The sequence below is a fragment of the Sminthopsis crassicaudata genome, chromosome X (assembly GCF_048593235.1).
Source record: "Sminthopsis crassicaudata isolate SCR6 chromosome X, ASM4859323v1, whole genome shotgun sequence".
NCBI lineage: Eukaryota > Metazoa > Chordata > Mammalia > Dasyuromorphia > Dasyuridae > Sminthopsis > Sminthopsis crassicaudata.
Genome location: NC_133623.1, coordinates 60,283,997 through 60,406,804, shown reverse-complemented (window position 1 = coordinate 60,406,804; position 122,808 = coordinate 60,283,997). Strand labels below are relative to the sequence as shown.

The window sequence follows — 122,808 nt, the reverse complement described above, 5'->3', positions numbered from 1 at the left end:
ATGTAAAAAAAAAAAAGTAGTCTCGGCCATTGAGAGGTTGGTTATGAGATTTGCCCCAAAGGTGGAACCTGAACCACCTCTTCCTGATTACTCTAGATTATAATGTCCTCTCTGGAGGGCCTCAGAATGGGTCAGAGTCGGGATCAAAGGCCTTGGTCTTTAGGAGAAGTGAAGGAGGCAGGCAAGATGCCAGAGGCTCATCAAAGATGGATGTCCATCAATTGGGGAATGGCTGAATAAGTTATGGTATATGAAGGTTATGGAATATTATTGCTCTGTAAGAAATGACCAGCAGGAGGAATACAGAGAGGCCTGGAGAGACTTAAATCAACTGATGCTGAGTGAAATGAGCAGAACCAGAAGATCTCTGTACACTTCAACAACAATACTGTATGAGGATGTATTCTGATGGAAGTGGAGATCTTCAACATAAAGAAGAGCTAACTCAGACAATGATGGACAGAATCAGCTACACCCAGAGAAGGAACACTGGGAAATGAGTGTGAATTATTTGCATTTTTGTTTTTCTTCCCAGGTTATTTTTACCTTCTGAATCCAATTCTTCCTGTGCAACAAGAGAACTGTTTGGTTCTGCACACATAGATTGTAGCTAGGACAGAGGTTCTCAAACTACGGCCCGGGGGCCAGATGCAGCTTGCTGAGGACGTTTATGGGCCCGCCGGGTTATGGCAAATGGGCTGAGGGGCAGAGGCAGAGTGTGAGTTTTTGTTTTTACTACAGTCCGGCCCTCCCACAGTCTGAGGGACAGTGAACTGGCCCCCTCTTTTAAAAGTTTGAGGACCACTGATCTAGGATATAGTATAACACATTTAACATATATGGGACGGCCTGCCATCTAGGGGAGGGGGTGGGGGGGAAGGAGGGGAAAATTCGGAACAGAAGGGAGTGCCAGGGATAATGTTGTAAAAAATTAACCATGCACATGTACTGTCAAAAAAAAAAAAGGTGGATCCTAGACAATGGAGTCTGAAGTGTCTCTCCTGCTCGTCCTTTGGTAGAGCGACTGTGACCTCCTTCCCTCAGCCCTCCAATCCTTGCCTACAATGACCTCACCACCACACATTCAGCAAGGGCCAATCTTGAGGAGAGCCTTCATATCACCATCTTATCTAAATATATGTCTATAGAACCATTATCTCACATGGGAGAGGTAATTAGCCTCAAGTGCTCTGCTGTCTCAGATTCCAGTCCACCTTTTCAGAGTACCATAGATGCCACTTTTATTTTGGTGAGGAAGGGTGATCCAGATCTTTGCTGGGTAACTCCCAGTGGGGAATCTTCACATACTAATGCTGAGCAGCATCTACTCTGCAACTTCTAGCCTGAGAGAATGGTTTGAAGTAGGGAGAGGTAAAATGACTTGCCTACAGTCACACAGTCAGGATGTACCAGAGGCAAGATTTGAACCCAGGGATGGAATCCACTCTAGCACACTCTCTTTTATAACTAAATACCCAGCTGGTATCATCTAATAGCATTTACACACTTTATCTATACATTATCCCTTTGACAATGCTAGGAAACAAATACTATAGATGTTACTGTCCCCATTCAGTATCTAAGCAACTGAGGTTCACAGAGGCTGTGACTTGCCTAAGGTCATACAGCAAATAAGTATCAGCATTCAAACCCCGAATACCCAGGGTATTCACCTCTCAGAAAGAAGTCCAGAAAAATCTCATCACCAAAAGGTTGGCTACCAGGTAGGCTTTTATTTTGTAAATGAAAGATTGTCCTAAAACATGGAAGAGGTATAGACTGTATCTGGGGAGGAAGTAAGCACATTGAGGAAATCCTGAATCTTATAAAACATGGGAAGTTTAAAAAAAATGAATCTCAGGAAATTAAAGGGATTTGATTCCATTAAAAAAGGAGAAGCACATGCTTCCCACATCCAACTATGGAGACTGAATGTGGATGGAAGCTGGTATTTGAAAATAGCAGCTTTTTCACCTTTTTTGTTTGTTTGCTTTTTCTTTCATGTTTTTTTCCCCTTTTATGGTCCGGTTTTTCTTTCATGACATGATAAATATGGAAATATGTTTAAAAGGATTGCACATATTTAAACTATATCAGGGTACTTGCTGTCTTGGGGAAGGGGGAGATAAAGGAGGAAGCGTGAAAAATGTGGAACACAAAGTCTTTTTTTTAATGAAAGCTTTTTATTTAAAAAATGTATGCAGAGATAATTTTCAACATTCCCCCTTGCAAAACCTTGTGTTCCAAATTTTTCTCCCTCCCTTCCCTCTCCCCCCTCCCCTAGATAACAAATAATCCAATATGTTGAGCATGCGCAATTTTCTATACCTATTTCCACATTTATTATCACACTGCACAAGAAAAATCAAATCAAAAAGGGAAAAAAATGAGAAAGAAAGAAAAATCAAGGAAACGACAATTAAAAACATGAAAATTCTATTGTATGGTCCCCACAGTCCATTTTCTGGATGCAGATGCCTCTCTCTATCACAAATCTATTGGAACTGGCCTGAATCATCTTATTGTAAAACAATCATTTTTGTGAGACTTTGTGTTTCATGTGCCCAAAGGGCTATCAAACTGTGAATACCCTTTGACCCAGCAGTGTTACTACTGGGCTTATATCCCAAAGAGATCTTAAAGAAGGGAAAGGGACCTGTGTGTGCAACAATGTTTGTGGCAGCCCTCTTTGTAGTGGCCAGAAACTGGGAGATGAATGGATGTCCATCAATTGGAGAATGGTTGGGTAAATTATGGTATATGAAGGTTATGGAATATTATTGTTCTGTAAGAAATGACCAACAGGAGAAATACAGAGAGGCTTGGAGAGACTTAAATCAACTGATGCTAAGTAAAGTGAGTAGATATTTAAACACAAGTTTAACCTATATTGGATTATCTGCAGTCTAGGAGAGAAGGGAAGGGAGAGAATGTGAGAGAAAAATTTGGAACACAAGGTTTTGCAAGGGGGAATGTTGAAAACTATCTGTGCATGTATTATGAAAAATAAAAAGCTATTATAAATTTTTAAATGAATGTTGAAAACTCTATTTGGAGAAATAAAATACTACTGAGAGAAAAAAAGAGAAAAGAAAAAGAGAACCACATCCATACCTTGAATGAGCAGAGAAGTATGGCTGCCTTATTAGCCAGAGAGAGGGTTACAGAAGGGTTTCCTGAAAGATGGGATAAACACCTCCCTGCCTTGACATGAATGAAATTTAGAGAATGTACAGGAGAGTTGAAAATCTTTCTGAGCTTTCTCCATCTGTAGAAAGATCCCATTTTCTTGGATCTGGTCCCATCTCCTCAAGACTGAACTACTTAATAAGCTAGTATCTTTCTTATTTTTCTCCTCCTGAATCCTTTGTCTCCCCACCTCTGCAAAGTGAGGAGGAAGGTTTATATCCTCAGTTCTTCCCCAGGGCCTAACCTGGCTCTTATAATTCCTCAGAGCTTAATTTTCCATCGCCTTCATTTTTTCCCCTGAGGCAATTGGGGTTAAGTGACTTGCCCAGGGTCACACAGCTAGGGAGTGTTAAGTGTCCGAGATCACATTTGAACTCAGGTCCTCCTGACTTTCAGGGCTGGTGCTCTATCCACTATAGCGCCACCTAGCTGTCCCCATCTCCTTCATTTTATGAAGAGAAAACCAAAGCCCAGCCAGGAGAGAAGGGGCTTCCCCAAGGTCACACAGGCATTGGGACTCTGGAGAACTGAGTTCTAGTCTTGGTTTTCCCATTAGTTTACTGTGCACCTGGTCTGATTGGTCATGTATGGGGGCAGATCAAGAAGGCCAGTTTGACTGTCAATCCATCCATTCAGTCAGCAAACCTCCTGTGTGCTGGGTGCCAGGAAACGGACCAAGTTTGGGCAAGACATGGTTTCTGCCCTTGGGAACCATCTATGATCATAAAAGGACAACTTGCTTAATGGATGCTGTTCATGGAGCAAGGCTGATTGTATGCATTTCTGGGATAAGTTAGGAAGGAAATACTTAGAACCAGAAAGCATCTTAAATATCATCTAGTCCCCAGCTTCTTAAACTGGGTTTCTTGACCCCATATGGAATTGCATAACTGAATGCGGGGGTCATAAAATTATCAATAAATATTTTATTTGTATATCTATTTTATGTACTTTGGAACACATAAAAATTTCTCAGGCAAAAGTGAGTGGAAAAAGGTTAAGAAGCCCCGGTCTAGTCTGATCCTCTCATTTCAACCTTGATCAAATAACTCTGATGTTGTTCCTGGCAGAAATATATAAAACCACTCCCTTTGGCTCTCATCCACTATCCCTGTAAAGACCCTCTCCGGGATGTCTCCTCTTATCAGGCCTGGAGGAGAAGAACTGACTTCATTTTTGGATTTGTGTCCCTAGGGCTTAGCACAGGCCTGGCACATCCTAAACACTTACTGCATCTTTTTGTTGTTCTTGCAGATTCATTTATTTAAAAATAGGTTACACGGATACCCTTATTTTCTGCATTTTAAATAGTGTCCACCCACCCACATCCACCACTGAACTCTCCCTCACAACAAAGAAAAACACTTAAACACAACCAAAGGACACAATGATTAGCTATGACGTTGTATGAAACATCATGTACCTCTATAATCTTTGAAGAGGGAGACATTTTGCCATCTGTCCTCTGGGACTGAAACTGGTCAGGATAATTATTCCAAATATGGCTGCTTTCCATTTCTGTTGCTATTATAATTTTGTTTTCCTAGTTTGTTCATTTTTTACTTTATTTTATATCTGTTCATGATACCTGAAAGAGGAGTGGACCTTCAACCTCTTGAAGCAGCTCATTTCACTTTGGTCAATGTATCTGGGACTTGTATAAGTCCTGTAGGAATCTCAGAATTATCTCTAGGTAAATGATTCTCATATCTACATATCCATCACTGACTTCTCTTCTAACTTCCAGTCCGGAATCACCAACTGTCTTTTTTTACATCTTAAGTTGGACGTCCCGGAGACATCTCAAAGTCAGCATTGTATTTTCCCACCAGCCCTTTGGTCTTTTTAAATGCCCTATTGCTGTAAAAAGTACCACTGATCACTTAGTCACCCATGTTTGCCACCTCGGTGCTATTCTTGATTCCTTCATTTAAGCCCCCTCTCCAATCTTACTGAATCTTGCCATGTCTATCTCATCTCTCCTATGTGTGCTCTATGCTCTACTCACCTTTCTACTACCCTAAGGCAGAGGCCTTTACCACATCATCCCCAGATTCTTTTTTTTTTTTTTTTTTTTCCCCTGAGGCTGGGGTTAAGTGACTTGCCCAGGGTCACACAGCAAGGAAGTGTTAAGTGTCCAAGATCAGATTTGAACTCAGGTCCTCCTGAATTCAAGACTGGTACTCTATCCACTGCGCCACCTAGCTGCGCCCATCCCCAGATTATTCTAATAACCTTCTGGTTTTTCTCCCTGCTTTAAGCCTCTCCTACTCAAGTCCATCTTCTATTGAGCTATCAAAATGATCTTCTTATATGTTTTTGCATGACTGCCCATGTATAACCTGTATCAATCACTTACCTTTTCAATAAGAGGGGAGAAGAAAATAATCTGTTATGCAAAAATTTTTAAATGAATATTAATATGCAGTGGTTCGAGGTGATTTCAACAGACTTTTGATGGAGACTCCCATCCACATCCACAGAGAGAACTATGGAGATTGAATGTGAATCAAAGCATGGGATTTTTACCGTTTTTTTGTTGTTGTTGACTTGACAGAGGTGAGGACGGGAGTCCATTCCGGGTGATGCAAAGGAGTTCCTTACACCAGTGGAATCAATCACTGGATAGATACCCATTTTCCCTCTTCTCCCATTACATTTCTTTTTACCAATAGTTACTGGCTTTTCTATAAGAATGATATTAATGGAGGCGAATCAAAAAGGCACATACCAGTGATTCAAAAAATTGGGGTTGGTAGTTGGTGGATGGCAAGGGATATGAACTGAACTGGTAGAAAGATTTGACGGCTAGGTGGCTCAGTGGCTAGAGGACTAGGCTTGGAGTCAAGAAGACCCAAGTTCAAACCCAGCCTCAGAAAACTCACTAGGTGTGTCATCCCAGACAAGTCACTTAATCTCTGGGCCTTCATCTTCTGGAGAAGGAAAGAGCAAACCACTCTGGTATCTTTGCCAAGACCCTCCACACAGGGTCATAAAGAATCGGACCCGACTGAACAACGAGAAACATAAACATCTCTAATGGACGTTGACTTGCCAGTTACTGTAGTTATTTTTTGATCCTGAAAGAGAAATAGGCAGATTGGTGACCTCTGGTGTTGGGTGGTCCACATTAGGAGTTGAAGGATGAATTCAAATTTGGCCTGCGTTTGCCCCTACAGATGTGAAGATGAAAAACGACATGGTCCCTGCTGCCAAGGGTCTTATATTCTAATAAAGAAGATGTAATATCCACACGATCCAAAGGACAGCATGATAGAAGCAAAGGAGAGAACCAGTGTTCTAGGAAAACTGACAGAGAAGTCCCGTTGGTTAAAGAGAAAAGCTTCCAAAAATAAGGAGCTGAGTTAGTTTGTGAAGGAAGAGGCAGAGAGGAGGAAGGGGTGATTCACATGGCAGAACAGTGCACAGATTCATGGGCTCATGGATTTGGAATTGAAAAGGACCTTAGACATCATCTAACTGCTTAATTTTACAGATGAGGAAACTGCAGTTGAGAGGAGTTAAGTGACCTGTCCGGAGCTACACAAGTCATAAGACCTCAGAGGGGAGATCTGAATCCAGGTCTTCCTGATTCCAGCTCCAGCGAAGAAACTGAGGTCCAAGGAAATAAAGTGACTTGAGCAAGGTCACCCAGATTTTAGGGGCCTGATGTGAACCTCATCTGTTCTAAGTTTGGGGAATAGCTTGCATGCCAAATGAGAGCTCGTGGGAGCATTCAAGTCTGCCCACTTTAGCCTCCATCAATTCACACAGTCCAATATGTTCTAGTGAACATATTACTGGTGATTCTAGTGAGTTCGGCTAGAACCAAGATGGTTTTTTGGATGAGTAATTTGAAAGTGGAAGTAGACATATTTAACACATATTGGTCAACCTGCCATCTAGGGCGGAGGGAAGGAGGGGAAAAATTGGAAAAAAATAAGTTTTGGCAATTGTCAATGTTGTAGAATTACCCATGCAAATATCTGGTAAATAAAAACTATTATTATTTAAAAAAAAATAAGAAAGAAAGTAGAAGTAGGGGCAGCTAGGTGGCACAATAGATAGAGCACTGGCTCTGGAGACTAGAGAACCTGAACTGAAATCCAGCCTTAGACAAGCCAGTTAATCCGGAGCCCTGCCTGCTCCCCCCTCCCCCAAAAAGAGAGGAAGTGGAAGTGGCAGGTAGACCCTATATGGGGATCAAAATAACATGGATTGAAAAAAGGTCACCCAACCTCCTACCTCCTGCAAGGAGGCCAAAACCAGAGTGGGGATGGAGGGATTGGAAAAGAAACGCCAGGGAGTGAAATCCACTAAGTTTCCCTGGGCAAATTCTCAGCCTGAAGTGCTTAGGCTGTTGTTGGGCAGCAATCCAACAAAGTTACGAAGAGAAATTTTGTAGCTGTTTGGGAAAGCTCCCTGGGCTAGCCACTGGAGCTTGGAAAAAGTCATTTCACTCATTATACAGAGCCCGAGTGACCTCCTCTGTCTTAAGAGGCACTCATATTTTTATTTGGTGCTGGCAGGCTTACTGGCACGAAAGTGCTATGGACACGGGAGCTCGGAGAGAAGAAGCAGTGTGATGGCAGGAGTTATAAAGATGAGACAGAGACAAAGAATCGGGAGTCTGAGGGCCTAGCTTCAAACCCTATCTCTGTTCATTAGCTGTGGGATTTTTGGATAAATCACTTCCCCTCCCTGCGTCTCAGTTTTTTCAACATTAAAATGAGAGGGTTGGATCAGAAGGCTTCTAGCTCTAGGATCCTATGAACCTATGACTTGCGATAAAATTCTGGTTGTCAGGGCCCCACACTCTATTACCTTTTATTTGCTTTATATACACTTCTAAGAGTGCACATTATTTCTTCGAGGACAGACCACCTGGTGTCTCTATATCCCTAGCACAGTACCTGGCTCTTGGTACACATTTAATTGGTTGTTGATTTGACTTATATACCTCGTTAAAGGTTACAAAGACCTTGAGCTCATTTGATCGTCCCAATAACCCTGGGAAAGTTAAGTGCAATCATCTCTAATAAAGATGAAAAGCATCTGATCAGAGAGCGATAGAAAATTGACCAGATTCTTCCATTATCCTCTTTAAAAGAATGTTATTAGTGGGGAGGTGAAGGAGAGGGAAATAACGATCTATTTGTGTAGGAATACTCACCGTAAAAAGCTAGAAAAATTACCTGAGTAAATCCTGTCAGGAAACCTAGAAAGATAGATTGAAGTGAAGAAAAATCTGCCCTTCTCTGTGTGAAGCAGTTTTTTGTGCTCTAAACCCCAGCTTTTTAAACTGTGAATTATGACCCCATATGGGGTCTCATAATTGAATGTAGAGATTATGCAATTCTGGTTTATTATCAGTAAATATTTGATTTATATACCTATATATTGGGGGTTACATAAAAATTTCTCGGGCAAAAAGGAGTCTCAAGTGGAAAAAAAATCTAAGAATCCCTGCTTAAAACAACCATAAAAGACTAAGTTGCAGAGAAGGTGCCACTTTATATTATTGGAGGGCGTTTCTTCAGTGGGGAGTTCCCTATGCCAGTGGTTTTCTCATTTTTCCCCTGTGATAGAGACCTTCAGCTTAAACAAATCTGGCAGAATTCTTGTAGTAAAACCCTCTGAAATTATTCCTTTTAGAGCTTATTGATAAGTCATTAAAGAAAAAAGCAAAAATTTAGCAAGGGGGGAGGGCTTCAGGATCCCTTTCAACAGCGAGAACAGCTCATTGCTATTCCAATGAAATCACAGGCCCAGTTCCTGTCTCTCTACCAGCATAAATAGGTAGGTTCCCAACATACAGAATAAGAAATCACAAGGGGATGTGGAAGTAAGCGGGACATGCTAAGAATGATTGTTTTGATTAATGTACACATCTCCATTTTCTTCTCAAGAGCATCATTGTCTAGTGGCATATTAGTGACAACAAACAAGAAATTAGATGAACTGAGCATTCTCAAAGTATAAAGGGAAAGGATATTCTCAAAGGGGCCGTCCTCGTACAGAAAAGAGCCGAATATTCCTTTTTTTTTTTTCCCAATTCAGGGTCAGTCTGGTTTTTCCTTTAGGGGGGCCACCACTTGTATAGGCCTTGATGGGTATTCAGATTGGTCCCCCAGTGGACCTTTTTTTCTGATAGTAAATCGTTATTAGGCATTATTCATTCACCTTTATACTGACTTTGAGGCTGACAAAGGATGTCATTTAAGTTATCTCATTGGATTCTCGCAACCAAGCTCTTATGCTCTTTTATAGATGACAAAAAGTGAGAGAAATTACTTGCCTGATCATTGGCCTAATCACGGATGTATGTACAGCTGGGAGGGACTCCAGAAGCCAAATTGAATACCCTCATTTTACTGATGAGGCTGCAGGCCCCTTTCCCCTCCAGAGAGGTTCAGTGACTTAGGCTAGATCATAGATTTGCATTCTTCAAACTCCAAATCCAGTGCTCTTGCCACTCCCCCCCCCCATTATTCCTGTTAGGTCTTCCTTATGATCCTCCGGGACTATTGCAATAACTTAAATAGGTCTTCCTGGTACCACTCTTACCTTCCCAATTTCTCCTTAATATCATTACTAATTAACTTGTGGAGATCTGGCCATATCATTCCTCTCCAAAAACATTCAGTACTCCCTCTCTATCCCCTCTTGAAGAAAATTCAAACACTTTTCCCTTGCTTTTAAGGCCCTCTGCTGTTTTCCCTCTTATCTTTCCTGCTCATCCCATCACACCTCTGTCCAATCCAACATAGCCTGTGTTTTTGCACCCCTGGGGCTCTGTTTGTTTTCATTCCATTCTTCTCCCTCTACAGCTATTGAATCCCTACTCACCCTTCTAAATCACTCAGGATATCAAAGTTATTCCTTGTTTTAAAACCTTGGGGATCACAATGGTGAATTGAAACGCTTCAGATTTCCAAGGCCAGTTGGTCATGATAGAAGCACATGCTGACATGGATGACACACCTTGACTTTGTATTTGATACTGGGTTTGAATTTCAGTCAGTCTCTTATTTTCACAAAGTGATAAAAAATAAACCTCCGAAATACCCTGCCAATATGACAGACCCAACTGTCTTGGTCTTTTTAGATAGCCCAACCGTGTGTTAGAATAGAAAAACCTACCATTGATTTGGCTTTGTGGAACTTTCAAAGGGTAATGAGTGTTAGAACATTTTACAGTAATGTGAATCATGAAGGGCCTTGTGGATACCTAGGCCAGTAGTCTAACTGTCCCAATCTCCTACCGTGTGTCACACTTACCAACTGGCTGACCCTGGGCCACTCACTTTCCCTCAGACAACTCGTAGTGGTTGCTCACTTCACCCAGAGTTCAATTCACTAATAAAGCCACAGATTTGGTGTTTAGAACAAAAACTGGCCATTCTGATAAGCTGCTAGATTATTAGTTACCTTCAAGGTTCTTTAAAAAAAAAATACTATTCATTGCACGATCATTTAGCAAAAACCAGGACGCTAGAATACTTGGATGCTTTTATTGCTACCAACGATTATATTTTGTGCTTTCAGGTTTGCATAGCAATTTTCTTCCACTGGCTCAGCAGAACATCAGCTCCCTGAAGGTAAAGGACTGACTCATGAGGGGTCTTTTTATACCCAGTGTTCAACCTAGAACCTTTGGCACATATTGGATGTTTGCTGACTTCAATAACATTGGGAAAGTAGCAATGTGAAAATCTTGCTATAGGGAAACCAAGTATCTAAAAGGTGAAGTTTGTCGGTTATGAATGTGCAGTTGGTAAATGTCTGAAGTGTTCAAGCTTGGTTCTTCCCACTCTTAGTCCATGGGCCTTTCTCACAGGCCAGAATCTCTCTGAAGTCTTCGGTGTCCACCCTAAATTCTTCAAGCACGTGACATGTTACAGTGAGAAAGTGCAGAAAATAAAAGGCATTTTAAACACACAGACAAGTGGCTTAATCAACACGAAACTTTTTAATAAAGAACACAAAATACCCAAAGACTCATTCTTTGAAAGGACACGTATTTACATTATTTACCAACTTCGGAAAGCCTTAGTACCCACTGTGAATCTGTTAGGAAACATGACAAAGATTTCATGTGCTTAAGGGTAAAAAAGCAAGTCAGGAGTCCTTTGAGGACTCTGCAGTGAAATAGCACGTTCCCGTATTCTATCAGCCAAGCTATGAAAAGGCTTCCTAGGCTAGTTCCACCCCTTCCCCACACGCATCCTTCAGACACAACTCGTGGAGAGTTGTTCTACAAAAGCCTATTCCATTTGGGATGGAATGTTGCTGGACTCTTGCAACTAAAACCAATCAAAAATAACATTGAACAAAGTGTCCAATTAAATAATTCCAGATGGACAGGTGACATCTCATTTAATGTCAAACAATGTTGATAGTCAAGGGACTGAAAAAAAAATTCTTAAAGACCAGCAGAATATAAATGAAAACTTCACTGAGCTAAGCAGCTCCCTGATTTGCTACGGTCTTGATATCACACGAATGATGGGCTTTGGCACGTCGATGTAAACCGGTGAACAGAGCATGTTTGTTGTATTTCTATAATTATTCAAGAGTGGTCAGTTTTGTCCTTAACTATCCAAAATTGAATTGAATAAAAAAAAAATGAAAGGCAAAATTCCCGGGTGTATATATATGTGTGTCTGTGTGTCTAGCCATAATACGCACGAGTACACACACACACACGCATATATACATATAGAATTAAAATCTTGAACCTACAGGTAGATAGAATAAAATGTAATTTCTTATGAACTCGGCTGCTGTGAATTGCATGCAAGAGGTATTCTCTTTGTAATCTATGGCTAGACGCCGACACAAAACGTGTCAGTTGTGGAGCTGGCCTGGGTGCCCTGAGACTAACAAGCACTGTCTGGCTTGAGGATCTCTCCAAAAAGATTGCTCCAAGGAGAGGAGTGAAAGTCCAAACTACAAGAATTTCAGAAGAAGCAGGTAAGACACACAGGATCCAGGGCAATAAAGCTGGAAAGCCGCCTTCTCCTCTCTAGAGACCTAGCTCTGTATTGCTCGGGTACGCTTTACTTGCTGGCCTGATGAGCCACGAGAAGGATCCGTGGCAGGATCAGAAAACCCCCATTTGGATCTGTACAGGTTTTGCCCTTTAAACAAGGCAATAGTGGCAAGTTACAAAATTCTTTAAAGCAAATACTCAATTATTTTCAAGATCCCTTTTTCAGAAACAACTTTTTTCAATAAAAATGTTTATTGAGAAAAATAGGGAGGGCAAAGTGGCCCAGAACTCACCTGACTCAGAAAAATGGCTGTCCCCCTAAAAAAATCCTTTTTAATTTACAAAGATTTTTCAATTTTCATTGCTTCTCTTGATACTTTTTTATTTTGGGGTCTTCTTTTTATCTTATCTTCTGCTTGTTTCAAATGATCCAGCCTCCAATTTTAAAAGGGTAGTTTGAAGGGGGGGGAAAGGGGAGCAGGAATTTCTTTGAGAATGGAATCTACATATGTTCCAAATGGCTGTGGGAGCAGGGAGGCGTCTGGCAAGACCAAGCCCACCTGGGAGAGTGATAACTGGCGGCAATTTCCCTGTCATATAAGCACTGGGCAAGAGATCTGGTAAATGGAAAAACTAATGCTTAAGAGAGTAGGTTAGGAAGACCTGGCAATGCATCCCCTTGTTAGATAACCACGTTCATATGAAAAGGTGCCAGAAGAAAGGAGCATTTCCCTAGAGCTGGCTACAGAAGGCCACTAATGAGGAAGGGAATTAAGGAAATTTAATTGGCAAATAGAAAAGGCAAAAGGCTTCTTGGCTGAAGGCTAGGATTAACATCTTTCCTTCCTTGTGGTTTCAAATTGGTGGTGATGTGGGTGCAATGTTACAAAATATTATGCTAGTTTGGGTTTTTAAAAGGCCACTTATTTCCGGCTTGCACTGCATGACTGACTGGATGCATTCTGGGCTACAGCAGAAATCTCAATGACATGCATGTGCACAGTGGGAGAAAAGCAGCCTTTTTATTCTCCAGACTCCTCCCAATTTGGAAAACTCGATCATCTTGCTACCCTTTTCTGTGGTCAGTCATTCCAGTCTGGGACATTCTCTTGCACAATAGGTGGTATCTACGTTGTGGCTGTGTGTCAACTCTTTACAATGTAAGTGATTTCGAGAGGCAGTGAGAGACCAGCATGCCCTCTTCTTGAAAACCCCCAGATTCTGAAGGATTTTCTACTTTATGACTTTTCAAGAAATTGGAGTAAGGATGGGAGAAAATAAGTTCACCATCAAATGGAAAGAGATCTGGGATGCTTTCAGAAACCTTAGCCTAGAAGACAGGCCTTCACTGTGCTAGGAGGGTTAGCACAGCTGGGTGAGGGGCAAATGCCTCTCGCAGCTTCCTAGGGGCTTGTTTTCACAAAACAGTATGATTTTTTGCTTCATGTGCTCAATAGTCAGGAGCAGTTGCTCCAAAAGCTTAAAAGACTTTTTTTCTGGGTATATCCTTTCAATGAAATAGAACAATATGAAGCAAATATCAATACGTTTTAGCACTTAGTTCTCTTTGCAAGGGAAAGCACAAAACAGGTGAGTAACCAAAGCTCAGGGTGGTTTTTCTATCTGATAAATCTCTTCGGGATTCTGTACGGTATGTCACATTTGCATGCACTTTAAGCATCCTGGGTAAAACCTCCTGTATAACAACTCAAATACCGCCTCCTAATCATAGTGCATAAAAGAATCCACACTCCCCCCCGCCCCCTCCCAACCAACCACAGGGACCCCTCACAGACCCCTAAATCAAGTGAAGCATGAAAGATCAAATTGTCAAAATTTGTTGCCATCAACTAAACATGCAAAGAGTTCAACAGCATTCTTCTTAAATGTAAACCGTGCTCTTGAAATGGCATATCACCACTGAAAAAGTCCATTTTACTACACTTTCCCATGAAATGGCTTTCATTTGTTCAGTTGTCGGTTGTAGAAAAGAAGTCAATTAACTGGTACAATAGGCTAGGTTTTACCACTGGCAACTTTGTATGGTATAGCAATGTGCTTGAAGGTGACTTTTAGGCAATATAGTTGTACTGGTTTGGGTTTTCTTTGTCTCTTTCCATGTAGTCCCTGTCGATTAAGGATTCTATTCTCTTCTTGAGATCGGCAGGCTGGGGGAAAAAAAACAAAAAGCAAAGGAAAGCCTGAGGGAAGAGGTCCTCAGCTGGGCCTGGCTTTCACCCAGAATCCCCTCCTTTTCCCTCCCCTCACTTCCCCTCTGAAGCCCAGGCTGGAGGCGAGCTGTCTTCAATTCCATACCCACAAGTGACAGAGACTTGTTGACGGATAGCAACTAATAAATAAAATAGGAGGGGAAATCCATTACCATGTCTTTAGCAACATTTTTATATCATGTTCTATTTGCAAAAATTCTATTTTCTTCATTTTCAAATAAGCAGAAAGAAGGATTGAGGGACTAAGCTGAGTGTGTTTCAGAAACTCAGGGTGAGGGATGTCTGTGCATTCATCTCTATATCTTCACCTATGTATTAAGTACAAAGTGCTATGGACTCCACAGCCCTGGCATTGTTCAGAACTTTCTGCTCCTTCTATTCTTCACACTGTTTAGAGGGGACATTTCAGAGTTAAGCACGCCCGAATGCTTCAATAACAATATAGAAAGTTAGAATGGTGTTATGATTTATAATACACTTCTTTCAGTATTCTTAGAGAATCACAGAAAGTCAGAGCTAGAAAGGATCTCATGGGACAACTGGCTCAACCCCATTCTCTGAAAATGGCCATACACCTTCTGCTTTGAGAGCTTCAGTAACATGCTTCCCAAATAACCCACTGTGTAAACTCTCAATTCATTGGAAGAGGGAAGAGATGTTCTTTATATCCATATGGTCTGCAGGAAGGTGAGGATACTGACTTCCTACAGATAGTTGGAGAATATTACTGTGCTTCCCTTTAAGTAAGAGTGCTACTCCCCCTTTCTCCCCCAAACTGTCTGTCTTTTGAAGCTAGGTAAACGTCACAATTCAGGAGCCCCGCATCCTGTGCAAATGAGCATTTCTGTTGGCTGCCATCCATTGATTTAAACATTTAAACTCCATGAAGGCAGGGACTGTTTTGCTTTTATGCCTCACACATAAAAAGAGGCTTAATTCATTAAGGTGGATGTGTTGAAATGAAATGAACAATAGCAAAATTGCTAATCCTATAATTTACCAGAATTATAGTCTTATTTCATATAATGATGGCTATAGTAAATAACTGCTCTGTAGGTGATTTTTTTTCTCAGTTCATAGTTTGATGGGTTTAGTTAAAGAGTATCCTATCGACAGTATCGATTCTAACTCTGTTATGATACATATGTTGAGAGCTAGTGGTATGGATTTGAAGGTAGCGTAAGGAAAATATTCAGGAGATGGTTTGAGAAGAATCAACTTGAATTTTTTTTTTTTAAAACAAAATCTCACAGGTAGCCTCAAGCTATAAGGGATTTTAAATAAAGAACTTCTCCTGAAAACTAATGTCATTAGAACATAAAAAGCAATCTAAGAGAGCAAAGGGGAAAATCAAATCCTTTTTTTTTTTCTCCAGAAGAAAAAAGGCCAAACAAAACACAAATGCTCATTTGTGAGCTACGTCGTAAACGATACCGCCTCCAACCCATTTTTAAACTAGAAGCCCTTTCTGCAAGCAGAGGAAAGTATTTGAACCTTCTCTTACCTTTACTGGAAACTTCAATTGGTTATACACTTCAGAAACCAGCAGATTGTGGCCAAGCGCTTTTCTCATCTTCATGATTCTCACAATTGCGGCATCGATCTGATATTGTCGATCCTGAAAGACCCTTTCTGTAGTGCTTGCTTGTTCCTCTACCTGGGAGGTCATGGTTAAAAAAAAAAAAAAGAGTTGAAAGTTTACTATCAAAACACAAGTGTTCCTGGGCTTCCTATCAAATGTTCACATTTGACAGACAAAGCATGATCATTTTTTAAATCATCTAGGACCTCTCTAAAGGAATCTTTTTCTTTTTCCCCTCCTGAGGCTGGGGTTAAGTGACTTGCCCAGGGTCACAGAGCTAGGAAGTGTTAAACATGTGAAGCCACATTTGAACTCGGGTCCTCCCAACTTCAGGGCTGGTACTCTACCCACTGCACTATCTAGCTCTCCCTAAAGGAATTCTTTATAAAGCAAAATGTTGTCTATTCAGTGGATTGGGTTTCTAGGGGAGCTCCAGAAAGGGTAAAATGAAGACAGTATTTCCAACATGTGTCATATGTCCCAACATTCATATCAGAAGTAACCATTTCAGAAACCATGCTTGCCTAATCCTAAAGACAGCAATTTAAGTAGAAAACTGGCATTCTAAACTAAAAGGCTCTGGGAGTTCAAAACTGATGCTAGGATCATGATTTCTTAGTACACACAAAAATGATCATAATAGAAGCTCAACTAGTTAACTTGGTACATTCTTCCTCAAAGTAGCACTCTAATAGATCAAGACGATCTCAGTAAAAGAGTGGTAGAATAGAGTGTTAATCTTAAAAGAACCAAGGAGAAGCAAGAGACATTACAAAATGGAGAAAAGGAAATACCGTTTCTTTCATCTGGATTTGATTGATTTTTATCCGAAAGAGTTTGTGTCTGAAGTCATCATTGCAGGTAAATTTATCACCATCTTCCACATCTTTGCCCTTTGGACTTTTAGTTAGAACTCTGGCTTTGCCACAAGCCAATGACTGAAGTGTTCTTCTTAATTCTCCATCCTCTGAAGAAGAAACAATAGTTTAGGATGCAGGTCCTCTGCTCACAGACACAAACAAGCACGTAACATTTTAAAAAGGGGAGTTGGGGGAGAAACAGGAGGCTGGCTCTTCTTGCCAAGACTGGCTTTTCCACTCAAACCCCTGATTCCATCCTATCTCTCCCCTCCTCTGGTAACCTAGTCTTTCACTAGATCTGTGTATCCTCATGTCTGTCCTCATGTCCTTTCCCCAGCTCTTTTGGGGCTGCCTGAAACTCCATATGTTACCTATGACTTTTTTGTTCCACTTCACATTACCCTCTAACCTAACTCCCTTTGACCTTGCAGCAAAGGTCAAAAGAAAACAAAAAACCAGTTAAGTAAAATCGCCTGAGACATTAGCACTCTCTAGTGGATGCAATATGCTACACCCAGAGATTCCCCCACATCTCCAACCAAAGGAGGGAGAGCACTTTTATTTTACTTTTTTAATATTTTAATAGTTTTTATTTACCAGGTATATGCATGGGTAATTTTACAACATTGACAATTGCCAAGCCTTTTGTTCTAATTTTCCCCTCCTCCCCCCTGCCCAGATGGCAGGTTGACCAATACATGTTAAATGTGTTCAAGTATAAATGAAATACAATATATGTATACATGTCCATGCAGTTGTTTTGCTGCCCAAAAAGAATCGGACTTGGAACAGTGTACAACTAGCCTGTGAAGGAAATCCAAAATGCAGGCGGACAAAAACAGAGGGATTGGGAATTCTATGTAGTTGTTCATAATCATAAGAGCACTTTTAATACGGAATCTGGCTTCTGTCCCCATCCTTCCACTAGAGTTATGTTGTGCAAAGAACTCGGAATATGGAAGAGGAAAGAGCTCAATTGAAATTCTGGCTTGTATACTTGCTAGCTGTTGGAATAAGGGTATATTACTTAAACCTGGCTAATCTGTACAAGAGGGATAAGGATACACTCGCTACTTACCTCAGAGGGTTGTTGCAAGAAAAGCAGCTTCTAACCTTAAAGCACTACAGAAATAAATTATTATCACTGGAACTGCTCTTGGATGTTATCAAATGATGTCCTCTTTGGGGATGGCCATGGAAGGGCCTGTTCTTTAGTCTTCCTCCTGTTTTTGTGGCTTCAGTGAATAGCTCGGTGTAGATGACTCAAATCACCATTCATGCCCTAACTTCAAAGATCAGAAATCATCTCCCCCACAACTTGCTAACATTTTACCCCTTGCTGCCACTTCATTTCTCTGAAACTTGTTTTCTGCCTCCTTCCCATGACAACCAGCCATTCTACCTCTGCTTGCTTGAGCCTCCAGCAAAGGGAGCTTCTCCCTTTGCAGTCTAAATCTCATGGTCAACCTATTTAACTAGATGCTGTCCTCAACCTTTGAATCTTTCTACTGATCGTGCTTTGCCAAAGGCCAGCCCTGGGCCTTTATACCCCTGGTATTTATACCTCTACCATCTCTGCCTTCTCAGCACTTAACTCAAAGGCTATGAAGTACCATGAGAGAAAATGGCAGCTAAAATGACCAGGTCCACTAACAAATTTACCTTTTCTATTCTCAGCTGGTTTTAATTGATAAAAAGATTTTTCCCTCATTGAAAAAGGCTACTTTACATAAGCTTCCCTCTCAGGTGAAGAGCTTGCTTATTTAATTGGAAAAAAAAAGCTATCCATTTCCTCTTTTCCACTTCAAAACCCTCTCATCATTCTTCCATTCCCTCCTCACTTATTCCAAGCTCTAGGAAACAGGAGGCTGGCTCTTCTTGCCAACACTGGCTTTTCCACTCAAATCCCTGATTCCATCCTCTCTCTCCCCTCCTCTGATTATCTAGTCTTTCAACCACCTCATCACCCATCACTTGTGTGTCCTCATGACCTTTTCCCAGCTCTTTTGGGGCTGCATCAGAATATAAGCACCCAAAGAATAGAGACTGTTTCTCATCATCTCTGTATGTACGTTCAGTGCCTTGCAGTGTGTCACTTGAACTGAATCTTGCCCAGTACCATCAAATTCTGTCTTCCAGCCTTGTTTCCAATGACCTTAACCTCTTCCTTCTTCTTTTACAATCTGTCCATAAGTACTAGTTTTCTTCCTTTTTCACTAGTTCTACATCTGCAGCTGCATACTGGAAAACTGCATCTTACTAAGGTGGAGCTCTCTGCCTCTTCACTTTTCCTCGATTAAACTAATCCTCCAGCCTTTTGTTTCAATGTGTTGGCACTTCAAATGCCTACCATAGCAAATCAAAACGTTTCCTTGAGTGACTACCTATCTAGTTACCCAGTAATCTACAGCCTAGCTATAAGGTTGCCCCCCTAACCAACTCTTGGAGAGGAGCAAAGTCCCCTCCCTGCTTTGATTGGTGCCTTCCAGGAGCAAATCCTCAGGTCAACTCAGCAGCTGGCCAAGGAGGACACCCAGATTAGATTTGGGTCATTTGGCCTTGTAGTACCTCGAAGACAGGTGCATCTTACAGACAACATCTGATGCGCAGGGTGATAAGTAGAGGGGTTCTACCAAGAACACAAGAAGATCCTTCAATAACAAAAAATGAAACGGAGCCTAGCTCAACTGTTAGGGAACAGATGGTGACCAATGTAGGACTCCAAATCAGCTTCTGTGTATAGTCAAGACTGATCATTTATTTCAAAGATCAAAATTAAGACCAGACGAGATGATTCAAAACAAGAGAAGACCCTCCCTCACCAAAATGTCAATAAAAGCATTGTGATAAAAAACCAAAAATAAAAGATGTGCCTAACAAATAGGGAACAAACTACAATCTATGTTGAAAGCAATGATAAATGTGAAGAAATTCAAGAATCATGTGAAAATGCAAATAGGTGGAGTGATGAAGAGTAAAGAAAGGGGCACCCAAATGACCACAATATAAATGGAGCCGACGCTTTGTTTAGAACAGACTTGTGATTTCACTGGTATGGAGAAATGCCAAGCAAATGAAGAAACTCCTTTTACTTTGACCAGCCCCTGCAGGACAACACTAACAGGCAACAAAAACAAGAAGACAACACAGGTGCCTTCCTATTGACATTAACGGGCCTTTCTTTCTTTCTGTTAACAAGTGAGAAATGATGAAAGTGCCATGTACTATGAGTCAGTCTCACTAATTAGGTAGTTTTCCTTACATGTTTTCAGAGAATAAACTTGGGGGTGGGGAATGGTGTGATTTGGGTGTTCATGGGGAGGTGTCTGTTGTGTCAAAACAAGATGTATTAACACTAAATTAGAAACATAACGATGAGAAGAAAATGTATGGAATTACAACAGTTCCAACACAAGCTTTTTAAACAAGCTGTTGACTCTGAAAAATTAGTCAGACTAAAGTACCGAGACTGACATTTAAAGAAGTTTTCAATGATGTAAAATAACTGTCACAAAAGAGGAGACTAAAAAAGCCCCGAAAGTGGCCCAGCCACCAAACACTAGAAAGTAAAAGTTCTTTTGCAAAACACGAGGGAGGAAAATCACAAACTACAAACAGTACCTCTGTACAAGCAGCAAGAAGCAGTAAGCCAACCCCAAGTCCCAACTAAGTAAGATCAGCTCAAGAACATTGATGAGCTGAAGTAAAAGGGGCAAAGCAAACAGACCCCAAATGGGATAGCTAGACCAGTGTTTCAATAGTGAATTTATTTTCCTTGCTGATGACAGTGAAAGGACATTTGAATTCTCTAACAACTTCAGCACCTGATAAGTTATGTGAGAAAGCAGAAATGACAGCCAACAAAAGCAAGCTGAGAAGAGAAGCCGGAACTAACCAAATATGTAAAGAGAAAACAATATGTAAAGAAATCCAAATTGGAGATAACAAAACTCAAAAGGTGTTCAGAGATCCAAGGCTCACCCTCTTGCTTCCAAAAGAAGGTTAAAAGTGTGCAGAAAAAACCTCCAAGAAAGGGAACGGGGAAGAAATCAGAAACTAATGACCCATGTGCTTACTATTCCATCTCTACAGTACCTCTGAAGACCTTGGACGTCTCTAGGATATCTTTACAGAAAACAGGGTAAAAGGAAACAAACCTGCTTTCACAGACAATTCTCAATAGAAAATGTCTTCAGGGTCACAGAATTACCTATTACATATCCTTCAAGTCTCCCATCCAATACATTAAGATCACACTAAATTCCTTGACAGCTGCAACCACTGAGATAATAACCTTGTTCAAGAATGCCCTAGTTAGCCACGCTGAGAGGCACAAAAAGGAAGACACATTTATCAAAGATGCTCTCGCCACCGTTCTAGGAGATGACTTGTACAAAGTGGAAAATGACTTTGTTTTAGATTGTGAGGGTCCTCAGATGTTATAGCCACAGAAAATCCATTGTCGGCTGCTCCAAACCCCTGCAAACAGCAAAACCTCCTCTCTAGCCATGGCCGCTCATTTTTCCCCATTCAGTGTAAAAAATCAAATGGAGAATGACGTGCCCAGAACTGAATAGAAAGAGAAGAACAGGCAGGATGGCATTGGAGAAAATGTGGAATGTGTCTATGTGACCTCAGGATGCTTCCTACTACAAAAGCCCATCTTTTCAATACCATACATACTGCCATTTAATGTCATGACTCCTGGAAATCACGGAACACCCCAGAATCAGAAGAACTAAAATGATTTGAGATTATAATGGTAACGCAGAGACTATGCCATAGCCTACTCATCCAAAAACAAAGGGTGTGACCAGTAGTGGAAAACATAACAAGGACATGGATGGGAGGAAAAGGAGAAGGGGCCAGGTAGGTAAAAAAAGGCGACAATAACAAATGATCCGATTGTGGCACTGGGAGCCACAAAATATTCTATAACCAACAGGAAAGGCCTGGCAATCCTTGATTTTCTCCTCCATGAAGAATTTATGGAAGAATGCAGGACTATAAGAAAGGATGGCTAGACTGTTATCAGCACTATAGCTTGAGGACCACCGGGAGGATCACAAATCTATGGAAGGATACCTAGTATGCTGAAAGGCAGCTTCCTACATGACCATTCTGAAATCACTGTGTGTCTTCATTTGTTCTCTCTGCCTCAGAAAATGTCAAGGGCAGCCAGGCCCTATAGCATTAATACTGAGCATTCACCTAATGTTAACAAATTCAGAACAAACCTATTCCTGTAGCTTGCTTGATGTCTTCCAAACTGAATTCTTCACCTTCATTAAACATCAGTAGCACCAGGGTTTGGAAGAGAGACACCTGGAGTTCTTTTCTCCCCTGTTAGATAAAAACAGTAGCATTACTATGAGAGGTAGCACAGTTAGTGAGCGGAGGATTAAAGGGGATCTGGGTTCAAGTTCTGCCTCTGAACACATATTAAATGTGTGTGACCCTGAGTCAAGTCTTTTAACTTTCCAGTACCCCAGGCAAACACTCTTGGAAAAACTTTACTTACATACAGCTGCTGACCTGCATTGGTGGAGGTGCATTAGCGATACACAGATGAAATGGATCCAGAACAATAAAAAACTCTACATTACGATAAATTCATTCACATATAAGAATAGACCAAATTATTCATTTTTTTTTAAATAAGCATTTGTCATTACCTGATTTGGGTGGGTTTAGAGACTCAGATCAAGAGCATCTAAGAAAACGAAAGTGGTAAAAAGGCATGTGCAGAGAGAAAGGATCACCATCATTTAAGGTCCTCTGAAGCTTTACAATTCAAAATAAAACGAATGCAAAAGGGCTATGTTCTTCTTGCCCACCAGTTTACTGATCAAGCAACAGCATAGAAGAAAGCTCCCTTATCATGCAAAAAAGTCTTGTGGATTCCATCTCACCCCCACCCCCCACCCCCCACCTACCCCACAGCCCACCAGGTGGTTTCTGCCCCAAGTGGCAGGGGCAATGTTTTTGTTTTTGCAGCAAATTATTACAGATTACATCCTACAAAAGGCTCTCGAAAGAGCAAAAACCTGCCAAGGCTAGATTGAATAGGTAACACTATACCATGGAACTATTTCAGATAAATGGACAGAAAAGGGCTAGGTGGTTTCTTTTAATTGTCCTGGCGAGGAAAATCCTTAAGAAGACATGAGGAACATTCGAAAGAAATTTGGGAGCATCCACTTGCCTCTTTAAATTCTGCCTTTAGTACACAATGTCCAAGTGTTGACTGCCACTGAAGTTTCCTCCCACTATGTTTACCCAAGTAAAAAGTCTTGAAAATCTCCTGAAGTCTTACCATCTAAAGAAATGGGGGGAAAAAATCCTTTCATTAAGACTTGTCTTCATAAAACATAGAACTCAAAGTTATACTGCATGTGTGTGTCCACTTTTAGAAGGACATGAACTCTGAAATGTTTTCTAAAGCAATGGTGATGGAACACTATCCAACCCACCTCGACAAACCTTTGTGAGCCAGTTGCCTAGAAATGGTTGGGGAAGGGAATAATCTGTGAGGAAGGAATGGAGCCTAAAAGGAACTGGACACACAATTGACCTCATTAGCTATATTCCAAAGAAATGATCTAATTAAAACGCCATTAACATGACGATATACACACATCTTGTATTTGGTGCTTCTATTTCTAATGAAAAACAATTCCCTCTACTATAAAATAAAAGAAATGGCCTAACTGGACTAAATGATCCCCAAGACTCCAGCTAGCTCTAAACTCTCCGTATTCTGAACTATTCTGCCTAATGTTTAAGTTGTATTCAATGACTTACCTCAGCTGGTAAGTGAACCTCCATAGGCACGTAAGTTGGCCAATAACCCATTGTCAAGATATTCACAGTTAGTTCAATATTCCCAGGAAAATTCTGGTTTTGTATATACTATAAAAATCAACACAATGAAATCTCATGAGAAAAAGACATTAAAGGGCACTGATATTTGTGGTCAATTTAAGAAATTCCAAGGGGTAGCCGGTGGTGCTATAGTGGATAGAGCACAGGCCCTGGAGTCAGAAGGACTCTAGTTCAAATGCAGCCTTAAACATTTACTAGCTGCGTGACTTAAGTCACTTAACCCCAATGGCCTCCCCTCTCCCTGCAAAAGAAATTCCAATTTGATCCTTTAGAAAAAGAAACTACATCCCTCACTTTAAACAACCATATACAATTATCATCGAACCATAAAGATGGTTCCCTTTGCAACAGAGCCCAAATGAATGAGATGTGTAACGATGCCAAAGAGAAGCAGCACCTACTATCACAAAACTTTATTAGAGTTTACCAGGTGTCTATCAAATCATGGTTTTGCCTGGTAGCATTTCAATTTACAAAATGGTAATTTTAGGTGCCATCCTACAATGTACTTTTGTGTTTCATATTATTATAATATTATTATAAACTTCAAATGCAGTACCAATAGAAGCAATCAAACTTGTCATTCAACTGTTCTGATTTTCATGTACTCCTCTTCTGCTCCATTCAGGTCAAAAGCAGGGCTTTTGGTCCAGTCAGGTGCAATGACGCTAAAAGTGTGCCAAGCATCTTTCCCAGTTCAAATTGTTCTCTTTTGTGATTATAGGAGAGTAAGTTTTAAATGCTTTCTAACTCAAACCTATTTTCTTTTCTTAATCCCCACCATGAACCACCCAGAGAATGAAGAAGAGGCCTGTGGGGCCAGTGTAAACTACCTGTTTGAATTGAACCATGATGTCTTTGGATAGCTCCATGTCTTTGAACATTCCTTCCAGTTTGCTGGTGAAAGCAGCTCCACATTCTAGAGAAAAAACATGATATTATGTAGAACATGCCAAAGAGTTGTAAGAATGAAGAATTTCTAGTTCAGAAGGTGCATTACCATAAAATATCCATATCTTCTAAAAATTAAAAGAAAAATAAATGAAGCCAATACTATTAATATAAAGTCCAAATTCTTGATCCCAAAGTAACCATATCTCATATTTGGAAGATCAAATAAAGTAGGACAATTTAAAATAAACCTAAAATAACCCCTCCCACACAACACACACACACTTCCTTTAAATACAAGAATGTACTTGTCTTAGATTGGTATGAAATGCCATATGCCTTGTTTGTCTCATTTCATTTTTCATTAATCCAAACTGCTTAAGAAATTAACCTGAAGTGACAGAAAAAATTGGACAATTTACAGAAAGGTGCAAAACCGAAATTATAGAAAGGCTCGATTTAATTTCCACTGGAATCTCATGCAAATATGAAGAGGAACATTAAGAAGGTGAGAACTATACCATGCTTGAGTTTGGAAAGCATCGACTTCTCAGCATCTACGGATGCACTCTTTCCCACCAACAGTCTCTTGGCTAAATCCTTCTTATAAAAGGCTTCAAAGACATCTTTCCCTGCAACATTTAAAAGCAAAACAGAGAAGAACCTGCGATGAAAAAAGCTGACAAAATGTTCACTAATGACATCATAACTACAAAGTATCACAATTACGTTATTCAAAAATTATCCTGACAGAACAGGAAAAATAGTGGATTTCAAGTCTAGCACTGGAGTTCAAATCTTAGTTTTTCTATTTACTTCATGGATGACCTTAAGTCAGCTCCTTCTCAGGGTGGGACTTATTTTTTTTCTTCTGTAAAAGAAAGGGAGACTAGAAGAATACTAAGATCCTTTCTCACATTAAATTCTACAGACCCAAAGGTTCAGTTACTCCACTAGACATGTGATACTGGTCTGAATAAAGCTCTCACTCCTAAAACATTGATGTGCAAAGTTTAAAAAAATATATTAACATATACTAAAAAAAATAACTTGCATTGTAGGCGACACTCAAATTTTATATAAGCCACAGTTACATTTAGGCTAATATTATAATAGCTAGACTGTGGCTGCCACTAATAAAGTTCATTAATATAAGAATCCAAATGAAAAAAGTGCTCAAAATCTAAACAAAACATTATCTTTGGCCATTCAGCAACAACTTCCTATTTGGTTTGAGTGGCTTGTAATCAACAATTCTCGTTAGAAGGTCAAAACCAAAGCACAAGACAGTTTCACAATGAATCTAAATCAACTTCATAAACTCAATTATAGGAATATGATTCTTACCTCTGCCTCAGCTCAACATCCCTACTAGAACATATCTGACTTTTCTGTTGAGTACTTGCTTTTGAGTGAAAGGAAAAAGTTCCCACCGTTCAGAATCACTCACCATAAATGAAGCGAAATATAATCATGATCTTATCCAACATTTTCTCAAGTTCTTCATCTGTAGCTTCTTTATTTCCTGCACGGAGTTTTGAATCCACGTATTTTGCTTAAAAAAAAAAAAAAAAAGGGGGTGGTGGTGGAAAGGAACATATATTATTTAATGATGTAGAAGAATTGAGTGCGCAAACATCTGCTTATATCCCCAAAATGTGATGATGTATATATAGTATGTGTCTTGGTACGTATGTTTATATGTACATATATACTGCTGCATTTCTGCTGCTACTAGGTAGGAATAGAAGCTGGTTCTTTTTTTTTTTTTTTTTCTTCCTGAGGCTGGGGTTAAGTGACTTGCCCAGGGTCACACAGCTAGGAAGTGTTAAGTGTCTGAGACCAGATTTGAACTCGGGTCCTCCTGAATTCAAGGCTGGTGCTTTATCCACTGCGCCACCTAGCTGCCCCCAGAAGCTGGTTCTTAGAGGTCAATATTGTTTTTCCAGGAAATGAGATATAGGCAGCTGGCTGAGGCTACAGAGAAATTCTGAAGTCATGTGGTTTCTTTTACCTAATGCTAAAAACAGAAAAGGCAAGCTCTGGATGGAACCAAATGTTACAAAGATGCCTTGCTTATTATATGTTATCGTGAAGAAACACACTGTGAATTTTAAGCAACACTCAGGTACCCAAACTGGCAAAACTTTAATTAGTTCGGATAATTATAAATAGCAGTAGCAAAAAAGAGAAATTAGAGACAAACTACAGGGGAGTAACTGAACACATTGTGGTCAGTGAAGAATACAATGGAACATTATTGGGCCAAAGAAATGAGAGATATAAAGAAGTCTAAGAAACAAAGCAAGAACTGCGTGAACTGATGCAGATCAAAGAAAGCAGCCCAAGGAAAATATAGGCAGTGACAATAGTGAAATAAATGAAGATGACAGACTTAAGGCCAAATGCAATGCCCAATGTTGGGCCACAGTCTCATCCTGGAACACTTTTCCTGAAGAGGTATCGGGGAGAAGAGGGGAAGTGAAGAGGTAGGCATGTATTAATTACCCACTGTGTGCCAGGCACTGTGCTAGGTGTTTTGCAAATATTATCTCATTTGGTCCTCACAATGACCTTGGGAGCTGTTATTATGTCTATTTTACAGATGAGGAAAGTGAAGCAGACAGGGTAAAGTGATTTGCTCAGGGTCACACAAGCTAGTAAGAATCCGAGATTAGATTTGAACTCCGGAACATGAGTTTTCCCTGACTCCAGGCCCAGAGCTCCAGCCACCCTGAAACCCTCAGCTAAGAAACAGGAAGCAACAAAAGGTTCTAAATACTCAAGAGTATCACGAAGTTTGCATTCATAAGAACTCCTCAGTCCTGGGCTGTAATTAATCCTCAATAAATTAGAGCAGAAACAGGGTTGGGAAGTACTTAGCACAGCTCAGGGAGAGCAGGCAGGCTGAGAGCAGAAACAAATAACAGCTTAAAGCTGTTAAAGAGAGGACAGAAGCATGAAGTCTGGAGCCATTTAGTATGGGAACAAATGGTCCTACATGTCATTCTAGAAAGCTTCATTGTTCTATTCATTGTTATATACATACAATGAGAGAAAAGTGGAATTCAGCAACCAGAGGCTGGCCTTAGAGCCAGGTGCAGCTAGGATCAAGCCTCATATGGGCTAGATGGCCCTGGGTAAGTCACTGAACCTCCAATGCTCCACTATAGATTAGAGATGACTTACTGATATATACACATAGAGAGAGTTTCCACACCAGGAATTCCCAAAACTAATTAAAAAAAAAAAAAAAAAAAAAAAGCAAGTCGGGTTTAAAAATCAAACAAAACAAAACTAGGGATACAAGGATATCTCGGTGTCCAATGTATGTATGCATGTATATGTATTTGCATGTAGTTGGTCTACCTGCTTGGCAGCTTACACTGGGAAGGAACTTGGCCCAGATACCAAAGTCAATACAGAATATTGGCATGTCTTGAACCCAGGACTTTCAAGGCTGGGAGTGGTGTGGTGTGTGCTATCTAGATAGCTAGCTCAAGATAATAACAATAAACATTGCTAAACAATGTTTAGCAATAAATGTTTATATATTTGTAAAAACTTTACACACATCTCATTTGAACTTCACAACATACTAGCAAGACAGGGAAGTATTATTGTCTTTATTTAACAGCTGGATAAACTGAGGCTGAGAGAAGTTAAGTGGCCTGCCTAGGATTACAGAGTCAATGTGAAACAGGATGTGAGCTCAGGGCTCTCTCACTCCATGTCTACGAGTTACCTAGCTTTTTCTCATGGCAATTTTAACTCTCTCTACTTATGTCTCTTCCTATCTCTCTCACCAACACACATATAGAAAAATATATCTACCAATATGTGTGTATGTGTATATATATATATATATATATATATATATATATATATATATATATATATATATACACACACACACACATATATGTCTATTTTTACATATAAACACATTTTTCCTATCTATAAGTAAAATAAATATTTTTCATCTATATTTTTAAAGCACCTCAGTATTGCACTGAGGATCAAAGGAATTAATACAAATAAAAAGGCGAACAAATTTTGAAGTGCTATAGAAATTCAAGCTATAGCTATACAGAATTTTCCAGCTATACGTCCATGTGTGTATGTGTGTGCATGTATACATACACACACATATAGCATACAAACAGAATTGAGATATACTTAAACATATAAATGACAGATAGATACAAGCACATATATATGTGAAAAAGGAGCTATGTAAAATGAACACTAACACCTGAAACATACGTAGAAACTTGGGAAATGAATGGAGAAAAATGCGTCCATGTGTATATATCAGGTGTGTATAAAACACACTTAGATGAAATGCCTACAAATGGAGACAAACATCTTGATACTAAATTCAGATATTGAGACGTGTATATAGCTACATTGATATGTATAAATCACATAGATGAATGAAGATAGAAACATTTACCTAGAAAGATGACATGTCTACAAATGGGGAAGTAACTATATATATATGAGCATCTAGAAAGGGATGAATTATATGAAGGAATGAAAAAATGGACATATCTTATCTCTACACACATGGATGTAGCTATACGTGTGATATAAGTGAAACAAAAAGAAACTCAGATTTATAAAACTTAGGGACATGAGATATGTATAATGTAGACAAAACAACCAAATTTTACATAGTTAAAAATACAAAAAGGGAAATTATAATAGTGCTGCCAGAATACAAATAAATATAAAAGCTAACCGAATGGAAATGTCTACATGTATGCCTGTGTACACAAAATGTATAGGAAAGGCAATGCATGTACCAACATTTTATGAAATGATATATAAAACTATACATATTTCCGTAAAATATCCAGGAAATATGTGTGAAATAAAATGCATACATTAATCTATATATGAAATGCAAATGAAGATCTGGAGACTTCACTAAGTACCTATATATGTATATATGAATATACACAGAATTAAATACACAAAACATGTGTGCAAGTATGAATAAAAACAAGTTGCATAAGCATGATAAATGTGGAGCTATGTTTAGAAGAATTGCACATGTTTAACCTATATTGGATTACTTGCTGTCTAGGGAAGGGGGGAGGGAGAAAAATTTGGAACGCAAGGCTGAATGTTGAAAACTATCGTTGCTTGTATTTTGGAAATAAAAAGTATAAACAAAAATCAAGTCACATACATCCAGGAATTGACACATCTATATGACAAACATAAACGGAGATGTATGCAGCTACCCAGCTATAGAGGGACATATATATATATATATATATATATATAAATCAAATTCTAGATAAATAAAGCATAAATGAACTGAGGTTACTATACCTGGATATTCACCTAGGTGAATATAAATGAATAGGTGTATAATTTACATAAATAAATGTGAGATGGGGAGCAGCTAGGTGGCGCAGTGGATAGAGCACCAGCCCTGAATTTAGGAGGACCCGAGTTCAAATCTGGTCTCAGACACTTAACACTTCCTAGCTGTGTGACCCTGGGCAAGTCACTTAACCCCAGCCTCATGGAAAAAAGTAAAAAAAAATAATAAAAATAAATGTGAGATGAATATAAATGGAAATAAACATCTATATGTAGAAGTCAAAACATACAAGCCATACATATGAAAAATACACACGTGTATATAAAACAGTATGAAGATGAGGACTTCTGCATAACAATACGAATAAAGATCTATAGAACTACAAATATATGAAATACATTATGCACAAATGGAGATACACACATCAGAATATATATGAAATATGGTTGAACAAATATATAAAAAATATGAAATTCATAAAATGAACAGAAATGTATCTTTCCCCTCTTTTCTCTATATGACACCCATATGAACAGAGAGACATACATTTATACTCTATAAAGATGAAAAGAGGTGCATGTGTATATGTATTGATGAAATGTGTATAAACGAGTAAGACAAATGTACATAAGGACACGTAAAATTAATGGACATTTACATAGATATCTATAATGTTAATAGTTGTATAGAGAAAACAAGGAAAATACATACAAACATTTATATCATGTTATAAGCAAAAACAAAATCTAGAGTGTATCTACATAGATGAAACACACCCATGCAGATACACACATAAAAATAACACAGACGAATGATGATGCATATATCTGCAAAGACATATGCTATGCACACACATAAATACATGGAGACATACACATCCATACATTTACATAAAATGCAGAGGAATAACTAAAGGTCTATAAATCCACATATATATATATATGAAACTCATCTAAATGAACAAATAAAGACACAGATGTGAAATGCATATGAAGAGAAATGTGAGAAATGCCTGAGTGGGCAGAAAGACATCTTTATAGGCACATGAAACTGATTGTAAAGATCTTTATATCCACATATATATATGAAATGCATGATTAGGAGAAGGGGGGAGAGACAGAGAGAAAAGGAAGCATCTGTGTATAAAGATACATAGATGAAACACATGTGAATGAATAGAACTACATGTGAAATATCGCTGTATCTGTTGTGTGTGTCTGCAAAATACATGGGAACCGCTTAATATATGCATGCAAAACACACACATGTATATGAACATTTATCTTTACATGTGAAACAACTATGATGAAAGGAACTATACCTACATAAACAGGTATATGCACATATATACAAAATGCACACACTAAAGGGACATGTCTAACTCAGAAACACAAATGAATGTCTATTGTATTTAAATTAGTGCCCACATGATAGATGAATATATGAATGATTATAGATAAGAAACAAGATTACAGATTTAAAAAAGAAATATATGTTACATATATGAAACAGAGACCTGTGATATCATCAGCATCATCAAAAACTCCCTCCACCAAGGTGTGGTTAGAACCTTCTTTGAAAGGTGGGGATAAGACAAAACTGGCTCTGCATCTTCTCTCTTGTACTGCCTCATGTGTATGTATGCGTTTACAGGGGAATGAACCACAGAAAAACAGCATACATACACAAATAGGGAGAGCCACATTTACTGGCAAATGCCTATGTGGACTGAGAGATATATAGTTATATATTTCTCAAATATATATAGGGATATACAAAAATATATATACTATCAATAATGAATGTATATCTATTTTATATGTACGTATGAAAAACATGTCTATATATGTATGTACAGGTAGGTGGGTATATGTATGCATAAACATACATTCCCATGTCTTCTCTCTCCACCTACAAATGTATTCGTTTTACTTTGCCATCCATCTTCAATTTTTCCTCTATCTCTACCCATTCTGTATATTTATATGCCCACATATATTTTCACAATTATGCCCACATATTCTTTTCATCTAGAAAGCTCCATGTTATCATATATATTTTCATTTCATAGACTTCTTCCCTACATCTCTCTCACAGAAAATCATCAAGATTTCTATACCCTTTTCATACATGGATGTTCCCACTCCATCTTTGAGCACAATAACTGTTAATCAAAATAAAGAGGAATGGTGCAGTGGAAAATTTCGTGTCAGGAAAAGTGGATTCTAGTTTCGGCTTTGCCTGCCCCTTGTTAAACACGTAATCTTCAGGGTAGAGTGGAGATAATCACAATTCTCTCGCCAGCCTCTTTCTCATGTCTTTGAGAGCTAAATGACGCATGCACAAGCCCTTTAAAAACTCTATACCACCGGGCAAATTTAAGGCAAGATGATCATCATCTAAGTGTGCACTTATCAGCTCTAAAATTTCCATAACAACCCCAATTTCGTTCAATTTATCATGATCAGAATGACAGGGATGTAGGCAATGGATTTTGGTCAACTGTTCTGAAGAGTTAACATTATGCCCAGTTAACACTTTAGTTACCAAGACAATTCACTTTGGTGAAAAGCCTTAGTCCTTGATAATGCTGAACAAATGGGGAGTTATTGAACACTGACAAAGCCCTTGCTTCCGTGGACTTCTGAGGTGTACAGGGCTATCTGTCCCTTCACTTAATTATCCAAGATTGCAATTATGCTGACTGCAGAGACACCAGACACTTTAGGATTATGCAAAAGTAAACAGCCTCTGAATGAAGGTCTTTTGCTTGAAGTCCCTAAAAACTTTTTTTTTTTTAAATTCTAAATTCTTGGCAATTTTCAGACAATTGGGGTTGACGGAAGTGAGCTCCAGAGAGTAGAATGTCACTATGATAGGGCCTTTCACAAAATGCTCGAAGTACCTGGTTACCATGAAACAGTTTTTCATAGTTAGGAGCTGAGCCCCAGTCTCTAGTGTGTGTACATGTGGTTTTAAAACAGATAATCAATAGAAACAGCATGAAAACCAGAGAGACCTGCAAAAAGAAAGGCACAAAAAGGAATAGAAAATACCTATGAGTTCAGCAGGCTTGTTTGGTCTTTTGTTAATGAAGGTTTCAAATGCTTCTTTCATAGCATTGACAAACTTTTCATTTTTCAAAAAGCAGACATCAATGATGTGATCAACTTTATCTTTAAAATCCAACAACTCTTGTACCATGGTCTTATCTTTTTCAGGATTAATGACAATAGTGCTGCCAAATGCCTAGAAAAGAAAAAAAATTCAAAGTGAGAAATTACTGGATCTGAATGTTTATCTTCTTAAAGAGAATTTTCATTAGGTTTTTGCTTCTTTAAAATTTTGTGCACACACACACATAACAGAGATATTTGCAAATCGTTTTTTTAATCTAAAAAAAAAAAATGGCATCCCCATCTAGCTATTCTCTTCACTTCAATCCTTCCAAAAACACACCTCACTCATATAGGGTCTCTCTCCTGGCAGATCACAGCCTCTCTAGGCCTTAGATAAGTATGTTATTTAGATTGACAACATTTTGGTGTCCCGACTCTGTAGGACTTAAATCTGGGCTGGGAGGGGAAGAAGGGGAATACTAAAGTATGGTCCTAGGCCTCTTTTCAGCTTTCATGAGAACTGCCAGAACCAGTAGTGGCAGAATCTTTGGGGAGCCAGGATCCCCTCCATGCCATGAGGCAACCAAAAAGAAGAAGCTACAGCTGGCAGACCCAAACACATTACCACATACTAATTCACAGGATATAAGGTATTGAATAGGATATTTTATAAAATTGCTTTTGTAATCAAAATCAGAGTTCATTTCCTTAATATCTTTTTATTTTAAAGAAATAGGCATTAGCATTTGGGGATTTTAGGAAAAGACTGGGGGACAGCTAGATAGTGCAGTGGATACAGCAGCAACCCTAAAGTAAGGAGGACCTTAGACACACATCTTAATTATGTGTGACCCCGGGGCAAGTCACTTACCCCTGAACTGCCTTACCCTCCCAAAATTAAACACATTTATTTTATTTACAAATGAACAAAATAAAAAACTTGGGAAATGGTAGGTGGGGCCCCAACTCACAATCAATTGGACCAAAAAAGAAAATGTTTTCTTCCCCTCTCCACGTTCATTACTACAGCTGTTGCAGCCAGGAGAGGAGAGAAGGAAAGTAATAGCTTTGGCTCTACTTTGGTTCAGGGACAGCCAAACCAAAACACTGATCATTTCCAACTTTCTAGTTCCCAGAGTTTCTAATGTTTTGGACACAAAACGTACTGAAGACCTGTAAATAAAGAGGTCCACACTAGCTGCTTTTACCATATGAGATGAAAAGAAAATCAAATTTGAGTGTGTTAGTACCTTGATGTATTCGATCCAATGCTGTAAAAGAACCTGAACTCCGCTGCGTACTCTACTAAATAGTTGATAGAGCAGAGACAAATCTTGAATACGATTTTCATCCAGAAGATGATTTAAACCTAAACATTTGAAACATTCAAGCATTAAAGAAAGTGAGCAAAACCACCAAGTTTTATTTTGAACACAAGAATCATTAGACATTTTCATGAGCTGCAAGTTATTGTGCTGGCACCATACATTTACTTTGAATTAAAAAAAAAAAAAAAAGGTCACTTTTCCCAGTGAAAACTAATTGATCCCTTGTATTGAGGAGCATCACTAGGTACAAGTAATTCCATAGAGCAGCTTCTCTCTTGACAGTGTATCCTCTTAATAAACAATGGTGCCAGAGGCTAGGCTTAAGACTTGACAAAGAGACTAACCCTCTTCTATTACTTGAGGAAAGCATGAGGTAAAACTCAGGTCCTTCAAATCACTGGCTCTAGCACAATGAGAGCCAGGAAGCACACCAAGTACCAATGAGGCTTACTAGGAGGTCACCAGTCACATGTGATGTGCACAAATACACCAGGGTATACTGAGCTTCAGGATTTGTCAGTTTAACGCTATTCTTGGGAACCGTTCCATTTGCACAAAAAACTGAGAAAGACCACTTGTAGAAACTGATGACTACTGAACCAGACAGACGTCTTCTGTAATAATGATTGGTAGGGAATCACATTCAAATCTATTGAGAGCTCAGTCTATGATCTGTGTGATTTCCAGTGAAGATTCCTCCTCCCCTCCCAGCATTTCGCTCTGATCCCAAAGGTATTTTACATGCTTGCCAGTTAATGAGATTTTCCATAGCTACAACTTTCTACTTTTACTGCTTTTCAATCTTTAAACACATCCAAATATTCCTTCAGATCCTTGACACCTAGGAAGGGTGGGCAAATAACATTTGATTTTTGGGTTTTGGGTTTTTTTTTTGTCTAGGTGAAAAATCTGAAAAGAGCAGGGAATCTCAGTGATCAAATGAAACTGACAGGGGGTGTTGGAAGGTAAAATGAGGACCCAGGCAGTCTCCAAACTTTATTGGACTCATAGTAAGTACCAACCACCCAGAATTTGCCTTTTGTACTGTATCATATCAATTTTATGTTTCTGTTCTACATGGTTATAACTCATTCTGACTTCTGACTTTTGGCAAGGACAGTAGGACATACAGCCTTGAGGGAGAGGAAAAAAATAGTTATACAACTTGTGCCCTCCCCATGGATAGATTTCCTTAGAGACATGAATATAGTATCAGGCTCGATGGAGAAATCTTTTCCAGATTTCCCACTTGCTATAAATAAAATCTTTTAAATAAATTTTAATAAACACAATCTTTCTTGTTTACATTGTTACAATTACCTTTCTGAAGAATGGCTGTTAAGTGTTCACCTAGAAGTTGCTTTTCTACAGTAGCAATTAGTGGCTTCCTATAGGAAAAAATGTTTAGAATTATTGACATTCCCCAACACTGGGGATTTAAAGTCTGTCCTGAAAAGAATTGTAAAATAAGCTATTTTCTGTTAGTCCCAACGTTCTTTAATCACAACTAGTAGAAAGGCCCTGGTCTTCTGAAGTCTAAAAGAGGGAAGAACTTGCAGCCTTGGGGACTTGTACTTGCACCGTGAAGCAACCGATTCTGTGGCCTCACTGTGCTTGGCCTTTTCCTGCTGTTAGAAAGGCAACCAAAAAGCTGCCCATGCTGCCCTCACAGGTAGTAGGTAGGAACTGGAGGATCATGGGAGCAGGTTTTCTCTGAGTAATGTCCACTGAACTTTAGTCTAAAGGTCTCAAAGAGCAAAGCAGTCTCCAATCCAGTTTCTGCTGTTGGACACACAAAACTATCCAACACTCAATGAGAACGAATTAAAGCACTTGGCGGCTTACATTATGTTAGTATACAAACCAAAGAAAAAAGCCTCAAAAATCACACACCTGGCACATTTTTATGCCTCAAAAAGCCTTTGAGAAATTAAATACAGATGATAAAACTATTAGGCTGAAGCATGCAGCAATACTTACTGGGTGCTCAGATCCAGATAGGTGATCAATCTGTCTGCTTCTTCTTCTAGACGCCTGTTGACATGATGAAGGTATTCAGGAACCTGCAAAGACAAATTTGTCACTCCCTAATTTTCCTCTGAACCATTAAGAAGACTGCCCAGTCTGACCTACCTCTGATAGAGCTGACAGCCATCATTAGCTATACCACTACAAGTGGTGTGCATGATCTGAAATGATGGACTTTGGCAACTCAGCAAGGGTCACAGAGGAAAAAGTGTTACAAGAACACAGGGAGAAAAACTCAAAGAACTACAAAGGGCACCCCTAGGTGCTAGTCAATTGTAAGAGGCAAGGGTCTGATGATCAACCATACTTTTCAAGTACCTCTCTTTCTTGCATTAAACGTTGACCCTCTGCAGAATACAGACGGGTGGTTTCTTCCAGAAATTTCTGTTCAAAAGAATCTTGATAAATCTAAGAAATAAAGGAGAAAACAAGTCAATTCATCCATTCATTCACTTAATAAATTTATGGAAAAACTGCCATATGCAAACCACAAATTTGGCTTATAAAATACCAAAGTAGAAATTATCTTCTACTTGGTTAGTGGAGACATTCTCTACTTCCAGGGTCTGTGATTCATTTTGCTAGTGAAAGTTCTTCCCCACCATAAAGGCAGATTAGAGCCCATCTCTGATCAAGAATAATATATGGGGAGTTGTGAGGGTTGAAAATTTCATCCAAATTTAATTAGCTAGATTGGCCCACTAAACAGATATCTAATCACTAGGCCTATATATGGATGTAACTTTTCTAGCTTTATAAGTCTACTAGAAATTACACTTTGCTAACTTAGCTTTTGAGAACCTACAGTCAACTGTACACTAAAGGACTTTAGTGGAGGAAGTAAAAAACAAAAAACAAAAACAAAACAAAACAAAAAAAACAACACTCACCTGTAGATCTGAAAGCATACTCAGAAGGCTTCGAAGCAAACTTCTATCAATTGCTTCACCACTCCTTTCTCTCTCAATCAAAAGGAGAATGCCTTCAATAGTCTTGTTCTGGACTTTCTGATCGCTAATTATATGGGTCCTAAACAATTCTAGACCCATGTCCCTGAAAGTCAACCAGACAATGTCGTAAATAATCAGCAGCTTTTGAAAATTTTAACTTTTCCCACAAATTGTAATTATAATTCTTAGTTTTGAATCAGCTACTTTACAAAGTTTGTACATGGGCAGAATGAAATAGGGAGTTTTTTGTTTTTTAATATTCTACTAGAATACATTTATATCTTTTATTATTAATCAGAAACAAACCTAAACTTCAGGTTTTCTCTATGCTGAGTTTTCTTATGGTGCTATCTCTAGTATAGTTTCAAAGTAAACTATTAATAAATAAAAATGAGTGATCAATAAAAACTGGCCCAAATAAGAGTATAGTTTGTTTTTTTTTAAACAACCATTTTTTGGTATTAAATTTGCAATACTTTCTCCATGTACAGATGATGTCATGTTGATTATTTAATGTAGAAATTATCTCCTCTGGATATTCCAAAGCACATACTTTCAATACAAGCTAGCTTGCTCTAACATACAGTTCTACTGTAACTTTGTCTACTGATATGTATTAAAGGAATATGAAAAGATTTTAGTATGCGCAAGCCATAATTTTAGGAAAATTACATTGCTAACCAAAGTTCAAAGGCAAAAAGAAATGGCCTGGGAATAGATCATCAATGTAGATCAGTGGTCCTCAAACTTTTTAAATAGGGGCCAGTTCACTGTCCCTCAGACTGTTAGAGGGCCGGCGGATAGTAAAAACAAAAACTCACACTCTGTCTCTGCCCCTCAGCCCATTTGCTATAACCCGGCGAGCCCCATAAAAGTCCTTAGCCGGCTGCATCTGGCCCGCGGGCCGTAGTTTGAGAACCCCTAAGAGTTAAGCCTATTTATCTATTTGAGGACATTCTTACCAAATTGAAGGCAGCATTGAATTCTGGAGTACATAGGTTCTATCCAGGAACAAAAAAATGCTCCTGATCATGATCTGGAAGGAAAAAAAGAAATCATACTAGTTTTTTTGTATTTTTTTTTTTTAAAGACTAAAATATCATTTGCTCATAAAAAGACCTAAAAGGAATGAAAAGCAAACAGGAAGTATATATGGTGCACATGCACACACTTGTGAAATCAACACTCCTCTCTTTTCAGAAAGGAAAATTTTATAGAATAATCCTATTATTTCCTTATTCAGAAACAACATCAAGTTACATGCAATACTGCTCAATGGAAGCAGGTTGGTGGCCAGAGACGGTTCTAAAACTGTGTGTCTGTGATAGATTAGAAACACATTGGAGATCACCTAATCAAATCCTTTTCTTTTACAGCACAGGGATATAAGTGCCAGAGAGGCAAGTGGCTTGCCCTTGGTTACACAGTCAGGGGCACAGCAGAGCCTCCAATGTACTAGGCTGCCACGAGCTGCCAGACTGATTTACAGAATACCAGCTCTACTGAGATCCAAATGGATAACAGAAAAGTTAGGCTCTGACCAGGCTTAAACCCAGAAACCACAGGTGGGCCTCACAAATGAAACACAGACAGGATTTTTTATAGAGAACATCTGCCAATTCTCTGATGGGACAGAAATATTAAACTTTAAAAACAACAACAACTGCATAAAAGACATTAAAACCCAAGTCTTTTAGAATCTCTTAATTTCATTGGTAAGGACACTTCTTCCATTGACAATGTCAGAAGACTGAGGGTTGCTGTGGCTCAAAGAGTCAACACTCTGTGGTCAACCTGATGATGAGTCTTTCTAGGCACAGCCAGTTAAGTCTTGACCAACAGATATCCACTCAGTCACCAGGCCCATATTCCCAGCTCTTCCAGCTTGGCAGGACCTGCCAGAATTTACCCTCCTGGCATGGCCTTCAACAAGTCAGGGTCGCCTCCATACCATGAGATAGGGTATCAAAGCAGAACTTTAGGGGAGGTTTTGAATTAACATACAAAATCTAAAATGAACAAATATCTCTACTTAAAATTTTAAAACATCAAAAACATCTATTTAAGAACCAAAACAAATATTTTAAAAGTACCTACTAGGATATTAAAATTATCTTTAAAAAACATCTAATTTTCATTTTTTCCTTTCCTGGACTCATTCAATTATGTTTCTACTCCAGTATTTTTGGCTTAACTATAAAGACTTCTTGGAGCTTACCATTTGTCTGCAGTGATTTTGCCAGCATTTATCTATCTTCTTTAGAAACAGAACACTGTCCAAAGAATCCATGCAGGGATGTTAAGAAAATGTTAACAGTCTAATGCCAAATAATACATGAAAGCAGTTTTGAAAATAAACAAGGAGAAGGTCCCATACAATGAACTACAAAATACAATTCTAGAACATGGTGCAATTTCTTGACAACGTTAATGTTTTCTCTAAAGGTTGCCTTAAAGGGAGAGTTGAAGGCCCCTTCAGAACTTTCATTCACTAAGTCCCACATTTCCAGGATCTAATTTAAGATTCATTCTCCCTGCCTCATCCGTGTTGGAAGTTTGTTAGGGGAAGAGGCCAAGTACACTTTATTGGTACTAACTTCATATACTATAAAATTAGGTTATAAACATACAGTTCCAAAACCCCAAACCTGCTACATTGCTTTCCAAAAAGGCAAATGGAACTGAGCTGAAAATGTGGAGAGAGAATGGAAAGGCAGATAAAATACAATGTGCTCAATGTTGTTTGTGCTTTAAAAAGGATATTCTCGGAATTGGTGAATCTGGGATTTGATGTGCTCTTCACAAATCTGTCTCAGCTGTTTGTATAAGTTTGCAGATATCTTATAAGAACAGAGGTTTTCCACAGCCTGCAAAATTAAACCGATATGCATCTCTCATTATTAGTGAATTGGAGGATTTTTTTTTTCCCAGAGGGCTGTAGATAGCCTGGATTTTTCATTGCTTGCTCATACCCTTTGGCCATTTATCAACTTGGAGATAGCTACTATTCTTATAAATTTGAATCAGTACTTCATATATCTTAGATTTAACTAAGACTCCAACTTCCTGCAAAGGTTTTTTTCCTGGTTAACTCTTTTCCTTCTAATTTTTACTATTAGATTTGTTTGTGAAAAAACTTTAAATATCATGTCATCAAAATTGCCCGTTTTCTCTTCAATGAGCTTCTCTATCTTTTGTTTGACCAAAAGCTCTTCTTTGAAATGCTTAAGATGATGATGGACTAATACACAGAAAAAAAAAAACAAAACATTTTTGGTCATGGTTACTATAGAGATAGCCTTTGCCTGACTATGTATATTATAAGGGTTCTGTTTTGTTGGTTTTTTTTTAAGTTGGTGAGTGATGTGGAGGAGAAAATAAGTTATTTTTTAATTGGAAAAAAGACCAAACACAAGGACCATCTTAAAGAATGGAAGAAAAGATACCCATGATTTACATCAAAATACCCTTTGATTTAATTTATTTTAAAAGCTAGCTAGCATACTTAAGAATAGTTAGACATCAAGATAAAAATCACTAGATTCAATCAAGTATTCTACTAAAATGAACACATCTGTAGATAAGATTAAGACACTGCCCTGAGGAGATTCAATTCTCAGCAACTGTGACATACAAAAGCTATCAACTTACACACTGATTTGTTACAAATCCCAATTCCTTTTTCTTCAACATGTAGGCATAACTCTCTGGGTACTGTTGTTACCTCAATCAAAAGATTAATACCCACAGTGGGCTAAAAGTTTGCTTCCTATAATTAAAAATTTTTTTTTTCTCAACTGGAAAAAGCAGAGATGTCACCAGGACTTTTATAACAAGAGGTACAGTATATAATTATGAGGAATTTCTCCCACATAAGGTTTCAGTTTAAGAATATTTAACCAAATATAAATTTGCAAAACAGTACAATTGATAATCCTAAGACAAATGATTGCAATTTCATGTCCTGTAGAAGCTAAATTGTTCTCTTCTTAATGCCTGGACTGAATGACAAAGGGACAACCTCCAGGCTGCGCAGCAGAGTTTAGTGGTTATGTCTCTACCAACTGTGTTTCAAATGTAAAATAGCTGTCACAGAGAATAAAAAGGATTCTGAAGAAATTTGATAAGAATTCAGATGTAGTGACAAATATAAAAAATATTCTTTTATAGGTCACAATCAACCGAAAAGGAAATCTTTTTCTCCCTTCTCTTTCTCAAAGGTCCCTTTTTCTCTCCTCCCTAATAACTCCACTCTTGAAGCCACATCTTTTACCCTTATCCTCTTCCTAGACTCTAGGTGAATGCTTTCAAATCAAAGAAAGGTCCGTGGACACCTCAAATAGCAAGACGTGAACAAAACTCTTTCCTCTCAAACCTGATGCTCCTCAATGATATTTTTGTCAATGATATTGTGTCTGCCCAAAGTCATAATGGCACCATCCTTGGTTTCTCCTACTCACACTCTTAAATTGAAACTGCAAGTTTTATCATTCCTACCTCTTAAGGATCTCATAGTCCTGCCCTCTCTTCATAAACAGGTCCAGTGAACTAGCTACCAGTTTCTTAAATGGCGGTTCATGACCCTCTATGGGGTTTTGTAACTGAATGTGGGGGTCGCGAAATTATGATCATTGGTAAATGTTTGATTTGTATGCCTATTTTTTATACCTGGAGTCATGTAAAAATTTCTGGGGCAAAAAGGGGCTGTGAATAGAAAAAGGTTAAGGAGCCCTGCTCCATCTCAGGGCCATACTGCAGCAGAGTTCCAATCATCACAATGTTTCCCTGCCCCAAATCCGTCACTGCCTCCCCTTTGCCTATCCCAGACAGTATGGCATTGGAGAATCGTTGGCTGGCTTACAGCTGCCTTATCTTCTAGCACTTCTTTCTACCCATTCTGCATTTCAGCTAATGCTTGGCTGCCCAGCTGCTGATTCCTCTGTTCCAGAATTGCTCTTTACCTCTATCTTCCCCAATCCCCTCAACCAGAAATGAAAATGTGAACTCTGACAGGGAAGTTGCTCTATTTTCTATTTTATTTAGGTGCATGGCTAATCTCCCCTTCTAGATTCTAAGCCCTTAAAATCAAGGACCTTATCTTATACATCTTCTCTAGAACTCCTAGAAGAGTCCTAGGTATACCACGGGATTGATTTGCTTACTTTTTTCCCATTTGCAACCCCTTTTTTTGCCTGAGAAACTTTTACACACCCCAAGTATGTAAGGTATATAAAATATATAAACAACTCAAACATTTGTACAAATCAAACATAACTGATAATAAATCCTAATTTCACTACCCCCCCATTCAGTTACTACAATTTTAGGACTCTCAACCAGAGGAGATCACGAAAGATCTGCTGAACTCCAAGGGGCAATCAAATCCACTGGATGAAGTGAAAGGATATTAATCTTCAGGGTCTGGAGATGAAACCAGGCTGAGAAAAGTTTTTCAGCCAACTACCCCACCTATCATCTAAATTGAAACCTTATTTCTTATCTTCCTGGAAAATCAAGTGAATAAATAGGTTTCCCTTAAAGAGTTTCTCAACTGAGCCCACAGCAGCCAACCCCTGGCAATTCTCTCATTTATTTAAAAAGGTGCTGGGCTGGACTGCCCTCCCCACTCATCACTTCGGGTGTAAGCCGTCCTGCCCTTACATTCAAGCTTTCCAGAGTCTTCACAAAGCACTCCCAGACTGCCCCAGCTGGCAATCATCGCTCCTTCTATTCCTATAGCACTTATCTCTACCATTCATTTGGTAAGATGTGTGATCACAGATAGAGAGAGGAAAAAAAAAAAGAGATAATGTCCTGCCTCTCCAACCTGATTCTAATCCCCTCATAGGCCCAGTCCTTTTTGTCTTGGGCTCTTTTGTCTTTGGACCTCAGGATCCCCACCCGCCCTAGTCCGGTACCCTGTTCTAAGTATGTATTCAATGAATGCCTACTGATGATGAAATACATGCTTCACCTCCGTCTTTCTCCCAGGCCCTGGATCTCTCAGTATGTCTGGTTCTACGGCTGCTGTGAATGATTTGGGAGTTGGGAGTTTTTCTATGAAGGGGTCATTAAGCAGACTCAGAAGAATAAGTAAAGTTGAAGGATAATTGCGATTTGATGAAAGAACTCCAATCTCAGCTGTCCTTTCAATGCAAACAGGATACTTGAGATGGTAAAATCCCATTACAATAAATACTATAACTATCGAGACTCACATCAGAAAGCTGAAGGCTTAGATACAGCAAATTTTGTACAATGAATAATCTTAGCAAATAGCTTAAGTCTCTGGACCCTGACCCTGTTAGTCACAGTGCTTTTGAAAGGTCCAGCAAAGAAATGGGTCAAATCAGTCTCTACTTCATTTTACCATCTGATATTCCCAGCATGCTTAAGATCTCAGCCTTCTATTATCAAAGATTTAGTGTCATTTCATCGCAGAGCTAAGGAAATTTTCATGTCCCTGATATTGTAATGCTGTGCACAAGAAAGGCACTTGATAAGGCAGATAATTTACATTTTGAACTACCATTCAGACATTCATGGTATCAATTCTAATCTTGAGGGAAAGTTTTAATGAACTAAAAGGGAAGAACTTTATAAAGTCCCTTGAAACCTTATTTAAATTTGAGGAATTTGTGAAAAGATATAGCTGGTGCCATTGAAAAATGAAATAAAGCTAAATAAAAATGAATGAAATAAGCCAATTGAGGAATGGCTAAACAAATCACGTTATATGAATGTAATGGAACAGTATATTCATCGCCAGAAGAAACAAAAGGGACAATTTTGGAGAAACCTAGGAAGTATGAACTGATGCAGAAGGAAATGAGCAAAACCAGTATAACAAGGTCTACAATGATAACAATATTATAAAGACAAATAACTTTGAAAGACTTAAGAAAGCTTTTGAAGGCAATGGTCAAGAATCCCAGAGGACTGCTGATTAAGACTGCCATCCATTTCCTAGCAGAGAGGTAATGGACCCAAGATGGACATGGCAAATGAGAGAATATTTTGCTCGACTATCTGTAAAAAGATCTTGTTTTTCCTTTTGTTCTGGGTACAGGGAGATGGAAAAGGGGGGGGGGGGAAGCTTGATAACTGAAAGAAAACTTTTTTTTTTTTTTAAAGAACCCAATTTAATTGAAATCAAACGCTGTGAAATAATGACCAAGCTTAGACCCAAAGAAGAGAGAGAAGGAATTTTAAAAGGAGGGAAAGGAGTTCTAATAAAGAAGAGAGATTAGAAAACATCTCCCCCCCTTCCATCTTTACAGATCTGTAGAATTATGAATGTGGCGATACAATTTAACTTTGAATATTTTAATTATACTCTATCAGCAAACTGAAGAAAATAAGAGTGCATTTAAAAGAAAGGTTGTGGTTTTGAAAGTATATTCAAAAATCAATGCTTGTTAACTGTTCTTTCTGTTCAGCCATCAAGGTAGCAGTTACTCAAGACTCAAAACACCCTCCCCCAACCATCAGAAGTAGCTTGTTTTATTAAGTGATTTTGTTGGTTTTCATTGTTACATGGGGATTTTTAAAAACCCAAGAGATAAAAAACAAACAAAAAATAAAACCAAAGAGCTCAATGATTTTTTTTTTTTTAAAGCACAGCGGCGGTGATAGAAATGAGAATGGGAATGTCCAAAAAGAAATTGGCTCCAGGATAAAAATGGGGCAATTTTGGGTTCCCCTGTGATCAAGGCCCACAGATTTCATTAGAAATTCCCTCCAGAGTGCTAACGGAGGACTAAAGCTCCGAAAAGGTCAAGTGATGTATCCACAGCTCCAAAGTTATTAAAGTAGAAAAGCAACCTATTAGAACAAGAGGTGACTCTACCAGTAAAATGGAGATAATTAAGTTAGCAATGGGTTATCAAGTAGCCAAATAATACAACATAAGTAAAGCGCTTTGTAACCAGAAAATATATCATGATAGCAAAGCCACCTGTATAAAATTTATTCATTCAAGATAATTCAATGTATTGCAACAAGGAAGGAAGGAGAGGGGTACCACTGCTATTGATAGTGATATTCAAAAAGAGATGATCATCAAGGAATCATTTTTTTTTAAATACAAAAGAGAGCAAAAGACAGTTCAAAAAGGGACACAGACAAACAGGTCAATGTTGGAACCACCACAGTCTTTTTAAAACCTAAGCTGTATGCAGTACAGTAGATTCACAGTTTCATATGGATTCCTTTTTCTGCTCTTCGTATAAAGAAATGTTCACGTTGGCTGACATTTGTCAAGTTCATTAAAAAAAAAAAGGGAAAGAATAAAATAGAAGCTGGGGCTGAGATTCACTTTAGGATTTTAGCAATGTATTCTCTATTCTACTCAAATTCCTCTAAAACAAAAGAACTTACAGATCCCATGGAATTTAGTATAACAACTATTTTAAAATCTGTATAGATGGTAATGGCTAGTATTTATATAGTATTTTACAGTTCACAAAGCTCTTTCCTTACATAAAACTAATGCTATTTCTATAGTGCTTTAAGGTTCTCACTAAACTGCATATATATTATCTCATTTGATTTAACCTTCCAACAAGCTTGTAAGATTGTTCTTATTATTCCCATTTGAGAGAGAGAAAGTGACTTATCTGTGGTCTTGCATGCAGTTAAGGTTTCAGAGAGGATGTGAACTCAGGTCTCCCTAACTCAGGTTTGTGTGGCACCCGATTCATTACTTCATGCTACCAATCCCATTCTCAATTACAGTGCCCATCATCAATTTTCACCATTTGGCAATTATTCTTGAGCTGAATATAGTTTTTTTCAAATTGCAAATGTTTGAAATAAAAGATTATAGGCCAATGACAAGAAAATTTATTCAATTTACTCATCCCACTCCCTGCCTTTCCTCCCCAAAGTATGCCCATCCCAAATACTTGCCTGAAAAACTCACTCACCAGTGCAAACATAAGCATACAGCAGCAAATGGAGTGTAGGAAGAACTATAGGTCATGCCTTGGCTTTATAGCTAAAATTCAAATTCAGTGCTCCCAAAATACATTGTCTATTGTGTGGGAGATGGAGAAAAAGCGAGTAAGGAGTGGAATTTGTTAAGAAGAAGAGAAATGAAAATGAAGAAGATTAAAATTTCTCAACCTGAAGACCTAGGAAACAGAGACATAATTTTGTTGTTTCCTCTCCAATAGTACTGACCCTTAGTGTCGTCCCTCTCTGACTCAACACCTGGTTACTATAATACTTTTTTGATAGACTATATATTTAAAAACAATTCCACACTGCCAAGCAGAACTTTCTCATCAACTAGCTAATTTTTACACACTCTTTACAGTTTAAAAACAGGCCAACATAACATACTGAAAGCATTAAAAACAAAAGAGTACCAAGTTGTAGATAATTTTTCCAAGAATTACACTGATTCCAATCTAGGAAGAATCAAGCAATGTTTAACACTGCTAAGTTTCTTTAAGTTAAAAAAAAAAAAAAAAAACCATAAAAAACAAAAAGACACTACAATTCCCTACAATTACAACCTCAAGCTTGTCCCTAGCTACCTATATTCAAGAGTTAAGCAAACTTAACTGAGTCCAACAGACAATTCCTAGGCAAGGTCAGTCCTCCCGCACACAGGGAAAGATATTCTGCACAGGCTAGTCAGCCCCTTGTCCTATTTACTCCAGAAATACATCACAACCCAAACGGCCCAACGGTTAAAAATGCCCCAACAAGATGCCTGCTTCTGTTACCCCCTCAAAAAGACACTCAGTAGATGCAATTGCTTTCCTCCAGATTATGAACCACCTGGACTGCCCAAACTTTTCTTCCTTCAGAGATAAGAAAAACTCCCAGACACAAAACAAGAGTAATATTTTCTAGTCTATTGCCAGCTAACAAGTCAAAGAAGAAGCTAAATATTATCACCATCAACAACTCCTCACATTTATTTTTGTGTGTGACTGGTACAAAACCAGAAAAAGTAGAAGTCATCTCTTTATTAAACCTAGAACAGATTGTGACACATAAGAAATTAAATCTTCACTAAGGCAATTTAAAGCCATAGGCACACAAACACAACTCATACTCTTTTGTGAAGTTAAGGAAGAGAACTGCTCTCAGACTAGTTAATGGTGTCTCTATTGAAGCACAGTTGGAATGTGAAGTTTCCTGGTGGCAGGACCCAGCAAGCTGTATCTTACAGAGAACCTAGCATACAGGTGCTTAACAAACATTTGTTCAATTGCCATCCATTTACCATGCAGCTATTCTAAAGCCGAGCGGGGAAAACTTTACCTATAGAATCAGTTGCTATTATGTTTGAAAGAAAAGAAGTCCCTTAAAAAATTTAACAGCGAAGTGAAACAACCCTCATACAATTTGTATTCAATAAAACAAAAACTAGAGCAACCATTGTCTATGGCTAATGGTTTTCAAGTTTCAGAAGTTAGAATTGCCCACCCAAAACTAAAGTGCTTTGCCTAAATAATCATCTTGGAACACAAAAGAAATGGAACTGTGTTTATGTAAGCCCAAATTCTCAAAATCTGTGTGCTAATTTGATATGTATTCCTATGTAAGAGAAACAAAACTTCAATGTATATACTTTTCTAGAAATTGAAAGCTTAAGTGGGCAAAGCATGCAAACATTCCATGCCAAAGGCTCATCAAACAAACAAACAAAAACACAACAAATTTGCCTCAAGTACAAAACAGGGACCTAAAAGCCAGCTGGTGCGAAACATGGTACCCCAGCTTTGTTCCTCCTCTTTTCAACACTTGAATAACTCAAAATAATCTTTCTGTGAAAACAATCAAAAAAAATGAAGTTTTAAATTTAGGCCTGAAGCAGCAAGGCAATTATAATCAACAAGTGCACCTCTTCAAATGTGTGTATACTAAAATCATTTCAATTCAAAAGCTAAGAAAAATATTGGAGACCAAGTAAATTAGATTCATTAAAACAATCTGTATCCATTATAAAAAAGCATCATTTTTGAAAGCCTATTTTTAGGCTACATCTCATGTGCAATAGTATTCATATAAAAATGCTGAAAAAAATGAAGCCAATGAGGTTGAAAAACTCAAGAATATAAATGGAAAAAATGAAAAAGTTTCAGATTTAAGAGTAAATGAAACAATCTTTTCTTCCCCCAAAGTGAACATGCTTCAAGCACTCTAATGCAAGTCTCTAACTATATATGCATTGAGGAAAACATGTAGATCACACTAACACAATAAATCTATCTAACATGTAAATTAGCAATTCTGAAAAGCTACAGGCTGTGTGCACTCACACAAAAATCTATTTTGTCACTTTAGAATGAAATGTCTAGGTATTAAAATACATAGTTGATTGCTACAAATATTGATTTTTTTTTTTTTTTAAAGAACCACCAAAAAAATTTCCTCATGGGATTCTACTAATACTAAACTTGAGGATTTTTCTCCTCTAATTATAACAGTCATATATCAAGTCACTAAAGCAATTTGGTACAAGAGTGACACTACCAATTATTGCACAGTAAAATACTCTGGCAGAATCACACAATCTCAAGAGGTAGAAGGGACCTCCGAGGCTGGCTGTTATCAGAAGAATGAAATCTACAAAATAATAGACAAGTAGTTATCCAGCGGGGCTAAAAGATTTCTAATGAGGAGGCAGCCCAATCCACTTTTAGATAGCTCTAATTGTTCAAAAGTTTTTCATCACAAAAGCTGCTTCTGTCCAGCTTAAGTCTTCTTTAGTCAGCTAAGAACATGAAATCAATTCATGCCCTAAAAGTGGTTATTTTGAATTAATTTCTCAAAGTACTACAATTGACAGACAAGCAGAGCAGTATTGGAACTAACAAGCTGAGTCTTCAAAGAGACAAGCCAGCGCATTGTAGTGGAGATTCACAGTTTCATATGCAGTCTTCTGTTCAGGGCTTCTGTGTATAGAGAAATGGTCATGTTTGTTCATGTTCATCAAATTCATAATAAAAGAGAAAAAATTTGATTTAAAAAAATCCTTTCAAAGATAGTGCAATTCAATAAGATAGACTTGAAGCAAAGGGGCAGGAAAGAAGAACAGACCAAGCTGGTGGGCCACAATCTAAGAAAGACAGGCTCCCCATTCTAGGGGTAAAGCAGAGAATAGTTTCTAAGACCCTATTATAGGCTCTGCCAGCATCAGCAGATAGAAAAAGGAGCTAACAAAACACATCATGTTTTCTCCAGTCTTTCTAAACCCTCAGGCACAGCCAGTAGCAAATGTCCATTTCTGAAGACACTAGAACTCAGTCTTCTGCACAAGTTTCAGTGAAACTAGGTGATATCAAAGTCCTTCTCAAAAGCGCTTCCTTGAAATGGGATCCACACAAGACCTGTTTCATGGTCTATCTGCCAAGGTTACAAGAAGTCTTATTATATAAGGAATTCAGCAACCATGACTCTGTGGTAAGGGAGACGTGGACACCTGTACATAAAGGCAGATACATTTGGAGTGGGAGAAAATCTCATACTTGATAAATACAATAAAAGCAAGAAGCAAAGGCAATAGCATTAGAAGTTCAACCAGAATCTAACTTTAAAACTACTTCAGAGAAATAAAATCATGGGCATGACTACTCTATTTGAGGTAATGTGATTTATAGATTCAAACTCAAACATACCTGATAGAGTTCTTCTAGATTGTATTTAATTGAAATACTATTTTGAATGGCTTCTACCGCGTCTTTCAGTTTCTGCCATGTTTCATCCGTATAGTTCTCTGGCAGTCTAGGTTTTTCTAGAAGATAATCAAAAATTGATATCAGAATTATTTTGTAAGAGACAGTGTCACAAGTTTCCAAAAAAGCACATCAAGCAGCTTACATTTTTAAAAAGGGTTTGCAGTCAAATTAACTATTCATCCAGTGGTTGTCAAATGACAGAGATTTAGTAAACCAACTGGGCAAAAATGTTATGTTTAGGGGCCAGTTAATCATGCCAAGTAAACACCAACTATACTGTTATACCTACTTAAACATTAAAGTAACCATTCTCTTTAAGCTTAATATATATACATATATATATATATACACATATATATATAAGCAAGCAAAAATTTTTAAAAACCACCTCAAATCAAGACCTTTTAGGTATTGTCTACAAACCTTGCATACAGTACAGAAGTATTAGAACCAACTCTCTTCTGTTCCTCCCCGATTTCCAGACACCCAGCAAATCTTTTCCTCCTATAGAGCTCCAATAATCCTTAAAGTGAGATTCAAGGTATGGATGAGCCAGCTCCAAAATCAGAATGAGAATCCCAACTTCATTCCATCACATACACAGCCTTAACATCAACAAGAGTTTCTATATGGACATTTGTCGGTAGTAAGGAAAGACCTTAACCCAATTCAATCTATATTTTCAAAGAAAGAAAAATTTTTTTTTTCAAAGTAAGTCTTCATGTACACCTTTTTTTTTTTTTTTTTTTTTAAAAAAGCCACAACAAAAACAACCTATTTCTTAAACAAATGTGCAAACATCAAAAGAGCATAGGACTCCCAGGTCATTCTGTACATACCTCAGACTTTTTTTTCCCCCCAAGCAAATGCACTCAAACCTATCCCTCTATTCTGCCCACCCCCACCCAACTCTCCAAAGGCAAAAATGAAAAGTTTGGGGATGGGAAAGAAATGAAAGAAAATATAAATACAGGTTTGAGAATAAGAGAACTATCTTGCCATAAAATAGGGAATTCCTCATTTCTAAATTAACTAGATGAACATGAGGAAAAGTCTAAACTTTCTAATAATAATTAGCATAAGAAATTTAGGAATTTTTCCATTAAACTTAACTTGCAGAATGAATCTTTTGATAAGTCAGAAGAGGGTCCTCCCAGACAGATCAGGTAATGCCCTCATTTTATAGATGGATTACCAGATAACAAGAGAAATAAAAAGGTCACTGAGTATTCATGCTATTTCTGTAAAAGTGTGTTATGTCACAGAAAAATTTGAAAGAACCCATTAAGTTTTAATATTCGAAATGCTTAGTTCAATCACATGCAAGTGAGGAAATTTATCCAAATGATTTCATTTTTTTGAACAATACATTAACACAATCAGTGCAGAAGTCTTAGAGTACTCTACAAACAGGTATGGATCAGTACCATAAACCACATTTTACAGATGGGCAAATGGATATCGTGACCTGACTTGTGTTTTGATTTGTGAGGCAGTCACTCCTGCTTCATATAGAAAGCATTTTATGCATCGAAAATCAAGTCTACAGAAAAAAGGTAAGAAAAAGGTCTCGCCAAAACCGGTTTGGAAAGGCAAAGTTTCCAAAAACAAGCAGATGCTGAGAACCAGGGACCAAGCAGAGCATCTGGAATTGAGCTAAAACTGTAAAGTGCCAGGATAAGGGGGTTGGACGAGGTGAACTAGAAGGTTACTTCCAGTTTGAACGTTATATGACATGCTGGGAGCTGTTTTCATTTAATAAATTCCTTACATAAAAAATAAGCAGATTATTTAAGGGTTGGAACATCGAGCCTAATCTCCAGCCACAATCATACATTATAAATAATTACACTTCATTTAGGTGTGAAAACCTCAGTTTGCTAAGGAGCATTTCTAGGAGCAAAAGCGATCGGGACAAAACACTGGAGAGATTCAAAATGAAACACTCAGCAGTGTGTTGTTTGTTTTTTTTTTAATGTCCCTTCTATGTGAAGTATATAATGTGATGCACTCTGCAGTTCGATGAGGAGGGAAGATAATAATGCTGCGTGTCTGGTTCAGAGCACTCCAATACTACGAAGCTGTGCTCGTGTTAGAGATAGTCTGGGAAAAAGCAACCAAAACGACTAAGAGGATTGCCTTAAGAGGGGTGACTAATTGAGTTGTATATGGTTGGCTCAGCTATAAAATGATGAAGAGGTACGACACATCTCGAGTGTTCACCCTTGAAAAGAAGCACAGGGCAGTTGACCGAGATTCATAGATGTTTAGCAAAAATCACTAATACATGACAAAGAAAAGGAGGTAATGGGCTTAAAAAAAAAAAAAAAAAGCACATCTTCGAAAGATCTTAATATTAGGGACAGAAGGAAAGAAACTCGAGAAAGTCCATTTCTTAAGACAACGAACACTTGCAACATCGCACATTTTAAGCCCAGGGAAGCTATCTGGGATGGAATTAAAAACTGGAAAATCTCCGTTCTCTCTCTATTCTTCCAAATTCGAGAAAACCATCCGGGAAAACCCACGGTCCTTCTTTCTCCCCAAACAAACGTAATTATCTCCAAGAAAATTGAGTCTTTTAGCTTGGAACTAAGCTAATCTTGTAAATCCGAGACTACATCGTTACACACAGATTTGTATCAATTTATAAAGGGATTTAAGGCGAAGTTCGAAATATCTGATCTCCAGGGAGAACGAAACTGTGGATTGTCTATTAACACATGTCCTTCATGCTCAAGAAACTAAACAATTCGTTTAAAGAGCAAAAGCCTGCAACCTGTCCACTAACAGAAGAGAAAGAAAAGTGCCACAATCCGATTTCCATCTCGGAAATAAAACAAGAGTTCTCAACTTCGTACTGTAACAGAGCAAGCTTTTTTTTTTTTTTTTTTAAAGTTTTGTTTTCTTCGATTGTTTAAAAAAAAAAAAAGAGTTAACAACTGAAGCGATCGTAAAATATAAAACACAGTAGCAAAACACTTCGGGATTAAGTATAAAATAAATATTAGCAGTAATTGTGAAGGAAAAACATGAACTATTTGAGAAAAACGCCCCGCGTATCTTTCGGCACAAGGAGACGTAAGACAATATAAACAATATCTCACCCACCCACCTAAAAAGAGAGAACTTTGTGCGTCTGCTCCCAAGGGCAAACTCGGGCTGCTCACAAAGTGTTAAACTAAGTCTCTGTTTTTTATTCCAATGTAGAACACCCCCCCCCCCCCAATGCTATGGATTTTTGCTGGTGTTACCTTTAAAGTTCTTGATCACCAGTTTCTTGGCTGACCCTGGCTTGCTGTTGGTGAAGGTAGAGATGGAACCGGGGGCTTTGGTTAGCCCGTTTGCATGGTGCCCTGCAGAGGAGATTAACAAGCTTTTGTTTTTAAGTTGCTGCTGAGATACACCAAGACCAGGTGAAGAGGAAGACGCCGGTTCCTCGGCCATCTTCACATCAAGTCCTATAAAATCCAAGGAGTCTTCAAAACGCAGTTTCTTCTGGAGGTGGTGATGGTTGGGGGTAGCAATGGAAATCCCAGGGCAGGAGGCGGTAGAAGAGGCAGAAGAGGATGTAGAGGAGTTCTTGGGAGGGGGCGGGGGAGAGGAGGAGCAGGAAGAGGGGATGGGATCAAAGTCTTCTTTCTCGTTGCTGCCACTGGTGTTTAACTTTCTCTTCTTGGAACAGGAGGCGGCGGTGGCCGAAGTAGGGCTAGTGCTGTTATGACCATCAGTGGTAGATCTGACCTCCTGGGAAGGAGGAGCAGCAGCAGCAGCTGGGGGGTTGGGGGATGAGAAACCTGTTGGAAACATGAAAATGCTGGGGTCAATAGGCTGGGAAACATGAAGCCCTTCGGGTGGGCGAGAAAGAAAAGGTGGAAAAGCAACCCATCCAGGACCGGGGTGAGGGGGGGAGGGAGAAGCAAGGATGCTGGAGAGGGAGGGGGGGATCCAGAGAACGAGCCACTCAGTGAATGCGGGAGGGAGGGGGCGAGGGGTGGGAGGGAAGAGGGAAGGGGAGGGGGGAGGGAGGACCAGGACTCTGTGCTGGTCCCCCCTCCTGCTTTTCTCTCTCTCCCTCTCCCCCTCCCCGCCTGACTCCAGGAGCGGCGGGGGGAGGCTTGGCGAGCGGCCGCTCCACCTCCTTTTCTCTCTCCGGGAGGGGAGACGCTGGGCTCCGGGAGGGGGGAGGGAGAGCGAGAGGGAGAAGGAGGGGGGGAAGCTCGAGAGAGAAAACTGGGGCTTGTTATTGTCAATAGTACGAAAGACAAAAAATGGCGGCACTTCCGGCCCCGTGGCCTGCCGGGAGGGGGGGGGAGCAGCCACTCCCGCCCAAGCTGGCGGGAGGGGGAGTGGGGGAGGGGGAAGGGGAGCGGAGCTGAGGGGAGGCAGCGCCGGCCGCCGAACCTCTGACTCACTCCCCGTAGCCCCCCACACCGCCCACCGTTCAGACTTCTCTGGGTCTCCCCGCGGGGAGGCTGGTGCCGTAACCCCTTACCGGCAGCGACAGGGCAAACACTTTTCATAGCGCCCGATCCTCGGAACCCCGGAGGTCCGCAGGGTGAGCGTGCGAGAAGGGGGCGGAGTGGGACAGGAGGAGGAGAAATAGGGCGCGGACTTAACGTGGAGGCGGGACAACCGGGCCGGGAGACGCCTCCTGATTGGCTCAGTCCAAACCCGGTGGGCCGGACTACGTCTACGTAACAGGGAGGGGCGGAGACAAACGGCGGCATCGAGGCACTAGAGGGCGGGGAATAGAAGTGGACCTAGGTTGGAGGGAGGACCAGAAGTCTGCAAACTTTGCAAGAGCGAGAGAGGTTAAAGTAAGTCGGTCAGTGATGCATCAGAATGCAATAGTTAGGAACGGGCGCTTACGGAGAGCCAAGGATGGCGGAAAGGAAGCTAGGGAGAAGGAAGGAAGGAAGGAAACGGATAAAACGAGTCGGCTTAGGGAAGAGAATGTTTTTCCTCGCAGGTTCTTAAACTTAAAACGAACAGCACCTAGCATCCTGTCCCGCACAAAAGGCGACTGTAATGTTTTTTCCCAGAACATTGGCGTGATTTTTTTTGAACAAGGGTTACTAAGACAGTGCAAGGAATACAGATGGATTCATCTGTACGCTACATCTCCCAGATCTGAGAATGGGCCCCCAGGGTGGGAACGCAGTGACTTAATCTGCTAGCAGCAGCCACATAAGGAGGGACACACACAAGACACGTTTGGGACTTGTACTCGTGTCACTAAAGAAAGGAAAAATACACGTATTAAGCCCTGGAATTCCAAACGAACTAATCCCAGTTTCCCTGAAATAAAGATAAGAATGCGTCTGTATGGATTCCCTCCCAAGTCACCCGCTCAGCAAGCAATAGAATACCCTACTGCAGCGACAGAGTAACAAATCTAGCCAACACCGATACCTCGAGGACATCAAAGTTGGTTGAATTGAAAGGTTTGTTGACACTACTTAAACCCCTGGAATTGTAACCTGGTTAGAAACCTAGAAGATAAATTCTTAAGTCCCTCCCGGTTCTCACGAACTCTCAGTTTATAATTCACCCTAGGAAAACCATTTGAAAAACACAAAATAAAGGCTTTTTTTTTTTTTTAAATGGAGGGAAGGGAAGATATTTTGGTGATCTTCCTAGGTCCTCGAAGCTCAAAATGAATGATTTCAACCTCGTGCGTGACCTTGGCCATCACTTAACCTCCCTAGGTCTCATTTCCTCATCTGTAAAATGTGGGGGGGGGGGTGGCTTTTTTTTTTAATTCCTAGGCGACTTGACAAAGCTTGGCAAGCTCTGAAACTATGGTCCTGTGATCTTAGCCACTTTAGGAAGATGCCATTTTAGAAAAGGGTGGATTCATCCCTAAAACCAGAGGGGTTGGCTTACAGCAGGGTTTAAACTTTTTCTACTGAGGATCCCTTTTTCCATGCCCCTATGATGGGCCACAATCCAGAAATCGATCACCCAGCTATATAGGCATATACAATAAGTATACAAATCAAGTATTTTCTAATAGGAAATCCTAATTTTGTGACCCCCATATTCAGTTAGGAGACTCTACATGCAGTTGGGACTCACAGTTTTAAGCAGAGGATTGGATGTCCTCTGAAATCTCTTCCTGCTCTAAATCCTTGGACCTTGTGACCTTGCACAAGTCCTTACTAGAGCTTCAGTTTCTTCTTCTATAAAACTAAGGTTTACTAGCTAGCCTCAGAGGCCATTTCCAGCACTAGACCTAGAATCTTAAAAATTCCAAGGATCATATTTCCTACTCAAAGCCAAAAATTACAAGTTAATTACAATGCCTTGCATGAAAACACTGAAATGTTTGTTGATTGACCTAAGAAATCATCTTTAGGGAAATAGCATTCTCAACAATCCCTGAAAGTTCCTTGTTTAAGTAATCACTTAACTGGAATTTTCACAAGTGAAAAAAATATTACATGAAAATACCATTTTGGGGGCAGCTAGGTGGTGCAGTGGATAGAGCACCAGCCTGAAGTCAGGAGGACACAAGTTCAAATCTGGTCTCAGACACTTAACACTTCCTAGCTGTGTGACCCTGGGCCAGTCACTTAACTCCAATTGCCTCAGCAAAAAAAAATAAAATTAAATTAAAATTAAAATACCATTTTGTCTATTTGTTGACTACTCTGTGACAGAAAGCCTATACTGAGTTAATGAAGCAGTCCCAGAATGCCATGAATAAGAATCCCACAGAATAAGTAAGTACAGATATCTGGCTTTCTGAACTGTTGGATCAATAAGCATTTATTAATTGTCTGCTCTATATACACCACTTATTGTTCTAACTTGTCAGGAAAATATTCCTTGAGGTGCCTTTTTGATAAATTACATAACGATGCCTCATGATCCCCAAATCCTCTATCATCTAAGTACATAAAATACTATCAGATTCCTTTGTGAGCCTAGTTCTTTTTAAATTATTGTACTTTCTCCATTCCTATGTGCTTTGCAATAGGAAATAATAGGGCTTTTGTTTTCTTAGAAACTTGCAAAAATATAATATATAAGATAATTTATAATATTCATATACTTCAATAGCAGCCTGGTCCACATTAATGCTTTGATTCAGAATGATTAATCCAAGTTACAATTAGAAGTACAATGCCTAGGACCTAACAGTCGCAAAAGGCAATTTTTATTTTAGGAAAAGGGAGCAAATCAAACTCTTTAAGACTCTTAAACTCTTAAATCTCAAATCATCCATCTTCCATAATACAAAAAATGATCTTAAAATCTCATTATGAATGAAGATTACAACAATAACTAAATAGCTTTTCTTTTACCATGAAAAAGTAGCCTAGCAACTGAAATCAAAACAAATTCTTTCCTTTTCAGATAAAAATGGCAGTTTGTTCATAGAACTCTTGAGAAAAGCCTAACAGAAAAGTTTACAGCTGCCTAATTCTGAAAATTTATCCATAATTTATCACTTCCATGTTGCATTATCACTAATCAAATATTTAAATGAAAAAGCATTGCTTTGTAGCAAAACTGGTACCAAGATCAAAGAAAGTAATTGTATAAAAATGATGTGAAATTTTAGTACAACATACTACACAAAAGAATATGAATACAACTCCATAATTTTATATATACAATCCAATGAGGCACTCAGTACCCAAACTATTTATTGCTATATTTGCAATGGATTTTTGTATGTAAGCCTGGTTCATTTAAAACATTTCTGCTATATAAAATCCCCTATTACAATGCAAAAACCTATGGAAAAAAAACCCTAAGCCCATGTCAGGGAATATCTTAAACAGGGTTATTTGGGATGAAGAATAAGGCTTTAGGAATTATACCATATGATATGTTCTGGTACAGTATTCTGTTCATTATTGGACAGTCTTAGTGAGCTAAATCTAAACAACAAAACACAAGGTTATGCCACTTCTGTTAAAAATGCTTTTGAGGGGCAGCTAGGGGGCGCAGTGGATAGAGCACCAGCCCTGAAATCAGGAGGACCCGAGTTCAAATGTGGCCTCAGACACTTAACACTTCCTAGCTGTGTGACCCTGGGCAAGTCACTTAACCTCAAGTGTCTCAGCAAAAAAAAAAAAAATGCTTTTGAAACTCATTGTTCTAAATGTACATAAAATTAAAGTCAAACATATGGAAACATTAAGAACCACAATTAAGTGTTAGTTTGAGTATTTCAATTACATGGTAAAAACATCTTTGATTTAACATAAACACAGATTCTGTACCAGATTTGTTTAAAAAGTACAAAAAAAAAAAAAAAGAACCATTTAGGATTAAATAAGATCCTACTAAATAAATGAAATGTAAAGATTTTTAAAAAAGGAATTATACCAAAAGATATTGCTGAAAGAACAGGACTAGGGCTTACCAAGAGCAAAAAGCATGGTTTAACAAGAAGTAAGAAAGGAAACTATTCACAATTTTGTCCAAGCTTTCCACTCTTTCAAATTCTTTTTCCTATTGAGTTTTCCTAGACTAATGGAGGCTTCAGTGTACTCTCTTATCTGCAGTCCCAACTATGAGTCAGTCCCACTCATAGCATCAGAAGCTATAGAGTTGGGAGGGCCCATTAAAAAACATCTAGTATCTCATTTTACAGAGGAGGTAATTAAGATCTGGAGAAGGTGCTTATTGTCAAACAGTCCAAGTCTTTTAACACAAAATTTAGTTCCTTTTCCATTCCATATTCTATATTCTAAATTCTAAATTCAATAAATCTGTGATCTTGCCAATTTAGGTACTTTCACCAATCACAAAGTTCAACCTTTGGCACAGTCTATGTGCCTTCCCCAAGAGACTCTCATCCAACTCCTTAACTCATGGAACAAACCATCTACTTGTTTATAATGACTGAATTGTTTCAGAAGTGGAGGTTCCTGCTCCAACATGGGCTAAGAAATTCCTTGAAGTTGGGCACTGTGCCTTATACCTTGTCTAATACCTAACAGTGTGGGGATTGAGCTGCTTTGAGCTTTCTGTAAAAGCCTAAGAGGCTGACCTGGTAATCTTGGATTACCGGTAATGCTTGGAAAAAGTTGTGGCTCTTTTTAATATTACACATGTATTCAGTGCCACACAATAAGGGAGAATAAGGAAGGTAGTGGGGGTACAGAGCTAATGGCGCAGAACCTGCGTTCCAATCTCACCTCAGATGTTGACTACCTATGTGACTTTGGACAAATCATGTTACTTTCCTGGGCCTCAGTTTCCTCATCTGGAAAACGAATTGGTTAGGCTAGATGTCTTCTGACATTCCTTCTAGTTTTAGATCTAGGACCAAATGAGTAACTCCTAAAATTCTCTAGGCATCAGTTCTCTCCTCTAAAAAATGAGGGGGGGGTTATATAAATGTAAATATTTTAAATGTATTTAAATACCTGATTTTTATATATGTATACACACACACACACATATATATATGTATATATATGTATATATATATATATATATACTTATATATTTGTGGTATTAAAGAAAATGGTTTCAGAAAAACCTGGGAAGATTTGCATGTACTGGCGCAAAGAGAACAGAACCAAGAGAACAATGTGCAAAGATTAATAGCAATATTGTAAACATAATAAATCATGAAAGACTTAAGAACTGATTAATGCAATGACCAACCATGATTGCAGACAAGGACTGATGATGAAACAGGTCCCTTACCTCCCAACAGACATGATGTACTCAGGGTGCAGATTGAGACCTAATATATTTGTGGCTTAGATGATATGGGCATTTGCTCTGCTTGAAAATGCATATTTGTTTAAAAGTACTAGCTTTTCTACTTACCCTGCCCCCAACCCCCAAATTGGGGGAGGTAGGAGGCAGAGAAAATAAATGCTTGTTCATTGAAAAAAATGTAAAGTTAAATAAAAGCTACATAAATCATTTCAAAATTGAAATGGGAGGACTGGACTTCAGGACCTTTGAATTCCCTTCCAGCTAGGTATCTAGGATTCCATAAGAAGGAAACTGTTATCATTATCCAAGATAAGTTTGCAACTGACAAAGAAAGTAATTGCAAAGGAAGGAAGGAAGGAAGGAAGGAAGGAAGGAAGGAAGGAAGGAAGGAAGGAAGGAAGGAAGGAAGGGAGGGAGGGAGGGAGGGAAGAAGGAAGGGAGGGAGGGAAGGAAAGAAAAAGAAGAGAAAGAGAAAGAAAAGTAAAATAGCAAAGAAGAAAAGGAAAGAAGGAAAAGAATAAACAAAAGAGAGATAGGAAAAAAGAAAGAAGGGAATGAAAGAAGGAAGAAAGAAAGGAAGAAATAAAGATAGAAGAAGAAAGGAAGGAAAAGGAATGAAGGAAGAAAAAAGAAAGAAGGAAAGGAAGGGAGAAACAGAAAAAGAAAGAAGGAAGAAAGAAAGAAGAAAAAGGAATGAGGGAAAAAAGGAAGAAAACAGGAGAAGTCAAAAAAGAAAGGAAGGAAGGAAGAATAAGAAAGAAAAAGAAAGGAAGAAAAAGAAGTAAAAAGGAAGAAAGAAAGAAAAGAGAAGGTAAGAAAGAAAAAGAGATGAACAAGAAAAAGGGAAATAAGAGGAAAAAAAGAAGGAAGAAAGGAAGGAAGAGAAAATATAAGAAAGAAAAAAGGAAAGAAGGGATAGAGAGAATGAGCAAAAAGGAAGAAAGAAGAGATGGAAAGAAAGAAAGAAAAGTGAGCAGAAAAAGGAAGAGAAAGAAAAGAAAGAGAGAAAGAAAAGTAAAACAGGAAAGAAGAAAAGGAAAGAAAAAAGAATAAATGAAAGAGAGAAAGGAAAAAAGAAAGAAGGGAACGAAAGAAGGAAGAAATGCACGAAGAAATAAAGACAGAAGAAGAAAGGAAGGAAAAGGAATGAAGGAAGGGAAGGAAAAAGAAAAAAGAAAGAGGAAAAGGAAGGAAGACAGAAACAGAAAAAAAAGAAAAAAGAAAGAAAGAAGAAAAAGGAATGAAGGAAAAAAGGAAGAAAATAGGAAAAATCAAGAAAGGAAGAAAGGAAGGGAGAATAAGAAAGCAAAAAAGAAAGGAAGAAAAAAGAAGTAAAAAGGAAGAAAGAAAAGAGAAGGTAAGAAAGAAAAAGAGATGAAAGAGAGAAAGGGAAACGGGGAAAAAAGAAGGAAGAACGGAAGAGAAAATATAAGAAAGAAGGAAAGGAAAGAAGGGATAGAAAGAGTAAAAAGGAAGAAAGAAGAGAAGAAAGTAAACAGAAAAAGGAAGAGAAAGAAAAAGAGAAAAGAAAAAGAAGAGAAAGAAAGAAAAGTAAACAGAAAAAGGAAGAGAAAGAAAAAGAGAAAAGAAAAAGAAGAGAAAGAGAGAAAGAAAAGTAAAATAGGAAATAAGAAAAAAAAGAAAGAAGAATAAAAAAAGAGAGAAAGGAAAAAAGAAAGAAGGGAATGAAAGAAGGAAAAAAGGAAGGAAGAATAAAGACAGAGGAAGAAACGGAAAAGGAATAAAGAAAGAGAAAGAAAGAAAGAGAGAGAGAGAGAGAGAAAAAGAAAGAAAGAAGAAAAAGGAATGAAGGAAGAAAATAGGAAAAGTCAAGAAAGAAAAAAAGGAAGAATAAGAAAGCAAAAAAGAAAGTAAGAAAAAAGAAGTAAAAAGGAAGAAAGAAAAGAGAAGGTAAGAAAGAAAAAGAGATGAAAGCGAGAAAGGGAAACAAGAGGACAAAAAGAAGGAAGAAAGGAAGGAAGAGAAAATATAAGAAAGAAGGGATAGAAAGAAAGAGCAAAAAGGAAGAAAGAAGAGAAATAAAGAAAAGTAAACGGAAAAAGGAAGGAAGGAAGAGAAAGAAAAAGAGATGAGAAAGAAAAGAGAGAAAGAAAAGTAAAATAGCAAAGAAGAAAAGGAAAGAAAGGAATAAATGAAAGAAAGGAAAAAAAGAAAAAAGGGAATGAAAGAAGGAAGAAAGGAAGAAATAAAAACAGAAGGAGAAAGGAAGGAAAAGGGAACGAAGGAAGAGAAAGGGAAGGAAGAAAGCAGAGAAAACAAGAAAGGAAAGAGAAAAAGGAAGGAAGAGAAAGAAAAAGAGAAAGAAAAGAAAGAGAGAAAGAAAAGTAAAATAAGAAAGAAGAATAAACAAAAGAGAGTAAGAAAAAAGAAGGGAATGAAAGAAGGAAGAAAGGAAGGGAGAAATGAAGACAGAAGAAGAAAGGAAGGAAAAAGGAATGAAGGAAGAGAAAGAGAAAGAAAGGAAAGGAAGAGAGACAGAGAAAAAGAAAGAACAAAGAAAGAAGAAAACAGAATGAAGGAAAAAAGGAAGAAATCCAGGAAGAAAGAAAGGAAGGAAGAATAAGAAAGCAAAAAAGAAAGGAAGAAAAAAGAAGGAAAAAGGAAAAAGAAAGAAAAGACGAGGTAAGAAAGAAAAAGAGATGAAAGAGAGAACGGGAAACAAGGGGAAAAAAGAAGGAAGAAAAGAAGGAAGAGAAAATATAAGAACAAAGGAAAAGAAAGAAGGGATAGAAAGAAAGAACAAAAAGGAAGAAAGAAAAGTAAACAGAAAAAGAAAGGAAGGAAGAGAAAGAAAAAGAGGTAAGAAAGAAAAAAAGAGGGAAAGAAAAGTAAAATAGCAAAGAAGAAAAGGAAAGAAAGGAAAGAATAAATGAAAGAAAGGAAAAAGAAGAAAGGGAATGAAAGAATGAAGAAAGGAAGAAATAAAAACAGAAGGAAAAACGAAGGAAAAAGGAACAAAGGAAGAGAAAGAGAAAAAAGAAAGAAGGAAAGGAAGAAAGAGAGAGACAGAGAAAAAGAAAAGAAAAGGAATGAAGGAAAAAGAAGAAAATAGGAAAAGTCAAGAAAGAAAGGAAGGGAAGAATATGAAAGTGAAAAAGAAAGAAAGAAAAAAGAAGTAAAAAGGAAAAAAGAAAGAAAAGAGAAGGTAACAAAGAAAAAGAGATGAAAGCGAGAAAGGGAAACAAGAGGAAAAAAAGAAGGAAGAAAGGAAGGAAGATAAAATATAAGAAAGAAGGGATAGAAAGAAAGAGCAAAAAGGAAGAAAGAAGAGAAAGAAATAAAAGTAAACAGAAAAAGGAAGGAAGAGAAAGAAAAAGAGAAGAGAAAGAGAAAGAAGAAAAAGAGGGAAAGAAAAGTAAAATAGGAAAGAAGAAAAGGAAAAAAGAAAAGAATAAATGAAAGAGAGAAAGAAAAAAGAAAGAATGGAATAAAAGAGGGAAGAAAGAAAGGATGAAATAAAGACGAAGAAGAAAGGAAGGAAAAAGGAACATAGGAAGAGAAAGAAAAAGAAAAAAGGAAGAAAAGGAAGGAAGAGACAGAAAAAGAAGAAAGAAAAAAAGGAATGAAGGAAAAAAGGAAGAAAATAGGAAAAGTCAAGAAAGAAAGAAACAAAGAAACAAAGAAAGGAAGAATAAGAAAGAAAAAAAGGAAGAAAAAAGTAAAAAGGAAGAAAGACAGAGAAAGTAAGAAAGAAAAAGCGACGAAAGAATGAAAGGAAAACAAGAGAAAAAAAGAAAAAAGAAAGGAAGAGAAAATATAAGAAAGAAGGAAAGGAAAGAAGGGGAAGAAAGAAAGATCAAAAAAGAAGAAAGAAAGAAAGAAAAGTAAATAGAAAAAGGAAGGAAGGGAGGGAGAGAGAGGGATGGAAGGAAGCAAGGAAAGAGGGAAGGAAGGAAGAGAAAGAAAAAGAGAAGAGAAAGAAAAAAAAGAGAGAAAGGAAATGAAAATAGCAAAGAAGAAAAGGAAAGAAAGAAAAGAATGAACAAAAGATAGGAAAAAAGAAAGAAGGGAATGAAAGAAGGAAGAAAGAAATGAAGAAATAAAGACAGAAGGAGAAAGTAAGGAAAAGGAATGAAGGAAGAAAAAGAGAAAGAAAAAAGAAAGAAGGAAAGGAAGGAAGAGAAAGACAGAGAAAAAGAAAGAAGGAAAAAAGAAAGAAGAAAAAGGAATGAAGGACAAAAGGAACAGGAAAAGTCAAGAAAGAAAGGAAGGAAGAATAAGAAAGTGAAAAAGAAAGGAAGAAAATGAACTAAAAAGGAAGAAAAGAGAAGTTAAGAAAGAAAAAGAGAAGAAATAAAGAAAGGGAAACAAGAGGACAAAAAGAAGGAAGAAAGGAAGGAAGAGAAAATGTAACAAAGAAGGAAAGGAAAGAAGGGGAAGAAAGAAAGATCAAAAAGAAAGAAAAAAAGAAAAGTAAACAAAAAGAAAGGAAAGGAGGGAGGGGGGAGGAAGGAAGGAAGGAAGGAAGGAAGGAAGGAAGGAAGGAAGGAAGGAAGGAAGGAAGGAAGGAAGGAAGGAAGGAAGGAAGGAAGGAAGGAAGGAAGGAAGGAAGGAAGGAAGGAAGGGAGGGAGGAAGAAAGGAAGGAAGGAAGGAAGGAAGGAAGGAAGGAAGGAAGGAAGGAAGAGAAAGAAAAAGAGAAGAGAAAGAGAAAGACAAGAAAGAGAGAAAGGAAAGTAAAATAGCAAAGAAGAAAAGGAAAGAAAGAAATGAATAAATGAAAGAGAGATGGGAAAAAAGAAAGAAGGCAATGAAAGAAGGCAGAAAGAAAGGAAGAAATAAAGACAGAAGTGAAAAAGAAGGAAAAGGAATGAAGGAAGAAAAAGAGAAAGAAAAAAGAAAGAAGGAAAGGAAGGAAGAGAGAGACAGAAAAAGAAAGAAGGAAGAAAGAAAGAAGAAAAGGAATGAAGGACAAAAGGAAGAAAATAGGAAAAGTCAAGAAAAAACGAAAGGAAGGAAGAATAAGAAAGAGAAAAAGAAAGGAAGAAAAAAGAAGTAAAAAGGAAGAAAGAAAGAAAAGAGAAGGTAAGAAAGAAGAAGAGATGAAAGAGTGAAAGGGAAACAAGATGAAAAAAGAAGGAAGAAAGGAAGGAAGAGAAAACATAAAAAAGAAGGAAAGGAAAGAAGGGGAAGAAAGAAAGATAATAAAGGAAGAAAGAAGAGAAAGAAAGAAAGAAAAGTAAGCAAAAAGGAAGGAAGGAAGGAAGGAAGGAAGGAAGGAAGGAAGGAAGGAAGGAAGGAAGGAAGGAAGGAAGGAAGAAAGGAAGGAAGGAAGGAAGGAAGGAAGGAAGAAAGGAATGGAAACAGCAAAAGGAAGAAAAAAAGAGAAGAGAAAGAAAGACAAGAGAGAAAGTTAAGTAAAATAGCAAAGAAGAAAAGGAAAGAAAGAAATGAATAAACAAAAGGGAGATAGGAAAAAAGAAAGAAGGGAATGCAAGAAGGATGAAGAAAAGAAAAATAAAGTCAGGAGGAGAAAGGAAGGAAAAGGAACGAAAGAAGAGAAAGAGAAAGAAAAAAGAAAGAAGGAAAGCAAGGAAGAGAAAATATAAGAAAGAAGGAAAGGAAAGAAGGGAAAGAAAAAAAGAAAAGTAAACAAAGAAAGGAAGGAAGGAATGAATGAGGGAAGGAAGGAAGAGAAAGAAAAAGAGACGAGAAAGAGAAAGACAAGAAAGAGAAAAAGGAAAGTAAAATAGCAAAGAAGAAAAGGAAAGAAAGAAAAGAATAAATGAAAGAGAGATAGGAATAAAGAAAAAAAGAATGAAAGAAGGAAGAAAGACAGAAGGAGAAAAGAAGGAAAAGGAATGAAGGAAGAAAAAAAAGAAAAGAGAAAGACGGAAAGGAAGGGAGAGACAGAGAAAAAGAAAGAAGGAAGAGAGAAAGAAGAAAACGGAATTAAGGAAAAAAGGAAGAAAATAGGAAAAGTCAAAAAAGAAAGGAAAGAAGGAAGAATAAGAAAGTGAAAAAGAAAGGAAGTAAAAAGGAAGAAAGAAAGAAAAGAGAAGGTAAGAGAAAAAGAGAAGAAAGAAAGGGAAAATATAAGAAAGAAGGAAAGAAAGAAGGGATAGAAAGAACAAAAAGGAAGAAAGAAGAGAAAAAAGAAAGAAAGAAAAGTAAACAGAAAAAGGAAGGAAGGGAAGAAGAAAAGAAGAGAAAGAAAAAGAGAAGAGAACGGGAAAGACAAGAAAGAGAGAAAGGAAAGTAAAATAGGAAAGAAGGAAGAGAGAAAGAAGAAAACGGAATTAAGGAAAAAAGGAAGAAAATAGGAAAAGTCAAAAAAGAAAGGAAAGAAGGAAGAATAAGAAAGTGAAAAAGAAAGGAAGTAAAAAGGAAGAAAGAAAGAAAAGAGAAGGTAAGAGAAAAAGAGAAGAAAGAAAGGGAAAATATAAGAAGGAAAGAAAGAAGGGATAGAAAGAAAGAACAAAAAGGAAGAAAGAAGAGAAAAAAGAAAGAAAGAAAAGTAAACAGAAAAAGGAAGGAAGGGAAGAAGAAAAGAAGAGAAAGAAAAAGAGAAGAGAACGGGAAAGACAAGAAAGAGAGAAAGGAAAGTAAAATAGCAAAGAAGAAAAGGAAAGAAAGAAAAGAATAAACAAAAGAGAACTAGGAAAAAGAAAGAAGGGAATGAAAGCAAGAAGAAAGAAATGAAAAAATAAAGATAGAAGGAGAAAGGAAGGAAAAGGAATGAAGGAAGAAAAAAGAAAAGAGAAAGACCGAAAGGAAGGAAGAGACAGAGAAAAAGAAAGAAGGAAAAGGAATGAAACAAAAAAGGAAGAAAATAGGAAAAATCAAGGAAGAAAGAAAGGAAAGAAGAATAAGGAAGCTAAAAAGAAAGGAAGAAAAAAAGGAAGAAAGAAAGAATAGAGAAGGTAAGAAAGAAAAAGAGAAGAGAGAAAGGGAAACAAGAGGACAAAAGGAAAGAAGAGAAAATATAAGAAAGAAAGAAAGGAAAGAAGGGGAAGAAAGAACGGTCAAAAAGGAAGAAAGAAGAAAGGAAAGGAAACAGAAAAAGGAAGGAAGGAAGAGAGAAAAACAGAAGAGAAACAGAAATACAAGAAACAGAGAAAGGAAAGTAAAATAGCAAAGAAGAAAGGGAAAGTAAAGAATAAACAAAAAAGAGATAGAAAATAAGAAAGAAGGGAATGAAAAAGTAAGAAATAAAGTCAGAAAAGAAAGGAAGGAAAAGGAGTGAAGGAAGAAAACGAGAAAGAAAAAACAAAGAAGGAAAGGAAGGAAGACAGACAGAGAAAAAGAATGAAGAAAAAAAGGAATAAAACGGAATGAAGGAAAAAAGGAAGAAAATAGGAAAAGTCAGGAAAGAAAGAAAGGAAGGAAGAATAAGAAGGCAAAAAAGGAAGAACAAAGAAGTAAAAAGGAAAAAGAAAGAAAAGAGATGAAAGAGAGAAAGGGAAAAAAGAAGGAAGAGAAAATATAAGAACGAAGGAAAGGAAAGAAGCTATAGAAAGAAAGAGCAAAAAGGAAGAAAGAAGAGAAAGAAAGAAAAGTAAACAAAAAGTAAGGAAGAAAGGAAGAGAAAGAAAAAGAGAAGAGAAAGAAAAAGAGAGCAAGAAAAGTATAACAGGAAAGAATAAAAGGAAAGAAAAAAGAATAAATGAAAGAGAGACAGGAAAAAAGAAAGGGAATGAAAGAAGGAAGAAGAAATGAAGACAGAAGGAGAAAGGAAGGAAAAAGGAATGAATGAAGACAAAGAGAAAGAAAAAAGAAAGAAGGAAAGGAAGAATTAGAAAGTGAAAAAGAAAAGAAGAAAAAAGGAAGAAAGAAATAAAAGAGAAGGTAAGAAAGAAAAAGAGATGAAAGAGAAAGGAAAACAAGAGGAAAAAAGAAGGAAGAAAGTAAGGAAGAGAAAATATAAGAAGGAATGAAAGGAAAGAAGGGACAGAAAGAAAGAGCAAAAAGGAAGAAAGATGAGAAAGAGAAAGAAAAGTAAACAGAAAAAGGAAGGAAGGAAGAGAAAGAAAAAGAGAAGAGAAAGAGAAAGACAAGTAAAATAGGTAAGAAGGAAAGACAGAAAATAAACAAAAGGGAAAAAGGAAAAAAGAAAGAAGGGAATGAAAGAAGGAAGAAAGAAAAGAAATAAAGACAGAAAAAGAAAGGAAGGAAAAAGGAACAAAGGAAGAGAAAGAAAGAAAAAAGAAAGAAGGAAAGGAAGGGAGAGACAGAAAAAGAAAGAAATAAGAAAATAGAATGACGAAAAAAAGGAAGAAAATAGGAAAAGCCAAGAAAGAAAGGAAGGAAGGAAGAATAAGAAAGTGAAAAAGAAAGGAAGAAAAAAGAAATAAAAAGGAAAGAAGAAAGAAAAGAGAAGGTAAGAAAGAAAAAGAGATGAAAGACAAAAAGGGAAACAAGAGCAAAAAAAAAAAGGAAGAAAGGAAAGAAGAGAGAATATAAGAAAAAAGGAAAAGAAAGACGGGGAAGAAAGAAAGATCAAAATGGAAGAAAGAAGATAAAGAAAGTAAGAAAAGTAAACAGAAAAAGGAAAGAGGGAAACAAGGAAGCAAGGAAGAGAAAGAAAAAGAGAAGAGAAAGAGAAAGGAAAGTAAAATGGCAAAGAAGAAAAGGAAAGAAGGAAAAGAATAAACAAAAGAGAGATAGGAAAAAAGAAAGAAGGGAATGAAAGAAGGAAGAAAGAAAGGAAGAAATAAAGACAGAAGGAGAAAGGAAGGAAAAGGAATGAAGAAAAAGAGAAAGAAAAAAGAAGGAAAGGAAGGAAGAGAGAGACAGAGAAAAAGAAAGAAGAAAGAAAGAAGAAAAGGAATGAAGGACAAAAGGAAGAAAATAGGAAAAGTCAAGAAAGAACAAAAGGAAGGAAGAATAAGAAAGCGAAAAAGAAAGGAAGAAAAAAGTATAAAGGAAGAAAGAAAAGAGAAGGTAAGAAAGAAAAAATGATGAGAGAAAGGGACAAAAGAGAAAAAAAGAAGGAAGAAAGGAAGAGAAAATATAAGAACGAAGGAAAGGAAAGAAGGGATAGAAAGAAAGAAAAAGGAAAAAAGAAGAGAAAGAAAGAAAGAAAGAAAAGTAAACAGAAAAGGAAGGAAGGACGGAAGAGGAAGAAGAGAAAATAAAGAAAAGAAAGAGAAAGAAAAATAAAATAGGAAAGAAGAAAAGGAAAGAAAAGAAGAAACAAAAGAGAGAAAGGAAAAAAGAGAAAAGGAAATGAAAGAAGGAAGAAAGAAAGGAAAAAATAAAGACAGAAGGAGAAATTAAGGAAAAAGGAATGAAGGAAGAGAAAGAGAAAGAAAAAAGAAAGAAGGAAAGGAAGGAACAATAAGAAAGTGGAAAAGAATGGAAGAAAAAAGAAAAAGGAAGAAAGAAAGAAAAGGTAAGAAAGAAAAAGAAATGAAAGAGAGAAAAGGAAACAAGAGGAAAAAAAAGAAGGAAGAGAACATATAAGAAAGAAGGAAAGGAAAGAAGGCATAGAAAGAAAGAGCAAAAAGGAAGAAAGAAGAGAAAGAAAGAAAAGTAAACAGAAAAAGGAAGGAAGGAAGAAAGAAAAAGAGAAGAGAAAGAGAAAGGAAAGAGAGAAAGTAAAATAGGAAAGAAAAGGAAAGAAAGAAAAGAGTATATGAAAGAGAGATAGGAAAAAAGAAAGAAAGGGAATGAAAGAAGGAAGAAAGAAAGGAAAAAAGAAAGATAAGAAAGGAAGGAAAAAGGAACAAAAGAAGAGGAAGAGAAAAGAAAAAGAAGGAAAGGGAGGAAGAGAGAGACAGAGAGGGAGGTAGAATAAAGAAAGAAGAAAAAGGAATGAAGGAAAAAAAGGAAGAAAATAGGAAAAGTCAAGAAAGAAAGAAAGAAAAGAAGGAACAAAGAAAGGAAGGAACAATAAGAAAGCAAAAAAAAGGAAGAAAAGAAGTAAAAAGGAACAAAGAAAGAAAAGAGAAGGTAAGAAAAAGAGATGAAAGAGAGAACGGGAATCAAGAGGAAAGAAAGAAAGAAAGAAAGAAAGAAAGAAAGAAAGAAAGAAAGAAAGAAAGAAAGAAAGAAAGAAAGAAAGAAAGAAAGAAAGAAAGAAAGAAAGAAAGAAAGAAAGAAAGAAAGAAAGAAAGAAAGAAAGAAAGAAAGAAAAGAAGGGAAGAAAGAAAAGAAGGGATAGAAAGAAAGAGCAAAAAGGAAGAAAGAAGAGATAAAAAGAAAGAAAAGTAAACAGAAAAAGGAAGGAAGGAATGAAGGAAGAGAAAGAAAAAAGCGAGAAAGAAAAGTATAATAGGAAAAGGAAAGAAAGAAAAGAATAAATGAAAGAGAGATAGGAATAAAGAAAAAAAGGGAATGAAAGAAGGAAGAGAGAAAGGAAGAAATAAAGACAAAAGAAGAAAGGAAGGAAATAGGAAAAGCTAAGAAATAAAGAAAGGAAGGAAGAATAAGAAAGCTAAAAAGAAAGGAACAGAAAAGAAGTAAAAAAGGAAGAAAGAAAGAAAAGAGAAGGTAAGAAAGAAAAAGAGATGAAAGAGAAAGGGAAACAAGAGGAAAAAAAGAAGGAAGAAAGGAAGGAAGAGAAAATATAAGAATGAAGGAAAGGAAAGAAGGGATAGAAAGATCAAAAAGGAAGAAAGAAGAGAGAAACAATGAAAAGTAAACAGAAAAAGGCAGGAAGGAAGAGAAAGAAAAGAGAGAAAGAAAAGTAAAATAGCATAGAAGAAAAGGAAAGAAAGAAGAATAAACCAAAGAGAGAAAGGAAAAAAGAAGGGAATGAAAGAAGGAAGAAACGCAGGAAGAAATAAAGACAGAAGTAGAAAGGAAGAAGGAATGAAGGAAGAAAGAAGAAAAAGTAATGAAGGAAAAAAGGAAGAAGATAGGAAAAGTCAAGAAAGGAAGAAAGGAAGGAAGAATAAGAAAGCTAAAAAGAAAGGAACAGAAAAGAAGTAAAAAGGAAGAAAGAAAGAAAAGAGAAAGTAAGAAAGAAAAAGAGATGAAAGCGAGAAAGGGAAACAAGAGGAAAAAAAGAAGAAAGGAAGGAAGAGAAAATATAAGAAAGAAGGGATAAAGAAAGAGCAAAAAGGAAGAAAGAAGATAAAGAAAGAAAGAAAAGTAAACAGAAAAAAGAAGGAAGAGAAAATATAAGAAAGAAGGAAAGGAAAGACAAAGAAAAGAGAGAAAGAAAAGTAAAATAGGAAAGAAGAAAAGGAAAGAAAGAATAAATGAAAGAAGGGAATGAAAGAAGGAACAAATAAAGGCAGAAGGAGAAAGGAAGGAAAAAAGGAATGAAGGAAGAGAAAGAGAAAGAAAAAAGAGAAGGAAAGGAAGGAAGAGAGAGACAGAGAAAAAGGAAGAAGAAAGAAAGAAAGAAAGGAATGAAGGGGAAAAGGAAGAAAATAGGAAAAGTGAAGAAAGGAAGGAAGAATAAGAAAGCGAAAAAGAAAGGAAGAAAAAAGAAGTAAAAAGGAAGAAAGAAAGAAAAGAGAAGGTAAGAAAGAAAAAGAGATGAAAGACAAAAAGGGAAACAAGTGGAAAAAAGAGGGTAGAAAGGAAGGAAAAGACAATATAAGAAGGAAGGAAAGAAGGGATAGAAAGAAAGCAAAAAGGAAGAATGAAAAGAAAAAGAAAAGTAAACAGAAAAGGAAAGAAGGAAGAGAAAGAAAAACAAGAGAAAGAGAAAGACAAGAAAGAGAAAGAAAAGTAAAATAGGAAAGAAGAAAAGGAAAGAAAGAAAAGAATAAATGAAAGAAAGGAAAAAAGAAAGAAGGGAATGAAAGAAGGAAGAAATAGAGACAAAAGGCGAAAGGAAGGGAAAAGGAACAAAGGAAGAGAAAGAGGAAGAAAAAAAAGAAGGAAACGAAGGAAGAGACAGAAAAAAAGAAAAAAGGAAGAAGAAAAAGGAATGAAGAAAAAAGGAAGAAAATAGGAAAAGTCAAGAAAGAAAGAAAAGAAAGAAAGAAAGAAAGAAAGAAAGAAAGAAAGAAAGAAAGAAAGAAAGAAAGAAAGAGGAAGAGGAAGGAAGAATAAGAAAGAAAAAAGGAAGAAAAAAGAAGTAAAAAGGAAGAAAGAAAGAAAAGAGAAGGTAAGAAAGAAAAAGATATGAAAGACAGAAAGGTAAACAGGCAGAAAAAAAGAAGGAAGAAAGGAAGAAAAATATAAGAAAGAAGGAAAGGAAAGAAGGGATAGAAAGAGTAAAAAGGAAGAAAGAAGGAAAAGATAGAAAGAAATTAAACAGAAAAAAGAAGGAAGGAAGCTAAAAGGGAAGGCAGAAAAGAAGGTAAAGAGAAAAGAAAAGAAGAAAGGAAGGAAGAGAATATAAGAAAGAGAGAAAGCAAAGAAGAAAGAAAAAATAAGAAAGCAAGAAAGAATGAAAGAAACAAAGAAAAAGGAAGGAAAAAAGGAAGAAAACAGGAAAAGTAAAGAAAGAAAGATGTAAAGAAAGGAAGAAAGAGAGAGAAAGAAAATGAAAAAGAAAGGAAGAAAAAAGAAATAAGAAGGAAGAAGGAAAGACAAAGACAGGAAGAGAGAAACACAAAGAAAGAAGGGAAAAAGGGGAAAAATAGAAGGTAGTAGAAATGAAGGAAGAAAAAAGAAAAATAAAGTAAGAAAGAAAAAAGAAAAAGAAGGGAAAAAAGAAAAAGGAAGAAAATAGAGGAAGCAAGAAAGGAAAAAGGAAAGAAGAAAAAAGAAAAAGAAATAAAAAAGGAAGGAAGGAAGAAAAGAGGAAGTAAATTTTGCTTTTCTTCCCTCCTTTCTTTCTTTCTCTTTTTTCTTTCTTTCTTCCTTCTTTACTTTTTCTCTGAATAAAAAAGTAAAAGAAAAAGAGATTGAGAAAACAAAAGAAAAGAAGATGAAAGAAGAGAAGAGAAAGAAAAAAACAGAAAGAAAAAGAAAGGAAGAAAATAAGAAAGTAAAAGAAAAAGGAAGGGAAAAAAAGGAAAAAGAAAGAAAGGAAGGAAGAAAGAAAGAAAGAAAGAAAGAAAGAAAGAAAGAAAGAAAGAAAGAAAGAAAGAAAGAAAGAAAGAAAGAAAGAAAGAAAGAAAGAAAGAAAGAAAGAAAGAAAGAAAGAAAGAAAGAAAGAAGGAAAATAAAAGGAAGGAAGAAAAAGAGAAATAGATAATGAAAGAAATGAAAAAAGAAAGAAAAAGAAAGGAAAGAAGAAAAAAGAGAAAAAGAAAGAAAAATAAGAATGTAACAAAAAGAAAGAAAGAAGAAAGGGAGAAAGGAAAGACAAAGGAAGAAGGAAAGCAGGAAGCAAAGAAGGAAACTAGAAGAGAAAAAAGAAAGGAGGGGAGAGAAAAAAGAAAGAGGAAAGGAAAGAAGAGAAAAGAAAAAGAAAGGAAGAAAAGAATGTGAGTAACAAAGAAAAAGGAAGAAAAAGAAAAATAAAATTAAAAAAAGAAAGAAAATAAAGGAAGAATGAAAGAAAGAAGAAAGTAGGAAAGAAAGTGTGAAAGAAGAAATAAAGTAGAAAGGAGGGAAGAAAAAAGAATGAGAGAAAGAGAAAAAAGAAGTGAAGGAAGCAAAAAGAATGAAAGAAAGAATAAGAAGTGAAGGAAGAAAAAAGAGAAAGAAGAGAAAAATTAAGGAACAAAGAAAGAAGAAAAGAGTAAAAGAAAAGACAGAAAGAAGTAAAGGAAAGAGAAAAAAGAAAAATAAAGGAAGAAAGAATAGAGAAGGAATGAGAAACAAAGGAAGGAAGAAGGAAAGAATGGAAAAAAATAGAGACAAGAAAGAAAAAAAGGAAGAGAGGAAGGAAGAAGGAACAACAACAACAACAAAAAGAAATGGAAAGGAAACAGAACCAAATGTGCTTCCCTTGTATGGGAAGAACATCTATCCATTTCCAAGACAGCTGGCTATTGTTAACATTTGAACTTGTTCTCATGGAGTTCCATGCAGACAAACTTATCTGTGTATGGATTGGAATGTTCTTTTATTTTGGACACTTGCTTGATTTCAGGTCTCTGTAAATTGCTTGAAAGAAAGGCTCCTTTTCATGATTATGCTGCATATTATCCTTTTCCTAGAAGCTTAAAATCAGAGGGGATATTGTAAGTTCCTGTGATAAGGTGGAAAGAACCCTGGGTTTGAAATGAATCCTCTTACCTGGATAACCATGGGCAAGTCACTGATCCTGCTTGTGTCTATAACATGGTGATAATACCTCACATAGCCACCCAAAAGGTTCAAAAAAGATTGTCTATAAAGGGCTTTGTAGACCTTAAATGGTATATAATACAAGAATGAAAGGATAGAAAGAAAGTTACGAATATCCCTTATTTCAATAATCTATGGGGGGGGGGAGAAACTCAAAATAACAATCTACATAATGACTACAGTGATATAAATGAAAACAACATTATAAGATAACTAAATTTGGATTAACTTCAGTGATTTTAGTTTTGGAAGGAAGGAAGCACACATCCCTCCTCTTAGTAGAGATGTGGGGGGGCCTGTGGGTACACAACATTGCATATGCTGCCAGACTCCCTTACTCTGGCAGTGAGCTTTGCTTAATTGTTGTTCTTTGTTATTAGGGAAGGTTCAGAAGATGAAGGGGGATTATATTGGAAATAACTGATTTTAAAAAAATAATAATCAATAATCAAAAATAATTCAATTTTCTCTTTTGTTCTCTTTTTTTCACAACATAACTAATATAGAAATGTTCACTTGTATTAGATTGCTTGTTGTTTGTGAAGGGAGAAGGGAAGCAAGAGGGAGAGGTAGGGTCAAAAATTTGGAACTCGAAATCTTATTAAAAAAAAAAAGAATGTTGAGAATTGTCTTTACACATAATTGGAAAAAAAAAATACTATCTACAAAAAAAGCCCCATAATGCATCAATGTTTTAAAATGGGATAGGAGAAAAATCAATGTAAATCACGGTTTTTTTATTTGTGAATTGCTCAAAAGAACTAGGCTTGGTTGGGCAGGAAAAGGGAAGGCTAGGGGGAAGGAGTGGGGAGCAAGCTACACTAGTTTTCTCCAGATATATAAAGGGCTGAAAGAGAAAATAAGAATTTCCCTGCTAGGCCCTGGAAGCTAGAACTGGGAGCCATGTTGAAAATTCTAAAAATTCTTAAAAAAAAAAAAGAGAGAGAGAGAGAGAGACCAACCTGGGAGAAGCCTTCGTGATTGTTTATCTTGTCCAGCCTTCTAATTTTCCTGATAAGAAAAAACTGAGTGATTTGACTAAGATCATACATTAACCTATTTTGTAAATCTATGTGTTATGGAAATCTATCTATATTTACAGGTTAGGCTAACAGGAGTTTCCCTCCAACCCTGAGATTCTGGAATTCTACAAATTAACTGAGGCCAGCTAACAATTCTGGTCCTCCTGACTTTTACAAACTTACTACAGTTAAAATAATCAAAATGCCTAACTCTGGACACCACCCAATTAGAGTCAGCAGCAGCTTAAGCCAAGGCTGGTATTTAGTAGACTGTCCACTTAAATAGCCTTTTGTGGTGGCAACTGGGTTTTAGAAATATTAATTAAACTTCATACCAGGCAAGAGTGGGGGCCCTTATTAATCCTGTTTTAAGCAACCTAATAATGATAGTTGAGCCTTCTCCAGACTTCAATTTATGATGCTATTTCAGCCTCACAACAAACAGGTTGTTAGTGTTAGTACAATTGCTATTTTATACATCATAAAATGGAGGCCCTCTGAGGGGAAATTTCTTGTTCAACCTCACAGAGTTTTGATTCCCAGTTAAGCACACCATTTCTACTACAATAAATTGCCTCTTACCTCAATCAGTACATGTGAATCTGTATGGGTAGAAAGATATATTTAGGTAAAGAAAGGAGAAAATGGTGGGGAGAGGGCAGGAGGTGAAGAAGGCAGAAAGTTTAAGGCAGGCAGAGAGGAAAAAGACTGGAGAGGGCCCCCCAAACAACACAAAAATCCATAAAAGCTTAGGCAAAAAGGGAGAGAAAAGTATGGACAGACAGAAAGCTAAAGATGGAAAGCTAGAAAGTTAAAGTTAGACATAAATGTAGGCCAAAAAACACCAAAAAACCCCCAAACAGTAATAAGATACAGAACTACAAAGATAAAGAAAATGGGGTGAAATGGTTGTTCTCACCAGAGCCCATGTTTGTTGAACTGTTCTTCAGATGAGGATGATCTTGGATGTTTAGTTTGCCTGCTCAGGTTGAGGTGAAACTCCAGAATGAATGCTCTATGGCCATCTGACTATAGGCTCTTCCAGGCTGCTGAGAATCTCAGTGAAACACTTGGATCTTTTTTCACCTTCCAGGATATTAGAAACCTTGCTATCCACTCAGTTGACTTTTTCCCTTTTAAAAAAAATGGGAGGGAGGGGCTTCTGTGAAGTTGATATTTTTTAAAACATTGCAAACAAAGTAATAAGTATACTTTCTATCATGTTCTTTGATAGACTACTTTTTGACCTAGTGGAAGGATACAAAAAAGGACAGGGTGTGCTCAGACCAGCTCATGCTTACATCATAATAGGAATTTGGGTCTATAAGGAAAAAGTAACCTGGACAAGACAGCCAGGATACTCAGACTTCTTTGATCCTGTTCATATAGGGGATAGAGTTCATTAATCAAAGCAAAGAATTCCTGAGCCAGACAGTTTCTCAAACAAGGGATTTGGGAAACATGCCACTAAATTCAGGCAAATCAACACACAGTTTTTATTTTATGCTGTCTTAAGTGAACTCAAATCCACCCTCAACTTCTTTTCTCAAAGATGTGCTATCTATCCACCTTGGCACCAGGCCCACTGAGAGCAGCTGTGATTCTGATGGAGTCCTGGAGAGTAGAAAGCAGACTGTTTTCCCCAGGGCCTTTGGTATTAGGGAGATATGTAAACACTTCATTATATTTCCAATCATAGCAGGGGTTACCATGCTCCTTACTTCCTGTTCTGTTGAGTGACTTCCTATTTTGCAGTTTCCCCTTAATAAAATATCTTAACTGGAATAAGTGATTGGATTCCAAAGGGCCTTAGGAATTCCTGAACTTCCCAAATCTCCCCAATAACATCTTAAATTTGGCTACTTGACTATTAGGGGCCCACTTTTTAAAGTTATGAATTATTATCCCATCGAATGATAAACTATGTAAGATAATAGATCTTGGATCTCAAGCCAGAAAGGTCCTCAGGTCCATGAGGCCCAAGCCCCTCTTTTAACAGATGAAATGGGGGTGGGGGCAGTAAAACAAAGTAGTTAACTCACCCAAGAAATGAGCTTCAGAGACAGAATTTGAACCAGTACCTCAGGCTTCAAAGTCAGTGTACTCTCTACTCTAGTGGTCTTCCTTTAGAAGATATATATATATATATATATACACACACATACATACATATATATATATATATATACACATATATATATATATATGTAATTCCCAGGAGAAATTAATAATTTAATGTGAAAGGCTGCTTAGCAGCTTTTCTCAAAGCATCTTTCCCAACTTGAGACCTAAAGAGGATCTTATGGGGAAAATGTGATATGGAGAGTATTTTAGAGATTTTTTTAAAAATCTGTTCTACTTTTCTCAGACTATGTAACTATCCCCAATTAAAAACAAACAAACCAAAAAAAAAACCCTTCTCTAACCAAATAAACAACTCCAAATCAGAGAAAAGAGTACCTTGGATCCAGAACTGCAGCTCCTCTCTGCGCCAGCCTTCAGAATTCTTTAGCCTGCCCTATTGTTACAAGTGGAACTCAATGATGTATCAAGTATTCCACCTGATTATTCTGACAAATAGCATCATTTTATTCGATATTAAACTGACTACAAACGTACACTCACTAGGCTCTCACTGCCACAAGATACTAGTCTATTCCTCTGAATTCTCCATCATTCTTCATCTCATTCAAATTCCAAATCTTTACTCAAGCTTCCCATATCACCTTCTGTACTCTATCCGCTGAGGGTCTCACATGAATTTTCATTGAAAATAAATTCAGATCATTTACTTAGAGTAGGGGTGGCTGAAATTATATGTATAATCAACCCCAAGTAATCATGAGCTGAAAGTTAGGTATAATATCCCTGCCCCCCCCCATGGCTTGAATTCTATAAGTTGATAATATTATATGGCCCACCAATGTCATAAATATCCCAATAGCCCTTGGCAGAAAAAAAGGTTCCCTACTCCTAACTTAGAGCTATCTTTTCCTCCCTTCTCCAAATCTCTGATCCCTCTGATCCTACCCCTATGCCTATCCATTAGGTCACTCTCCAATGGAGAAGAGGTTGAGGACTAGAGTTCTCTGTTAACTGGACTAAGGAGAGGCCTGAGGCAGGTAGACCCAGCAGTCTGCTATTGCTGTAGTCCAAATATGAGAGAATGAAGGCCATCATCAGTATGGTGGCAGTGTCAGAGGAGAGAAGGAGGCATATGTGATAGATGTAACAAAAAGAGAAATGACTGGCAATAAATTGGAAATGAGGGAAAACAAGGAGAGAAACAGAGACAGAGACAGAGAAAATCAAGGAGCATTAGTTCCAATTTTTTGGATATATATATTTTTAATTCATTTTAAACAAATACAAAATGAGAAAAGAAAAATAAAAGAACTCCATGTACACAGCAGAGCATTCAATAAAATTCAACAGAATTCCAGAGAATGGTTTCAAGAGAGAGGATTCAATATAAAACATTATCCATCTCAAGAAAACCTATGTAATAAATAGGACACATTGCTTTCAAAGTTGCCCAGCTTTTCTATGCTTTTGTTAGTTTTCTTTTGCTCCCTGCTGTGTACTTTTTACTTTATTTTTTCCCTTTCTGTTCCCCTCCCCCCAAGAAGGTGATAATTAAATGCAGATATATATACATAAATATCCATAAACATATACATATACTCTTATACACATATATGTAAGACCATACAATGCTTAATTTCATTTGTCATCTTTCTCTTTCCTTTTTTTTTTCTAAATTGACCACTAATCATTCCTAAGATCACAACAATAGTCCTACCCAATCTTGTTTTATATGAGAGATTGTCTAGGAAAGTTTTTTTTTTTTAATTTTTACGATTTTCCGCATTCTTTCTATTTTTGGCTATATTGGTTTTATTTAAATCAGAAAATTTTAATTTAAAATGATAGAAATTATCCACTTTACACTTCAACAATGCTCTCACCTTATACTATAGTTTAAGGTCTGACAGTGCTAAATCTGATGCTTTTACATCTTTTCTCCCTGGTTTCTTTAAAATTCCTGACCCTTTGTTCTTCCAAATGAACTTCATTATTATTTTTCTAACTCAGTAAGATAGTTTGTTTAGTAATATAATTGGGATGGCATTGAACAAATAGATTAAATACGATTATCACTTTTTTCTATTTACATTGGCTTTCCCTACCCATGAACAAAAAATACTTCAATTATATAGAGCTGATTTTATTTTTATAAAAAGTATTTTATGTTTATGTTCATATAGTTCCCGTGTCTGTTTTGGCAGGTATTTTAATGTTCCAAATTCAATTGAACAATTCAACAAACACCTCCTACCATATGCTAGACACTGTGTTTGTACTGTGAGATACTAAAACAAAAGTGAGCCGGGGCTGTGCCTTCAAGGAGCTTCTGTTCTACTGGAAGCTGTTTTTGTTGTAGTTGTTCCTTGTCCTTCATTCTCAAGGAGGACCATGACATCAGGGAGGTGATGCTATGATATGCAAGTGAATTGGATTGAAGTGAGGGTTTAAGCTATACAAGGTCACCAGTCTCACTTTCTTCTCCTCTGGGTCCCATGGGACCCAGATCAGTATTCTATAAGTGAACACATGATATAGCTAAAATAGGCACACAGAACAGACTTTGCAAAGACTTGGAGATGGAAGATGCAATGTCAAGTATGGGAAAGAGGAAGTAGACAAATTTGGCTAGAATGTAGAGTGTCTGAGGAAGAATAATTTATATTCTGAGAACCAGATTGTGAAAGATTTTACATGTCGGCTTTAGGAAATAGTATTAATAGAGAGCCATGACCCTGAGCCTGGGTGGGATATGATCCAACCAACCTTCCTGCACCTCCCAACTCCCACCGAGATCAGGCTGTATATATTTTACATTTATTGATGTTCACATTATCTTTTCCTCTTCAAGTCAATCAGCATTTTTAAATACTTGCAGTATATCAGGAATTATGCTCATCTCTGAATAGAATATAAGATACTTGAGGAAATTTTTGATCTTTGCCACTTTGGTGCCTAGTACAGTGTCTAGCACATATTAAATACTTAATAAATGGTGCTGAACGAAGGGATGTCTATAGAAGCTGAACTACAATGGATGGTGTTGGGCTGGAAATTCCATCTGAAAAGAGAAAGAATAGTAACAAATTAAACACACAACACACACACACACACACACACACACACAGACACAGAGAAAGATTAGGAGGGACATGAGAAAAGAAGTACAGAATGTTTCCCTGATAACATAATATAACAATACTTATAGATAAAGTGCACACAATTTGTACTTAATGGGTTGGTATACCATCTTTTATTACATTGTCATTTGATTATTAGAACATTTGCTTTTTTTGATGGTTACAAAATTGAGAATTGAGAAAATACTTAAAAAAAACAACAACTCTCAATCATTAAACAAAGAGGAGGTGGGACTTGCCTTTTCTCTTGGAAATTCTCTTACTTCATTTCAATTAATCAACAAACATTTATATTTTTTCTTTTAAATAGTATTTTATTTTCCAATTACATGTAAAGAAAAATGTTAACATTAATGTTTTGACTGTAAACAGTATTTTATTTTTTCCAATTCCAATTTTCAATATTCATTTTTATAAGATTTTTGAGTCCCAAATTTTTCTCTCTCCCTCTCTCCTCTTTTCCCTTCTAAAGATGACAAGCTATCTGATTAACATTCATTTTTTATCATAGCTTTTTATTTACAAGATATGCATGGGTAATTTTTCAGCATTGACAATTGTAAAACATTTTGTTCCAACTTTCCCCCTCCTTCCCTCCACCCCTTCCCCCAGATGGCAGGTTGACAATACGCTAACATTCATTTTAAATAAAATTTTGAGTTCCTATTTTTCTATCTCCTCTTCCTCTTTCCTAAGATAGGGCAGATCCTCTCAGGTTTGATCTCTACCAGGAAACTCACTAATCGCCCAAAGGCGATTTAAATGATTTAGCTGTGAATTTGTATCCTCTAGTTACAGGCACTGAGGCACTGTTTTTTCAGTGGTATTGGTGCTGATTGTGCAGCAGGTGGTGCTTGTAGTTGTTTCATTCACAAGAAGAAATAGGCCCTTTTATATAGCACCAAGTGACTTGCCCAAGGTCATGCAGATAGTAGGTATCAGGGCTTCTTGACTCCAGGGAGTCAACTGAGCCTCTAAACTCCCTCTCTTAATTCTAGGCCTGGGATTTGAAACCTTTTTTAATGACCTGGTTTCCTTGGGCATTCTGGTAAAAAATGTCTGGATCCTGTCTAAGAATAATATTTTTAAAACAAAAAATATATAATATGCAGGCTTACAAAGGAAACCAACTATATTGAACTACAGATTTTTTTTTTAAAGCAAAACCAAAACAAGTTCAGACTTCTAGTAAAGAACCTGTGCCCTAGGTCAGGGCTTCTTAACCCTTTTCCCCTTGCAACTACTTTTCACCCTAGAATTTTTTACTTAACCCCGGAGTATATACAAAGATATACAAAATAGATATTAAAAACCAAATGTTTTCTGATAATAAATCATGATTTCAAGATCCCCACATTCAGTTAGAGACTCCACATGGGGTCCCGAACCACAGTTTAAGAAACTAAGATCTAGGTTCATGTCCACGATTATACTTCTGGGGTTTAACAGTCTTGATTTCAAGGTAAAACTGTCAGATTTTAGACAGCATTTTAAGTTAGACAAAATGCTTTATGGAAATTGTCTAATTTGATCTTCACAAGAATCTTTTGAGGTAGGCATTAATGTTATCCTTATTTTATAGATGGGAAAACAGAGGTTGAGAAAAGTACCACAACTTTCCCGGGGTGAAGCTCATAAGACTTTGAGGTAAGGTTTAAATCTATATCCCTAACTCCAAGCCTAGTACTCCAGGTACTATAGCATATGTATCTTCACCCAAACTCAGTCAAACCATGTGCCCCCAAACTTCTATGACAGCTCTCAAGAAACCTTGGATGTGCTTGTTAAAGCTACTGCTTTAACTCCATGAAATGAAATGCTTGTTTTACAATCATCAGTTGATTCTTACAACCCACTGACTTGTAATCTAGACACCTCAAAATCAATTGTGTAATTATGAGCCGATAGTCTCTTGTGGGAAATCATTGACAGTGTCCCATTTCCATCTATCATGATATCTTCATCAAAGGTGCTCTTGGCCCGTGTGTAGATTATGCTGATGACAATGTTCTACAAATGAGAAAGAGGGTTCCAGGGTGAAGAGCTCCTGAGAAAGGCTGAATATAGTCAAAGCTTGCATACAGGAGAGCTTTAGGTTCAGATGTCTCAGATTCTTCCAGTGCGCCCAAACTTCTCCTTGGCATGGTTTCTATAATAAGACTACTGGTGTCGTGATGCCATGTGGTGGTACATCATGGACTACCGCCATCTCTAAAGATCTTAAAAGGAGCCAGGAACTTCCTTGTGGGGGTCACAGGCAGAAGGCAGCTAACAATGACCTGGAGAGGAGAATTGGTGGGAAAAAAATGTCACCTATGCAATATATATTTAGAAAAGGAGATCATATCAATTCTGATGGACTTAGCTTTTTTTTTTTTTAACAGTGAGATAATTCAGGCCAGTTCCAATGAACTTGTGATAGAGCCATCTGTATCCAAAGAGAGGACTGTGGGATTGAGTATGGATCACAACATAGTATTTTTACTTTTTTTGTTGTTTGTTTACATTTTGTCTTCTTATTTTTTTCCCTTTTTGATCTGATTTTTCTTCTGCAGCATTATCATTGTGGAAATATGTCTAGAAGAATTGTACATGTTTAACATATATGGAATTACTTGCTGTCTAAGAGAGGGGGTAGAGGGGAAGAGGGGAGGAAAAAAATTTGGAACAGAAGGTATTGCAAGGGTGAATGTTGGAAATTATGCATATGCTTTGAAAACAAAAAGCTTTAATTAAAAAAAAAAAGAAAAAGGGATCAAAGAACAAGAGGGAAGAATAACTAATGATAAGCCCTGATTGATGCCAGCAAAATATTAAAAGACATTTAGGAAGGCATCCAGCATATTGGTTCAAAATAATCATAATCGTCTACAGAAGGTTTTTGGGGGGATGTAATAAAAAATGACATAAGATGAGGAATTGAGCATGGGCAGAAATTTGTTCCATTGGGAGGTCAGGAAGTCAGGAGAGGAGGGGGTCACAGATTAGTTAGACTATAGAGGAACATAATCTTGTGATCTCCTTTTGTGTGTGTGTCATTTTTTTCCTTTCAAAAATTTATTAATACTTTTTGTTTTCCCATCATTTTCATTTCCAAAGATAACTCCTTTTTCCCTCGCCAGCAAGCCCTTTTTAAAATAATAAAAGATTAAATAATAAAGATTAAAAAAATTTCTTTCTTTCCAAGTCTTTGCTCTTAGATCAAGGGGAGTTCATCATGCATATCAATATTCTTCCAAACATCCTGAACTCCCAGTTCTTCAACAAACTAATTTCTAGCAATATGTACTCCTCCTCGGCTCCACACACACCCCAATGGTTATAGCCTTGATCTAGTCATGACTCATAAATGTTCTACTTCTGTGTTCATGAACTCTGAAATTCCTTTACTTGATCTTAATCTTTTGTCATGTCATCTTTCTTGCAAATTGGACCAGACCATACTTTACCACCCACCCTGCTCCAGTTCAACAAACCCCAGGGGCTCTCTATCAATTCTAGAATCAAAGAGAAAATTTTCCTTTTGGCATGAAAAGCTTTTCATAAGCTCTTTCCTACCTTTCCAGTCTTATACTTTACTCCTCCCCACATATTCTTCAATCCAGTCAATCTGGCCTCTAGTCACCCTCAAACAAGACTCGGGGGCTTTGCACTGGATGAAAATCATTTTGCTCCCTAGCTTCAGATCAAATTCCCTCTTCTACCAGAAACTTTTCTTGGGCTGTCTGAATGCCTATGACTTTCCTTCATTATTTATGTCCAGTTTGGCCCATATGTGCATCCCGGAGGCATGCAGTTATTTGCAAGTTGTCTCCTTCTTTAGGCTGTGCCCTCCTGCTGCCACAAACTAACATTTCTGGGTATCCTCAGAGTTTAGCACAGTCTCTGGCACATGATAGGTGTTTAATAAATGTTTGTTGACTGGGAAAAAAGAATAAAGACAGTTCAGCAAGAACAATATGATAACCGATCATTTTGGTTGTGTATGCCAGTTTTCAATTCTACCAGAAAGGTTGGGAGCTGCATTTTCTTAATTTTTCTCAGGGGTCAAATTTAGTCTTCATTACTCTGTGACCTTTTAATCCCTTTTCCAGGATTCCAAAGCACACTTGCAAATGAGTGGGAAGTAACAAATGTTTGTAAATATTAATAACTAAAAATAATTTTTTTCCCTCTGAAAAAGAAACCTTTTATTCAGGCTACAAGATCTTAGAGAAAAGGTGAGGAAAGGGCAAAGTTAAGGTCAATCTCTGTTCAAGCAATGAGGGAATTCCCACAAACAACAAAACAAATTCAGATAACCTGTCTTCTTGTAGCTTACAGTCTGGAGATCTGCAATCATAACAAAGGACATATACTTATTTTTTAAAAATTTTCCAGCATTGACAATTGCAAAACCTTTTGTTTCAACTTTTCCCCTCCTTCCCCTCATCCCCTCCCCCAGATGGCAGGTTGACCAATACATGTTACATATGTTAAAGTATAAGTTAAATACAATATATGTATACAAGGACATATACTTATTTAAGAAATTGATTAGGAAACACTTTTCTTGGTGGATATTCCTCTTCTGGCTATCCAGAGCTGGCCCCAGGGCATCTGGGATGGATCTCCCCAGCAAGTCTTGGTTGGGACTGATATGTGACTTCAACAAGTATGATTTAAAGGTTCAGATTTGTTGCTTGTCACTGAGGAGAGCTGAAGGGAACTTTGGACATCATCTATCAAGGTTCTTAAACTAGGTGTCCATGAATTTGATCTTTTAAAAATTATTTTGATAACTGTATTTCAATACGACTGACTTCCTTCATAATTCATTGTCTTTTATTTCATTCTAAAACATCATTCTGAAGAGTTCATAGACCTTACCAAAGTAACAAAGGGATGTAGAAGACCCAAAATGAAGACCAATGAGGTGCTTCAACCTCGTGCCCATTGCAACACTCACTTCTATAAGTCCCCAGCAGTCCTTCCACTGTTTGAACAATTTTAATGATGGGAAACTCACTGTCTTCCATTTGGGAAGGACTGACCTTCTTATACCTAGGGAAAAAAGCTGGACCCATTGTTTGATTGGTATAGGTAGGAAGGACTCAGGGGAGGACACTCCCTCTAACAAGGCTGCTCTGTACCTTTTCTGTAATTTCTAGTCTTAGTTACCTGGGTTACTGGTGACTTGTCTGCTACTTACATGGGTGACATGGGACAAATCACTTTGCTTGTGGAATCGCAGTTTCCTCATCTGTGCAATGGGAGGGTTGGACCAAATGACCTCATAGCTCTCCACTTCTTAGGAGGTAACATGGCTTTCCAGTCAGAAGACCTAAACCCAGATCTCATCCGGACCACTTACTACTTGCGTGACCTTAGGCCACTTGTGTAACTTTTCCTGATCCTCAATTTTCTTATCTGTAAAATGAAAGGGTTAGACTGGAGGGTTCTAAAATTGCTTCCAGGTATTGATCTTCAGATTAGCTGAGGCAAATCATCAAAGCCTACCTGGGCCTAAGGGGTGAACTCCATGGGCTCTGAAGGCCCTTTCAGCTCTAGAATTAAGATTCCAACTGTTTAATTTTGAGCAAATCAGTTAAGCTCAGAGTCTCAGTTTCCTCCTCTGGAAAATGAGGGGGTTGGACTAGCTCGTCTTTACCTCAGATCTGTGATCCTGTGTCTGATCTTGGGCTAGGCCAATTTCCTTCCTTTCACTTTGCTCCTCAGGAAAATGTGAAGTTGGCCCAGAGAGTCTGAGGGCCCTTCTACTTCCATACATAAGATGACCTTGGAAAGGAAACACTGGATGGGCCTTTTCCCAACTATTCTTGTTGGGGAAGGGGAAGATGAGAGGGAGAAGTGATTGAGAACATCCTCTAAACTCCCCTCCAAGCCAAATGCCACCCACATAAACGCACACATTCAATACAAAACAAACTATCATTTCCAAGATGACGAGAGAGATGAGCCAAAAGATACTTTCTCTACTCCTTCAGTTTTATGGGGTTTTTTCCTTACAAACGTTAGATTATATAAATATCATAGGCACCGCCTACTTCAGGCATATTGTGGAAGTGTTTTTGTTTTTGTCCTAGCCTATCTCTTTCTATTTTGGTTTAGCCTTGCAAACATTTGTATCTTTTCTCTATGTACAAGGGAGATACTAGCACACAAAAAAAGCTTTCACACAGCTGGGAGGCTTTTCAAGGACCACAAGAAGGATGGCCTGGAGGGATGTTCTAGAGATTACATTCTGCCACTTTTTGGCCTTATTATTACAGACTGACCTTCCATAGTTTTGCTATTTTTTTCCTTATCTTTTTTTAAAACACTGCCTTCATTTTCTGATGGATTTCTCTTCTCTCCCTATCTAAGGACTCTTGTAACAAAGCTTTTTTAAATAAAGCAGTTTAGTAAAAGTGATTAATACACTACTCCTTTTTGCTGTGATATACAATGTTTCACACCCATAATCTTCCAGCTCTGCAAAAAAGGGAGGAAAGTACATCTGACCAATTCTTCTCTGGGGCCAGGTTTCTTTAGACCTAGTTTCTCTCTATATAGAATCTTTTATCGTTGGTAAAATTTGATTCCAGAATCTTCCCAGCAATACGCTATGGTAAGTAGCACAATAATAACTCACAATTTCGGGGTTTAATGTTTAATTTAAATTTTGTTTAATGTTTAAGGTCTTCCTCAAAGAGACCTTTTGATTTCTTGGAGCACAAGCATCACCTGTTCTTACAAAGGGTAAGTTCATCTATGTAGATCCTAAAATTAGAGCTTGCTGACCCCTCAAAAGTTATTGCCGTGTCAAAGGTCAAAAGTCATGTAGTCGAATCCTCTCATTTTACAGAGGAAGAAGCTGAGGCTTAGAGAAGAAAAGGGACTTGCCCAGAATCACATAGCCAGTAAGTGTCTGAGGCCAGATTGGAACCTAGGCTCTCCTGGCTCCAGATCCACTAAGCCACCTACTTGCCTTGGCCACCACAGAGCTCACAATTTTGGCAGTCTTGCAATATCTGTATAGGGAAGAAATGGAGGCAAAGATCTGAAACCTCTAAATCTACAAGAGTTAGTTGTTTCTGGGCCTTCTAAGGGAGATAAGATCCTTAGACAGATGGGGCCACAAGAAAGGCCACAAGGAGAGGGTACAAATAAAGGGTTGCCTTCAGGAGAGGAAACAACCAGAAATCACTTGCATCTACTTGAGGTTCTTAATCTGGGGGTCTATGAACCTATTTGTTGGAAATCTTTGGATAACTGTTTCAATCTAATTGGTTTGCTTTGCAATGGTAGGTATTTCATTTTCTGTACTTCAAAACATGATGCCGGGAAGGGCTGCCTAGACTTTACCAGGCGGCAAACGGGTCTAGGACACAAAAACCAGTTAAGAACACTTGATCTAGGAAGATCAAAGGAAGGGTTCTCAATCACCTATGATCACGATCTTGAAACATGATGAGAGGAATGTGCACAGCAAGAGCTGCTGGCACAACAGTAACGGCAATAGTGTATGATGATCAACTATGAAAGGCTTGGCTACTCTGATCAATACAATGCTTCCAAGACAATTCCAAAGGACCCATGAGGAAAAGTGCTATTCACTTCCAGAGAAACAACTGATGAAATCTGAGTGCAAATTGAAATATAATTTTCTCATTTTACTTTTTCTTTTCTTTTCTTTTTTAAAAATGGCTAATACAGAAATATGTTTTACGTGATTTCACATGTATAATTGATATTGTAGTGCTTACCTTCTCAATGGATGTAAGAAGAGGTGAGAGGAAGAGAGAGAATTTGAAACCCAAATTTTTAAAAGAAAAGAATGCAGAAAATAAATAAACAATAATTTTTAAAAGAGAGAGAGTTGTTGACATAGCTAGAACTATCACCAAGCAACCCAGGTTGTGTTTTACATGCCAACATAGAGTGGGAAGGGAGCAGCTTCCTACTCTATGTCTTCACTCTTATCCCTACTGGCCACTCTCCTCACTGAACTGGGCTGAACATGGTTCCAAGGTCCTGTAACCAATGAGGTCCTCTCCTGGGGCAACTTCTTTCCTGGGTGATATGATTTGGTTCCTCACTGTGAATAGGGCCAGGGTAGCTCCCCTCCACCATCTCAGCTACTTCTCTAACCAATCAGAAACTCAACCCCACACTTTTAGTAAAATTGACCACGAGTTGGGGCATAAAGGCATCACCAAAGAATGAATAAATGTAGAAATACTAAATACATCATTTACTGATCAAAATGCAATGAAAAATTTATTTTTATTATGATACAGGGTCCTTAAAAATAAAAAAAAATAATTGAAGACTAAATAATGTGATTTTTAAGAACTGGTGCGTCAAGGAAGAGATTGTAAAAAATAGCAAGTTTCATCAAGATTGTGCACATATAACATCAAATTGCCATCTTATGGAAGGAGAGAATTTGGAACTCAAAAATTTTAAAAATGGATGTTAAAAATTGTTTTCACATGTAATTGGGAAAAAATAAAATATTCAAATCTGAAAGAGAGAGAAAACAGAAGAGAGAAGAAAGAGGAGAGAGAGAGAGAGAGAGAGAGAGAGAGAGAGAGAGAGAGAGAGAGAGAGAGAGAGTTTCATCAAAGCAAATGTAATGTGACAACATACCAGAACTTATGGCATGCAGTTAAAGCAGTTCTTAGAGGAAAATTTATAACTCTAAATGTTTTTATCAACAAAAGAGAGAACACATCAATGAACTGGATACACAACTTAAAAAAAAAACTTGAGTCAAAGCAAATAAAAAAATCCCTAAACAACAAAGTAGAAATTCTAAAAAGATTAACTCAAATTAAAAATAAAAAGATTATTGAACTGATAAAACTAGGTGTTTAAAAAAGGCAAAGTAAGCAATTAGCTAATCTGATTCTAAAAAGAGAGAAGAAAGCCAAATTGTTTATATAAAAAATGAACAAGTAGAACTCTAAACAAGTGCAGAGAAAATAAAGAAAATGATGCTCCATTATATACTAACAAAATTGTTGACGTAGAGAAAATGGATGAATGTTTACAAAAATACAAAATATTCAGATTGACAAAAGAAGAAATAGACTAATTAAATAGCTTATTAGAAAAAGAAGTTGACCAAGATATAAATTAATTCCAGAGGATAAAACTACAAGACCAGATAGATTTACAACTCTAACAAACATTTTTAAAAAACCCCAATTCCATTACTATCTGAACTATATGCAAAAATAAGAAAGGAAGAGATCCTGTCAGTCTCTTTCCACGCTATGTATATAGTCTGGCTACTGAACCCAGGGAGAGACAAAGCAAAGAAAAAAATCTATAGAGCAATATTTCTAGTGAACATTGACAGAGAAATGTGAAATAAAATATCAAGTAGACAACGAGAACATATTAGAAAGATTGTACTTTCTCATCAGGTTGGGTTAATACCAATTAGTCGACTACTATTTATGAAGCACCTTCTATGGACTAGGCATTATGTTAAGTGCTGAGAATACAAAAAAGGCAAAAGACAATCCCTGTTCTCAAGTTGCTCCCAGTCTAAGGAAGGTGATAACATGCAAACAAGCTCCAGAGACTGCTTTAGGGATTGTCTCAGAGGGGAGGCACTGAAATGAAGGAGAAGTGATAAAGGCTTTTTGAAGAAGGTGAGACTTTAGCAGAGGCTTGAAAGAAGCCAGAAATGCAAGGTTGATTAAACATAAGGAAGACTATAAATAGAATGTCATGTTAATAATATAAATAATAAGAACCTTATGATTGATTATAACCTAGACGCTGAAAAGGCTTTTCACAAAATGCAACACCTGTTTCTATTAAAAACTTTAAGAATCAGATTTTCCCTTAATATAGTAAATGCTATCTATGTAAATCCACAAGCAAACATACTAGGTGATTGAGAAAGTTAGAGGCAAGAATCTCCATTATCATCACTACTGTTTAATTGCTAAATGTAGCAATAAGACAAAAAAGAGAAATTAAAGCAATAACACAAAGAAGAGACAAACTTATTGTTTTTTGAGTTGATATGATTTACTTGGAAAAATTCTAAAGAGTCAACCAAAAATTAGGAACAATTAATGTAGGAAATGTAGGAAAATCTGTAGCTGTAGTAGTTTAGGCAGGCAGTTAATGGGGACCTGCCCTAAAGGGGTGACAATGAACAAAAAATTATTGAGCCAAGCCATCAAGGGACTAAGAGGGCAGGACCACAGCCCCTGTTCTGAGGAGGGAAGTATAGGATGGTGGAAAGAAGATTTGGATTCAGAGTTGAAAAGCTAACAATTCCAGCTCTCTTAGGTACTATTTGTGTACTCTTGAGCAAATCACTCCATCTCTATGGGCCCACTTTTTTTTTTTTTTCATTTGCAAAATTAAGAGTTGGCATGTTAAGTTTATTGCAGACTTTAAAAAAAATCCAAACTGTTTGTCTCACACATAATAAATAATATTAGTAATAACTAAGCCTCCTTTCAGTTCTAAATTCTATGATCTTTTTTAAAAATCCTTTTGTCCTTCCTACTGTACCTCCTGAAATCTTCCTCCTTGATATAGTGGAAAAATCACTGGATTTTGAGTGAAAAGATATGAGTTCAAATCTTGACTGTCATTAGGCTAGTCCCTTTCCCATCTTGGTTCAGTTTCTTCTTCCGTAAAATGTGGGGTTATACTAGCTGGCCTCTGAGGTCCCTTCCAGCTCTAGATCTAGCTCTAGCTTCTAGCTCTAGATCTAGGATCCTGTGTTATCTTGGGTGAGTCCCTTCCCCTCTCTCTGCCTAGGTTTCCGGCTTTGTAAAATGAACTAAGACTAAGTGGCCTCTTCTAGCTCTATTATCTATGACCTTGGGGGTCTCTTTGGCCCTTCCCTTTGCTTTGCTTCTCATATCCAATCAGTTACTATATCCCCGACTATGTGGCAGGCCCTGGAGTATCTGCTGGAGATGCAAAGACAGGCTAAAACAAGATCCCTGCCTTCCATTCTCTATCTTTTGAAGCTACACAAGCATTCATTGAAAATGTTGCAGAGGAAATTCTTGTTCCAGGAACAGTTTCTACCTTTAAGAGTCTGTACCTCCATGATATTTCTAGATCCTTTTTTTTATAGCGAATGAGATCCAGCAGGTTTTTCCAAATCAAAAACTCAATAAATTTGAAGGTTACCTTCAACTTTTAGATTTAGACATTAAAAAAAAATAAACTTGTTAGAAAAAGAAGACCTGGGGTTTGAAATCCATTTTCTAACACTGCTGTGATACCTTCTGTACTTCAAGTAACCTCTGTAGTCTTCAAGTCACTTGCTAGGACTCTTTGACCCAGTTTATGTATAAAGTAATCTTTTTTTTTTTACTTTGAGTGAATTGTGGTGTCATTCACCTACTAATGCTGTACCACTTTTGCCCATGTTAGACCATGTCTGCTACAAGCTTTGTTTTGCTGTTGTTCAGTAAGTCATGTCCAACTTTTTGTGATCTCATTTAGGTTTTGTTTTTTTTATTTTTTGGCAAAGATATTGGAGTGGTTTGCCATTTCCTTCTCCAGCTCATTTTACAGATGAGGAAATTGAGGCAAGCAGGTTAAAGTGATTTGCCCACGGTGACACAACTAGCATATGTCTCATGTCAGATTTGAACTCAGGAAAATGAGTGTTCTTGATTCCATGCCTAGTACTCTATCCACTACATTGCCACCTCGCTGCCCAAGCCATGTTCATGAAATATTATTATGTAATATGAATAGGTGTTTTTTGATTGTCCATAGTCTTCTGCCCATTAACTTTGGCCTGGGGGGGGTGTCTTCCCACCAATAGTTTCCCTTCATCTCCTGGAGCTGTTTTGTGGGATCCAAACTGTCAGTGCACAGCTGGCCATCATCTTAAACTGCTCTCAATGATTCCATCTGCTCAAAACTGGGTTTCTACTATATCATTATGATTACAATCCCCAAATCTGAAATCAGGAGGCATCGTTTAAAAAGGAATTTTTTTTCTAATCTCTATATTTATTTCTATGACAAATAAGAAAAAAAGTAAAGATGAAATTAGACTTAGTTGTTCACTTAATGATTTAATGACTGGCTTTTTAATTTAACCAGATGAGGAGAGAGACAGTAGAGTACAGGGGAAAGAGCATCACTGTCTATGGAGGTCAAGAACTTAGCTTCAAATCTGATCTAAGAAAGATGCTTACTCATTCCTCAACTGATAAATAGCTAAAGGATATGAATAATTTTCAGATGAATAAATTAAAGTCATCTTTAATCATATAAAAATGCTCTAAATCACCACTGATTAGAGAAATGCATATCAAAAGAATTCCGAGGTACCACCTCACACCTGTCAGACTTGCTAAGATGACAGTAAAAGATAATGATAAATGTTGGATGGACGTGGCCATTTTTAACAATGTGATGAACCAAATCAGCTCCAATAGAGAAGTAATGAACTGAACCAGCTACACCCAGCGAAAGAGGGAGATGACTAGGAACCACTACATAGAATTCCCAATCCCTCTAATTTTGTCTGCCTGCATTTTGGATTTCCTTCACAGGCTAATTGTACTATTTCAAAGTCCGATTCTTCTTGTGCAGCAAAACAACTGTTTGGACATGTGTACATATATTGTATTTAATTTATACTCTAACATATTTAACATGTAAAGGAGGGGGGAAATTAGAACAAAAGGTTTGGCAATTGTCAATGTTGTAAAATTACCCATCCATATATCTGGTAAATAAAAACTATTTTAAAAAATGATAAATGTTGGAGGGGATGTGGGAAAATTGGGACACTAATACATTGATGGTGGAGTTGTGAACTGATGCAACCATTCTGAAAAGCAGTTTGGAACTTTGCTCAGGGCTATCAAACTGTATCCAATAGTGTTTCTACTGGGTCTGTATCCCAAAGAGATCATAAAAGAAGGGAAAGCACCCATATGTGCAAAAATGTTTGTGGCAGCTCTTTTTTGTGGTGGCAAGAAACTGGAAGATGAATGGATGCCCATCAAGTGGGGAATGGCTGGGTAAATTATGGTATATGAAGGTTATGGAATATTATTGTTCTGGAAGAAATGACCAGCAGGAAGAATACAGAGAGGCCTGGAGAGGCCTGGACATGAACTGATGCCAAGTAAAGTGAGCAGAACAAAGAGAACATTGTACATGGCAACAACAAGACTATGTAATGATCAACTGTGATAGATTTAGTTATTTTTAGCAATGAATGCAGCAATCCAGGACTTTGGATGGAAAATGACATTCACCTCCAGAGGGAGAACTATGGAGACTAAATGTGGATTGAAACATACTATTTTCACTTTTTTTCTTGTTGTGTTTTTTCCCTTTGTTCTGATTTTTCTCTCCCAACATGACTAATATGGAAATATATAAAAAATGAATGTACATATATAGCCTAAAAATTATATATATATATATATATATGTATATAGAAAGATGCTTACCACGGTGGTCTTGGACAAGTCACTTCCCAACAGCAGTATTCATTTTACATGTTTGTACAATGACAGAGAATTGGACACGGTAGTCAATTGTGAGTTGATCAGTAAGCATTTATTAAGAGCCTACTATGTGTCGGGCACTATATATGGATTGGGGAGACGATAGAATGTTAAAGGCAGGCATTATCCTCAAGGAACTCAGTCTGATGGGGAGACAAGAAGCAAAACAGTGTGTACAACCAGGATAAATTGGAAACAAGGGTGGACAAACAAGCTCTCTACAGGATAAACGTGAAATAGTTAAGACAGGCTGGGAAAGGCTTCTTGGAGAAGATGGGCTATCAGCTGAGACTGGAAGCCAGAGAAATCAGGAGGTGAGATGAGGAGGGGGAGCATTCCAGGCCTAGGAGACAGTCTAGATGCCAGAAATTGAGAGATGGTGCCGGCTTGTTAGGGATCAAAGAGAATGTGGCAGGGAGTAAGGTGTCTGGAAATGTAGGAGGGAGCCAGATCACGAAGGGCTTTAAATGTCAAAGAGAGCATTTTGTATTTGATGCTGGAGGTAATAGGCAGCCACTGAGTTTATTGAGTAGGGGGATGACATGATCAGACCCCTGCTTTGGCACAAATAGGGAAGTTTTGAAGAGGGCTAGATTTGGGGGAAAATATAATTGAGTTCCAGATGGTTCCCTTTCTGATCCTATGACCTGTATCTTAGTTTTCATCCCAATTTATAGGAATCTGATGGCTTTGGGATCAAAGGACCTGGGTGACCCTTCCCCTTTCCCCTTAAATGTAACATGGGAAGGTTAACCTCAATTCCAGCTCTAGAGCTCAGAGCCTTTGGGCAAATCAGTTCTCCAAAGGGTCCTGTTCCTTCTTCTGGAATATTCAGAGGGCTGGACTAGTAAAGGTCTGGGGTCCTCCCAATCAATTCCTGAGACTCTCTGGCCTCCTCTGTGACTGGCTCCTCCCTGGCTTGAGGGGCCCAGGGCCCAGGGAGAAGGGCGGAGGGCCAGGGAGCAAGATGGGAGCTGCTGGTTGCTCCTGGAAGCTCCTGTCAGAGCTGGCCCATGTTCAGAAAGTAAGCCAGAGCTCCGTTTGGAGTTCCGGGGAAACAGGAGGCCTTGGAGCCCTGGCACCTCCTTCCAGCCAGGGTCCCCGCCCCTTCTCCCCACACAGCCCTCCCTGTTACAGTCAGGGTCACGCTCTCTCCTCCCTGGTTCCTCTTGCTAGTTTTGTTCAGACTTCCAATCAAGTTTACTTTTCCTGCTTGGGAAAAGGCTTTTCCCAAATTTCCCCATTAGTCAGGGAAACCTTGTGTTGGAATTAGTTTGAGGCTCCTGACAGGCTGCTGCTGTCTTTGCTCCTAGTAGGATCTGAACTTCACAACTGCAAGGAACCCTTGAGGACACTGACTGAGTCCAGCCTTATTTTCCAGAGGGGCCCAGGGAGAGAGGAAATGACTTAGCCAAGTTCAACCATATGGTTTTTTTGAACTGGAGCTGGAAGGGACCTTATAATCTAAGCCAAAATTTTCATTTTTACAAATGGGGAAAATGAGGCGGAGAAGTGTAGTGAGAAACTTGAGAACTACTGGTTCAGACTTGTTATTTTGCTGTTCCCTTTTCCGTCATAAAATACCAAGATTCCCGTAATCAAATTCTTTCCTAAGCAAGTACTTTTGTCTAGTACTGTGCTGAGCAATTTAAGGGGGAGATTGACAAGTTTAAGATATTGTTCCTTTCCTCAAGGGGTTGACTAGCTGTGGCCACTGGACCCAGCTGGCTCTGGAGGGGAAAGTGAGGCAGGTAACCTTGGACAGCTCTCCCTCACTTCAATCCATTTCACTTGCAGGTCACAGCATCACCTCCTTGATGTCCAGGTCCTTTTCGAGAATGAAAGGCAAACAACAATCTGGTCGTGGAGCCAATACTCAGGTGCATAGAACACCATAAAAACTCAGATTTTAAAAATTATTTGTCCAGCATCAGAAAGAGAGTATGGGTCCTTCCTGGTCTTAGTGTCAATGGTACTTTTGAGTAACCCTGGTAGGTCATTGTCATGAACCACATCTAACTTTTTTTTTTTCATTTTTATTTCATTGGGGTTTGAAACCATATTGGGAAAACAGTTACTTCTAGAGAAAAAAGTTCCCCCCCTCAAATCAACAAGTATTTATTAAGCATCTAATGTATACTAGTTGCTAGGGATGCAAAAACAAATGACATCTTTCTGTTAAAGTTCTTAAAAGGTCTGTGTACCAGTTCTCAGAGTATATTATTTTCTAACTGCTTTAAAGACACTTCATTTAATTTTCCCAGAAGCCCCAGGAGGTAAGATGTACCAATATTAGCTCTATTTGACATAGAATGATGAAAATAATGTTCATTACAGTTAATTGATTTGCCCCAGGTCACACACAGACAGAACAGCGACTGCCTGGAAGGTTTTCTTTCTGCCTTCAAGTTACTCTTGTCATTATACTCTACTGCTTCTTCTTTTGTCTCTATCCTTCACCCTGCTGCACAGCAGATTGCCATAGATGTGACAATTGAATTGGATTTTGTATACCAGAAACCAAAATGAGGTAACATCTTTTAAAGAAAAAAAAAGAGGAAATTTGAATTGGCTTATCCATCCAAATAGATGTGTTGAAAAGAGTCTGACTAAAATAATATCTTTGACTTGTTCTGTAATTACTTTTTGCCTAGAAGGGCTCTTTTTTCAAGTAATACACTGTGGTGCTGAAATGTTTTTTCCCTGCAAAAATCACTTGGCAGATTTGATGAAAAGGAGAGTTTATCCAATTGTATCGAGCTGAAAATCTCAGTTATGAAGGGCATTTAGAATCAACTAAGAGATCATTTTCCAAGGATTGATCTGCGGCTCAATCAAATTATGCCAAAGAAAGACCTAGTCAAAATTGTCCGATAAGTAATTGATTTTCAGTGTGTAGATTTCAATGATGCTCTGTAATTATTATACTTACATCCACTGGATTTAATTTAATGGTTGTCCATTAGAGATCAGCTTTGGGGGGAAAGGAGAGATGAAAAAACATACACGACTTAAGAAATGTTTGTGATAAATTATTAAGATGGACATATATAGAAACATTCATGTTGTATGTGTAATCAGGTGTTAAATATTTTTATTTTGGCCTTTTCATTTAATTCAGTATCAATGAGCACTTAACACAACACTGGGGATATAAAATGAGATAATGTGTAAGTAATTTTAGATGACTTGAGGGTACTTAATAAGTGAGTAAAAAATGATTTAGAGTGAAAAGATTGTAGGATTTGGAGGCAGAGAACATGGATTTAGATCCCTAGCTATTCTACTTATTTCCTATGTGATGCTGGGCAGGTCCTTTCCCCCCCGAGCCTCAGTTCCTGTTCTGTAAAAAGAGGAAACTGGATTCAATGGCCTCTGAAGTTTCTGCCAGTCCTAGATCCATGAATCTATGATACTATGATCATTAACTTTGGAACAAAAATTGGTTGCAGTTAGTTCCTTTCCCATTCCACCAAGATTGATATTGTAGAAAAAAATTTGTTTTATTTTAATTATCTAGAAAGTTTGGTTCACATCTGAATATTAAAGCTTTTAAAACTATATCATAAAATACAACAGATTTTTTTTTTTGATACCTTTGTCCTTAGGTAACACAATGAACTTGTATTTTAAAAAAATAAAATCCATTTTTAGCATTCTTTATTTTTAATTTAGAGTCCCAAATTTTCTTCTTCCCTCTAGCCCCTTCCTTACCTATTGAGAAGGAAGGCAATTTCACGTCAATTGTTCATGTGAATTCAGGCAAAACACTTCCACATTAGCCATGCTGCAAAAAAGCAAAACAAAACAAAACAAAAAACAAAAACAAAAACAAAAACAAAAACAAAAACAAAAACAAAAACAAAAACAAAAACAAAAACAAAAACAAAAACAAAAACAAAAACAAAAACAAAAAAAAAAAAAAACAAGAAAACAAGAAAAAAAAAGAAAATGAAAAAACTATACTTCCATTTGCACTCAGAGTTCATCAGTTGTTCCTCTGGAGAGAGAGAACTTTTTTTTTCATCAGGAGTCCTTTGGAATTGTCTTGAATCATTCATTGTATTGTTCAAAGTAGCCAAGTCTTTTATGGTTAATCATTATTACATTATTACACCGCTCACTTCACTCTGCATCAATTCGTATAGGTCTTTCTAGGTTTTTCTGAAACCACCCCCTTTTCATTTTTTATCCCACAGTTATTCCATCACAATCATATGCCACAACTTATTCAGCCATTCCCCAGATGATGGGCATTCCTTCCATCTGGAATTCTTTGCCACCACAAAAAGAGCTGCTACAAGTATTTTTGTACATATCCATCCTTTTTCCCTTTTCTTTGATCTCTTTGGGATACAGACCTAGTAGTGCTTTTGCTGGATCAAAAGGTATGCACAGTATGATTGCCCTTTGGACATAGCTCTAACTTGCTCTTCAGAACGGTTGGGTAGTTCACAGCTCAACCAACAACAGTGCATTAGTGTTCCTGCTGTGTCCAGCATTTGTTCTTTTCCTTTTCTTTCATTAGCCAATCTGATAGATGTGAAGTACTATGAGAGTTGCTTTAATTTGCATTTCTCTATTAGTGATTCAGAGCATTTTTTTCATATGGTTATTGATGACTTTGATTTCTTCTTCTGAAAACTGCCTGTTCATATCCTCTGACCATTTATCAATTGGGGAATGCCTGGAACTCTCTTGTAATAAAGAAAAACAATTAAGCAACCCCCCCCCCCAGGGCACTGACCTCATCTGACAGTGACAATGACATTCTGCCTTTGGAATCTCTTACCCCAAGCTTGAGGAGGCAGGAATGTTTAATTATTAGCTCTCTGGGACCATCCTTCATCTTTCAATTTCTCAGAGCTATCCATGTGTTTTTTTTAACCATGTGGAAGGTGGTTTGACCTATCTTTCTAATTTATTGAACTTACTTCTATTTTGATTTTATTTTTAAACAATATCTACTTTGATCCTTTGCCATTTATCCTGCAGCCATGAACATATTGACAAATAACCTGTCAATGGATAATTACTGTTTTTCAGGCAAAGAGAAAGAACTTTTAACCCAACATTCAGATAACTTCACAAATATAAGTTTTATGAAAAACAAGTTGTAGAAGATGAGAAAATTTCAAAATATCCTCTCAAGATTAATTTATTATTATTATTATTATTGATACAATATTTTAAGGTTTTTACAAGGCTTTTTTCCCCAATAGCTTTCCAAGAAAACTAATAAAGTTTAAAAATCCTGTAGGGCTCCAGAGACATCAATCGGCACCTCTAGAAGGCTTATTGTGAAGTTGGGTATCTGAGTGATTAAGTTATTATTTACTAATTCAAGATTCTATATCTGAAAAATAGATGAAGAAACTAAAGCCATTTCTAGTTATATGAAAAAATGCTCGAAATCACTATTGATTAGAGAACTGCAAATTAATGATAATTGTGAAAGTATGTATAGAAGAATTGCACATGTTTGACATATCTTGGATTGTGGGTGGAGGGAAGGGAGGGAAACAATTTGGAACACCAAGTCTTACAAAAATGAATGCTGAAAAGTATCTTTACGTGTATTTGGAAAAGTAAAATATTCTTGAAAATTCTAAAAAAGGAAATGTGAAAAATGTTCCCTTGGTTATAGATCTTTTCCCATGGCGTTCATCACCAAGTGTAGAGCCCAGGAAAAATATATTTATGTTGTCTAATGGCAGTTACTACTCATAAAACTGAAGTGACTCCATAGGAGAGGCCCATCAACTACCAAAGTGCTATCAGTCAGGTATTGTTAGCTTTGAAATCACGGGACCTGGGTTCCAATGCTTATTATCTGTTGGACTTGAGGCCAGTCACTTGATTTCTGTGGTTCTCAATTTCCTCCTCTAAGTTGAGGTTATCAGAGCAGAAAAGACAATAAGCTCACCCTGCAAGGAGCGTTCAGTCTTCAAGATAACACTGGCTTAGACTGACTGGGCAAGAATACATTTTAAACAAGTTTACTCATGGCAAGAAGGAAGACATGTGTTAGCTTGGCCTGCCTAACGAGCTGGTGTTTTTCAGGGTTAGCTCTTCATTTATGTGGTAATGCTGAGGGCAAGGGCAGGAGGGCTACAGCAGTTCAAGACTTAAGGGGAGGGGAAGCAAGCAGATCATTTCCATTTGGCAAGGTAGTAGTGATAGCAAGGCTTTTGTGTTTTTTTTAATTAAATGAGGATGGAGAAAAATTAAAGAGGCCAGTAAGTTTTTAAAGTAAAACATTTGGCAGCTCTAAAGAGCTCCCCCATTTAGAGTGTTTAAAAAGCTGGATGCCTAATGAAAAAATAATCTACTTACTCACTGGCTAATGCACAAGCCAGGTGCAAGGGGCTGAGAAGCAGGTGTTGGGTTATGAACTGAGACTAAAACCTGGGTGATGGTTTGAGTCCATTGATTTATTTTCCTTCTAATTATTAGTTGCTGCCAGTTAGACCTGTGAGCTCCAGGAGGGCACAGGTTGGGGCTTATCTGGGATACTTTTTGATTACCTCCAGTACTTGAGCACAATAGGCACTTCATAAACATTTAGCTAAATGTTATTCCTTGACTGTTTCTTGACACCATTCAGCATCCTAGTAGGAAGGACTGGGGGAAAATTCTAGAATGCCTGAATGTCCGAGGGCTTGGCTTAGACCCAGTGGTAGACACTACCTCTCAGTGTCTTTTTACTTATTAATCGAATGATTGTTTTTTTTTTCACAACACTAAAGTGATAAAGGACTCCTACGATATGTGCTTAGTGGAGCAAACATCCCCTTCCCCAGCTTCATCTCTCTGTATCTGACACTATTTTTGTACATGGCCCCAAATTGTCGTCAGTGTCCCTTAAGCCCTCTTCATCGGGGCAGCACCTGGACATTTGAGGCTCTCGGTGATGATCTCCCACACTGTGAAGAAGTGAGGACTCTGTTTGATTTCTTAGGACTAAATTGTTTGATTGACACTCCATTTCTTTTCTTTCTTTTTTTAATGGGGAGGGGAATGTAGCAGAACTAGACTGTAATTTCACTGGCATAAGGAACTCCAAGTGAAGAAACACCCTCTCCCAATGGAGAGGCTCTCTCCTTGAGACTCCCAGAGCTTCGAGAAATCTTGAACCTTATAGCTAAATGAGGGGCCTGTTCTTATTAGATTGACTGGGGTGTAAGAGGATTGTTTAGACTTCTTTTGAATTATACTTACTTGTTAAGTTTCTACTTTGGGTTAGTGATTGGGTCATTTCCTCAATAACTCCTCCAAAGTACACAGAGCTACAAGTGAGTTTCCAGAGTCACAGCTAGCAAATGTCAGAGATGGGAATTGAACTCGTCGCCTTGGCTCTAAGCCCAGCCCTCTCTGTCCACTATACCTTTGGGGATCAGCTTCAGTCGTGTCTGACTCTCTGTGATTCCACTTGGAGTTTTCTTGGCAATGATACTGGGGTGGTTTACATTTCCTTCTCCAGCTTATTTTACAGGTGAGGAACTGAGGCAGAGTGAAGTGACTTGTCTAGGATCACACAGCTAGTAAGTGGCTGAGGCCTGAACTCATGAAGATGAGTCTTTCTGACTCCAGGAGCTCTCTGTAGGAGTAGATTATTTTTTCCTTAGGCATCAAGCTTTTTAAACACTTTAAATGGGAGCTCTTTAGAGCTGCCAAATGTTTTACTTTAAAAACTTACTGGCCTCTTTAATTTTTCTCCATCCTCATTTAATTAAAAAAAACACAAAAGCCTTGCTATCACTACTACCTTGCCAAATGGAAATGATCTGCTTGCTTCCCCTTCCCTTAAGTCTTGAACTGCTGTAGCCCTCCTGCCCTTGCCCTCAGCATTACCACATCTGGCTGCTCCTACCTTTGGGGATAGTGGGCTGATTTCTATGATTGTATTATCTGGCTGCACAGGAATTACCTGATCCTCTTGTTATTGTCAACACTGTGCTTTGCACATAGTAGGCATTTTTTTTAAAAGTTGAATTGGATTTATGAAACCAAGTAAAACATTCCTCTCACCAGAGCAATAACCTTGAGTTAGATGAAGTGAGACTGAATATGCTGCTCGAGCTTCATATTCAGCTTATGTATTTCAAAAGTTTACTGGTTAGTTGTCTGTTTGGAACTTAGGATATTTTCTTCCATGGAAACTGTTATAAATGGTAATTGGCTTCCCAGACTAACACACGAGGGTTCATTGACCCATAGTATAGCTGAAGTCCTTCACTAAAGGCCTTTTTGACGCTTCATTGTAGTGTGCAGATGAGTCAGGCTAGAGCAGTGGGGCAGAAGCTCTCGGTGGGCTTTCAGCATCCTTAAAAAACTCTCCCTCTCCTCTCTTTACAGTCTTGACCCCCTGATCAGCCATTTCACCCACATACCATCCATAATCCTTGGCTCTTTCGCTTTGTCCTCCTGCTGCTTGCTCCTTTCCAGACCCTTGCCTGGTTATCCCACCATCTGTTCCCATGCTCCTGTAGAAAGTCTCACAATCATGCTGACTGTTTCACTATCCATTTGTTATCTAATCTCAACTAGGCCCTTATTTCATTATTGCCATCTTTTTATTCCACTCTGATTTTATATCATACTCTGAAGTGGCTGTTTTCAAGCTTTCTCCTCTGGCCTTTGCTATCTGCCTGCTTGGTCACATCTCATTAAACTTTCATTAAACTATCTACGAAGGTTTGAGGGGTTTGATCTGCTTGGAGGGGTTAGTACCTCCATCAAGAAAATCACACATCCTTGCAGTTTTTAAGTGGCTGAGATAGGATATAATAGCACTATTTAAGCTAAATTAAAGACTGGTGGGAACTTGGTCACTGTTTATAACATTTCTATAAGAAAAAAAGAATTTATAATTTTAGCTAATACATTTCAAGGGACCCCTTGATTGCAGGTTAGGAAGGAAATTCTTCCTTGTCCCCTTAAAACACTTTTGGCTGCCAAGGCGAGAGGGAATTTCTGTACTAGGGGAAGCGGAGGGGATCCTCAGTCATGGTTACTATTTGTCTATAAATTGTAAATTGGGAGATTATTCTTCTGAGACTGAAAAACATTCTGAGAACAGGAATAATAATTCCTTATTACCTTGGTCATATCCATAGTTTGTCATTTCTTTTCAGTATGTGTTGTCAGGTTTAAATAACGGACTAAATTTAGAGGAAGAAATCTTCATAATATTTTGTAGTTTTATTTAAAAAAAAAAAACAACTTCATAGTATTTAACATTTTGCTAACTTTAACCTTCAAATGGTGCTGGAGGAAGCCAGGGAAAGTGGGAAGAAGACTGGATTTGACTTGTAAGATCTGCTTTGAGTGTGATCTTGGATTGGGTATCAGTTTCTTTATCTTTAAAATGAGGGTATTAGATTATGTTCTCCAAGGTCCCTCCCTGAGCTTGTCTTCAGGGATTCTAGGAGCATACTGGGAATTCTACAAAGGCTGAGACAGATATATTAGAGTTTAACAAACAAACAAGTTTTTACTGATGTCTTTTGTTTTTTTCACATTACCATAGTTTCTCTAGGTATCTCTCCTTCTACTCAGAGGGAGCCATCCCCTATAACAAAAAATATCTTTTTTTTTTTTTTTTTTTTTTTTTTTTTTTTTTGCTGAGGCAATTGTGGTTAAGTGACTTGCCCAGGGTCACACAGCTAGGAATTATTAAGTGTCTGAGGCCACATTTGAATTCAGGTTCTACTGACTTCAGGGCTGGTATTCTATCCACTGCGCCACCTAGCTGCCTCAAATAATATCTTTTCAAAAACAAAAAGAATTAGCATAATAATTGATCAATACATCAAAATATGTGCATTCTACAACTCTTGAGTATACTAGCCTCTGAAAAGAAGGGGAAAGAAGATGCTATATAAGGGTAGTGGAATATAAAACTCATCCGTTTTGGGGTGATTATAGAACTTGAACATTTACCCTTTCAGTATTGCAATTTTAATTTTTTTTTCCCCAAGAAATTTCTCGGCTCACTGCTTTCTGAATGTGGTGTCTGTAGTGGGTAGTGAATATTATTTATGCTAACAATTGATTGGAGAACGGAGAGAGTGTTTTGAAGGTGACTTAACTAGTCATGTAAATATCTGATGCTCAATTTGAGGGGCTGTTATTTTCCTATGGATCTTTTGCTGGGTTCTCAACTTTAGAAGTGGATTTCTTTTAGCCATATTTTCAGGCAGTAATGGCAGAAGGAAAACGACACGAACTTTCTGTTGGGATCATGAAGATATCTACCAAAGATATGTAAGTCTCCCTCAAATATCAAAGATCCAAAAGCCTCCCAAGGTTACAGGAAACTCAGTAGCTTATACAGATTGGTACCCCAAATAGATAAGCACAGACTCTTTATTTCTGAATAATTTTAGCCCATTGAAAGCTATTGACATTTACCAATGTATCACTGATGTTCTGGTAGGCTTAAAAATAGTCATGCTTCCCTAATTGGAATGATTAATATTGTTTAATTGGGAAAAAGTCAGATTTTCCTGTTAATTTTGGATAGTGGCCTTATTCATAGCATTTATCTACAAATAATAGATGGGCAATAATATCTTTTTTACTTTGTGAATTGGTGAGAAAAGTGAAGGTGAGAGAATGACCAATATCCAGTAAATATAATCATTGTTTTCACAACTTTATCACCCATTTGATGATGTATTATTCGTATTAGTTTTCTGTAAGCTTAAATCTAGCCCTTTTTGATATATTCCATGGGGGGAGGAAGCCATGATCTAGTTTCTCTCAAGTCATGAGCCCACAGATCTATATCTATATCTAATCTAATAACACGACTACAGGTTAGAGGACCCCAGAACTACCAAGTAGATATGCTACTGCTCTTTAAACTTGCATTGATCATGGTAAGTGATATATACTGGTAAGTATATAAACCAGCACAGAAATACATTCATGCTTATTTGCTTTTTACTTCCACAGTGAGAAAGTCAACAAAAAGACTGGCATTGAAAATACCCATTATTTAAATGATGGCCACTGGCACATGCCTCAATTTGGACTGTTTTATCATTCTGTTTTTACCTGTTAATGAATTAAAAACTTTTGTCTTGTGTTTAACAAATTAGACAGAGGCTCAAATCCTGAAAGCATTCTTTTTTATTTGTTCCTTTCATCTAAACACAAGTTACTACTGCTTACATATTTAAATTTTGCAATCAGACTTCCACATCAAACAGTATCTTTAGCCCTCATTTCTTTCTTGAAGCTCAGTCGTACATTGCTAGCTAGCTGCCTGGTAAGCATCCTCTGCAAAGTCTCTCCAACTCACCATGAAATCATTATATATCCTTCTAAAGCCAGCTCTCCTCCTAACTTAGCCATTTCCTAAATTCCTAATTTCCCAACACATTTCCAAAGTTTTGAGGGCACTAACACCCTTCTGGTCACTTGTGTTTACAACCTCAGAGGCTTTCATGATTCCTCTCCTTTACTGCTTCTATCCAACCAATTGCCTCCCCGTCTCTCTGTTCAGACAATACTGTCCTAGTTCAGGCCTTCATCAACTTGCCTATTATATATAACATAGCTATTAACAATATATAATATCTATATCAACTTGATGCCTATTTTATTTTCCTTCCATTTCCCCCCTTCCTCAATCCTTACTTCATACAGCTGCCAAATGACATTGCTAAAAGAGGTTTTACCATGTTAATTCCTTACTCAAAAATTTTCAGTGGCTCACTTTTGTTGTTAAGAGAAAATATAAAATGATCATTCTGGCTTTGAAAGCTCTTCACAATCTGACTCATACTTGCCTTTTTGGTCTTATTTGGTGTTATTTGCCTTCATGTGCTCTCCCTTTCAGGAAAATTGGCCTACTAGGCTGATTCTTGAAGCCTATGTTTCATCTCTCCTGTCCATGATTTTACATAGACTGTCCCTCACATCTGAAAACACACAGTCCTTGGCCATGCCTCTTAGATCCTTTCATAGCAGAATTCAGTAACTACCTTAGACAGGACTCCTTTCTGATCTCCTTCCCTTCCCTTTCCCCCTCCAAGTTGTTGGTGCTTTCTAGCTCTTGGAATTGCTTGGCACAGCTTTGTATTATATGTGGATATGCCTGTCCCCCCACCTTCACACCTTGCACCTCCTCCCCATGATGCTTGAGGTAGGAATGGTGTCATTTTTATCTTTGTACCCCCAGTGTCGGTTATCATGAATTGAATTGAATTCTTCCCCGCCCCACAGTAGAGAGTGTGGTTTAGGAGCTAATGTTCACTTGGACATTAGGGAGTAAAAAGGGCCATTCCAGAACTAATGGCCTTTTACCCCTTTGATTTTTCTGCCTGCACAGTGCTGTTCCTGTCATTTTCGTTTGAGCCAGTATGATGTTGGTAGAAAGAGTTCCGGTCTTGGAATTAGGAGAAACTTGGGTTTGAATCCCAATCAATCAAACACATTTATTTTATTTTGATCTTTAAAAATTCTGAATTGAACAAACATTAAAATAAAAGGTGTATTTCCATGTCCATAATTAAAGAAAAAGAATTGGATATGAAACTGCACATCTCTTATGTATAGCTTTTCCTTTTTAAATATATAATAAAATTTAAATTCATATAACTTTCAAAGCTGTCCTGCTTATGGGATTCCTTCTGACCTGTCTTGTCTATGCATTAAAAAATGCTCCATAGTGGATATCTTCAACTTAGAGAAGAGCTAATCCAATTCCAATTGATCAATGATGGACAGAATCAGCTACACCCAGAGAAAGAACACTGGGAAATGAGTGTAAAGTGTGAGCATTGTTTTTTTTTGTTTTGTTTTGTTTTGTTTTGTTTTTCTTCCCAGATTATTTTTATCTTCCGAATACAATCCTTCCTTTGCAACAATAACAACAACAAAATTCAGTTCTGCACATATATATTGTACCTAGGATATGCTATAAGATATTTAATATGTATGGGAATGCCTGCCATCTAGGGGAGGGGGTGGAGGGAAGGAGGGGAAAAACTCAGAACAGAAGGGAGTACAAGGGATAATGTTGTAAAAAAAATTACCTATGCATATGTACTGTCAAAGAAAATGTTATAATTATAAAAATTAATAAAAAAATAAGAATTGGAAAAAAATGAAAGATTGAAGAAAAAAAATGCTCCATGACTTTTTTCCCCATGTTAACACTTTGACTATTCTTTTTCTCCACCTCCAATTCAGAAAAAGAGAAAACCTTGTAGCAAATATTCATAATTAACCAAAACAAATGGTCATATTGTCCATATCTGAAAATATATGTCTTATTCTGTACTAGAAATCTATCATCTGTCAGAAGGTAGGTACAACAAACATTTATTGTCTATTGTGTGCCGGGTACTAGGAAGACCAAAAAAAAGGGGAATCAGTCTCTGTTCTCAAGGAATTTTCATTCTATCTGAAGAGAGTAATCCATAAGTAATTAATACAAAGTATACAAGAAGTAACTTTGCCAGGAAAGGCTTTACGTGTTCTTGGCCCCAGGGGAAGGTCATGTAAAGGCCCCTGGTAGGAGATGGAGAGTCATGTGAGGAAGCGAAAAGGCCAGTTCACATATCTAAAACTAATTGTGGGACCATGGCAAATAAGTGGTGATCTCTTTCTGCTTGTTTCCTATCTGTAAGATGTAGTAGCACTTACCTCATATGTGCCAGTCAAATGAGATATGAAATACTTTGCAAAACCACAACGTACTGTTTTACTCTAAAAAGAGCATTAGGGTGTTCATTAAAGCATGGCACAGACGGTTCCTCTGTTTGAGACAAACAGAAATGTCCTTGGTTAGAGTACCCTGACAATTTTACAGGATATCGAATCATAGGTTCTATCATTGCAAATATGTCCTGTTTCTAAAACTCTTTTTAGATTTTTCTCCTGTAAAAACGATTTTGCTTCCTTATCACTTCTGCTTGAAACAGATGCACTCTCTGCATCCAGTACTATTTTAACAACCTGACTGGTTCTGTGTATTGTGTGGGCTTATTGTCCTGAAAGGTTTTGTAGACACTGTTACAGCAATCGAGCCTGGACGTGGAGTTTTCATCACTTGCTCAATAGAGTGCTCAAATGAATCCTTGCTCACTGCAAAGTTCCACGTACAGTCAAACATCTGGATCGGTGGAAAGGGAGTGGGGAGGGGACGAATAACTTTCTGCTGTGTGGGCTGCAGACCTCTTTCTGTAGACTCAACTCCTCCAACATTCAGAAAAGTGGGGGCAGGATTACATTTTTCCAAATTTGCAAGCCTTGTAGTTTTAAACTCAATTGACAAACTTATTCAAATATTATAGAAAGTTTCAATTCGTATTTCAGTGGCAGTCCCTAACCCCCCAAAGTGATAATGCTAGAGATGTCTGGCAGGCTTTCTTTATGATTTATCCTATGAATAGGCAGTGTGGCAAAGTGGACAGAGTGTTGGCCATAAAGACATGGGTTGAATAATGCCTCTGATATATACTGGCCGTGTGATCCTAGGCAAATCATTTGACCCCTTCAGGCAACTCTAAGATTATAAATTACATTGGTAGAGAGAGTCTACTCACTTGTGAGTCCTCTACACCCCAGTTTCTTAAACTGTAAGTCATGACTACATATGGGGTCTTGTAATTGAATGCGGGAGTCATAAAATGATGATTTATTATCAGTAAATGTTTCATTTGTATATATATATATATATATATATATATGTTATGTATATATAAATATATATATGAATATATATATATATGTTATATATATAACATATATATCCATATAGATATGTTATATATATCCATATATATGTTTTATATCTATATCCATATATATGTTATATATATATATATATATGTGTGTGTATATATATGTATATGTATGTATAAATCCAGAATATGTATATTATATAGCTGTAAAAATGTCTTAGGCAAAAAAAGGTCACAAGTGGAAAAAGTTTAAGAAGCCCTGCTCTCCACTGTGAAATCACAGGTCATCTGCTATCTTTTGCCCAAATAACTCTCCCAAGTCCATCAACAGGGTATTGTTTTGTATTTGAACTGCTTCATTTTAAACCTGTCTTTATTAAGGAATGAGAAAAGATAGATTCAAAACTTGAAAGTTGTTGGTCTTAAGCTTTACGTTAAATTCACAACTTAAGTGTTTGTAAAAGGTCTGAAAGAGCTATTAAAGCAATTCTGCTCTCTTGCCATCTCATTAGCTGCTGAACACTGAAACCCAAATTTCTCAGAAGTAACCAAAAACCAGATGCTGGTCAGCAACACATTTGAGTCTGCAGGTGTCCCAATTAAACAGCAGTTTCTCCCAGTAATGCAAAGGGTAATATGATTACCTGAGACACATCTTGACTCAAGTCTGGCCTGATGTAAACCACATCAACTTGAGCCATTTAAGCCCCACTGGCGACATCTGGTTTGCTGTGAAAAGAGGAATGTGTTCTCTCTAAGCTCAGGGTTTAACAATCAATCTATATTCATTTTATTAAATGAAACTCAATGTTTGAAAAATAAGCCCTTCTGTTCTTGCCTAGATTAACTGGGGACATTTTATCTTTACCAAACCATTGTACAGCAAAGACTTATTCAGCTTTTAAAACTACGAAGCATGAAAGGGCTCACCTGGGAGTTTAAACATTTAGCTTCAACTGCTATTTCCATCAATATTCCTTTTTGTTCCTTTTATTGATGGATTCTTTTCTCATGCCATTCATTTTTGAATGTATTTCTCCTCCCTCTCCTGACCAGGAAGACTTCCCTTGTAACAAAGATTAAAAGATAAAAACAAGATCAGTAAGACCAACCAACACATTGACCACACTTGATTGTATATACAAAGTCCCACACCAAGAGTTTTCTCACTTTTGCCTAGAAAATGGGGAAAGACATTTTCTATCTTTTTTTGAGGGAGAAGTTGCCTCTACAACAGGGGTTCTTAAACCAGGCTCCAGGAGCTTTTTAAAAAATATATTTGAATAACTTTCAATATAGTTGACTTTTTTTTTTACAAAGGAAATTCCTCAAATATTATATACATTAAAAAAAACCAACAATCTGAGAGGGGGCCCTTCCCCAAACTGTCAAAGGGGTCCATGACATAAAAATGGTGGAGTCCCTGCTTTAGAAAGTTTATTTCAAAAACAGCAACTTTTTATTGTGAACTTAACAAGCCTGATCATATGCAAGGAACTAAAAAAAGAATTGTATATGAAACTGTAAACTTATGAACAGGGTTTTTTTTTCAACTGTATATTAAATTTAGCATGATAGTGACAATATAGCCTTTCTGAACTTTTCTGTTTCCTGATTTGTAATTTTAAGTTCTATATTGAGATTTTTCTTTTTCTTCCAACTTAGAATCTGTAACTGACACCCATGAAAGCCTTCTTGCTTAATACAACGTATGGTTTAAAAATAACAACAAATCTACACACTGGCTATGTCTGAAAATGTATGTCTTAAATTAATATACCTAATTTTGACCCAGAAGTAAATTTTCTCGACTTTTTTTTCCAGAACCAACAAAATTTATTGTAATTATACAATATTTAGTTTAGTTTTATTTTTCATTCCATTTATATTGTTTGTCATTGTATACATTGTTTATTTTTTATTTCATTTTGTATCAGTTCATATTCTTTTCATACTTCTGTTCATCAACATCACTTTCTATAGTATGGGATTTTATTATGTTTGTGTATTACAGTTTCTTTAGCTATTCCCCAATCAATGAGCACTTACTCTATTAAAAAAAAAAAACCAAATAAAATCCCCCAGACTATTTAGGTACTTGGGAATCTCTGGGTCAAAGGGTATGGATATATTAGTTTCTTGGTATAATTCTAAGTTTCCAGAATAGGAATAATCTTCTGGTAGCCCCTCTTATGTGGACTACTTGCCTCTTTACCAATTTGTGTGAGATCAAGACTCAGAGTTGTTTTAATGTGCATTTCTCTTACAAGAAATTTAGAGCACTCTCCATATAGTTGCAATTTGCAATTCTTTTGAAAACCATTTATTCATATTCTTTGTCAGTTGGCTCTGGATCATATACTTGGGTTCATTTCCTATGAATCCTGGCTATCAGATCCTTATCAGGACTATTTGATGGAGAGATTTTTTCCCCCTCAGTTGACCTTTTTTCTTATTTTAGCTTCAAAAGCTTTTCAATTTTATGTGCTCAAAATAATTTATTTGATCTTTATCTCGTTTGGTTGAGAAGACCCTTTATCATGCTTATGAAAGATAACTCCCATCTATTTCCTCTAGTATATTTTAAAAGTGATCTTTTGTTTGTCAAATATTCATTTGGAACTTATTATCCTATCAATATTGTTATTTGACATTTCATCATGGAGAAATTTGATAGCACAGGATTAGTGGGTGTTTGGCAGAAGGTGCTTTTAAAAAATATGTTTGTACCTTGGGCTTATTAGAGTTAGCAAGGTTTCTGTAACTGCTGCAAATTTTCTTTTTAAATAATTCATCAAATATTAACCCTTTGCTTATGCCTGCTTACCCTCCTGTTTCAGGTTTTTGACCTGGGGAAAACCATCTGAAGTTGGGTGAGCCTGTGATCGCAAGAGAAAATCTGAAGCAAGGGGGATTTGAAGAAACAAGATTTAGCTAGATAATACTAAGTAAGCCCAAAATAGGGTTGGGAGGTATATTACTACAAATTATAATTATCAGGAAGGAAGGATGAGAAGGGAACAGAGCATCAGAGAGAGAAAAATGGGAAAAGTATATAAAGATAGATTATTGTGAAGAGCTTTAAATGCCAAACACGGTGGTTTGTACTGTATGGCATTAGGGGAGCCTTTTGCAACCTCCTTAGCGGAGGAGTGTTATGATCACATCTATGCTTCAGAAAGATCAATTTGACAGCTGAGTGGAAAAGAGATCCAAAAGGGAAGATAGGTAGGAAGCCCATTTAGGAGGTTATTTCAATAGCCCAGATGAGAGGTGGTGTTCCTAGTACTTGACTTGCTCTAGAGGGACACAGGACTTTTCTCCTTTCTTCGGTCAAATAGTCAGGTAGCATCGTTAAGATCTTTGGAAATCTTATAGTAAGTGATATCACCTAATAGAGAGTTCAACCTTTCTCAAGCATCATCACTGTTATTTATGGCAATAAAAACTACCTTTGAAATGGTATTTTAAACACCTTTTTTTTTAATTTTAAAAATGGGGGTTCCTGGTACAGTACATGTTAGTTGATTTACATGTAATCCTTTAGGAGCATAGCTATCACATAAAGTGAGGTCAGGTTTGCAATGGAGTGGAGCCATTACAAAGGAGAAAAGAGGATGGCTTTTATGGTGGATTATAACTGGTTGGTAGGAGGGGAAATGCTGTTGGTATAAAGATGGTGGAAGGATGAGCTTGTGCAAAGTTTTAGACGTCCTAGCACAAAGGCAGGGCTGTCAGCTATTCTGAGGTTGGCAATACTCACACAAAGCAAATGGAGAAAAGGGGCCGGGGAGGGTCAGGAGCTGAGGTACTTAGATCCTGAGAACAGGCTAAAACCTAGTTTTGCACCAGATCTAGTGATCAAGCATAAGGAGCGAGCATAATCTAGTAACTGATTCTGGATATGAAGAGAGAAGGAAGGCATCAATGAACAATGAAATCAAGCCCCAGTTGCCAAAGGAAGCCAGGGCAGCAGCGGTGCAGTACCCTGACTCTCCAGCCAGAAAAACTGGATGCAATTTTTTTGAAGGCACTTCAAACATCTCACATCTGGAACTGCTTAGAAACTTAGACAGGGAGTAACACCTCCCCCAAACCCCCAGTAGAGGTGAAATGTTTCAGATTGCCAAATGCTGAAAGCAAGAAAGCTCCCACAAGGCCAGTTGGGGAAATCCAAGTCTCCTTTCCTCTCACTGATTTGGGCTTCTCTGTTCTATTTCTGGAAGAAAGAAGGAGGAGTAGGAATAAAGGTCTCCATCGACCCGGGACCAGTTATCCCCTCCCAAGTGCAGCGTCAGGGGCATTTGAAGAAGGTCAGAATTTCTCCATTCCTAGAACAAAGCCCTAGGCTGGGGCTAGTATCAGTCAGAGGACTGCTTTGAATGCTGGACAAAATATGTCCTTGTGGCTTTTTCTGCTAGGGCTTTTGCCAAAATGCCAGAGTAATGATATAGCCAATATGATTATATACAAGTCCCCCAGAGCAAGTAAGAATTACTGATGGCCTGGGATTTGTGGGGTACACTTTAATAAGCGTACAAAAATCATGTGGCTTGACTATCCATTTGCTGCACTTCTTGCCAGTATGGAAATATTCCTTGTTTCCCTCACAGAACTTAGCAAAGATCTGCCTGAGCTCAGTCACTCTAGAAATACTTGTTGAATGGAACCAAAATGCAGACGGACAAAATGAAGGCCATAGAAACAGTTATTAGGGTTCTTAATTGAAATTTTTATTTTACTCAAGCTTTGCCAGGGCATATCTCTGAAATTATAATGAAGTCAATGGAAGATGAGATTCAATATAGAAACATGCTCAACAAGAACTCTTCAAGCATACAGCTAATACATACAACCCGTACAATAAAAAATGAGTCAACGCACGATGATGACGTTACTGGGTCACCATCAGTAAGATATGTCCTTTTCAGTGGCTTTAATGAAAAAAATCTGACTTTATGGATGGATTGGAGAGTGACTGATTAAGTCACATTACCAAAGGCTGATTTTTTTTTTTTTTTTTTACAAAGGATTCAGCAGAAAGGAATTTTAAAAATGGGGGTTTCTGATACAGTACATGTTGGCTGATTTACATGCAATCCTTTAGGAGCATATCTACCACATAAAGTGAGGCTAGGTTTGCACTGGGCCATCCATACACTCACCGAGACCCTCAGTGACCAATAACACAAAATGAATTAGCTGGCCTGGGTCCGAGCAGTAGTTTGTGGCTATGGACCAGAGCACTTTTCTGTATGGAGAGAAAAATCAGTGACCTTGGCCTTGACAGCTTTATTTTCTGAGTTATTGGTCCAGGCTTTTATCTACAAAACTACAGTGGATACAAAGAGACACATAAATCTTTAAGGCAAACTGGAAGTTATACTTATGTGGCAGGAAGGGTCATTCAATATTCTGAGGACTAATTGGCTCAAATACAATGCCGACAGTGCAAGGCTGTCAGTAAATTCAACAATGGATTACAGTCTCTGAAATACTTATTAAGATTTGACTCTTGTGCGTCACCAGACCTAACAGTCCACTAGCATACTCGATTACAAATACAGTAGAAATTCCTCAAACTGCTGGTGTTATTGGACAAGGATAACACCTGCACATCATGAGCTATTGGTTGTGAGGGATATTAGACATCACTAGGTACACAGGGAATGCATGTGACCCATGGTAAAATCAAAGCTGGTAGGTACTAGAAATGTTTTATTTTAAGAGTACCTCAATTATCATTAAAAAAAGAAAAAAAAATTCAGCATCTTAAAGCCCCCAACCTGGAGGATGCTAGATTCAAACCCAGGGCTTCCCACAATTCTTGGAAGTTTCATTTTCATTTTATTGCAATATATAATGGAAGAAGGAAATGCAGGAGCCTGGGGCCCTCTTTGGGAAACAGCTCTGCCTCTGATTGGCTAAAGTTGACGACCATTAAAAAAAACTCTAAGGATGATTAAGGCAAATGTTCAGCTCTAAGATGTCCTGGTCTTAAACCATACAGGGCTTTATTGACCTGATGCAATACATCATTCGTGATTACATCATAAAAGAACCAGGTGCACAGGCCAGATTATAGGGGAAGCCAACCCCAGATGTGGTAGGCTTCAGTGCTATTTTCTGTACTAGATGAAGCTTTACAGTTGTAAGGCCCTGCTGTACTGATCCAATGACCAATGATGATGTCCACATGTGAAGGAAGGCAAACCCCCCCCCCCCCAGGCTAACCAAATATGGAATGAGACATGCAGTCATAGTCACCGCACAGGACAGATTATGAGCGACTGAGTGAAGTGAGATGGCTTGAGACCTGTTCTGCAGTCACCAATGAGATCGCTGGCTCGGCAGGCATGAACCTCAACTGATGGACTTTCAGCCAAGTTGCATGCTTGATTAGCAGGGACACCACTCACAATTATACCGCATGAACTAGAGGAAGAGGAGCAGGATGTGGGTGTATGCACTGCTCACTTTCAGTACCTACATGAAGAAAGTGTGGCAACCACACTGAAATTTCTAGGAGTCTAGCTTCAGCACCCACAGATGTCATCAGATTAGAACCATAAGGGTTAAATGATTCTTGCAGCCACTTGTTGTGATACAAAAATTTCATCTGTCTATTAAGTTAGCTTAGGTACGTTGCCTTAATTGCTTAATTTGAGAAGGCAAATCCATTGGCACTTGTCAAAGCTCAGTATGTGTGCCATCAAGAAAATAAATATCCAGCTGAAAGGCCTACTTGAATAGCAAATTTATGTCCAGTGACTTAATTTACATTTGATTTGCATATCTTAGAAAGATAGAAAGATATTAGCAAGAAATGTTGTAAAGAAACCTTTCTACAATAAAAAAAATTTAGCAAAAATATATTTCACACTGGATTTCCCAAATATTGAGTGTTTGGAAGTGTCATATAAATATTTGCAAATACCCCTTACAAATCTGATCATTTGCTCACATAAGCCTTACTCTTAAGATTTTTCTTTCCAACATAGTTGAAAGCCAGAAACTTTTATAAAAAAGTTTTAGGAAAAAAATACCCCTTTTGTAAAACCTTATTATGTGCCAAAACACACCAATTCCCACAAATTAAAAAACAAACAAACAAACAAAAAAACCCCAACAATCTGCTAATGTGTGGACGTGCAGTTAAGTTACCAAGTGCAATGGCAAATCATTGCATGTTCTATACCGTCTACACGCTGACTTCTTTTAGAGTTCAGTCATTGTCTGACCCATTTGGAGGTAAGAAAACTAATGCGTCATTAAAAGTGTGTCCATATGCCCTAAGCCGGTATACGCCATACATCATCACATGCATCTGGTTGGGAGCCAGGTCATTAAAAGTGACGGCCATGTCTGAACAGCATCCTTCTACTACTTGCTGGGGGTTATTAGACATTGCCTCTTTAATAAGAAACCCAACTGATTTGGTGTTAAATACATCTTTTCCTTCGGAATCTTCAGCATTTTCTGCAAACACTCCCGAATATTTCAAGCAGACTGCTAGCTGCTTATCTTCAGATACCTTCCAAATCATACCTCCTTGTTCAGGACACTTTTCGGGGTCACTGAGAAGGCCGTTCAGTCTTTTTAGTGATTCTATACTTAAGACAATTCCTCCTTCAACATCCACATACTCAAGCTCTCCAGATTTTACAGTATGGCCTATATAAAACGGCTGTGTCGCGTCTCTTTTCAACAAGAAAAACTTCAAATTTTCAATTACAGCAAATGTAGTAGGTCGGGCAAGGAAGAACCAGTTGTATTCGTCTTTATACTTATCATAGGCATATTTATATGCTTTTCTCATCATTGTCCACATGTCATTTGTTTCGAGATTAATTGACTCAAACACCTTAATACTTTCAGTACAGAAGAACTCTACTTTGTCACAGTGTTTGGTCCAAGTGTCTTTCACAGCCGCCCAACGACCCACATCTTTGGGTTTGACAAGAATCATACAGTATACGCGAATACTCTTAACCAGTTCCACGCGTTCAGCTTCAGAAATTTTCAAAAAGTCTTCTTTGCTAAGTGCTTGAAGGTGATGGTGCTCATGATGAGTTAAATTTTCATGACCAATCCTAATGTGTCCTAGCATAGTAACCAAAGCACAGAAAATGCTTCCAAGCATCATACCCTTCAAAAATGAACTGCTTTCAAAAAGCATTTTTCCTATAAAGAAGAAAAAGACCCTTCAGATACCTTATGGAAAGGCATAGTCTAGTCATTTCATTTTCTATTTGCTCATATAATATTGCTCATATGGTCCTAGAAGGCCTAAAATGACAATTAATGGGTTCTTTTTATAGAAGCTATACACACAGTGGCATCCTAGATTGCAAAGAAAGAACACATACTTTTAACAAGGTCTTAAAAGAAAAAATATTTTTTGTCTGACCATGTATCTGGATCTCTGCTTTGGAAAATACGGCCACTGCACATGCAGTTCTTATAAGCAGTCTATATTCCAATTGTAGGCAATTACTGGATAAAATCAAAGCCTCCAGGGATCCCTTCTCTCTAGGACAGAATTGGAATGGAAATGCCAGGCACATAAGTGCTTGTTAAATGATTGATTCTTAAACGCTATCTAAAGGAATCTAATTCCTTGACTTTATTATGAGGTAGCTTTGAAAGAAAGAGTAGTAGACAGAGACAGGGAGACCTGGGTTCAAATCCTGGTTCCAGATGCTTGTAATCTCTATGACTCTGGGCAAGTCACTTAATATCTCTGAGCCTCAATTTCCTTATACGTAAAATAGAGACAATAATAGCATCTACCACACAGTGTTCTAGTGAGGCTCAAATGGATCTAATATTTTAGACACAACCAACGTGGGAATATGTTTCACTTGACTATGCATGCTTGTTATATATAGGGTTTGTTTTAATTTTTTCCAGGATTGGGGGGGGGGTAAGAAAAGAGAGGAAAAATAAATGCTTTTATTAATTGAAAAACTTAAAAAGATCATTTAATAGATAGCATGTAAGCTCTTTGACAGAAGGGACTATTTCATTCTCTATTCCCTGTATTCCCAGTGCCCAGTGGTGCCTGGCACATTTGTGGGTGCTTAATAAATACCTGCTGATTGATTGAAATGTAAAGTGCTCTGCCAACCTTAAAGTGATTTCTTATTATGCCGAATTTTATCCAAATGTACGGGCACTGTCTTTACTCCTAAAAAATGAAAGACAAGAGGTAAATTCATCATGAATCAGCAAGTTGGTAGGTAGCACCTGGACTGATACTTTGCTTTTCTTTCTATGTCATGTATGTTGAGCCTAACAGCCCTTGTTATAATTATTTAACTATTACCCACCTTTTTGCTCTTTTTCAAAAGGAGGAAATATCACCATAAGGAAGAATCTAATAAATAGCTGACCCTGATGGCCATTTATATATAGGCTTCTAGCCCTAGAATTGGAAGGAATCTTAGACATCATGTAATTCAACCCTTATTTTACAGAGGAGGAAAATGAGGTCCATAGAAGGGAAGTGACTTGCCTGAGGTGACACATAGGATCCTAGATCCAGAGGTGGAAGGGCTCCCAGAGGCTACTGTTGTCCAATCCTCTCATTTTCCAGAGGAGGAGACTGAGGCCCTGGGAGGGAAAATGAGCTGCCTAAAGTCACACTGTTTTAAGAAACAAAGGCAGGATCTTCAAAGGACCATTTCCCCCCTTCCATTTAAGACGAAAGGTGAGTGCTTTCAAAAAACTAATCCCAAGAAGCTACTTGATGGGATGGCAGAACCAAAGAATTACAAGGAAGCAGGATGATATTGTTGATTTTTTTTTTCCCCTGAGGCTGGAGTTAAGTGACTTGCCCAGGGTCACACAGCTAGGAAGTGTTAAGTGTCTGAGACCAGATTTGAACTCGGGTCCTCCTGAATTCAAGGCTGGTGCTCTATCCACTGCACCACCTAGCTGCCCCAGGATGCTATTATTGAAAGCATAGCAGATTTAGAGTCAGGACTGCTGAAATTTCAGTCGACACTATTGGCCCAGTAATTTTAATGTTCTTGAACCTTAGTTCTTCATCTGTTGAAGAAAGGGGTTGGCCTAGATAGCCAGTGAGAGCTTTTCCTTTCTAAATCTAGAATCCTATGGGTGAAGCCACTTCATTTCTCTGGGTCTCCTTTCTTTGTAAAATGAGGAAGGTAGAATGGATGGTGTCTAAAATACCTTCTAGCACTAAATCACAATCTTTTAGTTAGGGACCAGACCTGAAACTTTATTGATTTAGGGAAATCCCAGATGAGGAAACTGTATCAATGTAACTTACATCGGTTTAGACAGTTGCCTACAGCATTATAAGTGACTTGACCAGGGTCACTCTGCCACACTACACGTGTGCACACTTAAACCCAAATCTTCTTGTCTTCAGAGTTTTCTACCCATTACTCCATGGTGTCACGATACTACAGAAAAGTCTACATCAACATTCTGATTAGAAATAAAATCAAGGTTCTGTCAAATAGTCACAGAAGAACAATTTGTAATAATATTTATGCTACAAAAAGGTGTTTTCCTCCGACTTCTTGATTCTATCAAAATTAAAGCTCACTTCTAGTATTCTGTTTATTCCCTTTGTAATTCCCTACTGCAATCCTTAGATGTCAAAGGGAGATGGATTCTTTACAAAGATACAGCCGGCCCAAACTTCCCACTTGGGAGAGAAGGAAAGTTAGGGTAAGTGACTCTCTTGGAATCCACAAAGATTTAGTGGCTGGGCAGGCTCCTACACACCCAAGGCCAGTTTCCTGACTAGCTCATTATGGTAACCTTCACAGTACTTCCTTCTAGGAATTTCAGAAATAAATCATTAAAAATCTGTCCTTTTCTCCTTCAGATGAAAGGGATTTATCTGCCCTAAATGACTCTCTACCTCACCACCAACCCATATGTTATAATCTAAAAATACAAACCCTGAAATCATTCTCCTCTCCATCGTCTTTCTTAAAAAAATAATTTCCCTTTTTCACCCGAGGAGTCATAAAGGGTGTGGAGAAACTCTGTTGGGCCGATAGGGATGGGGCAGGAGGGAGTTCCGGGTTGGGCAGTCTCCCAGAGCCACTTGCTGCATAAGCGTAGTTATGTAGGAGAAAAAGGAGAGGTGAACTGCCAGGTGACAACTACTTTTCTGTGTGTATGAAGGGCTGGTTGCTACAAACGTTTTGATCATTCTGGTCCATAATAAAGACTGTTCCAATTGGACATCTGGCTTGACAGTGGCCAACACCGGTATCAGAATTTTGATCGCCTACTTGGGATAGGGAGTGGGACAGGGGAGAGGGAGGGAGAGAGAGAGAAGGGAAAGTGTTATGATGGAGAAAGTGATGCAAGGAAAGGGAGGGGGGAACCACTGCATTACAAGCAGAGTGTTCTTCGGAAGAAAAAGGGAAAACAAATTCTCCAAACTTTCCTAAGTGATGAGGCCTTTTCCCAGGAAGGCAAGAGCAAACGGGCTGAGTCCCAGGCCCAGGGATCGGTGCAGACAGGAGGGAGGGGAACAGAAAGCCTCGGCATAACTGACAGGGGGCTTTGGCGGGGAGAAGGTACAAGAGGGGAGGGTGGGCGGGACAACGGCGCGCGCACGCGCGCTGTGTTGGGGTATGTGTATGCATGTGTCTCTCCAGGAGGTGCAGGAAGGGAGGGGAGAAGCTCGAAAAAGATAGGGGGGAGGGGAAAGGCTCAAAGAAAAGTGGGGAGAGGGGGGCGACGCTTCCCTCCAGCGCTCCCACCCCTCCGCAAACAGCGCCCCCCCACGGGGCAGGGGCGGGGCCCCAGCACTCACCCGCGAGGAGGCTGGAGGCCGGTGGGCGGGAGGAAGGCAGGGTGCTCTCAGGAGTCCCACAGCAGCTCCTCCGGTCAGGATGGGGCAGTCTGTCAATCCCGTCAGGTCCCGCACCCCCCACCCCCGGCAGCGCTCCCAGGTGGGGCCGGCTTCTCGGAGGCGGGGCCCGGAGGCGGGGCGGGGGGGGGGGGAGGACAGGGCAGGGTAGGGCGGGAGGAGGAGGAGGAGGAGGAGGAGGAGGAGGAGGAAGAGGAGGAAGCTGTGCGCGGCAGGAGGCGGGAGGCGGGAGGTGCGGGGAGGACGGGGCCAGTGAGCGCTCGGCTGCCGGCCAGTCGCCGCCGCGTCACCCAACGTGCTTCGGGGACTGGACGAGCGGTCCACCTGGAGACGAGAACGTGGAGGCTGCAAACGGTCCGACCCCCCGTGACGCGCGCGCGGCGCGTGTGTGACGCCAGGCCGGTTCGCGGCCTGCAGTTACGGCCTCAAGTCTGCAGCTCATTGGTCAGGCTGGAGGACCGGTGCACGTAGTCAGTGGCGCGCGGACTCCTGGCCCCCTGGGGCGCTCCGGTGGTCTTCGAAAGTCGTGCTTCTGGGACCTCCGGTCTGAGGCCGCTTTTAAAAGCAACTTTTTAAAGTCTAAACCTGGCAGGAGTCTCAGAGGCCAACTGGTCCAGCTCTTTAATTGGACAGACAAGAAAACTGCCTCAAGGAAGTGAAGTAACTTGCCCAAGCTCTGTAACTTGCTGTTCATTCATTCCGTCGAGTCCAATTTCACTTGAGCCCACGCACTAGAGTACACCAGGCCCTTCCCTCCTCCCCGATCTCCAAAGTCTGACCAAACTCACGTTCATTGTTTCCTCCCCTGCCGGTCCCCTTGACCTTTTACCTTCAATCTTAGCGTTTCTAATGACATCTGCCTTCTCGTTATGTGACAAAGTCAACTTCAGTATCTGACTTTCCAGTGAATAGACTGACTTAATTTCGTTAAGTATCGTCTGATTTTACTTCCTTGCCCCTCCAGCACCACAACTCAAAAGCATGGATTCTTTGGCCCTGCATTGCTACTGGGAAAATCATAGCTTTGACTATGGACCTTTGTCACCAAGGTAACGCCTCTGCTTCTTTATGTTGTCCAGATGTGCCATCCCTTTCCTTGCAAGAAGCAAATGTCTTCATTTCATGACTGCAGTTCCTGTTTGCAGTGATCTTTGAGCCTGAAAAGATAGAATCAGACACTGCTTCTATTGCCTTTTCCTCAATTTGCTAGAAAATGATGGGTTGCCATCATCTTAGTTTTTGTCAGGGTAGCAATTCCTTGTTTGAGATAAACGTGACAAATTCACGATGGCCATTGTCTTTGGCCAAAGATAGACTTATTTAGGGGAATAGGTTACCAAAAAATGAAGGGATACAATACACTCTAGGAATAGTAAATATTATCTTTTTTGATCAGTTTAGCCAATCTGAAACGCGTGAAGCCGTACCTCAGAGTTGTTTGAGATGACAGGAAAAGATAATGATAAATGTTGGAAGGGATGTGGGAAAACTGGGACACTGATACATTGTTGGTGGAGTTGGGAGCTGATCTAATTATTGGAACTTTGCCCAAAGGGCTATCCAATTGTGCATTGCCTTTGATCCAGAAGTGCTACTACTGGGTTTATATCCCAAGGAAATCATAATGGAGGAAAAAGTATTCATATGTGCAATAGTGTTTATAGCAGCTCTTTTTGTGTTGGCAAAAAATTGGAAAATGAGCAGATGCCCATCATTTGGGGAATGGCTGAAAAAGTTATGATATGTGAAACTAATGGGATATTATTATTCTTTTAAAAATGTATTTTAATAGTTTTTATTTACCAGATATACGCATGGGTAATTTTACAACACTGACAATTGCCAAACCTTTTGTTCTAATTTTTCCCCTCCTTCCTCCCCCCCACCCCCCCACAGATGGCAGGCCAACCAATACATGTTAAATATGTTAGAGTATAAATGAAATACAACGATATTATTATTCTTTAAAAATGATGAACAAGCAAATTTTAGAAAGGCCTAGAAAGATTTACATGAACTAATGCTGAACAAAACAAGTAGAACCAGGAATACAGTGTACATAGTAACAGCAAGATTGTGCCATGATAAAGTATGAAAAAACTTAGTTCTTTTCAGCAGTTCAGTGATCCAAGACAATCCCAATAAACTTTGTATAGAAAATGCCATCTGCATCTGGAAAGAGAACTATAGAGAATAAAAGTAAATCAACACATGTTATGCTCACTTTTTTTTTTCCTTTTTCTTTCATGATTTTTTCTTTTTGTTCTGATTTTTCTTTCCCAGCATGATTCAGAAAGAAATGTATGTTAAAATTAGTATACATATACAACCAGAAAGAAAGAAAACAATAAAAAAGTTTAAAAAAAGGAATAGTAAATATGAAATAAAGTTGGGAGAGTATATGGTTAAACTAAGCAGAGTTAGCTAGAGTGAGGAGAAAGGTGCCATTAGAGGAAAGGCACTATGAGGAGAGAGAGAGATTAACCTCATAGGGTCCATAGTTTTGAAAAGAATTTAGCAAAGACCTTTATCATAAGCAGATCTTTTTTAAAGGAGAAATATAGCCTTGGGGTTTCCCAGACATA

At 37.8% G+C, this 122,808-nt stretch overlaps 2 protein-coding genes and 1 long non-coding RNA gene across 9 annotated transcripts; all 3 read right to left on the bottom strand.

Annotated features, from left to right (window-relative positions):
- Positions 1-11,142: 11,142 nt before the first annotated feature.
- Positions 11,143-76,024, bottom strand: CUL4B (cullin 4B). 3 transcript variants are annotated; one of them, XM_074278241.1, is made up of 21 exons: positions 75,836-76,024; positions 53,349-53,891; positions 50,035-50,150; positions 40,160-40,263; positions 39,615-39,684; positions 38,359-38,432; positions 37,337-37,499; positions 36,765-36,854; positions 36,399-36,481; positions 35,739-35,806; positions 34,341-34,459; positions 33,028-33,220; positions 26,084-26,188; positions 25,155-25,265; positions 24,576-24,661; positions 23,662-23,769; positions 23,063-23,176; positions 22,095-22,200; positions 16,792-16,964; positions 15,920-16,072; positions 11,143-14,352 (listed from the first exon to the last, which is right to left on the bottom strand). In XM_074278241.1, exons 1-21 carry the CDS (start codon positions 75,843-75,845, stop codon positions 14,257-14,259), a joined length of 2,685 nt encoding a protein of 894 aa, XP_074134342.1. In that variant the 5' UTR covers positions 75,846-76,024; the 3' UTR covers positions 11,143-14,256. The 3 variants fall into 3 exon arrangements, with proteins under 3 accessions (XP_074134342.1, XP_074134341.1, XP_074134343.1); XM_074278240.1 differs by lacking the exon at positions 75,836-76,024 and adding an exon at positions 54,590-54,675; XM_074278242.1 differs by lacking the exons at positions 53,349-53,891; positions 75,836-76,024 and adding an exon at positions 50,518-50,729.
- A 4,195-nt stretch (positions 76,025-80,219) lies between these two features.
- On the bottom strand, positions 80,220-111,773 carry LOC141548511 (uncharacterized). Its single transcript, XR_012483988.1, has 4 exons — positions 109,288-111,773; positions 107,318-107,429; positions 97,370-97,442; positions 80,220-82,420 (listed from the first exon to the last, which is right to left on the bottom strand). It is a non-coding gene; the product is annotated as an uncharacterized LOC141548511 (long non-coding RNA).
- Positions 111,774-113,068: 1,295 nt separating this feature from the next.
- Positions 113,069-120,357, bottom strand: C1GALT1C1 (C1GALT1 specific chaperone 1). Of its 5 annotated transcripts, none has more exons than XM_074277101.1 (4): positions 120,167-120,357; positions 117,875-117,972; positions 117,452-117,547; positions 113,069-116,541 (listed from the first exon to the last, which is right to left on the bottom strand). In XM_074277101.1, the coding sequence occupies exon 4, from the start codon at positions 116,534-116,536 to the stop codon at positions 115,583-115,585; it is 954 nt and encodes a 317-aa protein (XP_074133202.1). In that variant the 5' UTR covers positions 116,537-116,541; positions 117,452-117,547; positions 117,875-117,972; positions 120,167-120,357; the 3' UTR covers positions 113,069-115,582. The 5 variants fall into 5 exon arrangements, with proteins under 5 accessions (XP_074133202.1, XP_074133204.1, XP_074133200.1 ...); XM_074277103.1 differs by having other exon boundaries at positions 117,488-117,547; XM_074277099.1 differs by lacking the exon at positions 117,875-117,972.
- Positions 120,358-122,808: the final 2,451 nt, after the last annotated feature.

What these genes read in the sequence shown, in the direction of transcription:
- C1GALT1C1 (XM_074277101.1), bottom strand. Translation starts at nt 116,536, where the DNA reads ATGCTTTTTGAAAGCAGTTCATTTTTGAAGGGTATGATGCTTGGAAGC.
- CUL4B (XM_074278240.1), bottom strand. Translation starts at nt 54,617, where the DNA reads ATGAAAAGTGTTTGCCCTGTCGCTGCCG. An exon ending in TATATTTCGCTTCATTTATG is followed by an intron (nt 25,266 to 26,083) that starts GTGAGTGATTCT and finishes TAAATGTTGCAG; the next exon opens with GGAAAGATGTCTTTGAAGCC. An exon ending in CAAGCAAGCTACAGGAATAG is followed by an intron (nt 16,965 to 22,094) that starts GTTTGTTCTGAA and finishes TTTCTTCTTCAG; the next exon opens with AGGATGGAGAATTAAGAAGA.